The 144,179-nt window shown below is 42.3% G+C and overlaps 1 long non-coding RNA gene across 1 annotated transcript; it reads left to right on the top strand.

Annotated features, from left to right (window-relative positions):
• The first annotated feature begins 39,897 nt into the window (after positions 1 to 39,897).
• On the top strand, positions 39,898 to 120,306 carry LOC145345525 (uncharacterized). Its single transcript, XR_013887078.1, has 3 exons — positions 39,898 to 40,071; positions 40,271 to 40,427; positions 120,240 to 120,306. It is a non-coding gene; the product is annotated as an uncharacterized LOC145345525 (long non-coding RNA).
• The last annotated feature ends 23,873 nt before the right edge of the window (positions 120,307 to 144,179 follow it).

Below are 144,179 nucleotides of genomic sequence, written 5' to 3'. Positions count from 1 at the left end.
GTGCAGCAAAGATCAACCAAACTGGGCATGTCAAAGCATCAGCTGATATTCCTGAAAATCTCCCCTATTGTGCCTGTTTGTAATGCGTTACTATTAACCATTTACTTTTAGCGCTTAAATACATTGATTCATTTTCCTTGACAATATCATCTTCCTACACTCTGAAAGTACTCAGAACGAAAACAGACTCATATATTTTGCACAATGGTAAATGCCCTTGTGTTAGAAATGAAGCAACTGTTCTGTTATTTGCCCTCAGTTTCCAATACATCATCAAAACATTTTGTACTGACACAATACTATTGGAACATATTTTGTTGTATACAGTTGTTACATCATCGTCACTGTCATTTATTCCCTTGCTTTACCTTAAATAAAATATGTTTTTTTTATATTCTGTTGTCCAGGAACAGTAGACGCTGGCTCTGAAGAGCATTGTTTGATTCGATTTGATTTCTTATTGTCATATGTATTAGTATACAGTGAAAAGTATTGTTTCTTGCGCACTATATGGTTGAGGACTCTGGATCTGTACTCATTGGAGTTTAGAAGGATGAGGGGCGATCTTATTGAAACTTACAGGATATTGCGGAGCCTGGATAGAGTAGACATGGACAGAATATTTCCACTAGTAGGAAAAACTAGAGCCAGAGGACACAACCTCAGGCTGAAGGGATGGTCCTTTAAAACAGAGATGAGGAGGGATTTCTTCAGCCAGAGAATGGTGAATCTATGGAACTCTTTGCCACAGAAGGCTGTGGCGGCCAGATCATTGAGTGTCTTTAAGACAGAGATATGAGGTCCTTGATTAATATGGGGATCAAGGGCTATGTGGAAGAGGCAGGAGAATGGGGATGAGAAAAAAAATCAGCCATGATTGAATGGCGGAGTGGACTCTGGGCCAAGTGGCCTAATTCTACACCTGTGTCTTATGGCCTTATAGTCTTATACAGCAAAGCATACCGTTCATAGAGAAGGAAATGAGAGAGTACAGAATGTAGCATTACAGTCATAGTTAGGGTGTAGAGAAAGATCAACTTAATGCGAGGTAGGTCCATTCAAAAGTCTGATGGCAGCAGAGAAGAAGCTGTTTTTGAGTCGGTTGGTATGTGACCTCAGACTTTTGAATATTTTTCCTGACGGAAGAAGGTGGAAGAGAGAATGTCCAGGGTGGGTGGTGTCCTTAATTATGTGTGATTTGAACAGAGCTGCACATAGAAGGTTCAGTGTTTTCTTAAACTTTTTTCTATCTATTGATGAATTTACATGTGAAATTTCCAACTTATCCCTGAAAATACTGACTGAACTATTGTGTATTTTGAACAGTTCATGCGATTCTTTCAGATGATGCTGAACTCTTATGGATCAAAGCCACAAATATACTTAAATACACGAGAGGAGGCCTTTCAAATGTTGTAATGTAAAGAGAGGCTTCTAATCACTCACAGATAAAGTAAAGTTTATTTATTAGCCTCAAATAGGCTTACATTAACACTGCAATGAAGTTACTGTGAAAATTCCTTAGTCGCCACACTCTGGTGCCTATTCAGGTACAGCGACGGAGAATTTAGCATGGCCAATGCCCCTAACCAGCCAATCTTTTGGATTGTGAAAGGAAGCCGGAGCACCTGGAGGAAACCCACACAAACGTGGGGAGAACATGCAGACTCCACACAGACAGTGATCCAAACTGGGGATTGAACCTGGGTCTCTATGAGGGAGCAGTGCTACCCACGGTGCTATCGTGCTGCCCGCAGTCCAGGGGACCCAGTTTCAAATAACTGGCACAATCTAATGTGTGATGTGATTTCTGCTACCAACATTGGTTATGGTATTTGCACTTTGTTTCTGTGGCTCTTTCAGACAGATTTGCTTTGTATACAACAGGCAAGTTCCTAGTGAACCTGACCCCACAACAACAGATTGTTTTAGAGTGTTGGAAGCGACATTACTTGTGCATAAAACTCAGACAACACCAGCCCTGTAAGGTAAGGAAAATCCATAGCTGGGGGAGAGGATATTTCTAAGTATAAAAGGCTGAAAGCTCAACTGTGACAGGAAAGCTGACTAGTCTCTAGACAATGCTGCTATCCATCCCCCACAGTCCAATAATATGTAAATATTTCCATTATTGCACCATAAATAAGCTTAAGTTGAATTCTGTTTAATATTAATATTGTACCCCGAAGCCATGCAGAGTTAAAATCATGCAGTAATTGATGGTAATAAATATTAATAAAGCAGTGAGTTGGGTATAGAAGGGAGGGCTGGCTGTCACAAACATATATGATATAGACATAGATTAGGACCTGATATTAAAGGTACTGTGTTATCTTATTGGGGGATTCTGCAGGTAAGTTTGGGTTCTGAAATCTGGGACGGTGTGAGGAGTGGGGTGGGGGGGTGGAAGGGAGGGAGGTGAAGTGGGGGGTGCTGACAATGGGGGAATGGTGGAGCCGTTGGCAGGAGACTTATGGTATCTCTCCCGAGAAATGGTGTCAATGACTAAAAAAATGGCCATTTACAAGTTTCTCTGGGATTTCTGTCAATCTCCAGTTTAGGTTACAGGAGAGGATGGGGAGAACCCTATGCAAGATCTTATTATCTGACATTACCAGTTAAACACCAGTACCTCCCAAGGATCAAACAGCCTTTGTTACCTTGTCCGTGAGAATGAATTTTCTCCTGCAACCACTTAATTTTGATCACGGGGATCACAAGGTAATCACAAATGTGAGAGAAAGGGTTAAGGTTTTTAACCTATGGACTGACAACAACAACTTATATTTAGGTAGTGCCTTTAAAGTAGTAAAATGTCCCACGGTTTTTCATCAGAACATTGCTGATTAACGCCTCTGGATTTTTAATCAAGTTGGGAATGCTAGTGTCAGCCCGCCTGGTGAAACTGAGTGGATTTGTGACTAAGCAAGTGGGGCTGCCTCATTTTCAGACAACCTGTGTTATTTGGAAGCTTCCCTCCAAAATATTCCCACCCATCCCTTGTGTTTTCTCTCCTGCCTGGCCCTGTCCAACTGGCTCCAGCAGATGTGGGGTGGAAATGAACCGTTCAGAAGTCCATTGACTTTGGCAGGACTGAAAAATCCTGTCAGTGAGAGGGGCTGTAAAAGTCCACCCATGACTCTCCTCCTTCAGGGGATTGCATATAGTCCCAGCAGTGGCCATCACTCCCAGTGGTACCTCTGGAACAAGACAGTTGCCAGCCATTTGTTTGGTCAGCAGCTTTCAGAGGTGGTACTTCCTCCCAGATGGGGAAGAATGCCCACTTTGAGCCCAATAGTTGTGGGGTGTGCTGGCCCAGCTGGGCTGGGCTCATATTCACCCCCAATGTATAATTCAGCCCATAAGATCAAATGACCAAAACCTTGGTCAAAGAGGTACGTTGTAAGAAATCTCTTAATGGAGGAGTACGGAAGGGAAGGCATGTATGGAGGGAATTCCAGAGCTTGAGATCTAGACAACTGAAGGCATCAACACCAATGTTGGGAGCAATTAAAATGATGATGCACAAAAGACTGGAATTAGAGGAACACAAATATCTCAGCTGCTTCTGTAGCCCAATCCAGATTTCTTTCCCACTGCCCCTGGGATTACCTGAGGGCTACTGTCAGTGAGCCAGGTTACCCAACGTTGATCTCTTTGGTCAAGTGAGCTGCCTGTAAAGATGGCAGTGGCAATGTGTGCTGAATCTACTAATGCATTGTGAGGACAATTTTCATAATGCATTGGCCCTCTTTATTTGGATGACCATTAGCTTAGGGGAGTTTCACAGTAACTTCATTGCAGTGTTAATGTAAGCTTTACATGTGACTAATAAATAAACTTTTAATTTTTGCTTAGTGCCTGGCTAGAAATCTAGACCAAAGTATGCCTTACTCTCTGTACTGTTGATTGGTTCAATAAGGCATGGCAGACAGTGCATACTATTGTGAAAATTTCCATTCCCTATTTTGTTGGCTTCAGCTGGAAGTTTGTATGCGTCAATCTTTGGCATAGCTGCCTTGCCAACTCAATTAATCTCCTAGAGTTATTGAAAGATGCTCCAGTGATTGTCGTACAAATTGATTTAATCTCTGCGGCAGAAGGTGAAACAATAGACTGGATCTTTGTGGATGAGTAGATAATCACAAGCACAAATATAAAAGGTCAGTAAGCTTCAAAGCTCCAAGGATTAGTTTAATGAGGAAGGACTAACCATAAGATCAAGCACATGATGGGCCAAATGGTCGTCTTCTATACGCATAGAGAGTCTTTCTAAAAATTACTTGAAGTTTGTATGAGGGGCTCCTCAAGAGGGGCAGCACGGTGGCACAGTGGTTAGCACTGCTGCCTCACAGTGCCAAGGACCTGGGTTTGATTACTGCTTGATTCACTGTCTTTGTGGCATCTGCACATTCTCCCTGTATCTGCATGGGTTTCCTCCGTGTACTCCGGTTTCCTCCCACAGTCTGAAAGATGTGCTGGTTTTGTGCATTGGCCATGCTAAATTCTCCCTCAGTGTACCTGAACAGGTGCCAGAGTGTGGCGACTAAGGGATTTTCACAGTAATTTCATTGCAGTGTTAATGTAAGCCTACATGTGACATTAATTATAAAAAACTTTTCTTTAAAGATAATATTAGGGTGCTGTAGAGGATTTGAATCCCGTCCCAGTGATCATCAGCCGTTGCCCATCATCTCATGCGATTATTACCCCCACCTCCTTCACTGCACCTTCCTTCCTTGTACCCTCCCACCAGCCCCCCATTTCCTCTCTCAGTAATCCCTTCCTCACCCTTACTCTCTGAAGTACAGATCACTGAACACCTACCGACTCTCGATTTTTTTTTTTGATTGCTGTGGACCATTCCCAGTAATTACTGGTTGTAGCCTTTTGCCTCAGGCTGTCCCACCTGACAGCTGGGGGAAAATATTGTAAAGGAAATGTGCTCATGAGATCCAGCTGCTAAGCTTGGCCAGACCTCCACTTTCACAGTATTTTCTGACCAGAGATGTGCCCTTTTGCTTCCCATAAAAATTAAGACTAATGTTTTCTGTTTTTCCACAGCTTCAAATTGTTTGGAGTGGCTGACTATTTATAGAGTCAGCCTTTATTATAGAATCATAGAGGCTTACAGCATGGAAACAGGTCCTTTGGCCCAACTTGTCCATGCCGCCTTTTTTTGCTACTAAGCTAGTCTCGATTGCTCGTGTTTGGCTCATATCCTTCTATACATGTCTTACCTATGTAACTGTCTGAATGCTTTTTAAAGGACAAAAATGTACCCGCCTTTATACTGTCTCTGGTAGACTGTTAAGCCACTCATGATCCTCTGTGTGAAAAAATTGCCCCTCTGAACCCTTTTGTATCTTTCTCCTCTCATCTTAAACCTATGCCCTTTAGTTTTAGACTCCCTTACCTTTGGGAAAAGATGTTGACTATCTAGCTGATCTATGTTCCTAGTTATTTTATACACCTCCATAAGATCACCCCTAATCCTTCTGTACTTCAGGGAAAAAAGTTCCAGTCTGTTTAGCCTCTCCTTATAACCCGAGCCATTAAGTCCCTATAGCTGTAAGCCTGTGCTTTAAAGTAATTGTTATCATATCAGATAACTGAATACTCACCTTGAACAAGGAAACTTAGCTGTCTGTAAAGAAATGCAATTGTAATTTTACAAAACGGTGATCTATCAGTAAATAGTTTTCAATCAAGTTCTCTACAAGGGATGATCTCCGCACTGACTCAAAAATCTAATGATCCAAGTTGGGTCAATGTCAGTGATTTCCAAAAATTACCCCGATTCAGTTGATTTAGAATTGAGAATTCTTTTTCCACCTCTTGATTAACCAGCACAAGGTAAGTGGCAAAGAAATGTTTTAACACCTCGACTGCTGTGGCTCACAAGAAAACAGGTTTTCTCTTAAATTTTTTGTTAAAAATAAACGTTCATTTCTGAACATTTAAATGTAATCACAGCACCCACACTATCCATGTGTCTCCCCACTCTCCCAGCCACGCGAATAAAAACAATGATTACAAAAGATGCATTTAAATTTTTGAAAAATCCAAAAAAATCACTATTAATCTTGAGTCTTTTGATGTGGGAGTTAGAAACATTGTAAGCTTGATTACTCTGTTTTGGTTCATTGAGAAATTGGAAGTTGGAAGTTCTTGGTGACAGCTCTGTGTGGCTTCCTCATTGCAACAGCAGGTTTCTGTCTTTGTTCCAGTTAATGTTGGGCCCCTGTTGTGAAGGTCTGGCTTGGTTCATCAAATTGGTAAGTAAATGGCCCGACTTCCCTGCCTGTTAGTGGACTCGAGGTAGGGTACTTTCTTTGCTGCATTAGATCTTTTCCTGCTTAGATTTCCTTGTATCCCAAACTGACTGACATGAGACTGCACTCAAAGGTATCTTCACAAATGTATCTTACCACAGCTAGTTTCTGTCCAGTGATAGTACTGGCTTTCCCATTGTCCACACAGCAAATGGTCCCTGATGATGTGAATATTGACACAGAATGGAGTTTGAATTTTGCCCATTTGTAGCTCCTTGTAATAGAATGGTTTTCCTCGCTCACTTTCTGTTCAAACTTCTGTTCTCAGGTCAGGTTCACCAAATAAGATTTTTTTTGTCACAGCAAACCATACTGTTAAAAATGGTGGTTTGCAGGTGATATTTTGTTGGTTGGGGAGGCAGGCTAAAAATGAGTTGGGTGCAGTTAACACCAGAACGAATATGCTGGCTGCTGGGTGTTGAGGCAGGCTGAACTCAAGGCCTCCTTCAGTGCTCTGACATTGTTTAGTAAGAACTGTGTGGTGTTTATGAAAAAATGCTTGCTATTTCACTCTCTTTATTGACATGAGGGTGAGGGTTATCATTACTGGATTATTGCTTCATGATTGAATTCACAATCTTCCATTATCACAGTGGGATGTCTTCCATTTCATAGTTTCATTGAGAGTGCTATAAACTTTTTGAAGTGGGAATATAAATTCCAGTGCTTGTTTTTACAAGAGATTAAACACTTAAAAATGAAATATTTGTTTTGTTGAGGGATGATGTAGTTGAAGAATGAATGTTTTTTAATAAACTTGCAATAGACACGTAGAACTTTATTTTATTTAATCTCAGCATAGCTATTAAAGTCTGCTGGATACCAGGTGAGTTTGCAGGTGTAATGGCAAAGGATGGTGTAATGGGGGTATGGGTTGGCAATAAATTGGTATGTGTGTTATAGAGGGCCTTTGTTAGCATGCAGGGTATGAGGGGACTGGGTAGAGGGGCATAGTTTTGAATGGAGGATATGAGGAGTCTTGGAGATGAAAGGAGGGCATGCCGTGGCATAGACAAAACATGGGAATTTGTGGAGAGGTGATGTGGTGTGAAGGATGGAAGGTTGTTCTAAAAAATTCTAAGGTAAAATTCTAGTTTACAGAGCAAGGTCTGCCACCAACCCTCCTTCCACACCTGACAGGCTCTGCTTTCATCCTGTGATTGTCCGGCCCAACTCCCGGAGAACCCCGTCACCTGGGAAGTAAATCCCAATTTTCAGGGCACTTTCTTTCGAGTTGGGTTTTCAGTGAATTGATAGAAAGTATATTCCCTTCACTAACTTTTGCTAACGTTTTTGTACTGTTCAACATTCCCTGACAGGCAGAGTATTTGATCCTAAGGATCGGATTTTTGTCACAATAGCGGGGGGCTCTCAGTTGTGGCGAAAATCTTGGAAATGAATGAAATTTCTAGTTCTGCCACCGAACTCAGCATTTTCAATCTTCCTGCAGAATTGGTCCAGAGATCATGCATGTGCAATTTGGCCAATTAAATCACCAGTTTCCTGTACAGACCTCTGATTTTTGAATGTTAGCCATGTCAATCCTAGAATGCTCAGAGCTGACCAGGTAAACGGATGTCTGAACTTGTTGAATTCTTTGGATCACCTGAGTATCCCTTTGGAGAAGTATGGCACCTTTTTGGATAGAGGCAAGGCATCCTTTAGGATGATTCGAATTAAACATAATTATGCACTTCTAACATATAAATGTTTTGGGAATGTCAAGCTGCCCTGGAAGTCTTGAGGAGTTATCTGCCTTCACTAGGACTGGAGAAAGGGTCCTATAGTGCTGAGATGGGCCTTTCAGGCAGCCCTCCTCTGCACTGAACAGTCCCTATGGCCTCATCGGCACTTCTTCTAGGGGCTGCAAGCTGGACTCCAGCGTACAACCACCCCCACCGAGTGAAAATCCAGCCATTCAGGGAAGTTTCTTCTGGATGGAGGGAGAGGAAATAGAGGGAGTTGGGTAATTTCGCGACTCTGTGCACCCAGCCTGGAAGCAAAAATCTGGGTCTGCACCACAGTATTGGCAATTGTGCTGATTTTTCCACCGACCTCTCTCCCAGTCTGAGTGGATGACCAGTGTCACCTCACAGCTAAAATCAGCAGTTTTCATTTTCTGTAAAATCACCTGGGTAGACAACTGGGCTATACGCTACTAAAACTATTCACATTGATTTTAGGGCTTGTGCTTTGCCAGGAAGACGTTTCTGTCATTGATTAACCAGTATTGTAATTGACAACATTTCTGAGGGTGATTCCATGGGCAGAATTTTATTCATATGATGAGGGTCTTGTCTACTGTCTGGAAAGCAGGCAAGAGCCCCCTGTTGCCTCCCTTTGGGAAGGTCCACCGTATTCCATGTCAGACAGGCATTTTAAAGGCAAGCTGTGGGTCTTGAGGTAGAATCCCGCCTCCAGTGGCTTACGTTCATCATCTCTGTCAGCACTACAGGTGGAGTTGCAGGCAATGCAGCCACCAGTGATGGAGGATCGAAGAGGGGCCCAGACCACAGTTGGGTGAAACTGGGACGGGGGCTGGCTCGCAGTGGGTCCCTCGATCAGGGACTGAGATCCTGAAAGCTAGAAACTGCACCCTCCTCTACCCTACCGCCACGTTGCCCAGAAGCCTTTGGACTTCATGTGTGATTAAATACAAGCAACCCTGGAATGAAACCCTTAAGGGGACGTTAGTTTGTCACTTAAGTGTGTCAATTGATGTTGGGGCTGGAAAATTGTCCACTGGCCTTCATGCCCTCAGGCTGAGGCGGGAAGGAAGGTAGCCATACCATCCCACCTGTACGCATCTTGTGCATAGGCAGGGGGAGGGCATTAAATGTGACTCCACATGTGATGACAGTGAGTACTGTTCAAGAAATAGCAGGAGTGAATCATCTTCATTCTGTTCACAGAGAAATTACAAGTTGCAAGGTTGCACTTTCTCAAGTTTCCATTCCCGCTGAGAGTCTGGGAATAACATGCAATGAAATAAAGCTGTAAGTTGTACGCGTGGAAAATTTTATTAAAGTAAGCATCTGGCATAAGAAATACTGGGAACGTATTTCACTGAGCAAAACTGAATGAGCAAAACATATAGAGACACCAGTATTGGGAGATACTTCTCTCTTATCCCAGGGCACTATCCCCAAGACATGTTAAATGTGAAGATACCGAGAACTATTTGAAGCTGGGTAAAATTCCTTCGCAACTATCCCCATCTCTAACTGCATCTCCTGATACCATTTTGCCTCGGAGGCTGGTAGTGGGGGGGAAAGAAGTACCCACATAAAAAATTAATAACAAAAATGTATAATGATGGGAAATAATACACATTTTGGGAACAGATCATGAAATATGTATATTGTATTATTGGTACTGGTGGAATAGGTGATGACTCACTCAATGAATAATTTTCACACTCCATAGTCTATTATGGATTTTCTCGGATATATCCATCCAACATGGCTCTTTTAAATGATCTAGAGGCTTTAATGGATATTACCACTTATTTAGAGAATTTTCTGAGGAGTATTCAATATGGCAAAAAAAAGTTGCTGTGTGAATTAATTGCTTCCCAACATTTCAATTCATTCGGAGGGATTCCAGTGAATGTCTCTTCACACAGGCTCTGGAATCTTCTGAGGACAAGTTCAAGTAACTACTTAGCTCAGTACCTCAACATCACCAACTTCACTGTCACAAAACATTTCAATTCCTGTTCTCAAAATATCTGGACACTAACTTGGCCTAATATTACTGGTGACCTGCCAAATGTAACAAATGTGTATTTATTTAAGAGCAACCACATATGTGCATCTGTGTCTTTACTTTCGCTTGGTTTGATGTCTCCATTGGTCCCATCAGCTCTCGTGGCCTACCTTGTATTGATTCTGACTTGTCCACGGCTCTGTGCTGATTGTCAAATCCTTCAGTCTTTTTACCATTCTACTGAAGCCCCAGCTTCAAACATATCCACAAAATTCCTGTCCTCATCTTCAAAATCCTCTGAGGCCTCATATTTCTTTGCCAAAAAGGTATTTGTTCCAATTTTATCCTAGGTTGTGCCCTCCAGTCTTCCAATACCATGTGCTCTAACTTCTATTACTCCAAGATTGGTGGGAATGCAATGATGTTCCCATACTCTGGATTTATCTCAAATTATGCGACCCTTTTACTGTCAGTCCCAAGGATGCAATGAGATGAGGCCTTCTAGTTTTGCTGACAAGTTTTGTACCGCAGACCATGTTGTTGATATTTCCATCCATGCAAGTCCATGGCATAGCTGGATAAAATTCCTTCACAACTATCCCCATTGGTCCCAATGATGCCAAACACACTGCGGAGATGGAGAAAAATCCCACCCAATATGTCAGATGGTGTCAAGATCCTTTCTCCTCCTTGCGTGTAATTGTTCCCACTGACATGGAGTGGATGATCATCAGATACATGTCCTGACTCATATCACACTCATTTCTTTAAAATCATTACATGTATACATTCAAATTAGGGATAGGAGTAGGCCATTTGGCCCCTTGAGCCTGTCTGCTATTCAATGATTATATTGTGGTCTCAACTCTGCATTCTGCTTACACCTGATAAGCTTTGATTCCCTTATTAGACAGGAATCTATTGACCTCTGCCTTAAAAATATTAATTTATTTTGCCTCCCTCGATCTTTGAGGAAGGGATTTCCAAAGATCGATGACCCTCTGAGAGAAAAAAATTCTGCTCATCTCTGTCTTGCAATGGGAGGCTCCTCATTTTTAAACTCTGTCCTCTACCTTGAAAGGAAGGTTCAAACATCCTTGCAGCATCCACCCTGTCAGGTTCCCCTCAGGATCTTAAGATAAGATCATCCCTTAATCACCTAAACTTCAATAGATTATAGGCCCAGCCTGTCCGACCTTTACTCATGAGATTACCCTTGCTCCATCCACTCACTCATCCCCACATTAGTCAGCAAACCTTCTCTGAAATGTTTCTAATGCATTTATATCCTTTATTAAATAAGGAGGCACAAACTTCACATTACTCTAGACGTGGCCTCCCCAGCTGTAGTCAGACTGCAGCTAATGGTGCACCCCAAATCAATGACTTGCGTCACTGAAGACCATCCCTTGGCAATATTCAGCAGATGGCTCAGAGAGCTCTGTTCAGCCACCGCGGAAGCTATTGCCTGGCTTAGTGATTACTGCGCACACTTAATTAAAAAAACAGTAGCAAAACATCCCTACTTTTATATTCCATTCCCCTTGCAATGAAAGAACACTGGGTTTCACGAGGTTGAATAAAATTATTGGTCTGAGAAATGGCAGTAAAAAACAAACTGCATTTATGTGGGAGTAAAAATTTCACATTACCAGCACTTCACCACTTTGTGAGAGTTTCCCTTTAACCATCGCAGGCTGAACTGGGATCATGAATTAAGCCGCTGAAAGGTGCTGAGAGTTGGCCTTTGGCACCCAAGCACAAATGTTCTATTGTGTGCTGTCACCAACCACCGGGATTAATTTTACAAGACATCTGCTCTTGTCACGGTTGCATTTTGCTGTAAACTTTGGTACATTCCCCATTACGCGGAAAAAGGAGCAAGCAAATATTCCAGGGCACAGGTGAGAAACACCATACGGTCTAAACCCACCATGAATTGGCTGCCAATGTAAACTGTCTTTGGCCAACATTATCTGCGGTTGGTTTATGGAAATGAATCATCAACAATCGATTGTCTGGGAATCGGGACGATGAAGCAAAAGTGACGGAAGGGGAGGATAAAGCAGGAGAGAAATAGAAATATAAGTTGAATGCAAGTAAAATGCCAAAAACAACACACATGTTCCTTTACACTCTGCAATAACAATAGAATGCTTAAAGTACTATTGTGTATCTTCCTGCAATCTACAGAAAAAATCAAATAACCTCAAAACCTTTTTAGAAGTGAAAATGATAAAAATCCTATTCTGCTGGTCTGATTCATGATCAGGGAATTTTCAATCAAATACATGTTCACTATAAAGGTATTCTGTCCATAATTTGCTTCTTAGCACTCACTAACTCCTTGCCCAAGGCATCGGTTAGCACAGCAGCTGCTACTGAGGCCAACCCTGGTTTCCGAGGCAACAGCATGTAGCTCTTCAAACAGCATCCTCTTAGTATTGGCAGCAGGCCTGCATCCTTCTGTTTCTGTACAGAATATGCATATCCAGGGCTATTGCTAATAGTTTAAAGGAGCGCTGCCTTTGGTTGGTCAGGATTTCTGGGTGATCCTGGAACAAGGCATATCACAACAAACATCAGCCGCTTGGCTGTGGTTGAAGGGTTATGGGATTGAGAAGTGTACACACTTTGGTGGTTAGCCATTCAGGGTGCTACATGATGAACTGTCTCAGCCTCCCTTTCAAGAGAAGTTTCTGTACAAACCAGTGGTTTGTCAAAATTAGGTCAGAGAATCTCTACAGGTACAAGAGTATAGACCTTAGCTGACAGATACAGAGCACTTCTGGTGCAGTCTGACCTACCTGGCATCCCCCATCTTAGAATCATAGAATGTCTAGAGTGCAGAAGAAGTCCACTTGGCCCACAAGCCTGCACCAACAACAATCTCACCCAGGTCTTATCCCTGTAACCTCATGTATTTACCTGCTAAACCCTCTGCTAAGAGGCAATTTAGCACGGCCAGTCAACCCAACCTGCACATATCTGACTGTGGGAGGAAACCCAGGTAGACACGGATAGAATGTACAATCTTCTTACAAACTTGTCTGAGGATTCTCACTGGAAAAGTCACTGGCGACAGTGTTGGGGCAAAATAAAATTGAATAATTAACAAAATGGGTTAAATTAATCTGAATACATGTGATCAGTATTAGAATCCTTTTTATCAGCAGCCTTTTGATGCACCTGATTTCCTAGCAAAGTTGCAGCATCTTATGGGAATTCTTGATATCCTCCTTGTCTGAACTTCAGAGGATTGCACATCACTCGGCAGACTTACACACTCAATCTAGGCCGACACTTCAGTGCAGTAGAATGGAATTCAGGTGGAGTTCGGTCTTGAAGAATCCTGCTTTCGATACCATGAAGTCGGCTTCCAGTTTGCGGTATGTCAACATCGAGGGTGGAATTTTCCAAAATATCAGCAAAAGCCAACAGCGGATGGAAAAAGTATTGAAGCTGCCAGCACCAACAGTGGCTTTCTTTGTTGAACGTAGAGAAAACAACTGCGAGAGGCAGGTCCTTTGATATAATGCTGGAAGGGTGGACTCTGATTGAAGCAGCCCCTCCAATTGATGCACCAATTGCATCCACCCATGCATCCCTCCACCCCACAATGAACCCCACCAGGCACTGCCCCCTGGCACTGTCCCGTATCACTGCCCAGCTAGTTTCTGGGCATGAGCTCTCCCCACTGAGCGATCAGTCGCTTTAGTCTGTCCTCATGCCAACATGGATGGACTCTGTTCTGGGGTGGGGAGGTAATTCAGACACGGAGACCTGATAATACTATGCTAATGCCTGGAAATGATATTCTCACAATGAATATCAGGGAACTCGTTACGTCACTGGCAGCAGGAGAGGGCAATCCCATCATGCTCTTATAGCGACATGTCGTGAGGTTTCCCTCTCCCATATTGGTTAGATGACTTATTTTGGAGGTTTCAGAAAATTGTAAAATATCACCTCATCATTATTCCTCTCAGGAGTAGTGGGGACCATTGTTTTTACATTTAAATAAATTCCAGAACTGCACATGAAGCATAAAATCAATTAATAGATGTAACAACTTGGAGAATTTGTTTCTGCTTTGATTAATTCCTTTATCTTTAGTGGCACTTTACCTTTTACTCACACCAGAAACCGAGAAAGCTTTCATTTAAATGAACAATGAATGAAAGCCAAACTATGCCAGTCACCGGAAGAAGGAAACCCCTTCAAGATAAAAGATCTGTTTCTAGGAAGTAGTCACAGGTTGTGTGTAACAATAATTCCTGTTATGAATTCACATTCCCTAAGGACATATTGGAAATGTCAGATCACTAAATGTTGGCAACAATCTCACGCGGCTCCCTTTAAAATTTGGCATTCTTGCATCTATTATGATGGGTGCAAGTTAAAAATTTTTGATAGCATGTCTCTTTTCTCAACAATACTCAAAAATTGGGGTGTTTTGGGAAGGTGTACCTGAGAGTGGAATTTAGGTGATGAGCTGCAAAGCTGGGGTAAACCTGTCCTTGGCCATTTGGGGGACATCCAGTCACATTTTAGGCCCATTGTGCAGTTTTTGAGCTGTTGTTGGATGCCTTGGTGGTGTTGATTGAGCGGTGGCCATTGCTGGGACTGCACCAAACAGAGGGCATAATGATGGGCACCAGGCTTGGAGAAAGGTGATTGGCATTGGAGGTTGCTGCAGCTAGTCATCAGGCCATGGTGAAAAGGAAAAGGTGCCTGGTGAAGGTACAGGGATGCTGCCACATGGGCAGCCATTGTTGCTGTGGGCCCTTCCAGAGTACCTACTTAGGAGGTCGCCTGCCAAGCCTCCAGGTGGAAGACCCAACTATTGGTAAAATGTTAATAGTGGCAAGAAAAGACTTTTCATTGGCTACTTAATTGGCTCCAAGAGCAGGTCAGAGGCTGGGAATATTTCAGGGAATAATTCATCTCCTGGCTCCCTAAAGCTTGTCCACCATCTACAAGGCACAAGTCAAGAATGTGATGGAAAACTCTCCTCTTGTCTGAATGAATGCAGCTCCAACAGCTCTCAAGAAACTTGACACCATCCAAGTCAAGCAGACTGTTTGATTGGCACCATATCAAGTACCAACACACAAGTGGCATCAGTATGTTTCATCTACACAATGCACTGCAAAAACTCACCAAAGCTCCTTCAACAGCACCTTCCAAATCCTTGACCTTCCACCACATAGAAGGGGAAAGGCAGCAGATGCATGGGAACACCAATACTTGCAATATCTCCTTCAACTCATACACCATTCTGACTTGGAAATACTTTGCCGTTGCTTTATATTTGCTGAGACAAAATCCTGGGATACAGCACTGTGGGAGCACCCATACGGTATGGATTGTAGCAGGTCCAAATGCAGCTCACCACTACCTTCTCAAGGGCAATTAGGAATGGGCCCACATCCCATAAAAGAGTAAATAAAAGTTTAGAGGCACAATTGGCTTCTCAGCAAGAGAGTCCTCTGTCTTTCCCACCACTGGCAAAATACCATGGGGAAGGGAAGGGAACTAACAATCTGTCTGCTGCCTACTCTGCCATTTTACAAGCCCCACCTCACTGCGGATCTGTGTTGCTCTAATTCTGGAACAGAGAAAAACAATTGATCTTAACATGGGTAATAAGGGTCCAGTTTGTCACAAGTTTTGCTGTTAATTTGGAATTTCGTAAATACATTTAGAATATTTTTTCTTTCCATTTTAGCGTGTACTTCCTGGACCTTGGTAAGAATCTATATGTGACCAGCCAGCAGAGAGGGGCCTCTCTAATGACTCTGTCAGGGTTATATTAAAGTAACCTCTTACCTGTTAAGGAGTAACAATATGACAAAAGATCAAACTTATATATTTCTCTCCCATAATATGAAAAAGCTCTGAATCTTTACTCACTTACATGTAAAATTCTGAATGGAAAATCATGTCAGGTCACCAGTTATTTTAACTATTAATAAAGATTTTTCTAGATGGCTTATGAAAATTGTAATTATTTTCCCAAATTTGTTTTGTATGGAGATCCAAATAAATAGATATCCATGCACATCTACATTACAATCTCGTTACATATTACTAATTCTTAGGGAGATATTTGTATATTTACATATTGTATATGTATTTCACTCACTGCTTGTCAAAACCGTCGGTGCAAAATGTCTGGGATGGGATATTTTGTGTGGGGTGCATGATGTAATCCGAATGCAGAGAGCCAAGTATGGGAAAACCTGAGCCTGCTCTAGAACAAAGCCCCACTGAGATTTGCGTCTCTGTGCTGGTGGAGGGTGTGGGTGAGCGCTGTGATAGGTCTTCAACTGCGCTCTCCTCTGGTTCCTCATCCGAGACGTCCTTGGGGCTGGAGCTGAGGGCCTGGCTTACGGATACCCTCAGGTACTTTCCAGAAGTGCCTACGAGAGAAAAGAGAGGTAATTAGCACATGACAAGTGACTTTAAAAAAGGAGAAAACACTCACAGTGTGGTTATCTGAGGTGCACTAAGGTGTATGCTGCTGACCTCTCCATCGCCGCAGGCATGGTCAATGTTATGTTGCTGACCTCTCCATCGCCGCAGGCACAGTCAATATCCTCTCCAGCCAACTTGACAGCTTGATTCTCAAACTCAAACCTTGATGTTGGGCACTCCAGACCTGGCCTGGAACATCTCCCTTTTATTGTGTGCCAGCTCATCCTAAATAAAAGCAGACCGATGATACGGATTCCTGGGCCTGTGCAGGTGGTGAATGGAACCATGGACAGAAAGGTCCATGATCTCCAGAAGGTATGAGGCTGGACAGAGGTGTGAGGGTGTGTGCGAGTGAGTGCTGATATCCCTTGACCTAGCTGTGACTGAGATCCCTAGGATTGAGTGATAGTTTTGTGAATGTGTGTGTTGAGAGCGATGAGGTGATTTACTTACTCTGGTGGGATGAATGAAATCACTTATCCCCTTCCTGCACTGGATAGTTGACTGGTACAGGACTAGTATGCATTGGCACTGACCACTGCTGCCATTGCTGCCTCTGCTTCCAAAATTGGATTGTTTGCCTTCTGCAATAAGAGTGGGGGTAGAGGATGTCACAGTGGGCCTTGAATGTATCCAGCAGACACTTCAATGAGGCATCACTGAATTTGGGGGGTCCCGTCTACTTGAGTTTTGGGGTTATGTCTTCAGTGGAGAAGTTCTGGGGCTCTGACATTGAGAAGTCTGTGTGCAACTGCACTTTAACTTTGGCGGCAGGAGTGAGGAAGTGGGAGCTGATGGCAAGGTGGGCAAATCAGATGCCACCCGCCAGCATGTTTCATGTGCATGCATAATTGATGAGGCAGGGAGCAGATGACAGGGCATGAAAACCTGCTGTTGTGGCTGGTGGTAAAATGCCATTCTTCACCTCTGCTTGTTGCAATGGGAGGAAAATCCCTCCCTGGAACCATATAGCACATTTGTCTGCAATCATTGCACATTAAATGTATTAATTCTTTCAAATATTTTTATCTTTAATGCAGAATTAGAACAGATTCATATTTTCATTTGAGGGATCAAATTTAAGGGCAGCACGGTGGCACAGTGGTTAGCATTGCTGCCTCACAGTGCCAGGGACCTGGGTTCGATTCCTGAATTGGGTCACTGTCTGTGCATGGTCTGCACATTCTCCCCGTGTCCGTGAGGGTTTCCTCCCACAGTCTGAAAGACATGCGTGTTAGGTGCATTGGCCATGCTAAATTCTCCCTCGGTGTACCTGAACAGGTGCTCGAGTGTGGCAATGAGGGGACTTTCACGCTAATTTCATCGCAGCGTTAATGTAAGGTACCTTATGACTCTAATACTTTAAAACTTCAGCTCAAAACATTTCAATTCTGGAAGTATTTGTTGGTCGGTCAGGGTAGGTTGTCGGCCCAGGTCAGCTGTACCAGACTGAGTGGGGCAATATTCTTAGGGTGTGCCAGTAGTATCAGATGGTTATACTATGAGAGCTAATGGGCCTGAGTTGCGTGTGACAGTGAGGCTCAAGGTTTTGGATTGACAGCCCTGTTCAGGATCAGAAATTGGTATGTCAAAATAATCTTAATGAGATTAACTCACAGTGCATACAATAACACGCTCCAGCTTCATTAACCAGTCTCAGCCACAACTTTATATTATAAGGGATGGTTTATAATAGGCAAAAATGCTCATTAGTGCATAACTTTATAATGAGGGCACACACTATTAAACATACCTCACACAAAAATCATTATAGTGACACAAATGGAGAAGTACAATAGGCCTTTCACTGTTAGAACCGCTATTTAGATCAGTTAAAGATTCTTCTTTCTTCGGAAGGGTCCTGCATAACATAATCCTGGATTTGGGCGATTTTCAATCATAATGAATGCAAATTCATAGCACACACTTTCCATAATTTTCTTCAAGTTGACACTAAAAAGGCAGTTTCTCAGAGAAGCCGCAGCATCTAATGTAAGTGATTTTTCTGCCATTGGCAGTATAAGGCAAATTGTTTGCAGCGCAGTGAAGGAATGGTTTAGTGTAAAGGGTAGATTTTACAAATCAACACGCCTGCAGCACAGCTTCATGTGTCTGGAGTGAAAATCATCTGCAGTGCGCTGACTACTGTGCTCAAAAATCCTGATCTGCACTTCTGCCACACAAAACTCTGCAGGGCACGGTGCTAATTCCTGAAACCTTGTCCCACATATCTTACTCATGCATATATTTGACATGCGGGATTCTTGACACTGAAGCCTAAAGTGGAAAAGTTCTTTATTCCTGAATATGACATTTGTCACCCTAATGAGCGCAAAGAAAGATGATGAGAATGGCAATTTGTAACAGTTGTCAACCCATCTTCTCCACCATGTCCATAGCTGAACGGAGCAGTGTTGCTTCCCAACATGAATGAAAGGGGGAAATACTCCTTTCAGAACTATCCTTTCTCCCATTCTCTCACTCATTTTGATTGAAGCTGATGGTATTAAGTGTGTCTGCAAAGGATGTCACTTTGACAGTTCGTATAAAATGATTGGCCATTGTAACCTTATTAAATTGTAGAGTCTCCAAAAATAAACAGAAGAGAACTTTCCATCTTTGGTGGTGAATCATCAGTTGCCAACTATGCTGACAGAGAGATGATTAACTGATATATAACATGTACAGATACGGAAAAGATCATAGAGGTCTGTCTGACTGATTTCAAAGTGGAAACAAAAACACATTTTGCAGTGATTTTGACTTCAGTAGACCTCAGATTTAATGCAAACATATTGAGATGAAAAATGTCAGACAATTCAGTAGTAATTGTGCCTGTTTTGTCATTTTGACTTTGCAAATTCACTTTGAATGGAAATAGGGGAGGCTGAATTTTAGCATCAATGAGATGCAAGTCATAGAGGTCTTTGTATGTCCTAAGTTGATGGATCGTACCAAACTGTTTACAATGGGCAAAGTACAGACAGTACCCAAACAGCCCGGCTTGGATAACACAAAACATAGTGCTCAAAATCAGATGTGGTTCCTTGATTGGACAACTTTTGCTAAATATTCCTCCAGTCTGCTAAAAATTGTGCTGACAATCAATTTAAGATTGTCAGTTGGGCTGTATTTGTCTGTACTTGCAGCTACATATGTTAATACACAGGGCTTTGTTCTTTGCAGACAGAAAGAACAGGTACAAACATTGCACTTGTTACAGCTAAACAAAGTAAGTGATTGCCATTCACTGGCTGAGTCCATAGGCCAATGAAATGACTAATCAGAGAACAAGCTGCCTGGTTTAAACTTCAAACAATGCCTGTCAATCCCATCAACTGATGCATTCTCCATGAAAATACCTCCAGCAATCAGAGTCCGCTTACCAACCAATCAACAATCTCTTCTCCTAAAATATTAGGCTGCTGTTTCCTCTGACATTGGTATTCTTGTGATTGTCCTGATGAGTGCAAGATGAAAAGCTTGGGCAAAATGCCATTTTTCAGCAATACTCAAGTTCTGTACTAGCAAGGAACTATTTAGTACTTATATTGTGACACATTGGTAAAAATCAATATATTTTCCCAAACCCCTTTCAAACAATGGGAGGGATGGGGGAGGTGAGGGGTCATTAAAATATCTTTTAATGATGCAATCAAAACATTCCCAGCACCAAATTGTAAAATATGTGACAACAAGCATGATTTCAGATAAGCATAATTAGCTTTGTGTTAAATAATAAATCTCAATGCAGTACAAAATCAATATCCTTTCCTGGTGCAGTTTTGAGGAGTTTTTTTTACTGTTGGATAAGATTGCCATCAGGAGAATGATATGATGGTTTCCTGATTGTTACTGTGACAGGTTGGATGGGATTTTAGAGTCTTGCTCAAACCAGACTGAGTGAGATCCTACATGAATATTTCTCATCAGCGTTTACTGTTGAGAAAGGCATGGATGTTAGGGAACTTGGGGAAATAATAGTGATGTCTTGAGGAGTGTACATATTACAGAGAAGGAGTTGCTGGAAGTCTTAAAGCGCGTCAAGGTAGATGAATCCTAGGGAACATAGTGAAGTGTATCTCAGGAATTGTGGGAGGCTAGACAGGAAATTGCTGGTTGCCTAGCAGAAATATTTGAATCAACGACAGCCACAGGTGAGGTGCCTAAAGATTGGAGGGTGGCAAATGTTGTGCCTTTGTTTAAGAAGGGCTGCAGGGAAAAGTCTGGGAACTACAGGCCAGTGAGCTTAATGTCTGTAATTGGTAAGTTGTTAGAAGGTATTCTGAGAGACAGGATCTGCAGGCATATGGAGACACAAGGACTGATTAGGAACAGTTAGCATGGCTTTGTGAGTGGAAAATCATGTCTCGCAAATTTGATTGAGTTTTTGATGGGGTAACTAAGAAGATAATTGAGAGTAGTGCAGTCAACGTTCTCTGTATGGACTTTAGCAAGGCTGATGATAAGGTAACACATTGTATGTTGTTGCATGAGGTTAAATCTCACAGGATCCAGGGTGAGATATCGAATTGGATATAAAATTGGCTTGACGATAGAAGACAGAGGGTGGTTGTAGAGGGTTTCTTTTCAAACTGGAGGCCTATGACCAGCGGTGTGAGTCAGGGATCGGTGCTGGGTGCACTGTTATTTGTAATTTATATTAATGATTTGGATGAGAATTTAGGAGGCATGGTTAGTAAGTTTGCAGATGACATCAAGATTGGTAGCATAGTGGACAATGAAGAAAGTTATCTCCGACTGCAATGAGATCTTGATCAATTGGGCCAGCGGGCTGATGAATGGTAGATGGACTTTATATAAATGTGAGGTGATGCATTTTGATCAATCAAACCAGGGCAGAACTTACTCAGTTAATGGTAGAATGTTGGGGAGAGTTACAGAACAAAGAGATCTAGGGGTACAGGTTCATAACTCCTTGAAAGTGGAGTCACAAGTGGACAGAGTGATGAAGAAGGCATTTGGCATGCTTGGTTTCATCGGTCAGAACATTGAATACAGGAGTTGGGACGCCGTGTTGAAGTTGTACAAGACATTGGTAAGGCCACACTTGGAATACTGTGTACAGTTCTGGTTACCCTATTATAGAAAGAATATTATTAATCTAGAAAGAGTGAAGAAAATATTTATTAGGATGCTTTCAGGACTTGATGGTTTGAATTATAAAAAGAGGCTGGATAGACGGGGATTTTTTCCCAGGAGCATAGGAGGCTTAGGAGTGATCCAATAGAGGTCTATAAAATAATGAGGGGCATAGATAAGGTAGATAGTCAACATCTTTTTCCAAAGTAAGGGAGTCTAAAGCTGAGGGCATAGGGTTAAAGTGAGAGGGGAGAGGTACAAAAGGGTCCAGAGGGGCAATTCTTTCACACAGAAGGTGGTGAGTGTCTGGAACAAGCTGCCAGAGGTAGTAGTAGAGGCGGGTACAATCAGGTCTTTTAAAAAGCATTTAGACAGTTATATGGGTAAGATGGATATAGAGAGATATGGGCCAAACATAGACAATTGAGACTAGCTCAGTGGTAAAAACTGGGCAGCATGGACAAGTTGGGTTAAAGGGCCTATTTCCATGCTGTAAACCTCTATGACTCTTTGACTCTAGATCAATAGATATTTCCATTGTCTGCTCCTTACCTGCTCTGATTCCATGACGAGCAGGGTGGTAGAATTTCGGCATTTGTGTTTGTAGTGTGAGAGTTTTGTGGCGTTTGGATCGATCTCTGAAATTTACACAAATTTGGATTGATTTGCATATTTCACTTTTTTCCCGTTTATATTAGGTTGTACTGTGTATCACTCTCACTGAATAGTCTAGATAAGTGCTATGAACTTTTGGACCATATTGTTATATCAATAAACTACTATTGCTCAAGTGAAACAGCAGTGTTACAAACTCCACAGACTTAGTGGTATAATTGGGGATTAGCCCAGTAATCCGTAATTCTTGTGTCTGCTGGGAATAAATGCCTGAACCTAGTTTACATCAGCCATGACTCAAAGTCAAATAGATTCAGAATTTGGACAGAATTAATTTAAAACTATAGAAACATCCTCATCAAAAAGATATAAGACCAGCGGAGGTAATGATATTGGTCCAAATCTTCAGGTTAGTGTTGAAACTGCTGTGTCTGATACCTACTGGACAGAAAACTGCCCACTTACTTGGATGCATTTAAAAAGATCAAGTTTCCAGTCCACAACGCAGAAGGAATTCTTCCCCGCAGATATCCACACTGTTATGATCCCAGTTAGGGGAATACTGGACAAGCTGGATCTGGCTTGATGGACCACAATCATGGATAGAATGCATATGTCGAACAACCAAATGAAAAGAAAGTGGCAGCGGGACTGCAAGGTTAAATTGAATAAAACCAAAAGTATCTTTTCCGAACAAACTAAATTGAACAAATCAAACACAAAAAATAATGACTAAATAGTTCCACTGAGCAAATAAGATTGTGATTTTGAACGATATGACTTTCTACTGTAAACTCAATCCGATAAGTTTGGCCACTACAGAACCTTAACTGAACCAAGCACATAGATACAGTGGCTTCTAAAGCAGGTAAAAGGCTAGGAATTCTACAGTAAGTAATTTACCTTCTGACTCATAGAATCACAGAATCCTACAGTGCAGAAGTAGACCATTCAGCCCATTGAGTCTGCACTAACTACTATCCCTCCCAGGCCCCCCCAAAACCCCATGTATTTATCCTAGCCATTCCCCCTGACACTAAGGGGCAATTTAACATTGCCAATCTACGTAACCTGCACATCTTTGGATTCTCTGAACCTGCTCACAATCCACAAGACACAGATCAGGATTGTGATGGAATATTCTCCACTTGCAGCTCCAACAACACTCAATCCAATCCAGGACAAAGGAGCTCACTCAGATGGCATATCTCTGCCACATTAAACATGCATTTCCCTCTACCACTGGTACACAATGGCAACAGTGTGTACCATTTTCAATTTGCACTGCTGTAACTCATCAAAATCCTTCAACAGCATCTTTGATGTTAGTGGCCCTATCATCTAGAAAAATAAAGGCAACAGGCACATGGGAACATCACCATATGTAAATTACTCTCAAAGTCACATATCATCCTAACTTGGAATTATATTGTCATTCCTTCACTGGGTCAATATCCTGGAACTTGCTCCCTAACAACACTCTGGGTGTACTTACCTCAGATGGACTGCAGCAGTTCAAAACCTCCTCAAGGGCAATGAAGAAAGGGAAATAAATACTGGATGCCCACATCCAATGAACAAATGATAGTTAAAAAAAAATTTTGAAGGGACTTTGGAAAAATGTGACATCCGAAGACAGAGTAACATTTGATTTAGTGGGAGACAGGATTGTTATACCTAAAGCCCTAACTATGGCATAATTCCATCACTTTTAATGTGAAAAGAAATGAACTGAGATGCAGAAGAATCAATTTACAACTGTGTTGGAGATAAACATTAGTGAAGGAGGTTGTGAGTGCTGAAGGCATGAGATTTATTTTCAAGGGAATTTGGGACTATGCCTTGTAACATTTAATTGGTGCACTTTTGATATTTTGCTGATCACAGTAGTTCTTTTTAAAAAGCAAAAAAATCATTTACTCTGTAAGGGCCACAAGTACATTTAATATTAGTAAATCTCACATATTTAGACAAGTAAGTTGGATAATATGTTGCTTTGTAAGGACTCAAAACATAATTCGTAATGCATTATTCTAGTGCTAAAGAATAGCTGTGTCCTTTTAAGCTCACAAAGTTTGTTGCTATTGAGTGAATACTGGGTAAGGTCAACATTAATCATTCCTCAGGCTACAGATCAAAAAGCTGCTTGCAGATATTGGAGCTTCTATGTCAATTAAAGGATTTTCCGTTGCCAGGGATATTTTTGGTCTTTTATTTTAAATGAACACTGATTGTTCATTTTAACTGTTATTTTTATGATGAATTGGTAAAAAAAATCTGCTCTCAGTGCATGCCTTTTCCATTATAATTGTTAATCTCTTAAATGAAATAATCCAGGAGTCAGAAGATAGTTTGAAAAGAAAATATAAAATGAAAGTTGCTGAAGGGATCTTAATACAGGTTTCCATTTCAGTTCCGTTTATCAGTAATTTAATTCTCCTTACTATTAGGTTTGATATCTAATTATGGATTGTAAAGAAACCACGAGGTAGAAGTTGGTGTAAAACAAACAGGAATGGTTAATTCACATTCGCTGGAATTCTACTGCTGCGCCTGCCACGGGAATTGGAGTGGGCAAAGGGCAGACAAGGTCCAGGGTGAAGCTTGTACCTCAGGTCACCTGACCCACACTCTTAAAGGGGCACACACCTAACTGTATACATGACACTTGCATCATTATATTAAGTGTAGAGCAGTTGCGCAAGCCTTGCTGCTCAACAGATCTATGTCAATTAATTTGTGAAATGAAATTTTTCACAATAAGAATCTATAATAATTTAAACTAACTCATCATTTGATAATACTGAATTTTGCACATCTAGACACTTCTGGAATTGAGAGATAGAAGTGAATTATTTAGATTCAGGATATGCCGCTTAACTAATTTATCATAGAGTCCCTACAGTACAAAAGGAGGCCACTTGGCCCATCGAATTTGTACTGACCACAATCCCATCCAGGTTCTATTCCCGCAATCCCACGCATTTGCTTGCTAATACCCCTGGCACTAGGGTCAATTTAGCATGGCCAATCAACCTAACCTGCATATCTTTTGACTGTGAGAGGAAACCAGAACACCCAGAGGAAACCAGAACACCCAGAGGAAACCCTGACATGGGGAGAACGTGCAAACTCCACGCAGACCATGACTGAGGCCGGAATTGAATGTGGGACCCTGGTGATGTGAGACAGCAGTGCTGACCACTGTGCCACTGTGTCTTTTAGATAATTTCAAGCAAGGGTGTTGACATAATTCAAATTAGAAAAGCGTGCTAAAGGAAGGTTGCACTCGACTTGTCTTTTCCTTTTAAAACAACTGATCAGCCTGCCTTGCGTTTCCAAATCTTAAAATGCATGATACTGAAAATGACACAATAATTCTTAAATATTTCTCACTTGTAACATTTCCAAAAATGGAACATCTTCGTTAAAAACGAACAGCACACTTAACTAATTTGATGGTGATTCCACAATTGCAGGCATGGCGGTAGGGAGGTCCATTGGGGTGGGGCACAAAGCTGCGGAATGCTACCGTGATCAGCTGATAACAATTGTGTTCCATGGTTGTGAATTGGAAGTGTTACTGTCGGAGATTCTAGAGTGGAATGTGGTAATAAAGAACACTGCCCTGGAGGCATGGACATAGGTAATGTCGTAGCACACTTAATTTACCAGGGGAGAGTTGGCGCTGAACAGACACACGCACTGGAAACTCGTGCCGCACGTTTAAGATGCAATATTGTGCATTGGCCGCTGAGTCGGTCATGCTCTGGGCTCTGATGGACACTGCTTATCAGCCTTTATGAGTAGAACCATCCACCACTCCCTCTGAAAAGAGAACACAGCTTCAAGTGCAGTTGAAGAAATGATCTCTTTGGCCAGGGTTGTCATAAATACCTGCCTCGGAGCAGAACTCGGCGTGGATTCCATTTCATGACACAAATGGGATTTGCCATGAAAAAAGTATTTTTTTTCATATTTTATACCTTGCTTTTGCCTTGGGGAGTTGAACCAGAATAAAGAAGATGGGACCTGAATTAATGTGGCACCACTTAAACTTTTTTATTATTTTAAAGGCTGTTTGGGATAAAAATTTCACTTCTGAAGTCTATTAAAATTAATGGACAGGAAAACGTGAGCTGGCAGTTCCATGATCGGTGCTGATAGTGTACGTTGGAAGCACAGGGGCAGAATTGTTCCTCTTTGGCAATATTCCAGTGTACGATATCAACCTGAACTTATTTCATAAACAAACACAAACTTAATATCAGCTAAGTGACACTTTAACTTTGAATGATTTAAAAAAACATGTTTTTGAACTAAAATGAGTTTAAAATTGTAGAAAAAATTAAACTGTAATATGTACTTCCCTGATTTTGTCAACACCTTAGGTCATTAGAATCATACAGCACAGAAGAGGCCCTTCGGCCCAGCGAGTCTGCACCGACACACTAGAAACACCTAAACTCCCACTTAATTCCATCTGCCAGCACTTGACCCTGAATGCCATGATGTGCTGAGTGCGCATCCAGATATTTTTTAAAGGATGTGAGGCAACCCGCCTCCACCACCCTCTCAGGCAGCACATTCAAGTCCGTCACCACACTCTGGGAAAAAATGTTTTTCCTCACATTCCCCTAAACATCCTGCCCTTCACCTTGAACGTATGCCCCCCCTGTGACTGACCTTCCAACTCAGGGGAACAGCTGCTTCTTATCCACTCTGTCCACATCCCTCGCAATCTTGTACACTAATATTGATTTACAAAAACGGTGCAGTAACAGGATTAGATTGGATTGGTTAAAATAGACCAGTATGCTAATTTTATCAGAGTACCATATTTTAGTGAGCAAAATTTCATGCAATTTGAAAACCCTAGGAGAAATGCAGTCCCCTCCCACCTGTTTTGGGAGCCTTAGCTAAGAGCAGCCAATTGACACGTCACCTTTAAGGTTTGCATATTGCAGAGACTGCCCACCAGTGCAGGTGGGTTCATGGGATCAGCTGTCTGACTTTACTTCATGGGTCACTGCAGTCAACAGTAGGGGAGGGGGTAGGAGAGGGGAGTTGCCCCACATCCTTTATTGTTGCAAGAGTTTTCTTGTTGCTCTTATTCATGGCCTCACAAGGGTGTTAAAAATGCATGAACCTATCTTCCGACCTTGATTTGGATCAATCCCCTCCCGCAACCGCCCCCCCCCCCCCCCCCACCCCCCAGTTAAGCCTGCTGATAAACTCACTGCTAATTCCTGAACCTGCTGCTAAAGCATTTCAACCACTGGGACTGAGTGCAGGCACCTGCTAAAAGTGACTCAACTCTTTCTGAGTTTCATGCCTGTGATAAAAGGCCTGCAGATCAGCTTCTGGTGGCTCCAGGTTGGGTAACTACCTTTCTGGATTCTAACTGACCATCCCTTTGGTGTGCAGGTCGGGTTAAAATCAGCCCTTAGGGTTTTACACTATTTATCTCTTGGTGTAGCATCCTCGTTATAAAAGGGTTGCTAATCATCCCTTAAGCCATAATATCACCATAAGGCAAGACAAAGATTGTCTTGAAGAAATTGAATTGAAGAAATACCTCAGCCCAGGGATTGAACCTGCACTGTTGGATCTATTCTTATTACACTTTTAACTAACTGAGCTAACTGACCTTTTTTGCAATATAGTTCAGATTCAGTTCAATTATTCAACTTAAATTATAGTGGTGAATTGAAACAGAGTTATCCAACTACACGTTGTTCCAGGATGTCTTGATGGAGGTCAATTGACAACACAAGGATCTGCCTTTAATCCTTCAAGTAGCAACACTATAATCTGTGGAGCTCCAAGTGACATTGTATCTGATCCCTCAACAACTCTCCTCACCAGTGTAGAAAACATCCTCCACCTCCTCCCCCGCCCCCCCGCCCCCCCCCATTCCTTCTTTAAAACCTTTCTTTTGTTTCCAGTTTTGTGCATCTCATGTTGCTCTTCACCTCAGAGAGGGTAGGATGGTGAGTGAACACTGAATGATTGGTCTGCACTTAAAAGTTTAATCCTTCACCTAACACTTTTAAAAGTTCTGGTAGCTAATTTTTCAGGAAATCTTTTGAACTTGCCTGAATACAATATTTTCTCCATCAACATAAACAGTGGTTAGCACTGCTGCCACACAGCTCCAGGAACCTGGGTTCAACTCCTGGCTTGGATCACTGTCCATGCGGAGTTTGCACATTCTCCCCGTGTGAGTGTGGGTTTCCTCTGGATGCTCTGGTTTCCTCTCACAGTCCGAAAGACGTGCTGGTTAGGTGCATTGGCCATGCTAAATTCTCCCTCAGTGTACTCGAACAGGCGCTGGAGTGTGGTGAGTTGGGGATTTTCACAGTAAAAAAAACAATGCTTTGTATGATTTTGCTGTTATCTATCACTAGGTGGCAGTAGATATACACCAGTTGAATAGAGATGGCGATGGCAGTTCTTCATGGCCAGAAAAAGTTCTCAGTATATTCAAACCATAAAGATTGAAGCAGTATCAAAGCAGCATCACAACTTAAAGCTTGATTGTGTTTATTTGTTAGAACCTTAAAGTTTCATGTACCTGAAGTTTGAATCTTTTTTAAAATGAAAAACCTTCTTATTGTTTTATCATTTGAAGCTGTCACAGTTTGATTCTTTCTGTTTGTTTTCTTTGTTTTTGGCCTCCATTGCAATTGTTTTTTAACTCTTCAGCTTTCAGAGTCCCCACAATTGTTTTTTTTCCCCCAGGCTGGAGTCACAAGCCTGCCAAGTGGCTAAATTCTTAATTATACAAGAAGACATGGATCAGTAGAATCTGAAGATGTTTTTACAGTAATGGGGCAGTTAATAACAGACAATGGTGCTCGTTAACATAATTGAGCTGCTCTCCCGAGGCTAGGTGCCAGTGGAGATTTTTTTAATGTGGGTCTTGAATTCCCATCAAATCTCCAGTTAAGGACAAAATTGTCAATCCAGATTCCTCCACCTTAAGCGAGCTTCAGGCCTCCAGCTTTTATTATAGTAACCCAGGAGCCCAGAATAATGCTTCGAATCCCACAATGGCAGCCGGGGAATTTACATTCAATTGATTATTAAATCTGGGATAAAAGGTTAGCCTGAGACATAAGTAATCATGAAACTAACGGTTTGTCAGAAAAACCCATCCGGTTCACTGGTATCCTGCAGGGGGGGAAATCTGCCGTCCTTACCTGGTCTGGCCAAACGTGACTCCTGATCCATAGCAGTGTGGTTGACTCTTAGCTGCCCTCTCAATTGACCTATTAAGTCATTCAGTTAGAAGGTGGCTCACCACCACTGTCTCATGGGCAATTAGCTATGAATACCATTTGCCAGAGATGTTCACGTCCCAAGAACGAATTTAAAAAAAACAATCAATGATATTGTTTGACAGGTTAGAGATGTATTTTCCTATAGTCAACATATGCTGGAGTTTCCTACTTAACTGCACTACAGCATACTTTCACCATATGGACTGCAGCACTTCAGGAATGAGGCTCCTCACTAGCTTCCCAAGGGCAACTAGGTATGGACAATAAATGCTAGTCTTACTGGCAATGCCCATTTCTAAAATAAACAGCTCATGTCCACTGGCTTGGTACACTTTGGAAGTTCAGTTAATGATTTTGTCACAAGAAACAGAAAATGCTGGATAATCTCAGCAGGTCTGATAGCATCCATGGAGAGAGAATAAAGTTAACGTTTCCAACCTGGATGACTCTTTGACTCAAAATGCTGGTTCTATTTTCTCTCCATAGACCTATTGAGATTTTCAGCATTTTATGTTTTTGTTTCGGGTTCCAGCATCCATAGTATTTTGCCTTAATCATAGAATCATAGAATCTCTACAGTGCAGAAGGAAGTCATTCAGCCCATCGAAATGGCACTGACCACAACTCCACCCGGGCCCTATTCCTGTAACCCCACATATTTACCCTGCTAATTCCCTGACACTGGAGTCAACTTAGCATGGCCAATCAACCTAACCCACACATCTTTGGACTGTGGGAGGAAATCAGAGCACCCAGAGGAAATCCACGCCGACACGTAGAGAATATACAAACTCCACACAGACAGTGACCTGAAGCCAAAAATGAATCTGGGCCTGTGACGCTGTGAAGCAGCAGTGCTAATTACTGTGCCACTGTGGTTAGCACTGCTTTATCTAAGTAATTTTGTCATGCAGGTGTAAGCATTAACCAATCTGAAATTCCACACACAGCACGTGAACCTAATGACCATTTTAACTAGTTATAGTTTACTGAGAGAGACCAGGAAAACTACTCTGCAAATAGTACCAAGGGAATCTTTTGCTCTCATCAGGGTCGCAAATTGCACCTCAGTTTACCATTTAGTCTGAAACATTGCACCTCTGGCAATGTCGCTCGTCCTCAGTATTGCACTGAAGTGTTAGCATGGAGTATGTGTTCAAGTCTTTGAAGTGGAACATGAACCCCAAATCCTCTGACTCAGATGGAAGTGTGGTGACACTGGGCCATGGCTGACATTTTAAGAAGCTAAGTGTTGCTCTGAGCTCCATCAGAACAACCTGGACCATAACTAGTCTGGGTCCCTTAAATGACTATGACAATATGCCTTCCAAAAGCTTGCTCTACTTCGGTGAGAGGGAAGATTAGACCAGGGGAAGATTCTTAAATGTAATAATCTGGCTGGGTGTCAATGCTAGTAGAAGCACCGAGGATGCCAATAATTCTAAGTTGATCTTCACTGGGTTGGGGGGAGAAGTTGGTGCCTCAATTTTGGAAGTAGCCTGCAGTATTAACAAGGGGCTTGGAAAATTCAGAAGGGGGAGAAGGTATTTCCCAGGAACCACAGGTGGGTCTCACTTGCACTGCTGTGGTCGTCAGCTTCCTTCCTTACACTGTGTATTTCTGACCTGTAAGTCAGTTATCCTAGTCAATCCCCCTCTGAGCTATTTGTTTGCTGCTTATTGAGACCGATGATAAGCACTGAAACTGGTGGGAAGCTGAATTCATTGTCCCTCTGTTATACTTCCATTAGATTTCTGGTTGCAAGGACTGGAAAGCTTGTGTTGCATGAACCTAAAAACAAGAAGGCTCAATTTCCATGGTGTCAGGGAATGGCATGGAGGGATGAAAATGACTGCTGGTTCCCAATACCAAGATCCCCAACCCCGTTCCTGGGTTTCAGCTTTTCAGGAATGCCTTTTAAAACTCAGGGGAGTATCGGGTTGTGAACCTGCACCCAACACTCCTGACCTGACCAGCTGCATTGCACGAATAGGTATTCCTATTCCTCTGCAATTTTCATAGAGTCGGGCCAAGTTTTGAAAGAGTTGTGGTGACACCTCAGAGGTGTTGCAAGCCATTAGGGAACTGACTGAAAGGTAAATTTAAAAGGTCCTTCTCAGGTCCTTTATGTCAAGGTTTATCTACCACCTATATCCAAGGCTCCTTATGCACCTCCATGCCAATATATGCCCCATTCATCTTCTAGCCCTCATGCCAAGCTATGATACTTCCATGCCCATTCACCCACTTTATATTGTATAGAACCAATGAACTCTATAATATCAATAGGTTATAGAATCATAGAATTATAGAATCCCTACAGTGCAGAATGAGGCCATTTGGCCCATTGGATCTACATCAACCACAATGGGGCATGTGGACTGCTTAAGGGATGAGGGATGTGAGTGGTGAAGGCTGGGAGGCATTATCTTCTTCACTGTAACTGGGATGAACTCCCACAGCACCGAGACAGGCTTTTAAACAGCCCATCCGTGGCACTCAGCTGCCCCTGGGGCTGCTTCCAACCTTTTTCCTGGGTTAGCTGCTGCAACTGTAGTCCTCATCCAACCATCGCTATCCCACTACTCCTGCAATGAGTATCTTTCCTGGCACTTTCTCCGGAGTTGGGTGGGCTGTGCTAGGCAACCCTGAGGATGAAAGTCCAGCCCAGAGTGTAAGGAGATGCAGCAACAGCACGAATTCCACTTTAGAGAATGTAAATTGATCTATGCTTTTTGCTTGCGAGAGACAATATAGAAACATAGAATATAGGAGCAGGAGGAGGCCATTTGGCCCTTCGAGGCTTATCTGCCATTCAGTATGATCATGGCTGATCATCCAACTCAATAGCCTAATCCTGCTTTCTCCCCATAACCTTTAATCTCATTTGCCTCAAGTGCCATATCCAGCCACCTCTTGAATACATTCAATGTTTTGGCATCAACTACTTCCTGTGATAGTGAATATGTACATTGCGGGCTCTTTCAATGTGACGTCCTCACATTCTGTTACTAACACAGCCAGAATGCCATCATGTGGGAGAGTGTGGCCAATCTATCAGTGATGGGTTTTGTGAAGGAACCCCTTTTTAATTTCTCTCAGTGTCATCAACTACAATCAGCCTTGGCTGGATTGGTGAGACAATATCTTCCAAATCATCCTCTTGGTGAATCCTGGAGAACTTCATTATTCATTCTGTGTTGGCTGTGTTTACATTGCTAATGTGTGACATTATATTTATATGTTATTCTTCCAGGCTAACTTGGACACTCAACAAATGCCAGCAAGAGTTGTCTGGTGAGTCGACACAATGGTCATTAAAGAGAAAGTCTTTGGATGCCATTTTTCTGTCATAGATTTTCTGAAATAATAGATCTACAATAAAATTCCACTAATTAACACCATTCAAACAATTTAATCTTGCAGCATTAGCTGACGGATAATCCAATGAGATTGGTTGCTGTTGTAGCTCTAATGACCATGTTATTAAATGCATTTGACACAACCACAATGACCCAGTTTGCATTTGTTTTCAATAGTAAAAAAAAGTGTAAATGCTGTTTTGACAAGTTAATTGAAGACAGAAAAACTGAGGAGTAACGCAATGGCCAGAATTCCTTACCCCTCATCCTCCATGGGTTTAATGAAGGACAGGGGCAGGTGGGGGTGGGTGTAAAGTGGGGTGGTTGGGGGGTGGGGGTGGAGGTGGGCGGTAACAATGCAGTGGGAGCTGAAAAGTTGGTTTTCTGCCAGCACAGAATGATCCCCATCTTGGCAGGTCCCCATTCCCGCTAAGAAACTGTTTTGCATCCCATTAATGGGCTGCAGATGAAGGCCCAACCGGACTTTTCCTCCTCCCAACTGACCTTGAACACATCTGGACCAATGTGACCTGTACTTGTTGGGACATAGTTGAAGAAAGCCTGGGGCAGCCTGCGGAGATCAGGATGAGGCCACCGGTGACCGTGAACCATGGAACACCACGTACTGTGTGGCTGGGCTGAGCTTCAACCATGTGGGTCTGGTGGTTGCAGCAATATCCAGGAGTTGAATCTCCAAGCTGCAGGTGGACTCTGCATGATGTCTGGTCAGGCAGCGATGGTCTGGGCTGATGTCGGAAGGGGCACATGGATTAGACTGGGAGAAATGGAATGAAGAGATGGGGCTGGTGTGAAGGCTCAGAGGAAAGCAGGGATGGTTGGGGGTGGTAGGGAAAAGTGAGGGTATTGTAGAATGGGTGAGGTGGTATGGAACTGGAAGGCGGAGTGTGGGGGAGCAGGCCAGATAAAGGGGTAGTAGGCACATAGGAGAAGAAGGGAAAGGTGTTCAGAGGGAAGGGTTTGTAGTGCCACCTGATGGGTCTTGGGACTACACTGGAGAGAACAGATGTTAGGAAAGGATGGTGAGGGCTACTGGGGACAGCGGGAGCTGATAGAATGGGGTGGAAAGAGTTTGGTAATGACTGGAGGCCGAGGGTTGTCATAGGGGATATGAAAGGAGAGGCGGATTCTGGGAGCTTGGCTGTATGAGTGGGGGCAGATCTAATGTCATTGTGTTGGGCTCCTCAGGAAGGTAGGAGATGTGAACATTCACTTGCATGGGATGGAGGTTGATGGGGGTGGTTGAAGGATCATCTTCAAACTTTGTGGCCTGGGGCTCAGCTCCTCCTTCTACAACTGAATCCTGGGCTTTCTAACCCATAGACGGTAGTCAGTAAGGGTAGGCAACAACAGCTTCTCCACGATCATCCTCAACACCAGTTCTCCACAAGGCTGTGTCCTCAGCCCCTTACTATACTCCTTATACACCTATGACTGTGTGGACAAATTCCTCTCAATTTTCAAGTTTGCTAATGACACCACCGTAGTGGTCAGATCTCAAACAATGACGAGACAGAGTACAGGAAAGAGATAGAGAATCTGGCGAACTGGTGCGGCACCAATAATCTCTCCCTCAATGTCAGCAAAATGAAGGAGATTGTCATCAACTTCAGGAAACATAGCGGAGGGCGCTGTCTGCATGAATGGGGACAAAGTAGAAATGTCGAGAGCTTCAAATCTTTAGATGTCCAGATCACCAACAACCTGTCCTGGTCCCTTCATGAGGACATTATAGTTAAGAAAGCCCACCAATGCCTCTACTTTCTCAGGGGACTAAGGAAATTTGGCATGTCTGCTATGACTCTCACCAAATTCTATCGATGTACCACTGATAGCATTCTTTCTGGTTATATCACAGCTTGGTATGGCTCCTGCTCTGTCCAAGACTGCAAGAAACTACAAAGGGTCGTGAGTGAAGCTCAGTCCAGCACTCAAACTAACCCCCCATCCATTGACTCTGTCTATACTTCCTGCTGCCTCGGCAAAGCAGCCAGCATAATCAAGGACTCCATACACCCTGGACAGTCTCTCTTCCATCTTCTTCCATTGGGGAAAAGATACAAAATCCTAAGGTCATGTACCAACTGACTCAAGAACAACTTCTTCCCTGCTGCTATCAGATTTTTGAATGAATCTATCTTGCATTAAGTTGATCTTTCTCTACATCCTAGCTATGACTGTAATACTACTTTCTCCATTCTCTCCTTTCCTTCTCTATGTATGGTGCGATTTGTCTGTATAGTGCACAAGAAACAATACTTTTCACTATATATAATACATGTGGCAATAATAAATCAAATCAAATCAACTTTGGGAAGGTCAAGCATAACACATGGCAGGTCTGTGATACTGGGGGATGGTATGGGTTGTGGGGTAGGAGTAAAAGTATTCAACTTCATCTGGAAGGTAACAACAACCATTGCTGTTAAGAAGGATGCTGAGCCTTGTGGTCAAAGTCTCAAGATGCTGCATGGGAGTTGGGTCAGTAAGGGTGGACGGAGCTGCGGATCAGCTCAATTGGACAACTGAAAGACAACCCCAGCATGTAGTATTTCCAATGATGAGGCCATTGGGACAGATGAGCGTGTGAAAGGTAAAGGCTCAGTGATCTCGGGAAACTTCTTGCATATGGCTCACAAGGGCCCTGGCAGTTATGTTTGTCTTACGTATGTATGAATTGAATGATTCCAGAGGACATAGACCCAGCCTGGCGTGTCCCTTAGAAGATGACTGGTTTGGGGGGGATGGGTGGTGTGCGCAGGCTTAAGGACAACATAATAAATAAACAATATTTGATCTCAATAAAGAGCAAGTGGACTATATTCACACCCATGCAACCACATGTGCAATTAAACTTTCTTAATCCTGAGTTCCCTATCATTTCTTTTAGGTTCTCCCCTGATGTCTGCAGCAGGAGTGCAGACAGCCTGCTGGCCAGCTTTTCTTATTGTCTTGGATGAATGTGATAGCTGTCTTCTGGAGATCCTAGGGCTGGAGACCCTGGCTGACTTTGGCTGTCTTGTTGTGGGGCAGCTGCTCCCTCTGCAATCACACAGAATGAAGTTGAAGGGGTTACGGGCAAGGGGAGCCACAAGGTCCAGACACCCTGGGAGAGTGTGGAGATACAAGGATGTCCAATAGCCACTCCTTCTCCCTTTAGGTGTCCCAAGGCCCCTGTCTGACTCTTTGAAATGAGGTAGGAATGCCAAATCCCCCTCTTGTGTAGCCATGCCAAAAGCTCACCAATAGTTACAGCAATAGAGTGGAGTGCATATCCCTGGCAGAAACTGAATATTCTGCTGGACCAGATTCTTTCTCCATGGCATCCACCATCCTTTGCATGGAAACATCGATGTACACACATATTGGAACCGCTTATCACCTGTGAGTGAGAGAGGATAGAATGAGTGAGTGAATTAACTATCTCCAACATGGAGGAACGTATGACCCTTAGGTTTCTGTGGAGGAATAGAGAGATCTTGGGGTTCATATCCACAGATCTCTGAAGGTTGCCACTCAAGTGGATAGAGCCGTGAAGCAGGTTTATAATGGGTTAGCATTTATTAACAGGGGGTTTGAGTTTAAGAGCTGTGGGGTTATGCTGCAACTATATCAGTTGTTAGTGAGATCACATTTGGGATATTGTGTTCAGTTCTGGTCACATCACTATAAGAAAGATGTGGAAGCATTGGAGAGAGTGCAGAGGAGATTTACTAGGATGCTGCCTGGTTTGGTGGGTAGGTCTTATGAGGAAAGGTTGAGGGGGCTGGGGCTTTTCTCTTTGGAGTGGAGGAGAATGAGAGGTGACTTAATAGAGGCTTATAAGATGGTGAGAGGGATTGATAGAGTGGACGTGCAGAGACTATTTCCTCAGGTGGATGTAGCTGTTACTAGGGGGCATAACTATAAGGTTCATGGTGGGAGATACAGGAGGGATGTCCGAGGTAGATTCTTCACTCAGAGAGTGGTTGGGGTGTGGAATGCACTGCCTGCTGGGATAGTGGAGCCGGACACTTTAGGAACTTGCAAGCGGTTATTGGATAGGCACATGGAGCACACCAGAATGATAGGGAGAGGGATAGCTTGATCTTGGGATGGACAGAGCTCGGCACAACAATGAGGTCTGAAGGGCCTGCACTGTGCTGTAATCTTCTATGTTCTATATGTTCTATGCATGGATCCTTACAGGGTGGAGCCTGCTAGCTGACTTCTCCATCTCTGCAGACTTGGTCTAGTTCCTTCCCAGCTAATGGAGCTGCTCAGTCCTCAAAATCAATGAGGATCTTGAGGTGAGAGAAGATGGAGTTCGGGGAAACTGGGATTCATGTGCCTTTTTCATGCTTTCTGTCTGACAAATAACCCACTGGATTGTGTGCCATGTGCTGAAGATTGACCATGCAGATTCTGGGCCAGCATCCTGCAGAGAAGTGAACACAAGGCAGATAGAAGGATAAGGCTTATGGAGGCATTTCATTAATGGTGCTTCCTGGAGTCCTAATGCCAAACTCCTTTTCCCTCTCAGACAGCATCTGTGCCCCCCCCCCTTCCCCTACCTGCTCCCAGACAGAATGTGAGCTCTGTGTGTGAAAGGATCAGGAACTCACCATCTGCAGACTGGCTGGAATTAGGCATCACTTTGTCACACTGAGTTGCTCTTTTGTGTCTGAGCTGCACAGATGGTGCCCTTGCCCATGTCCCCTATACAATCCAGTGAGATGAGTCTGAGCAGATGAGGGTTAACTTACCCTGGTGGAGTGGACAAGGTCATTCACCCATTTATGGCATTGCAGGACAGTTCTCTGATGGACAGTCTAGGCACTGACCCACCTGGAGACTTCCTTCTAAGCAGCATTGGCCTGACGGCTCTGCCTCTTCCTTCCATCCTCTGGGTAGCAGACACCCCTCTTGACTTGCACTGCATTGAGAAGGATCTCATGGGATGTGTCACTGAATCTGCAGGCCAGGGCTCCCAGTGATAATGGGCCACCTCCTTCTTCAACAGTGGGTAAGTTGATGTCTGTGTGCCTTATAAATATGGTGCCCGGATATGACAGTTGGGTGCATGCCATCCAGCTCGCCCTGCCCTGAAAAATGTCAGGAAACCCCTGACTGCATATTTAATGGGGGTCGGCATTATGCCACCCAACCTGACTTCCCACTGGACTCTGCAGTGGGAAAGGCTCTCTGTTCCTGCCCCTGCCACGCATCAGGAAAGGCAAATTCTGCCCACTGTTACTATAGAAGTTGAATCAGCTGGAAAGCATTGCACTGCCTATTTGTAGAGAAAAAAATTACAACCATAGCGTTAATATCTCACAGAAGTTATCAAGGAAGTAGAAATAGAGGCTGTTAATGGTAATGTGCTACATAAAATGTTCCACTGACTGCATGTGAAGTGAGTGCGAGAATGATTTGGAATGAGGCAACTATATAAATTTTTGTAATGTTGGGTCTTTGGTTTGCACTAAATAATTCTCAATTTTGTTGTCAATGCCACTGTTGGCTGTTGGCACCAATACCGAAGGATTATTGACTGTTGTGTATGCACTTCACGTTTGTTGGGTGATAATTGTTGGGTAATTGTTGGGGAGTCCAGAACCAGGGATCACAGTCTGAAGATTTGGGATAGACCATTTAGAATGGAGGTGAGGAGACATTTCTTCACCCAAAGAATGATGAGCCTGTGGAATTCATTACCATAGGAAGTAATTGAGGCCAAAACATTGAATGTATTCAATGGCTAGATATAGCACTTGGGGTGAATGGGATCAAAGGTATGGGAGGAAAGCAAGATTAGGCTACTGAGTTGGACGATCAGCCATGATCGTGATAAATAGCAGAGCAGACTCGAAAGGCCAAATGGCCTCCTCCTGTTACTAATTTCTATGTTTCTATGTGTAATTACTGGGAAATAATGCTACAGTTCACCTCGCTGTCTGTTATCATTGTAGAAATCAGACACTTTGTATTAGTATGGGTGCTATTATAAAGGTACAGGTTGTAGTGGTAAACTTTGAGACCATAGTTAAACATGTACCAGAATTATTCTATATTTTTCCCCAAAAGCACAGTTCAATTATAGATTTTAAGAGACATTTCCTCAGGCTGGAACATATATGGTTCCGGAGGTTAATTGCAAAGCAGGGGATGTCAGATTAGCTATTGTTGTACACCTCATCTTGATTTTACTTCCTGTTGATGGCCCATAATTCGGCAGGTTAGGTTAAAGTGACCCTCTCTCTGCTCAAGGTATAAAATTGTTCTTAAATTCAGGAACAGTCTTTCAACAAATAGTTTACCTTTAATGTGAAAGAGTCTGGCTTAGAGTAATTGGGCTGCCTGACATGCAGGTATCATACCATAGATTCCCTCCAGTGCAGAAAGAAGACATTCAGCCCATTGAGTCCACACTGACTCTGACAGAGCATCCCACCCAGGCCCTATCCCTGTAACCCCGCTAATCCTCCTTACCTACACATATTGGGACACCAAGGGGCAATTTAGCATGACCAACCCACCTAACCGGCACATCTTTGGACTGCGGGAGAAAACCAGAGCACTGGAGTAAACCCGCGCAGGCACAGGGAGAAAGCCACACAAACAGTGACTCATGATTGGAATTGGACCCAGGTCCCTGGCACCCTGAGGCAGCAGCGCTAACCACTGTTCCACCGTGCCTACTCTAATAAATATAAAAGTAACTATATGTGACCAAGGTACATTGGCAATTATCCTTTAAGGCCTTTTCCTTGTAGTTAAATTGAACCTTTGCCCTTTTGTTTAAAAACACAGTTGCTGGATCATATACCCTAGTGGAACTGCAAAACCTACAGAGGGACAATTTCTCTCCTGAGTGAATTCCTTTAAGAGCAACCTTTGTGTCGTTTTAGATGGGACGAGAAAGTGATTACTGAAATATTGTGTTTTTTTTTCTGTCAGCATCTTTGATAGCCCTGTGCAGTCTGCTGGTGTCTGAGGACAACAGCTGCAATGCTACCAGCGCCCCGTACATACTCTGTGATACCACAATTTGAGTGGGCACTCAGGCATCTATGTTACTGGAGGCCTTGAAGTCTGCCTGCCACGATGCCATCTGTGATTCAACAGCAAACATTAGCATAGCTGCCGGTTCATCTCAAGCAATCATGCCGGCCTCTTCCTCAGGTAAGCTTCAACAAGAAAAAAAAAACAAGCTGAAGTGGAGAGGGAAAAAAAGGCATGAAATTAGAGAAATTTACAAAGTTTGACAAATTGCATCTTGGAGTTGCCACGAGCAAATGGCTTGTGATGATTAATAAGTGCAACAATAATTGCATTTCATTAAGATTGATGGCACCCCATTTAACCTCCCCTCTCATTTCAGCCCTAAAGTGGAAAAAGATGAAGTTCTCATCTATAATGGCTCCTGCAATGTCTCCATGGCGATGAAGGCAATGATAGAGTGTGAGGTGTTTCGACAGCTAGAGCCGGTTACAGCGAAGATAACAGAAACATTCGAACACTGGGGACAAAACATCCAGGTACTATAGTGTCACAGAGCCTATTAGCTAACCCTTACACTGTCACAGGTGCGAATGTGGTTTGCTCAGGTGTCAAACCACGTAGGCCCTTAATATTGATTTACACAGGAAGCTTTTCCTTTTTCAAGACATGTTGGAACTGCTTTATTTTAAGGCAAGTGGCAAGTGCAAACCGTTCAGATAAACACTCTTAAGTGGTGTCCCATACTGTAACATTGTTGTGAATGATAAAATAGATGGCAATTTGAATATCCCAACCAGTTCAGCTTACAATATAGTACCTGTGCTTCATAAATGGCAACGTTCTGATTGACCCCAGCTTTGTCAAAGGTCTGGTTTTTCCAATTTGTAAAAAATTGTAATTAATATATCAACCTGTATTTTACTCTGACTGACCATTGTTCCGCTAAAGATAAAGATTGGTTCCTTCAGTCATTTCAAAATATTGTAGACTTGGTGCTTTTGGGAAGTGACTGCATATTTAGAGATATTTGTAACACTATTTTCTTGAAAGGACATGAGGGTTCACAAGATCATGACTAGATACTCAACTGGACATTTGGAAAAGCTCTTTATAACCTGAGGTTTATATTGTTAAGATCTGAGATCTTCTGGAGGTAATTCAGTGGTAACCTGGAATAAAACACGTCAATAATTCAGACTCTGAGGGGAGACCTGACAGAGGTCTACAAAATTATGAGAGGCATAGACAGGGTGGATAGTCAGAGGCTTTTTCCCAAGGTGGAAGTGTCAATTACAAGGGGGCATAAGTTCAAGGCAAGAGGGAGAAAGTTTAAAGGAGATGTGCGGGGAAAGTTTTTCATACAGAACATAAGAACTAGGAGCAGGAGTAGACATCTGGCCCCTCGAGTCTGCTCCGCCATTCAATAAGATCATGGCTGATCTTTTTGTGGATTCAGCTCCACTTACCCGCCTGCTCACCATAACCCTTAATTCCTTTACTGTTCAAAAATGTATCTATTCTTACCTTAAAAACATTCAATGAGGTAGCTTCAACTGCTTCAATGATTCACAACTCTTTCTGTGAAGAAGTTCCCCCTTATTTTGAGGCTATGCCCCCTAGTTCTAGTTTCACCTACCAGTGGAAACTACTTCCTTGCTTCTATCTTATTTATTTCCTTCATAATCTTATATGCTTCTATAAGATCTCCAATCATTCTTCTGAATTTCAATGAGTATAGTCCCAGTCTTTCCTCATAAGCCAACCATCTCAATTCCAGAATCAACTTAGTGAATCTTCTTTGTATCCCCTCCAGTGCCGGTATATCCTTTCTCAAATAAAGAGACCAAAACTGTACACAGTACTCCAAGTGTGGCCTCACCAGCACCTTATACAGCTGCAACATAATCTCCCTGCTTTTAAACTCCATCCCTCTAGCAATGAAGGACAAAATTCAATTTGCCTTCTTAATTCCCTGCTGCACATGCAAACCAACTCCTTGTGATTCTTGCACAAGGACACCCAGATCCCTCTGCACAGCAGCATGCTGCAATTTTTTACCATTTAAATAATAGTCCATTTTGCTATTATTCCTGCCAAAATGGATGACCTCATATTTACCAACATTGTATTCCATCTGCCAGATCCTTGCCCTCTCATTTAGACTATCTATATCCCTTTGCAGACTTTCAGTGTCCTCTGCACACTTTGCTCTGCCACTCATCTTACTGTCATCTGCGAATTTTGACACACTACACTTGGTACCCAACTCCAAATCATCTATGTAAATCGTAAACAGTTGCAATCCCAACACTGATCCTTGAGGCACACCACTAGTCACTGGTCCCTAACCAGAAAAAAAACCCATTTACCCCCACTCTTTGCTTTCTGTTAGTTAACCAATCCTCTATCCATGCTAATACATTACCTGTAACACTGTGCACCTTTACCTCATGTAGCAGTCTTTGGTGCGGCTGCTTGTCAAATGCCTTCTGGAAATCCAGATACACCACATCCATGGGTTCCCCATTGTCCACTGCACATGTAATGTTCTCAAAGAATTCCACCAAATTAGTCAAACATGACTTTCCCTTCATAAATACATGCTGCGTCTTACCAATGGGTCAATTTATATCTAGTGGGACAATTTATATCCAGACAGTGGTGCGTGTCTGGAACGCGCTGCCAGAGGAGGTGGTGGAAGCAGACACATTAACAACATTTAAGAGGGATCTGGACGGGTACATGAATAGGGAGAGAATAGTGGGATAAGGACCGACTAAAGGCAGAAGATTCTTTTCAATTTAGTTAGGGCATCATGATTGGCACAGGCTTGAAGGGTCGAAGCGCCTGCCCCTGTGATTTTTGTTTTGTTCTTTGATCTTTAAAATGAGAAAATGTCAGGATGCTGCTTGACTATTTCTGAATATTTTCATGAATATTTTTATGGACAAATATTACTAGCTTCCTTCCCGATGGTATTGAAAATGGGATGAGAGAATTGTGCAAATGGTTTCAGGGTAATTGTCAGGCCATTAGACATTCTGTACCTTGTTACTTGGACCCACACATACTCCGATCTGAGATGGTCTCAGCACCTGATACAACACCGATTCACTAATCTCTTGGGTCTTTGGGATCTCATTGAAACTGGGGAGGATCTCATTGAAACTTACTGAATACTGAATGGCCTGGATAGAGTGGACATGGCGAAGATGTTTCCATTAGTAGGAGAGACTAGGATCTGAGGGCACAGCCTCAAGGGTCAATTCTTTACAACCAAGATAAGGAGGAAATTATTCAGCCAGAAGGTGGTGAATCTATGGAGTTTGTTGCCACAGAAGGCTATAGAGGCCAGGTTATTGAGTATATTTAAGACAGATTCTTGACTGGTAAGAGGATCAATGTTATGGGGAGAAGGCTGGAGGATGGGATTGAGAAATTTATCACCTATGATTCAATGGTGGGGCAGCCTTGTTGGGCCAAATGGCATAATTCTGCTTCTATATCTTAGGGTCTTATGGTTACTGGGAACTTTATTGCTTGGATGAAACCTAAGGAAATTGAGGCTGGAATGTTGTGAATACTGCCACCTCAACTTCTGCAGATGCCATAGATCTGCACTAATATAGTGCAGAAGCCCTGGAAATGCTGTGTCAATGCAAGATTGTAAAAGGGCTCAATGGAACATGTCCCTTCTCAGTTTCCTTGCTAACTCCAAGGGAATGAGCATTCCTTAGGATGATCAAGCTTCATAATAGCTTATCTATTTTGTCCATCGGAATCCAGGCAGTTGACAATGTTTGATCTTTCCTTACTCTTGGCAAGGAAACAAAATGAGAAATACAGCACAGTTTCTGACAATGGTCCCAGTAGTGAATTTCCTCATCCTATATCAGGGGGTTCCTTGTTACTGAACTTCTTTTGGATGTTTCCAGTTAAGACTACAGCTAATTGCAAAGCTGCACAGAAGGCTGAAGAAGCTGGTCATTTGGAATTTTAGGAGGGAAGGTAGGAACAGCAGTGGACAAATCAGTACCTTGAGTCTGTTCTTCCATTCACCGAGATCACGGCTGATCTGCATTGTAACTCATCCACCTACCACATTTCAATTATCCTTAAAACACTTCAAAACAAGAGGAAAGAGTGGAGTGGAAAGCTGAAGATGCTGAGTGAAATGTGGCTGCAACCCACAATCACCACTTCAAGGAGTTCATGCTGGAATGGAGTGGGTTAAGGAGATCATAGGATCATCATAGAATCCCCACAGGGCAGAAAGAGGCCATCGGCTCAATCACAATCCCACCCAGTTCTCATTCCCTTAACCCCACTTATTTATTCTGCTAATCCCCTGATACCAGGGTCAATTTAGCATGGTTAAACAACCTAATCTGCACATCTTTGGACTGTGGGAAGAAACCAGAGCACCTGAAGGAAATCCATGCTAATCTGGAGATTGAGGTGAATAACCAGTGATCTTCTTGTAATACGTGAAGTGGAGTTGCCAGCGTTGGACTGGAGTGGGCACAGTAAAAGTTTCACAACACTAGGTTAAAGTCCAACAGGTTTATTTGGAATCAGGTTAATTTGGAGCTTTCAGAGCGTTCCCCCTTCATCAGATGACCAGCGGTCCGAAAGCTCGTGACTCCAAATAAACCCGTTGGACATTAATCTGGTATTGTGAGACATCCTTCTGGTGGACCATACTACAGTGCTATTCTTGCTAAGTACACTGTATAGATATCTGCACCTGGTAGTTGTGGACAGGATAGGAATGCACAACCTTACAATGCAATGGCACAGGGATAAATCTGTAGTAAATTTAGTTTTCTTTTGAAAATACTATTCAAGGCTCAGCTCAGTGTTACAGATGTTGCAGTTTGGCACTAGGCTACAAGCCGGAAGGATTTACTTTGGTTTTAAAAAGTATTAATGGGCTTCATAACTCTGTCACCTTCAGCAATGCTTTCTTAAAATTCTGTGATAATGCGTGGCAACCTGGGCTCTCTGTTCCAGCATTTCCGACAGAAAAGTGTCGTAGAAGGATGAAATAAATGTGGATACATTTCAATAAACTTCCAAATACAATCCCCATCACTTACCCTATCCATATTTAACACGGGCAAACACCTATATCAGGCAAATGTTGTTCATTGCTTACCAGAACCATAGGAGTTGATTATAAAGGCATAGCTTAGAAGTCGGGAGCATGCCTGCAATGTTGGGCAGATTTTTTATTTTGTTTCCCTTTCTCATCCTGCCACTTCAATCCTCTTCCGCTGGGTATGATAAAAAAAATCATTTCCACAATCTTCCAAGCAGAGAATTAGCTCTCTGAAAGCAGCATTTCTCAAGTGTTCTCCCCATGTCTGTGTGGGTTTCCTCTGGGTACTCCGGTTTCCTCCCACAGTTCAAAGGTGTGCAGGTTAGGTGGATTGGCCATGCTAAATTGCCCCTTAGTGTCCAAAGATGTATAAATTGGCTAAGTGGGTAAATGTGTGTGTTTACGGGGATGGGCCTGGATAAGATGCTCTTTTGGAGAGTTGGTAGACTTGGTGGGCCGAAGGGCCTCTTTCTGCACTGTAGGGATTCTATGATAGGATGTAATGATTTTCTTTATTACATAGTCATACAACTGAAGTCAGGGCCTGGGGAATTTTGCACATACACCTGGGTGCCTTTATTCTCAGGAGTGGCCACTGCGTAAGAGCTTGGCTGGGACAATGGTTCTCGATTAGAATAGAAAGTCAGAAGGTGCAATTGTGGTTTGGGATTTCAGATTCAAATTTCTCTCATTATTTCACAGCTGTTACAGATGGAGGCAATTGTAGCTAACCTCCTGCATTTTTACCACTTGTTAAAACATGCATCACTTATAATGGGCAACTCACTTAAACACAAATGTAACTGCTATAAGCAGTGGGGACTGTATTCATGTGACAGTGGATTGAGTTATTGCACTAGGTAGATTGTTTTGATTTCCTGATGGATTAATGGATAAATGCACCGTGAGGTGTGGCAATGAGCTGTACAGACTACTGAGATCCCTGTTCTGAGTTGAATTAGCTGCCCTCAGATATAGTCAGGCCAGGGGACTAATGTTTCCACAAGAAGAACAACAAACGCTGGAAATAATAGCAGAAGGAGTAGGAGCAGGAATAAGCCTTAGCCCTCGAGCCTGCTTCATTCAACAAGATCATGGCTGATTATCTATCTCAGCTCCAACAGTCTTGTAATGTCTATATATTTCTTAATTCCCTTGGTAGTCAAAAGTCTATCAACTCCTGTGTTGAATGTACTCAAAATGCGAACATCTGCAGCCTTCCAGAGTCGAGAACTCCAAAGATTCACAACTCTTTGAGTGAAGAAATTTCTTCTCACCTCAGTCCTAAATAGCTGGTGTCCCATTCTGAGACTGTGTTCTAGACTAGTGCTTCCCAAATTTTTATGTCACAACACACCTCCATAACAGAAAACATTTTGAGGCGCACTTATCTCCTCTGAACTGACCTCTCACAAAAGACTTTTTTTTGGGGAGATCTTCAGCCTGCCTTTGCCATCAGAGAGAATGGTGGCACGGTTGAAAGATCCTGAGAAAAGCAGGAAATGTGGGTTTCTGTGTTTTACTGTAGATGTGCGGATGCCAAAAATATAGTCTGGAATTTTCCAGCATGCCGGCGTGATGTTCTGGTTCCTCCGCAGTGAACGGGGAATTGGCTGAGTGCCAAATTCTCCATCCTTGCTTGCAGTGGCGGCGCTGGGAGGTCAAAATATAACAGTGAGTTGACAAATCTACTTACTTCCTTTGGACTTTAAATTCACTGCGCTTATCACGCCAAGAACATAAGTGAAATTTTAAAAAGGAAACATATTCGATTCCCAATTTTTCTTCTTCAATTCTGCATCTCCTTAGACTTACAAAACGCAATTTGCTGTTACCTTTGCACAATGCTCACCATTCCAGGTAATTCAAATTATACTTTGAGGTAATAGCTTTGTTTTTTCAGTAGTACCAATTGAACAAAATGTATAGTGCATTTTAAGTGATCCTGAGCACCCGACTTCCTTGGTAGGTAACTGTTGATTGATATCCATAGAATCCCTACAGTGCAGAAGGAGGCCATCTGGCCCATCGAGTCTGCACTGACCACAATCCCACCCAGGCCCTATTCTTGTAACCCCACATATTTTTACCCTGCTAATCCCTCTGGTACTAAGGTCAATTTTAGCATGGCCAATCAACCTAACGCGTACATCTTTGGGAGGGAACTGGAGCAGCCAGAGGAAACCCATGCAGACACGAGGAGAGTGTGCAAACTCCACACAGACAGTGACCGGAGGCCAGAATGAACCCAAGTCTCTGGCGCTGTGAGGCAGCAGTGCTAACCACTGTGCCACTGCACCGCCTCCCAAATCGTATGGACTTTAATTTGAAACCTGCAACTTAGAAAGATCTCACTGGAACAGTTCCCAAAACCAAATAATAACGACTCTATTTTTTAAAGAAAGTGAGTACTGATCCTCGGGTGACTGCAGCTGTTCCTTTGTAACGTGGATGGTTTCTGTCACAATGCTAATGGACAAAAGAACTTTGCGTTCCGTTTTGAATCTGTGTTACAGTTAGTTAGAAAATTTGTAACATGTATTATGTATCCAATATAGCATCAATTTATGATGGAAAGCTCAGCTCAGGGTTGAATAGAAGACTGTAAGTGGTCTCACAACACCAGGTTAAAGTCCAATATGTTTGTTTACTAGCATGAGCTTTCAGAGCATTGCCCCTTCATCAGGTGATGAAAGGGCAATGCACTGAAAGTTTGTGCTATCAAATAAACCTGTTGGACTTTAACCTGGTGTTGTGAGACTGCTTACTCTGCCCACCCCAGTCCAACACCGGCAATTCCACATCACGAATAGGATACTGAGACTGCACCTCTGTTCAGCTTGGGTCAGTGAATAGGGAATGAGAAGCAATGGTACTGTGTTAACATACCTAACTGGAGGATATTACAACTCATTTAAGACTTGATCTCAGATGTGGAGGTTGGCAATACAGAGGTGGTGGAGGTGCGGTAAGATTGGTAGCAATCAGGCCACTGATGTTGGCCTATTGGAATATTAACTCCCTGATTAAAGAGTCAATTAATGGGACAATCAGAGAGTCTTTTCCTTGAATTTAACCAGAAATGTCAGTTCCTCTGGGACTCCTGAAAGTAGACGGTTGATTGACAGCACTCTGTGTATTACTGTTAGAATTGGAAATAAAGGGATTTGGGTGAAGTATCTTCTGCTTCTGAAGGATTATTACAGTAGAGCTGGGTGAGCTCAACATACATGTGAACAGGTATGTGCAAGGCTGGGGAAGAGAAGCCATTGTTGGAGAAATTCTGGCTATGATCAGAGAGGTAAGGCTGAGACTGAGTGAGGGCAGCCTCGCTGAACTGGATGGCAGCAAAAATGAATTAGAGAAACGATGGGACGTGGTCAAAAGGCCAGAGTTACAAGAATGTCATTGTGACTTGGCTGGGAGCAATGACAGTGCCAGAATCCTGATTTGAGAAATTCCAAAACAAACTTGCAGGAAGGACGGGCACTAGAGACAACAACATGTTCAGAGGAAAGGAACATTGGAGGTAATGTAGTAGTTAGCAAGGACAGTAGGATTGAGAGTTGTTTAGTTGTTTTCTTTAGGAGGGGAGTTTTGATTGTAGAGTGGACAGTACCCACGGATAGTGAACTTTATAAACCACTTCAGTTAGCCTGGGCTTCAGGAAAGTAAGGTAGGTAGTCAGCAGTTTAATGGAATTAGGTGAATTGAGTGCATAGAAACATAGAAAATAGGAGCAGAACTAGGCTATTCAGTCCTTCAGACCTCCTCTGGCATTCAATATGATCATGGCTGAGCCTCTATTCCAATACCATACTTTTGCTTTCCCTATAACCCTTGATGCCTTGAGTCTAGAAATCTATTTCCTTCTTAAATATATTCTGTGACTTAGCCTCCACAACTGTCTGTGGCAGAGAATTTCACAGGTTCACCAACCTCTGAGTGAAGACATTTCTTCTCATCTCAGTCCTAAATGGCTTACCCCATATTCTGAGGCTGTGAGCCCTTGTTCTAAAACCTCCAGCCAGAGGAAACAACATTCCTGCATCCAGTCTGTCCAGCTCTATTAGAACTTTGTACGTTTTAATTAGATCCACGCTCATCCTTCTGAGTTCCAGTGAACACAGGCCCAGTCGACCCAATCCCTCCTCACATGACAATCCTGCCATCCTAGGAATTAGTCTGATGAACCTTTGCTGCACTCCCTCGATGACAAGTATATCCTGTCTTAGATAATTAGACCAAAACTACACACAGTACTCCAGGTGTGTTCTCAACAAGGTCCTGTACAGCTGCAATAAGACATCTTTGTTCCTGTATTCAAGTCCTCTTACAATGAAGGCCAACAAACCATTTGGCTTCCTAATTGCTTATAGTACCTGTATGCGAAAGGTAGGAAGTTATTCTAACTCTATATAAAACATCAGCACTTCACCTCAGGATGTGGAGATTTTGGAGAAGCTTTGGAAGAGATTTGCCAGAATGAGAAATTGCAGCTACAAAAGCTGGGGTTGTTCTCCTCAGAGCGGAAAAGGCTATGAGGAGATTTAATAGACATATTTATAAAATTATGAAGGGTTTAGATAGAGGAAGGAAAGAAAAACTGTTTACAATGGTTGAAGGATTGCAAGCCAGAAGACACAAAGTGATTGACAAAGGAACAGAAACAATGTGAAGAGAAACATCTTTGCAATGAATGGTTGGAATGCTCTGACTGACAAAGTGGTAGGAACAGGTTGAACAATTGCTTTCAAAAGGGAACTGTAGACATATTTGGAAGGAGAAAAAAACTGACATCAATATGGGGGAAGTGTGAGACTGACTAGATTGCTGTTTGAAAGAGGCTGCCCAGATTTGATGGGTCAAATAGCCTCCTTCTGTGCTCCCCTATTCTATCCACATTTTAGATTCCAGGGTGTATGGTTCTCTTCATGCAGAAGGATGACTCTTAACCTCAAATTACAAAAAGCTAAGTCTTACAAATGAGAGATGAACTGCCATTCACTGTCCTCTGAATCCGAAGATATGGAATGAAAGATTTGATGGTTCAACTGATTTCCAGAACGACTTTTGGACAGAACATGGAAATGATCATGGTGCAGAGTGCTTTGATGAGCTGATTGTTCAATCATGATACATAAATTCCATATACATTATATATACTTACACAGTTTAATATAGCATATTCATTTGCAGTAAAATTGGTATTAAAATTGCAAAGAAAATGAAATTTCAGAACTTACAGAATTGTAGAACTTATTTAAATTCAATAATTCAAATAATATTTATGCCGTACAAATGCCAGGCAATAACCACCTCTAATAAGATATAACCTAACCATTACCCCTTGACATTCAATGGCATTACTATCGCTGAATCCTCTACTATCAACTTCCCAGAGGTTACCAGTGATCACAGAAACTGAACTGGACCAGCCATATAAATACTGTGGCTATAAGAGCAAGTCAAAGGCTAGGAATCCTTAGGCAATTAACTCACCCCCTGACTTCCCAAAGTCTATTCACCAGCTACAAGACTCAAATCAAGCATCTGATGGAATACTCTCCATTTGATTGGATAAGTGCACTTCCAACAACACTCGAAAAGCTGGACACCGTCCGGGACAAAGCTTGATTGGCACCTCATCCACAAACATTTACCTCCTCCGCCACTGGCACACAATGGCAGCTGTGTGTAATATCTACACAATGCATTCAGAAACTCACCAAGGCTCCTTGGGCAGCACCTTACAATCCATGACCACTTCTATCTAGAAGGAAGGGGGCAGAATACTAATGGGAACACCAACCCCTGGAAGTTTCTCTCCAAGCCACTCACCAACCTCGCTTGGAAATATATCGCTGTTCCTTCACTGTCACTGGGTCAAAATCCTGGAACTCCCTCTCTAACAGTGCTGGGGTGTACCTACACCTCAGGGTTTGCAGCAATTCAAGAAGGCAGTTCACCATCACCTTCTCTGGGGCCATTAGGGATGGGCAATAAATTCTGGCCTAGCCAGTGATGCCCACATTGCATGAACAAAGATAAAATTTAAGTTGTTACATAATGAGGGCCTGAAAACTGGAGAAGCACCAGCACCTGTAATTTCTCACCCTGGCCCTGGTCTAGGGCCATTCATAGGTAAGGAGACCCAAACTGTGTACAGTACACCAGTTGTGGCTGCTCCAATACCCTGTACCTTTGCAGTAAGACTTCTTCGTTCTGATACTCCACTCTCTTTGTAACGAAGGCTGACATACCATTTGCCTTCCTGATTGTTCGCTTTGCCAGCATGTTAACTTTCTGTGGCTCATGTATAATACACCTAGGTTCCTTTAACCTGTTGGCATTTGCAACATCTTTGCTTTTTTTTAGTTCAGTTTTCCAGCACCCAAAGTGTTTTGCTGTTTTATAACTCATGTTTCCATTTTCCTGAACTGCCTGGCTCCCCCATTGGAAAATGTAGATTGGTACAGCATCCAGATTGATAGTGATGGTGAAATTAATCTCTGAAACACATTGTCTGTAATGATGAGGCATTTCCTGGTCCCAACTCGACAGAGACATCTGACATGGAGGAATTTTTCAGAAGGCAATCAATTGAGTTCACCACCCAATTGAGGATGGAAGCATGTTCCCAAGGTGGGTGGCCCAATAAGTGAGCCCACAGCACTGGACAGATGGCAGACCCATTGGGAGAGTTGGGAACACCTGAGGCAGGTAGAGGAATGCAAGTTTGCCTCAAATTGGAGGCATGCTTGAATGTCTGCACCATCTTCAGAATAGGAAAGGCTCACAGTCCTCGGGACCATGAGTGGCCTCCACAGGGAGGGTTATGGCCAAACCTACGATCTTCTTAATCCTGTAGTTCATTCATGGGGCTAGTGAGAGGGAATACTGATGAGTGAGGGGGAAGGCAGCCCCTAAATCTGCTGTTAGCCTTTAATCCAGTGGGGGAGGGGGGAAGTGGGTGGCCTCCAATGCCTAAAATTTGCCCTTCAATTGGATTCCACGGCTTTTTACAATTGCCAGCCAGGTAGTCACTGCCACCTTACTGCAGCGCAAGTGCAAGGAAACACATATGCTTTGGGGAGTCAACCAATAAGAACATAAGAACTGGGAGCAGGAGGAGACCAGCTTGAGTCGTTCCATCATTCAATAAGATCATGGCTGATTTTTTTCATGGATTGGTTCCATGTATCAGCCCACTCATCATAACCCTTAATTCCTTTACCGTTCAAAAATCTATCTATCTTTGCCTTAACACCATTCATAGGGATAGCCTCAACTGCTTCACTGGGCAGGGAATTCCACCGTACTGCTCTCTGTATGTCTGAGTAGATTACAGCCACTGACTCAGTTCTCACGTGCATTAGTGGTAACATTTGTGCTCCCAATGCTCCTGGAACTGAATGGCACAGTAGCACAGTGGTTAGCACTGCTGCTTCACAGTGCCAGGGACCTGGGTTCAATTCCTGGCTTGGGTCACAGTCTGAGAGGAGTTTGTATGTTCTCCCCATGTCTGTTTGGGTTTGGTCCAAAAGACGTGCTTGTTAGGTGCATTATCCATGCTGTTAATGTCAGCCTACTTGTGACACTAATAAATAAACTTTGAGGATGGGATTATTTTAGTTGCAGCAAAATGTTTGAAAATAAACTTGGTGGAACAGCAAACAGCCGTGTTGCTCTCTCTCTGTTAAGAAATATAAATCAGTTGTTTCTTCCAAGTGTAATGCAAAGTGAGTATTAGTAAAATGATGCTCTTCTGGTGCGCAGGGAACCGCAGGGAAAAAGCTAATTTGATCTTCTGATAGCAAGTGAAGCCTTTAGCTGAGCTGACAGTTCCCCTTTCAGTATGTTTCTGTATTATGCAGAAAGGTTTTCAGAAATTAATGTTGAAACTGTAATAGTCCAAATTTATCTTCCCCTGGAACTATTTCAATGTCTATTATATTTTATCCTGGCACCTGAAGATTCTGTTTACCAAGACACTGCTGCCTTCAGACTAAATTAACCTGAAAATGTATTGGCAGCAAATTTTTTGTCCTTTGCTTTAGAGGATTAATGATGGTCCTTTTACAATAACTAGCCATCAGTTCACTTGTTATCATTTGTAATTTGAATTTTAAACATTTTTAAGGTGTTATTTCTCCTTTCCTTCTCTATGAACAGTATGCTTTATCTGTATAGTGCGCAAAACACAATGCTTTTCACTGTATATTAATATGTGACATTAATAAATCAAATCAAATCTAATCAATGGTAATCCTGTCTGCCTGGTAGGAACCGTGAGTTATAATGGTGGCCAGACACTAGCCTTGATCACCAACTGCCACATCCCACTGGCTTGAGATTGGAGACAGTGTCTGGGCAAATGGAGCCCCGAAGTGAAAATTGCCTGGGCTCCACACTGACCCTGTCATCGGCATTATTTTACTGCTCAGGTTAAGATTGGGCTGCAGAATTACATAGCGACAAAGGGAATAAGAGTAGGCATAGGTCATTTGGACCCTCGAGCCTTTTCTACCATTCAGCTGGATCAGGCTGATTTTCTACCTCAATGCCACATTCTCGCATAATCCCCTATCCCTTGATATCCTTAATATCTATAAATCTCTATCTTGGCCCTCTCTGAGGGAGTGAATTCCAAAGACTCACCACCCCCGAGTGAACTAATTCCTCCTCATCTCAGTCCTTTTGATATGATTTGATTTATTATTGTCACATGTAGTGGGATAGAAAAGAAAGTAGTGTTTCCTGTGAGCAAACAGCAAAAACATACTGTTCATAGAGTATATGGGGGAGAAGGAAAGGAGAGGGTGGAAGATATAGTGTTGCAATTACAGATAGGGAGAAGAGAAAGATCAGCTTAATAAAAGGTAAGTCCAATCAAAAGTCTGATGCCAGCAGGGAAAAAGCTGTTCTTGAGTCAGTGGTATGTGTTCTTAGACTTTTGTATCTTTTTCCCAACTCAAAAAGGTGGAAGAGAGTGTGTTTGGAGTGCATGGGGTGCTTGATTATGGCTGCCTTTCTGAGGCAGCAGGAAATGTAGATGGAGCTAATGAATGGGAGGTTGGTTTGCGTGATGGATTGGGTTATGTTCAGAACCCTTTGTAGTTTGTTATGGTCTTGGTCTTGGGTGGCATGGTGACACAATGGTTAGAACTGCTGTTTCACAGTGCCAGGAACCTGGGTTCAATTCCAGCCTTGGCTCACTGTCTGTGTGGAGTTGCACATTCTCCCCACATCTGTGTGGGTTTCATTCGGGTGCTCTGGTTTCCTCCCACAGTCAAAAGATGTGTGGGTTAGGTTGAATGGTCTTTATTGTCATGGGAATTAGCAGGGTAAATGTGTGGGGCTGCAGGAATATGGCCTGAGTGAGATTGTGCTCGGTTCAGACTCAATGGGCTGAATCATAGAATCATAGAAAAACTGCAGCACAAACAGGCCCTTTGGCCTACTAGTTGCGCTGATCATATTTCTATCTACCAGGCTTACTATAACCCTCAATTCTATTAAGTCCCATGTACTCATCCAGAAGACTCTTAAAAGACCCTATCGAGTTTGCCTCTACTACCACTGATGGCAGCCGATTCTACTCACCCACCACCCTCTGAGTGAAAAACTTACCTCTTACATCTCCTCTGTACCGACTCCCCAGCATCTTAAACCTGTGGTCTTCTTCTGTACTGCACGGATTCTATGATTCTATGGTGAGAGCAGGAGACTTACCAAGCTGTGATACATCCGGGTAGGATGCTTTCTAAATGGCCTACCCCTTATTCTGTGATTGTGTCCCTGGAACCAGGGGAAACATTCTTCCTGTGTCTACCCTGCTGAGTCCTGTTAACATTTTGTACACTTCGATGAGATCAACCCTTATTCTAAAATTTAGAGAATTTAGGCTCAGTGTCCTTCAGGACTCTGAATAGTGTGGATGAACAGAGGGATTTAGGTGTATGTGTACATAGATCCCTGAAAGTTGGGAATCAAGTAGATAAGGTTGTTAGGAAGGCATACGGTGTCTTGGTGTTTATTGGTAGGGGGATTGAATTTAGGAGCCGCTGCGTCATGTTGCAACTGTACAAAACTCTGGTGCGGCCGCACTTGGAGTATTGTGTGCAGTTCTGGTCCCCACATTATAGGAAGGATGTGGAGGCTTTGGAGAGGGTGCAGAGGAGGTTTACCAGGATGTTGCTTGGTATGGAGGGGAGGTCCTATGAGGAGAGACTGAGGGATTTGAGGTTGTTTTCGTTAGAAACGAGGGGACCTTATTGAAACATATAAGATTAGAGGTTTAGATAGGGTGGACAGTGATAGCCTTTTTCCTCGGATGGAGAAAGCTAGCACGAGGGGGCATAGCTTTAAATTAAGGGGGGGTAGTTATAGGACGGATGTCAGGGGTAGGTTCTTTACCCAGAGGGTGGTGAGGGATTGGAATGCCCTGCCTGCTGCAGTTGTAAATGCGCCTAGTTTGGGGGCGTTTAAGAGATCCGTGGATAGGTTTATGGATGGTAAGGGTTTGGTTTAGGTTAGAGGGTCATTGTTTTTTAACTGGTTGGCGCAACATCGTGGGCCGAAGGGCCTGTTCTGCGCTGTAATGTTCTATGTTCTATGTTCAATCTCTTCTCATAGGACAATCCAATTTAAGAGGAATAATTGGGGAGACTGGGCTTTATTTTCTAGAGTTTACTTATTATTACATCTTAAATTATATATTATTATTTACAATATTCTTATTATTATCACTTAGAATCTTCACCATTGAAGTAGACCATTCAGTTCAACTATTGCCCCCCTCCTCCATCCGATCCTCAATTACTTTGTCCCTTAAGTAGACAGTAATATTGTAGCAGGGTTTGCAGAATGCTTGCTCTTGGCTATTAAAATAAGTAGATTAGTTCAAAATAGGGGCCACGATGTGCATTATATGTACCAAAGGTATCACATACGTAGCCTCACTTACATATCATACTAAGATATTGTCTGTATAAGCACACATATAATCATTTTTCAATAAGTATAATAGATTTAAACTGTATTTTCTTACGAGATTTGGCCAAACAAGCAATTTATCCCTTAGCATTATGGGGGGAATTCTCTGCCCGTTGAAGTGGTGGAGGCTGCCTCGCTAAATATTTTTAAGAAGCGGGTTGATGGGTTTTTGATAAGAGAGGGGATTAAGGGTTATGGGGAGAGGGCGGGAAAGTGGAACTGAGCCACGACAGATCAGCCATGATCTTATTGAATGGCGGGGCAGGCTCGAAGGGCCAGATGGCCTACTCCTGCTCCTATTTCTTATGTTCTTATGTTCTTATGTTCTTATGAAATAAGTTTAATTAGACAGACCACATTCTTTTGGAACAATGAAGCACAGAGCATATACCCTATTATCAGGGGCAGGCCAGGCAGCTACAGGCAACCAAGGTTATTGAAATTAATAGAAGAATTCAGCTTCTAGCTGTAATGAATAGCTGCAATCCAACCTCCACCGATAAAGGGACAGAAAACAGAGCAGAGATGGTGACTCCCTTTTAGTTCCCAGGACTGCAGGTGTTAGAGGTGAGCCTTGAATCTACCAGATTTGCATAGGTAATGTTACTAGGCAATGGGAGGAAGAACTTCTGGGTTTGGTTGATCAATTAATTCCTAATTCTGCTAGAATGCTAATGGCCAAAGTAAATAAGGTGTATTAATATAATTGGACCATCCAGCTTGGATGGAAGCATTTATCTTCAGAAATGTATATCTGTTGTGTTCATGTGATGTAGCATCAGAAAGAGGTTAGAATCCTCTGACCATCTTTCTCCCAATTCATGTTGGTCAAATAAAAATGTCTTTAATGACATACTGTCTTTCGTAAGTCTTTGTGTTAAGGAAAGATCAGCTGAATGCACGAAACCAGAGAGAAACCCCCAAAAATCCCCTTACAAATATGTTTTAAGAAACGTGATTTTCCACTAAACCATTCACCACATACTATGGGTGGCATGGTGGCACAGCAGTGAGCACTGCTACCTCACATCTCCAGGGACTAGGGTTCAATTCCCAGCTTAAGTCAATGCCTGTGCAGAGAATGCACATTCTCCCCGTGTCTGCATGGGTTTCCTCCAGGTACTCCAATATCCTCCCACAATCCAAAAGTTACGCTAGTCAGGTGCTTTGGCCATGCTAACTTCTCCCTCAATGTACCTAAATAGGCGACTCGGAGATTTTCACAGTAACTTCATTGCAGTGTAAACATAAGCATACTTGGTCTAATAAATAAACTTTACTTTATCTTCTTGCTTTTAGTTTCACAGTGGCAAAGTGAATTGGAGCTCTGAAGGAGGTCATTTAGCTCATCTTAGCAATCCCATCTCATGACTAGAGCAAGCAAACCTTATCCCCCTCCTTTGAATTCTCCCTATAACCCTCCTTTTGCGCAAATGTTTTTCTGTTCCTTATATAAAAAAAGACACGGGCTTTATGCCAAATGTATCCTGTTGTTAAACATTCCATTTTCTGACAACCTGTGCCATAGAATTTTCTCCATACCTTTTCCTTCTCTGAGTAGGGAATGATTAAATTGATGATCATTGGCCAGTGACTGCCCAGCCAGAGGAAACATTACCCTGTGGCAAATGAAATTCACTGTAGACAAGTATAAAGCGACATATTTTGGTAGGAAGAACATGGGGGTAGAATATGAAATAAAGAATACAATTCCGAAGGACATGTAAGCAGTGTGTGTATATGTGCATAAATTATTGAAGGTGGCAGATTAGATTGGGAGGTCAGTTAATAAAGCAAACAGTATCCTAGATTTTATTAATAAGGGATATAGAATATAAAGGCAAGGAAGCTACATTGAACTTGTAAAAGGGACAAGTCTGTCCTTAGCTGAAATATTGTGACCAGTTCCGTGTTCCATGCTGCGGGAAGGATGTGAAGGCATTGGAAAGAGTGCAGAAAAGATTCACAAAAATAGTTCCAGGGATCAGGAACATCACTTGTGAAGACAGATTGGAGAAGTTGGGACTATTTTCCTTGAAGAAGAGAATGTTGATTGGAAATTTGACAGAGGTATTCAAAATCATGAAAGGCCTGGATAGAATAGATAGCGAGAAATTGTCCTTCATGTGAAAGGATCAAGAACAGGTTAAATTAATTGGCAAAAGAAGAAAAAGGAGAAACTTTTTCATGTCGTGAGTGGTTAAGGTCTGGAATGCACAGCCTGAGAGTGTGGTGGAGGCAGGTTGAGGCATTCAAAAGGGAATGAGACTGTTATTTGAGGGGGGAAGAATGTGCAGGGTTTGGGGAGAAAGCGGGGACATGGCACTAGGTGAATTTTTCAATTGGAGAGCCAATGCAGACATGATGGGCCAAATGGCCTCCTTCTGCACTGTAACAGTTCTGTGATTCTATAAAACTGGAATTTAAAAGATTCTATTGATTTGTCTCCAATCCTTTTCTACCACCCTAGATATAATCTTCTGCTGTAACTTTATTGGAAGATCAGCCAAAACCCAGGGAAACTTGTTTCTACTAAATGCTTGCCTACCTTTTTAAAGATGTATTCATGGGATGTGAGAACCACAGGTGAGGCCAGCCTCAAGTACCCATCCTTAATTGCCCTTCAGAAGATGGTGCTAAACTGTCTTCTTGAATCACTGCAAATCATGTGGTGTGGGTATAGCCATAGTGCTGTTAGGAACAGAATTCCAGGATTTCAACTTACCAGCAGTGAAGGAACAAATGATATATGTCTTCCTGATCATCCACATTTCTCAGTTTCATTTCTGCCTTCAAAATCTGTTGCAGTACATGTTCCCACATTAATTTACATTTGGGCCCAATTTATCCGTGCTGTTCAGCTGTCTTTTCCTGAAGTGTATTAACGTAAATGCTGTTTGTCAAATTATCCTCACCTGAAGATCCTTAACAAGGATGTTCCTCCAAACCAGTTTGAATATTTAAAAAAATTCTCATATATATGCGTAAGCATGAGAAAAAGAGAGGAGGGGAAAAAAACCCAAAGACAATTGATATCAACGATAGGGATGCACCACTTCCAACACATCTCCTATCTGCGTAATACCAATTAATCCAAACAATTTACAGTCTATTGTTATGTCAATAAAACATGAGAAGAAACCAACACTGTGTGTCTATCCAAGCTTTACTCTATTTTTTGCTATTTTAAATTGGTGCTGAACCATAAAATGGCTGCGACAGGGCATGACTGACTGAGACATTAGCTAGAATTTTTTTCCAGTTGGTGTTAGATCAGCAGTCTGAGATGTAAGGCTAGAAATGTAATATTAAAATCATCCAAAAGCCTAGAAGCATGTGTCCATGTATCATGCTCCATTAATGTGGCCCATTAATGAATTAATTGCACTCTCACAAGTAGTTTCTATGTCATTAGCCAAAATCCATGACTGACAAGATTGGCCATCTATTCTGGGAAGTACCAAACAAAATTGCTGAACAAAAAATTTCCACACTCAACCTTGTGGAAACACATCTCTCATTACAACTCCTTATTATAACCAAGAAATTAGACAAGTTAGAGATGAACCGATTGCTCCCAGCTGGGGTGATAGCAAAAACAGAATCATAAACACTCGTTATACTGGAAGAGGTCTGAAACAGCCACCATCTTGCTCCTAAGGAAAACAATGGACTTTGGCCAGTGGCATGGAAACTGCTTGTGAGGGCCAATAAATTAATTAATGGGGCACATTAATGGAGCATGACGCATGAACACATGCTTCTAGACTTGTGGATTATTTTAATATTACTTTTCTAGCCTCACATCTCAGACTGCTGATCTAACACCAACTGGAAAGAACGCTAGCAGATCTCTCAGCTGAACAAGCAGTCAGCCACCATCTCTCAACTCCTCCAATCCTGTTTGATTTTAAAAGTCCCTGCTTATCGCCTGCCATGTGGTCTGAGCACAGAAACACAGCTGTGCTGCAGCATTATTCTTTCCAAGGGTTTTTGTGTTGCTGACTCCAACTGGAAACTCATCTGGACTGAAGAACCCCACCTTAGAAGAAACACCCTTTGGACCTTGATTTCTCAGACATCTGGAAATTACAAGAACTAATACTGATTTCTGAGGTTCTTTTACCATTGTTGCCCACAGTTGTATATCTTCCTCTTTAACCCCCTTGTTGTACATGTGTACGTATGTGCAAAGTTGCAAACATTTGCCCCCTACTAATCCACCCTCCCCATCCCCAACTCTCTGGGTTTGAAGGTGAAATCAACTAACCTTCTGAGTTCATCAAAATGCGAGTTTGCGGGGCGTTATTATTAAATTAAATCACACAAATGGAGGGTTTGGGAATATGTGCCACTGCATACCTTAAAAATTTGAAAGCATATCTGCATATGAGCTGGCAGGGAAAGGATAAAGAAGTTCATCATCTTTTGTTCCTGTCTGTAATTAAATCAACACAGATGGAAGCTTTCCTTTCATGCTGATTCATCTTACAAATGCTTGAATCTTCATAACAAATTTCCTGTGAAGGGGTTTGTAGCATAACTTCCAAAGATTTCAATATATTACTTTTACCAAATTCCCTTTATCTATTTCATTAAACTTTACTTCAGAGAGTGCTATTAAATTAGTCAAATCGAGCTACTGGGTGGAATGTAATGAGGTCACTAGGAGCAGGAAATGTGATGGGCAGTAGAGTGGCAGAGTCAGACATGAAACAGAAATTTGGCTTCCCGATGATGGGTTGAGTTCAAGGGATTAAGTCAGGACCTGGACTCACGCTGTCCTGTGGTGGGAATCTCTTTTCCATAGATTAGCATCCCATGAAAACTCACTAAATTACATATTTTTCCAATTAAGGCCTACCTTCAAGATTATATCAGTGGCAAACTTAAAAGTGGCATACACCACGTGAGGGGGCATATTTGGATCAAAGGTGAACCTTTGTCCTTTTGAACTCTGTGACAATGGGGAACGGAGCAAGAGGATGACTGTGGATCTGGACAGCTCAGAGTTGCAAGTGTGAAGTAGGGGATGGGTAGGTCTCAAGCATAGGTTGGGGCATGAAAGGGCACAATAGTGAGGCTTGCAAAGGAAATGGATGTGATTGGAACACTGAACTGTAAACCAGGAAGGCACTGATGTGTTGGGGTTTGGTGGGGGATGGCGGTTGAGGCAGAGGAGGGTGGAAATTGTTTCAATGGACCCATTGTCTGGTCTATAGGCACCATCCTGTCAGCTGTGCTGGGTATCCAAGGGAGACAGCTGTACCAAGGAGGCATCCACTTTCAGAAAGGCGAAATCGGCTTGATGGAGGCAGGTCCAGCTCGATGAGGGAAACTAACAATGTCTTAGGCTGAGCCAAGGGCCATGGGTGACAAGCCAAAGATGATGGAGGGATGCGCCATGATTACAGGAGATAGGTTAAGTGTGAGGGGGTGGATGAGAGATGGAAGGTCAGCGATCATTATCAGTGGGTGATGGTGGGAGGTGCGAAGGTGATGGAGGGAAGGTGTAGAGTGACATTTGGAGAGTCAAAAACAATGAGCAGAAGCTAGGGTGTGGGGGAACAAGGTTGGAAGGGGCTGGATGACAGCAGAAGGATTATCCTTTGCATGTTGATGACATAGCTGCAAACATAGCTTCAGCTGGCAGAAGTCCAGATTCAAGTGGGAATTGGCCACTGTATGTGTGTGTTTGGGGGGGAGGGGAGGGGAATCTTTGGTATGATCCATGGGAGGCTCAGCAAATCCTATTGGTCAATGGATGAAGACAGATCTGCATCCCCTATATATAAAAGTGGGGATTTAGTCATGTCAAGTGACAACTAACCCCCTTGTCTGCACGCATCCTCATTACACCTGGGTAGCTTGTCATTCATAGGTTGCACACAATCTCATGCACAAGCAAAACTGTCACATCTGCAAGATCATTGTGCTACTTACAGATTGGAGGAGGTGATTGATCCGTATGTGACACCAGATCTTGGTTGGACCCCGTATCTGCTTAGCTCCTCTGCAATCTCTGTCATAGAGGAGTCATAGAGGTTTACAGCATGGAAACAGGCTCTTTGGCCCAACTTGTCTGGGCCACCTTTGTCAGCTGGGAGGGTCTTTTGTTGTGCAGTTCCAAAGAAGTCATTTTTTAGATCAGTCAACATTTTCTGAGTCATACACTGCGAATCAAAGCACCCAGATGTCACAATTTGCTTTATTGTTCACTATTTACGTCAAGGCGTCATCCAATGTTGACTTATTTCTCTTCTTCAACATTTCAATGTTCACAATTTTCAAAATGGCAGGTTCAACTGATAATTCATGAATGGTTACCTTTGGACAACATGCAGTAACATGGTGAATTAACATGATGGTAAAATGGAACTGGTCAATAAAACTCATTTTGGCCTATGCATTCGTTACATGGTTTCATGCAAATGATGGCCATTACTGTTTTTCTTGTTTCCTGCTCAATTAACTCTGTGCTTTATTTGACTTTGGAAAATTAAGCAAGGGGCTGATGCCTATAACCAAAATAAATGATCAGATAATGTATTTTTTGATAGACAAGTCAATATACATTAACCCTTACAATACCTAAGAGACTGTTACTTGATCCCAGGTGCTACCAGTCAGAATATTAGCTTTTATATGTTTTGATGCAAAAAGCTGACCCTTAATGTGACTGCAGCAACGTTCAGCTTCTGAAATGTCAATTGGCTGCAAAATATGATGATATGAGAAAAAAGTTGATTATTTAAGAATGTGTTTTAAGAGCAGGAAGGTTCGGAAAACATGCTGCGGTACTGTGCAATATGTTAATTAGTCAAATTTCCACTATTGCTAATTAAACTCTTTCAATACCTTTCAGACATCTTAATATGCAAAAGGAAAACTACAGTTCAGTATCCGTGGACCAGGAGACAATGCTGAATTGCAAATTCTCAAATAATTTCTTTATTCTGAGATTAGTTGGAATGTGGGATTCGCTGGCAGAAGGTGGATAATTGAGGTGAGTAGCAAAGAAGCATTTATGAAGAAGCTGGATAAATAAATGAGGAATATAAGGTTATGCTGATAAGGTTGGATGAAATACATTGAGAGGAGGCTCATGTGACACTGGCATAGACCAGCTGGGCTGAAACGACTGCTCGTATGCTATAATACTTTGCTTAAATTCAAGGAAAAAAAAAGTGGAACCATAATCTGGCCAAAAGTAATTTGAAATGTCACTGTTCTGGGTGCGTTATGAGTTGATTTGTTTCCTAAATGTTACCAATGCCCCAAAACAACATTTTTTTCTTGCTTTCTGTAGGGTTTTCCAGCAGTAGTTGGTGGAAGGCTTATTAAATTGCTCCTTACGTACATTGACATACACACAAAAAATGTTAAAACAGCTTTGTAATGCTCTGACTTTTTGCTGCATCTTCAGTTTCCATGTCAACACAGGGGCTGGTTTGAAAAATGCTTTTTGTTTTCATCAAATTCCCATATTCTCTATGACACAGAAGTGGAAGGAGAGTCAGCCTTTGTAAACTATTGATTGTGTTGACAAATTAACCAATTTCAATATTGTGTCCCATTTCTAATCACAATGCTGAAGGAAGAGATTAGCTGCATTGAAATTGTGTTCCTCAGACCCTCCTGGGATAGTCTGCCAGTGAAATAGTTGCTTTGGAATTAAGACACTCTTAGATATAGTAGGTCTTGGGAAAGTTGGACATCTTATCAACTGATAGTACTGTATTTCTCATCAATGTAGTCCTTTACTGGTAAAGAAGGTGTCTTCCTTTAGTAACCACAGGCATTTTAGTTAGATGGATGGGTGACCTCGGCCTGTGTCAAACTTCGATTGATGCTACTATCAACCCCAGCACTTTCCAATGATTTGTAAATCTCTGATAGAGTGTGTTATCTATTTACTTGCATCAGGGCATTGCCCTGCAGCCATTTAGAAGGTCAAGCTATGAGGACAATCTTTGTTGCACTAAATGAGGAAAAGACCCCACAAAAAATAAAAGCAGCTGTCGGGGCTGTAGAATAGGATAAGCTAAATTACTTCCCTTCAGCAGGATAGTCCTCAGGCTACGTTCTGAATGCAGAGAGGAAGCTACAAAACAGCACACATTAACTTTTACAACAAGGAATATAGTTTAACTCCTGTGCTGCTGAATTTCTCATCTCATAGGGGAAAGATACCACAGTTTATATAAAGCAGGCAGCTTAGAGTATTAAGGAATCAGGTAATGTTGATTTCGAATGGTGGAAAATGCAACATGTGCAAAATGTAATATTGATGCTGTATTAACACTTCTACATCAGCAGTGGCATCTCATTCAAACAGCATGACAGGAATCCTGATTTTTCTGTATACACACACACACACACTTGTACACATGCAAATATGGAAAGTTGCTCTCCCAGTAGTTAATATTTGAATGTTTACGAGGTAAGGACAGCACTGGTTGTACAGTCTAAATATTTTAATTAACTCCAGATGAATTTGAACATGGCCCAGGAAGTGTAAGGGAAACCCTGTTATACCTAAATTGACGTTGAAATTACATACCACACAGTGTCAAAATCAAACAGGTTTAGATTGGCTCCTTCAGGGAATCAACTCCCTCAAGTCAGTCTGTGTCTTGACTGGATTCATATTGCAGCTTTAATGCCTCTGTAAAACTTATAATGTAGTATAAATTCACCTTTAAATACCAGGATAACCTATATAGGAGGTTACAAGAACATAATAACATTCTCACTGTGCCATAAGATTATTTTAAAGTTTGTGCTGTAGACCCACAGCATCACATGTTAAGTGCCAACTTTGCCTTAAACCGTATACTTTCCATTACCAGTAATAACACTTTACATTACATGTTTGCTGTTGCTACCAAGTTTTGCCCTGATGTTACTCAACACTGAAGGCTTAATGGATATCTTCAATATGCAATACATATCTTATTCAGCCCTCAGATGTTAATCTGGTTTGTGTTTTCAAAGATTAACAATACATTAATATTAAGTGTAATTTTAAAATGTTCGTAAGTGAAAAATAGCTGACTTTATTCAGTCTTCTGAACTCCAGTCAATGTTATAGTCATGTCAACAGTGAATGAAAGCTACCAATTAAGAAATGAAAGGGCAACATCACTACAGAATTTATGTAAGGTGATATGAAGATATGAGACAGATAAGTTGAGACATAACGCGTACGAAAGATACAAAAGTCTGAGTCCACGTACCAACCAGCTCAAGAACAGCTTCTTCTCTGCTGCCATCAGACTTTTGAATGGACCTTCCTCACACTAAGTTGATTTTTCTCTACACTATGACTGTAATACTGCATTCTGCACTCTCTCCTTTCCTTCTCTATGGATGGTATGCTCTGTCTGTACAGCATACAAGATACCATACTTTTCATTCTATACTAATACATGTGACGATAACAAATCAAATCAAATCAAAAAGTTATTTTTCTGTATATTAATTCCTTGATAATGGGCAAAATTCTCCCAACAAATGTCATAGTGAGAGAACAGGAACAATCTGTGCCAATCTGTTCAGGGAACGGCCATTCTCATAAAGGCTTCTTCAAACTCGTGGTCGTCTACTGCATTCTGCACAATCTGGCTCTCATACAGGCACAGGCATTGCCGTGAGGTCTTTGGTGAGACTCTCAGGAGAAGAAAGATGAGAAAGAAGGTCAGAGGCATCTATAAAACGATCACTGTAGATGGACCGTGTGTGAACAGCTCACCATTCTCTGACTTTTGATAACATCACTTTTCCACTCTGACATAGACCAGCACAATGTCTCTTTTGGGCACAACCCTGAAACAAAAGGTATAACAAATTCCATTGCAACTTTATTCAATAATACATACAAAACAGAATCATATATCCTTTCAATTTCCTGTCTTGTCAATCTCTCTGTTCACAGACCACGTGTGAATGGCAGGTTTCCTTTTCTAAAGGACATGACTTTTTATGACAATCGATTATTGTTTCATGATCATCATTAGACTTTTATTCCAGTTTTTTTATTGAATTTAAATTTCACCATCTGCCGTAATGGGATTTGAACTCAGGTCCTGAGATCTTGCCCTGGGTCTCTGGATGGCTAGTCCAGTGACAATTGCTGGAACTTTACCGCCCTACCCATCCCAGAATCAGCCTCAGGCAAGATCTTACCAGCTCGGGGGCAAGGTGGTAAAATTCCAGCAACTATCACTACAGCACCACCTCCCCATTTGATTCTCAGACCGCAAATGCCTTTGCAGCTCTGGACCATGAGGGTCTATCTTCAAATGGTACCACCTCAGCATGGGTATCCTGGATAGCTGACTAAGAGGCTTCATCAGGAGCACTGGCAGAATGGCAGTGGTGGGAGCATGAATGTTGTCTTCCTGGGAGGAGATAGCAGGTTATTGAACCAAGAAGATACTGTCACATCCTAGGGTGGTACCTTAGCAATTCAAATAATCTATTAATGCATGGACTCTGAAATGCTGTAAGAGGTTACTAGCCACACTTTCTGCAGTCTGATTCTGCATGGTAACAAACAAACACAAATCTTGTGACCTCAGTCTAAACATCCATATGGCACGGAGACATTGGGTGGCTTTTGTTAATGCCGCATTGGAAGCTGAAAATTAAGTCACCAGATGCTGCATCCCAGTCAATTCTGGAGTTTTTGTCTATTTATTTGTGGGATATGGGCATTGCTGGCTGGCCAGGATTTATTGCCCATCTCTAGTTGCACTTAGATAGCAGCTGAGAGTCAACCACATTGCTCTGCTTCTGGAGTCATATGTAGGCCAGACTAGGCAAGGTTGGCAAATTTCCTTCCCTAAAGGACATTAGTGAACTAGATGGGTTTTTCCTACAATCAACAATGGTTTCATGGTCATTAGCTGACTCTTAATTCCAGATATTTTTATTGAATTTGAATTCCACCATCTGCCGTGGCAGGATTCGAACCCGGGTCCCCAGAACATTAGCTGAGTTTCTAGATTAGTAGTCTAACGATCTTACCACTAAGTCATCGCCTCCCCAAGTGCTGGAATGGAATAGGCCACTACTTCCATCTGGAAGGGATGGACTCCAAGCAAGACAGTTCTGTGCTGTGTTGGAAGTTGACAATGCAGCTTGTTGGTGACAACAGGCTCTATGACAGACCATGGTGGACCAACATCACTGTGTGCATATCCATCAGCATTCTCCTGTCGGCCACCCCATCAATGTCTGCATCTGTGTCCACTGCAGTGGTACCCGTCCACAATCTTGCCCTCTGGAGAGCTGGCACATGCACTGTCATTTTCCTCTGGATTGGCTGCAAGCCCAGTCCTGCTCAGGCTGGCTAAGTGTCAGTTGCTGAGCATCAGAAAACACAGTTATAGAAGGGAGGGTTGGGGTTGAGGGAAGGGGAGGGAAGCAGAGGGGATAAGTTGGTTGTAAAGATGATCTGTAGCTTGTTCTTTATGTCAGATTACAGGATGAGGACGAAGCGAGATTTAAGAAGGTGCGTAAAGCATACCATCATCCTCATATTCTCTGCGTGTTGAATGCAATGGTCTCAGTCACTACGATGGCAATAATGTGCTCCAAGGGAATTAGGAGCTGCGGGATTTGCCTTTCTGTGATTGGCCACTCTGCCCTACAAGAGAGAGGGAGGGCTGTCAGCCAGGGAGTGTGTTGCAATGTGCTTGTGTGATGTGCCTGTCAAAGCTGAACAAGTGGGAATCTGTGAAAGCTGCAAGATGTATGTGTGAAATTGACAGCAGCAATAACTGTGTGAAAATGAAGTGGGCTATGTGAATGTGAGGCAGTGGTCCTATTTGCTAGAGGTTACAGATGGGTGAGGGATGGGGGTGTGGTGCATTGAGTAGTGTGTGAGATTGGTGGTGTGGTAAGAGATTTGAAGATGCATTCTCTGATCCTGACCATCCATGGAAGGTCATTTGGCTGTACATTGCAGCCTGTTCCTCACAGCAGGATGCCTTGAACTACGGCTATTAACTCCCAACCTCTTGATAATATGTGTCTGGAGGAATCCCTGGCTCTCTGTGAAAATGTACTGGCTAGATTTACTTCCTATGGAGTCAGGAAAGTTTCCAGCCTGGCACACCTGCATCGGGCAAAAGTACCTGCAAATGTGCGATTTTCACTCCAGGGCTGGGGTGTAGGGGTATTTGGAGTCAAGCCCGTTCCCCCAGAAAGAATTCAAGGAAACCACCAAGGGTGCTAGGTGCTGAGGCAGGATGTTTAAAAGGCCTGTGTCAGTGCCCAGTTAAAATAAAATCAATAAACTGAAAGAAGCCTTCTGCCCGTAACCACGTCCCCCCATCCTCACACACTCCCTATGCCCCATTCATGCCAACCCTTATTCACCCCATCCACTCCCCATGGCTCATTACACCCTCCATGGCAACCTGTGCCCTTCTACCTACATCCATGGCCCTTCATACTTAACAGACCAATGTTTCAGTGAGAGAACATTCAGTGGTGGGGTGATTTTTACATTCCTGTTGGCTGTGGCTATTCCAATGAGTCTTCATGTACCTTTCCCATGGCCTTAACATCCTTCTTAAAATAGAATGGTCAGACCAAATGTATAACAGGACTGAATTTTGATAAGCAGTGTTCACATTCCCATGCTTCCAGCAGGGAGCTGGATTTACATGACTATGCTCCCCACAGGTGCAGCATTTGATAAGATGCATTATAGGAGATTGCAGGCATACTGCCCATGGCTTTGCACAGTTTAAATGAATGAGTGTAACATCGTGGGCTCTGCTATTGTGATTGACCATGATGTACACCCTATAAGTGCCACTCTCCTCTAGGTCAGCAAGAGTGTAGAAATAGTTCGAACTCTAACTGCGATCACACCAGTATCCTGAGCAAATAGTCAGAGGATACTCAGAGGCTTTTTCCAAGGATGGAAGTGTCAATTACAAGGGGGCACAGGCTCAAGGTGGGAGGTGGAAAGTTTAAAGGAGATGTGAGGGAGAAGTTTTTCGCGCAGAGAGTGGTGGGTGCCTGGAATGTGCTGCCGATGCAGGAGGTGGAAGCAGGCACATTAGCAACATTTAAAGGACATCTGGATGTGTACATGAATAGGGAGGGAATAGAGGGAGATGGACTGAGTAAGGGCAGAAAGTTTTTTTTTAGCTTAATTAGGGCATCATGATCGGCATAGGCTTTGAGGGCTGAAGGGCCTGTTCCTGTGCTGCAATTTCCTTTGTTCTTAGTTCTTTGTTCAAATTCAACATCATTGAGTTCCTTTATATTTAATGCATCTTGCATGGACAGATATTCATACCAGATTTGCACTTTATCTCCTACACTTTCCAGATAACCACTTTCAGAGTGATTCTGTCTTATTTAATTCTATTGAGAATTTTGAAGAATTGCTGATGTCCATCAAGTTGCAATCATATGAAATCTAATTCCTTGAAAAGTGTATTGGGGATATTGAGACACATATAGTTTCTAACAAATTTTAGTCTTTCAGGATGACCTGGACCAAACTGATTCAGTTATCAGACTAAAGACATAAATGGAAAGATTTGTTCATGCAGTGCCTCCTCAAGTAATGCTACCCAGACTTATGTCCATTCTCTGGTAACAGAGAGCACCATGGGTCACTGCCTGTGTGGCCTGTATGGGTTTCCTCATTGACATAATTGAAGAAACCCATATAGTTTGCGTAGATAGCAAGCAAACTGAAGTGCCATAGATCATGGATCATAGAATCTTTACAGTGCAGAAGGAGGCCATTCGGTCCATTAAGTCTGCACCGACCACAATCCCACCCCAGTCCCAACCTCATAACCCCATGCACCCACCCTAGCTAGTCCCCCTGACACTAAGGGCCTGATTTTACCAACAATTTGCGCCCGTTTTCGGGCGCAAAATCTTGGTGAAGTCGGGTGTGAGGCCTTTATCGTAATCTGCACCCGAGTCTGTGCAGACCACCACTTTTCTTTAACTGCGCATGCACAGTTCAGAGCTCCGATCGTTTCGGGCGCGCTAAGCCCCACCCACAGCACGAATGGGACTGGAGATGACTGACAGTGTATGGGGGGGCCTAAAAGCGGATTTCTAAATCGGATCTATACTACACCCAAAATTGGCACTTAGAATGAAAATGGTAAAATCGGGCCCTAATGGTCAATTTAGCATGGCCAATCCACCTAATCCGCACATCTTTGGACTATGGGAGGAAATCAGAGCACCCGACGGAAACCCACGTAGACTCAGGGAGAAACTCCACACAGGTAGTGACCCAAGCCGGGAATTGAGCCCGGGTCTTTGGTGCTATGAGGCAGCAATGCTAACATCTGCCCCCTGGGAATGGACATCGACCATGTAGCTTGAAGCAATGATGCATCAGCAAGTATTTCTCCCATAGAGATTAAGCTGAAACAGAAAAAGAAGTAAAGATAAATATCCAAGTTGATATTCCGGTGAAGAATCAGGTTGAGCAGAAGGAGGCTACAGACCACAATCCCACCTATTCCCACATATTTACCCTGCTAATCCCCCAACACTAGGGTCAATTTAGCATGACCAATCAACCTAACCCCGCACATCTTTGGACTGTGGAGCACCCGGAGGAAACCCACGTAGATACGGGGAGAATGTGCAAATTCCACCCGAGGACAGAATTGATCCCGGGTCCCTGGTGCTGTGAGGCAACAGTGCTAACCGCTGTGCCACCTGTGCCCGGGCTGGGGGATGGTAACAAACTTCATGTAGAAATAGACTGGTGAAATGCACAGACACAGGGCAGATGAAACTTAACAATATGTGAAATGATTAATTTTGGCAGGAAGGAAGAAGAATATATAAGCAAAATAGTACAATTCAAAAAGGGACATTGGGAATAGAGAGATCTGGTGGTCTAGGTACACGAGTTTTTGAAGATGGCAGGACAAGCTGGACACTGGATCCTTGGTTCCAAGTATAAAAATGAGGAAGTTATGAGAAACCTTTGGGAAACACTGATTTAGCCCCAGTTGGTGTATTGTAGCCTATTCTGGGCACTGCATCGAACGTAGGATGTTATAGCTTTAGTGAGAGTGCAGAGGAGATTGACGAGAGAGGTACCAGGGATGAAATCGGAGAGACTGGTGAAATGGGCAGTAGAACAAAGAAAGATAGGAGGAGCAAAATCAGAAAATGCTGGAAAATCATAACAAGTCAGACAAATCTGTGAAGAGAGAACAGAGCTAATGCTTCGAGTCTAGATGATCAGTGGTTTGAGGATGGGTCATCCAGACTTGAAACATTAACTGTTCTTTCCACAGATGCTGTCAGGCCTGCTGAAATTTTCCAGCATTTCTGTTTTTGTTTCAAATCCCAGCATCCGCAGTAATTTGCTTTTATCTTAAAGACAGCAGGATAGTTGATAGAATTGTGCAAAAGGCTGAAGCGTAGTGAGAAAATATCTTTAGGTGAATCTATGACAGAAGGATCAGTAACCAGAGATCACAGATTAAAAATAATTGGAGCAAGGGTCACCGTGAAGAAAATAATTTTAACACAGTGAGTTGTAATGAGCTGGAGTGCACTGCTTGAAAGAGTGGTAGTAACAGACTCAACAATAACGTAATTCAACGGAGGATTGGATTAACACTTGAAAAGTAAAAATTGCTGAATTATTGGGAAAGAGCAGGGAAAAGTGGAAATAATTGGGCAGTTCTTTCAGAGGGCCAACACAGGATTAGCTTCCTTCTGTGCCTCACCGTTATTCTATGATCCAATGTATTAGAACAGGAAACTCTGCTAGTGAATATGAGAATAAACTGCAAATTCCAAAGCAGTAAAATACTTCCATAAATAAAAGTTGCAGGTCAAACAGAGTCCTGGGCAGATGGTCCTCATTCAGAGCTCTCTGATATGGAACAAAAACAAAAAATGCTGAAAATCCCAGCAGGTCTGACAGCTTCTGTGCAGAGAGATTAGAGCCAAAGTTTCGAGTTTGGATGATCCTTTGTCAGAGCCTGTGATGAAGGGTCATCGAGACTCGAAACGTTGGTTCTATTCTCTCTCCACAGATGCTGTCAGACCTGCTGAGATTTTGGAGCATTTTCTGTTTCTGTTTCAGATTCCAGCATCTGCAATATTTTGCCACTCTCTTGATCAAGCATTCTTTTACCACTTCAGGCCAACTAACCTAGTTGTGATGATTTTCTTGGATGACTACCCGACAGAAATAAACACAGAAAATGCCCAGCAGATCGGGTCGTGGCTGTGGAGAGAATTAATGTATCATGCTGATGATCTTTCATCAGATTTTGGAAAAATTAAGAATGTTTTAAGCAGGTTTTAAGTAGGCGAAATGGGGAAAAAGTGGCAAAAGAACAATGGGAAGGCCTGCGATAGGGTGGAAAGTGGGAAACATTAAAGACTTTTGTATTAGCATCTGTCAGATTAGTTTATCCTCTCTATGTCACCCTTATTTTCTCTTTCATCCTCAAATCCTTGAATAGCAGCCCAGAAATTGAACCTTTGGCTCCTAAGAAGAATACTTACAATTTTTCCCCTTAGTTCACTGTGCACTGAGATTTCAAAACAGTCAAATTAATCATAGCAGCTGCAAAAAATACTGCTGATAAATTTTAAATGGTGTTATAAATTGCTGAAAGTATAACTGTGAGAACAACATATTCTCTGAGCAAAGAAATACTTGAGGATCTTAGACTTTGATGTAGAAGTGACTAAATTACCTTTGCCAAGGTTCAAAGGCCATGGGAAAACTGAGCCTTTGGTTCGTTTGTAATTGCTGACTTGGAAGTGAGCAATGAGCGGAAGGAGTAAACCGCACAAACTAATTTCTGACTTATTTTCGTTCACTTTTGTGGGTACGACAGAATTCCAGCTGGTTTATGGGATGTATGCCACAAGATGGAGACAATGTTACAGTTGGGAATGGCCAGATAGCAACACCACTGTTGTACTTCCTGCATGTCAAAGGTTAGGTTGTTTCCAAATGTTTAATACAGTGTTTACGTCAACCTCTGAACTTGTGTTGAGACCACAGTGGATGGGCTCACAGATTTTCAAAATTAATTAACACGGCACTCGACTCAGCGTGAGAGCTGCAACATGAACAGCAGCTTGCCCTTCATTTATTACTTTGAACTGATTTAAGTTTTTATTTATTTTTTAGCCAAGAGGTTAAAGATAACAGTTTAGTTATTTCAAATATGTTTTTCTTTAATTAACCTTTGTGATTTTAATTGTTAGAAAGGCAGCAGCTATCCCCTTCAGCAATGCAGAGAACCCGAGCTTGGCTCTGACTTAACCATTACTCATCCTTGTCACAGCTTTGTTTCAAAATGAAGGCAGTATATTTGACGTAACATTTTTGCAGCATGATGCTGGCTTAGTACTTCTGTCTGAATTCATTTTAAAGAGATTTTAATGAGCTTCACATAAATCAGGCCTCACCTTAAGAAGTCCCCATGGCCATAAAATGGCTGTTTAATTTGACTACCGCATACAGTAAATCTACCTGTATTACTACTTCCAGCCACCTGGTGTCAGTAGTGGTTCAGTGGTAGCAATCTTGCTTCATGGCTAAATGTTGTTGGTACTGAATTTGACCACTTTTCTTTGTTAGTGGCACTGGGACCAAAATCAGGAACTAATCCTGACGAGCCAGTCGTGGGACCTTGGGCAACATTTTGCTGGTGGTGCCAATTGACAGACTGCTACCAGGGCCTCCATCCAATTGGGGATGGCGGTGGCAGCCCACGGGACTGGCAGTCTGGCAGTGCCACGGCTGGAGATGGCTCTGCGGAGGCTGCAAGATGGAAAGGGTGCCTCAGTGCTGTGTCCCCCTCAAACTTGGGTGGATTTGTTTTTATTTCCAAGAGGTGAGGGGAGGCAGGCAGCCACTGGTGATTCTGGAAAGGGGCTTTACCTTCAAGCGGGTGTGCTGTCATGACAGGGTTGACAACTGTTAATGGGCCAACCCTTCTATGGGCCAAAGAACAACTGTTAAGCAGGGCTCTCCCTGCTTAAGGTGGAATGCCGTTGGCTGTCAGAGAGTTACGGACAGATAGTTGCTTTATGGCCTTGGTGACTGCTTTAATTTCGGAATTATGCTTCTCCGAGATGAGTTGGTGAACAAGCTGGAGAACCTCAGCTGGCCTTTCTCCATCGCTATCCAATCAACTGTCAATCTCCGTGTTCTTCTGCGCTGTCAGCCCATGGAGATTTTATTATTTGGCCCATAGCTGGGCATTTAAAATCAGTGTTTCCCTTCTTCTTGATAGGCTGCCAGCCAAAGCTGATGAGACCCACCAGCCGGAGCTATCTGGTTTTGAGCTGCTACTCACTTGCTCACACCTCTGTCCACAGGGATTGGCACATGAAGGACGGCAGGAGGAGTTTGATTAGGGAAGGCTATTTGAGCAGCTACAATGTGAGACTTCTTGTGGATGAACAGCATCTCAACACTCTTTGCTGTTCTGGTCCTTCCTAACCTTTTGAATCACAATTTCTTTATACATGTAATCTATTTTAACATGATTTGCTTATTCTCATCAGAAACTGAAATTTACTCTGGTGATTGAATGAATCATAGAATCACAGAATCCCTATAGTGCAAAAGGAGGCCATTTGACCCATTGATCCTGCACCGACAACAATCCCACCCAAGTCCTATCCCTGTAATCCCATGCATTTACCCTGCTAATTCCCCTGACACTCAGGGTAATTTACCATGGCCAACCCATCTAATCCACACATCTTTGGAATGTAGGAAGAAAGTGGGGCACTGGAAAAAAATCTGTGGAGACACGGGGAGAATGAACAAACTCCACACAGATAGTCACCCGAGATGGAATCAAACCTGGGTCTCTGGCACTATGAGGCAGCAGTGCTAACCCATTGTGCCACCGTGCTGCCCATGGGAAAACACAGGCAGTACTTCACCAATAACAAGCGGAAGATTCCTCTTATTATTTGCTATGCTATTTAGTCCTACTTTACACACTTTTAAAATTACACACCCCCTCTGACTTCCCCTGAGCAATGCCATGAGAGATCTTCCTGTGCACCTATGCGTTCAATTTCCCTGCAGCAGTTTGATTGAAATATTGGGATTCTAATACAAAGTAATGGAATGTAATCATGGTAACAGCCATGTAATATGCATCAACAGTTCATTTCAGTGAGTGGTACGATAACGCTAGTCAATTTTGTCTTATCTAAACCACTTTAATAATCCATATGAATTCTCCCATAGAAGGGTTCTGCACTGCCACCATATTCATTAGATATTAATAGCTTAAGGATTTGAGTAATTATTTCTAGGGAATAATTATAATTTCCATGCCTCCTACTGCAGAGAATTCTAGTGCCAATGGTAAAAAAAACATATAGCTACTTTTAAAAACTGGTTGGTGGTACATCTTGAGTAAGATGTGAAGTTCTGGTCATTGTAACAAAATGGGCATCATTATTGCACTTGAGGGGACAAAGAGGTGAGTCACCATGGCGAATTCGAGGTCTAATTTTTGCAGAATTATGGAAGCTCTGGGGATATTTAAAAATGGCTACTGAAATGTGGATTGGGAAGTCTTGCCCCCATTTCAAATAGATTCTGTTTTTACTGTGGGGAAATGGGAAGGGGTGTGACCTAGACATGAGGGAAATCTGAATTCAGTGGAGCCATTTGAGCTCAGCACTGAGTTCAAATAGATCCTATAATTCTCTGGAATGAAGGCCTTACTCTGAATTTTTAGATCAAATGTAAATTCTCATAAAGTATGGATGCATGTTGTAGAACTGTCAAACTGTCAAGTTAACAAAATGACCAGCCCTTTAATAATTGAAAAAAATCAACCAGCATGTGTCTATGAGTTGAAAAAAATCTGTGCTATCAGGTTTGTTATGAGCAATGTGTAATTTTAAATTGAATTTGTATATATGTATCTATTTACCCGTGTGATAAAAAGGTTGCGAATCTACATTGCCACTGAAAGGTTTCAAGTCTTTTGTGTTTGTTTGTATATAAACATTTTAATGTGGTTTACGATCCCTGAATTTAAAGAAAAGAGTTAAAGAAGCTAAAAGTTCAGTGGTTTCGGAAACAAAACCAAAAGTGGAAGTGAACTTTACTGTTGCCTCACAACTGTGCCCAGTGACACAGAGAGAGAAAAAAACGGCAAGGGAGAGAGAAAGAGAGTACACTATGTGTGTCAAAGAGAGAGAGAACGCAGGGATTTTTCAGCCCCCTAAGAAGAAAAATTGTAATGTTAGTGGGGCAGCAGTTACCTAAATAATCAGTTATGGAACTCAATAAAGTGACCAGCTCAGCAGAGGCACTGGAGCCTGAGCTTAGGGAACTTACTTATTTGTTGGGCAGTTGAAGAAACATCTTTGGACTGTGCGAGGAAATCGGAGCACCTGGAGAAAACCCGTGCAGACACAGGGAAAATGTACAAACCCCACACAGGCAGTGACCCGAGGCTGGAATTGAACCTGGGTCCCCGACACTGTGAAGGCACAGTGTTAACCAATGTGCTATCATGCTGCCATTAAGAGGAAGAATCTATTAAAAATGTAGATGAAGTAGAAATTCAGTTTTCTGACCCTGATTTTGAAAACCTGAGCAAAAAGGAGAAAGGTAAAGAGAATGAGGCTGACATGTTTGGCCCATCCTCCTTAGTAGAAATGTAACAGGCTGACCCTGAGTTGAGAGAGCTGTATCAAACAGTCTGGTCAGAGACTGAATCACAACTAATGTCTGAGTGCCATATTTAAAAGGCAAAGAGCTAATGACGAAATGTAGACCATCTCAAATACCAGCATATAAGGAGTGGGCAGTAGTTCATCAGATGGTAGTTCCATTTGAGTATTGGAATGAAATTTTATGAGTGGCTCACAAAATTCCAATGGCAGGTCATTTATGTATTCAGAAAACGTGGGCTAAAATAATGAAATATTTTAAATGGCCAGGATTGCATGAAGACGTGGTTTAATTCTATCAGACATATCATACATATCAGGTAGTGGGGCAACCCCAATCATCAATAAAAACTGTACCTTTAATTCCCATTCTGGCTTTTAAACAAACCATTTAGCATAGTCGATAAGTCCCTGGTCCTGATGGGTTTCTTCCTAGTGTATGAAAGGAAGTAGCTGCGGAGATAATGGATGCACTGGTGTAACCTTCTAAGAATTGTTAAATTCTGGAAAAGTCCCAGATTGAAAAACTACCAATGTAACACCCTTATTCAAAAATGGAGCAAGACGAAAAACAGGTAACTGTAGGCCAGTTGGCTTGATATCTATCATTGGGAAAAAGTTAGTATCCAGTATAAAGGATGCATTTAGAGAGCAGATCATTTGGAAATATGTAATATAATCAAGTCTACAGGGCTACATGAAGGAGAAATCATGCCTGATAAATTTCTTAGAATTCTTTGAGATTGTATTGAGCAGTGTAGATAAAAGGGAACCAATAGATGTGATATACTTGGATTTACAAAGATGTTAAATAAGGTATCGTGCACAAGGCTACCTAATAAAGAGGCTATTGGCCCCATGGTGTTGGGGTATATTGGCTTGGATGGAAGATTGGCTAACTAATAGAAGACAGAGGGTGGAATTTTACCGGCATGTCTGCCCAAGTTTTGCACAATTCCGCCTGAGGCCAATGGAGAATGCCATTCTCCGAGCCGAGCCCGCCCCTCGGAATTGGGACTGCATGCCAGTAAAACTCCGGCCAGGGAGTTGGGATAATAGGGGCGTTTTCAGGATGGCAACTTATAACTAGTGCAGTGTCACAGGAATCATTGCCGGCGCCACAATTATTTAGAGTAAATATTAATGACTTAGATAAGGGAAGAGATGTTTGACATAAAAATCAGTGGGAAGGCAAGCAGTAAGGATGTTGCAAAGAGCCTATGGAGGGACATAGACAGGTTAAGTGAGTGGGTAAAAACTTGGCAGGTGGAATATCATTTAGGAGAAGGCAAAGTTATGCACTTTGAATGGAAGAATAAAGGAAGTGAATATTATTTAAATGGAAAAAGACTGCAGAAAGCTGCAGCACAGAGGGATTTGGGTGTCCTCCTACTGAAATCACAAAAAGCGAGTATACAAGTTCTGCAGCTAATAGAGAAGGCAAATGGTATTTTGCCCTTTATTTCAAAGGGAATGGTGTATAATAGAGATGTCTTGCTAAAATTACTTGTACTGGTTAGAGAACATCAGGAATACTGTGAACAGTTTAGGTCTCCTTATCACAGGAAATGTATAATGGCATTGGAGGCAGTTCAGAGAAGATTCACTAGGTTGATGCAAGGTATGGAAAGATTTTCTTATGAAGACTGGTTGAGTAGGTTGGCCTATATTCATTGTAGAATGAGAGGTAACCTTATTGAGACATATAGGATTCTCAGGGTGCTTGACTATATAAATGCTGAGAGGCAGTTTCCCATTCTGAGAGAATCTTGGACCAGAGAGCATAATTTCAGAGTAAGGAGTTGTCCATTTAAGAAAGAAATTGGAAGAATTTCTTCTCTCAGAGGATAGTGAATCTGTGGAATTTATTTATAGTAAAAAGTCTGACAACACCAGGTTTTAGTCCAACCTATTTATTTGATAATATACTCAAATAAATAGGTTGGACTAAAACCTGGTGTTGTCAGACTTTTTACTGTGTTTACGCCAGTCCAACGCCGGCATACCCACATCATGAATTTATTTATCACAGAAGGCCGTTGAGGCTGTGTTGTTAAGTATGTTCAAGGCTGAGGTGAACAGATTTTTAATCAGTAAAGGAATTAAGGGTTATTGAGATAAGGCAGGAAAGTGGAGTTGAGGATTATCAAATCACTCATGATCTCATTGTATGGAGGAGCACATTTGATGGGCTGAATGGTCTATTTCTGTTCCTACAACATTTGGCCTTATGGTCTTTTGGGTCTTGATAGACTGTGTGGGAACACTTACCTAAAATGAGAAGTGGGAAACAATATTTTTAACAACTGTGGATGTTCTGCCAAAACTTTTTGTGGGGAAATTTATGGCAAAACTACTTTATCATATCTGTTACATATCTTTACAAGACATGAATTACCTGAGAACATGAAATCAAATCAGAGCTCAAATTTAACATCATAAATATTCAGAGAAATAATGAACGCTTTGGGAATAAAACCATTTAAGTCTTCAGCTTGCCGTTCACAGTCATAAGGAGCATTAGAAAGATGGCACCAGACTAAAGAACATGATTAAATCATGTTGTTAAGAATGTCCCAGTGATCGGGGTAATGGAATTCCATTTTTATTGTTTATCACTAGGGATGTCCCAAATAAATTAACAGGATTTGATCTTTTTGAACTGATGGTCATGAGGTGAGAGGACCCCTTAAATTAGGGGTGCCCAGACTTTAGTGATTTGAGATCGACTTTTTCAACAATCATCCTAACACAATCTACCAGGATGGTCTTCCTATTCTTCCCCACAGGGACATTCAAACATATTGCACAATATAAGCCTTATACTGTGCATCTATGGACAAGAGAAATACACAAAGAACATTCTGCAACTATTATGCAAAGATCTTCTCCCCTAAAGGGCATTAATAAAGCAGGTGAGTTTTTACAACCATCTGGTTCTTTTGTGGTCAATGGTTCCAGAATTTTAACTTCATTTAATTCATTGAGTTTAAATTCTGCAACTACATGCTGGGATTTAAACTATTCTGCTCCAGATCACCAATCCAGCTTCTGGATTATAAATCCTGTGACATAACATATCAATAAAGGGGCTAAGAATTACGGGCAGAAGGCAGGAAAATGGGGATGAGTATCATATCAGCCATGATTAAATGGTGGAGCAGACTCAATGGGCCAAATGGCTTAATTCTGCTTCACTGCCTTATGGTCTTATAACATATGTTTCTGTAGCCTGAGTAGTGAAGATTGAATGTTGTGTAATATTCAGCTGACATTTATCCTAACGGTCCAAGATGCTTTTGATTTTTTAACATGAATGCAAATAGGTGAGGACAGCTTTATGTTGTAGATTGTTACCCATGAGAAATTGGGTTGAGACTCAAGGAAAAAATCTTACAGTAATGCAGTAACTGTAGTAAAGGTACTTGTATTTCACATGACCTTTGCAGTCAACAGGAGTAGGTGGCAATTACATTTCATTAGCCTGGGCAAAATCTGAGTTCAAAGCTACAAGGCTAATGTCTAACACACTGCCAGCCCAGTTACCAGGTGAAAGTATTCTAAATATATGCTAACAGTTAACTAACTTCCACTTTCAGCACATGGGAGGCATCTTTTGCAGTTGCCTTCATGAAAAGCTCAAAGTGGTAAGTATACTATTTAGTTTCTATTGTATCATCATATAAAGTTACCTTTTCCACGGAGGAAGCATGCATCACACATATGCTGAGTGTATGGTCAACTGGAAACTAGTTCCTGATCAACCCGTTGACGGTGATCGACATCTTGGGCACCTCTGAATCGGGGAAAAATTACTAAGGAAAGCTCAGACACCATGCTTTTGATCCCTGGGTCAAATTTTTGGGAGAGATTAACCAAAGTACTGCTGCCTCACAGAGCCAAGGACTTGGGTTTCATTCTGGCCTTTGGTGACTGTCTGTGCGGAGTTTGCACATTCTCCCCGTGTCTGTGTGGGTTTCCTCTGTGGGTGCTCCGGATTCTTCCCAAAGTTCGAAGATGTGCATGTCAGGTTATATTATCCCTTAGTGTCCCAAGATGTATAACTTAAGGGAGATTAGCAGGGTAAACGTATTGGGTTACTGGGATAGGGTGAGGTTGTGGGCCTGGATAAGATAGTCTGTCAGAGAGTCGGTGCAGACTCGATGAGCCAAATGGCTTCCTTCTGCACTGTAGGGATTTTATGACTGGCCAATGAGCATTTAAAAATCTCTCAACAAACAATGAAAGTTAGTGCAGGTAAAAATACCTTAGCCTGAAATTAAATTGCTAGTGACAAGGGGTGGGATTTTCCAGCAATACCTGCCCCAAGACCAGAAAGTCCCACCCAAGGCCTATAGACCTTTGCATGGTCCTGTCCTGCCTGCTCCGATTCCCATGGTGGTGGGATGGGAAAATTCTGTCCTACCTATTAGTATTATTACCCATCTTTGGTGAACCATTAAACACAAAGTTCACTGGACCTTATCAAATAAAAAAGAAACTAATCGATATTAATTATATAGTGAGAACTCCAAGCGAGAGGAAGAGTCAGCAAGTCTGTTATGTTAATACGTTAAAGCAATATTGTGTCAAGGAAGGTAGTCAGGATAGGAGTGTATGGACAATAGTAAAAGATGTAGGAAGTGAAATAAAGAAAATATCAGAACACCCTGACAATGAATTATAAGCTGAAAACTGTAATATTGACCCTTTAGTATTCAGATCAGATAACATGGAGGCGCTTAAAATTGAGATGTAACATAAAGCTATCTTCCAAAAAAGAGGGTACTTATGGAAGCTATTGCAAAATCATGAATCAATTTGTGTGAATTGGCCATGGAAAATAGATTTGACATGATGTTAACAAAGGGGATGTGTTACCTACATAGCAACATCCTTATGGACTAATTCCAGGGAAATTTGCCCAAGTGAGGAATGAGATCAAGTTGGAAAATGACATTATGGAACCTAGTCACAGCAGCTGGAAGTCACCTATTTAACTAATATCAAATCTGGATGGGTTACAGTGATTATGCATAGATTATCACAAAGTTAATGCAGTAATTAAAATGGGTTCATATTCAATCGCACCTTTAGAAGACAGTATGGAGAAAACTGGACAAACAATGTTTGTTTACAAAAAATGATTTATTCAAGGGATACCTACACCTTGATGATGTTCATCAGAATATGTCGCCATGGAGTGCATGGTCAAGTGCAAATCAGGCAGGAGCTGCCAGACCATGGTGCTTGCCAACCTTTCCATGATGGCCTTGAGGTGCTTGCATGTTGGACACACAACATTAGATGGAACAAGGACAATTTCCTTCATCCTTCATTCTAGACTGTTGAGAGACTGTCAAAGTTCTGCTACCCACCCCCTCCCCAACCTTTGCATCTCTACCAGTGAGCTGTCAGCTGTTTCCAGATGCTGATCTTCTGCCTGAGACAGAGACTGAGCTGAGTGCTGGAGACCTGGGCTATCCCTGCCTTCGACTGCTGTGAGGGTGTGTCTGTGAAGTGTTCCTCAGAAAGTGACACCGAGTCTAATCTAGAGCTACACTCCACTGAGGTGTGGGTATTTGCCCTGGTAGACAGTGTGGGTGAGGACTATAATGGTTTTTTGTGAACCCACTTATCCTCAGACATGTTCTGTGGGCTTGGCAAGCTGCTCAGCTGCCAAGAAATAAACAACAGTTTCAGTGGCTGAGCTGAAGCTATTTAACTCACTGTGATTGTCAGGGTTTGATATAACTCCCAGACTTTCAAACATGCTAGCTGACTGGGACAAAATCAGCTCCCAACCTGCCAGGTGATTTGGTGAGAATTTGTGTATAATTAATGAGTCTTCATGTATGGAGTTGGATGCAAGTTCACATCATTCCAGCCAGTGGGAATGGCAGCACCAGAACTGCCTGTCACCGCACTTAGACAATAAAGTGGAGAATTCTGCCCCCAAAGTCCAACTCAACCTTGAATATATTCAGCCTTGATGATTCTCTGGAGAAGAGAATTCCAAAGACTAACAACCCTGTCGGCAAAAAAATTCCTCCTCATCTCTGTCTTAAATGGGAGACCCTTTTTTCATTTTGCGCCTCTCATTCTAGATTCCCCCATAGAGAAACATCCTTTCAGCATTTATTCTGTCAGGCCCTTTCAGAATTGTAAATGTTTGGATAAAACCACTTCTTGTCCTTCTAAACTTTAATGAGTAAAGGCCAAATACACTCAACTTTTGCTCATGAGATAACCTATAATGCCAGGAATTAGCCAAGAGAAACTTCTTCGAGCTGCTTCCACAGCAAGTATATCCCTCCTTAAGTAAGGAGACCAAAGCTGTACATGGTAATCTCACCAAGGTCCCACTGGACATAGCAAATAAGACTTCAGCCCCTTTGCAATAAAGTCCAACATTTCACTTGCCTTTCTAATTACTTCTACCTTCATGCTAATATTTATGATTCATGTATTAGGGCACTCAGATCCCTCTGCACTGCAGAATTCTCTCTTTCTATTTAAACATTATTCTGCTTTTCTATTCTTCCTGCCAAAGAGCAACTTCACATTTTCTCACATTAAATGCCATCTGGATTAGCTCATGAGGAGAGATTAAATAGACTGGGCCTGTACTCGTTGGAGTTTAGAAGGCTGAGGGGGTATCTTATAGAGACATATAAGATAATGAAGGGGCTAGATAGGGTAAAGGTAGAGAGATTCTTTCCACGTAGAAAGGAAACCAGAACTAGAGGGCATAGCCTCAAAATAATGGGGGGGTGCTGCAGTTTACAACAGAGTTGAGAAGGAACTTCTTCACTCAAAGTGTGGTGAATCTCTGGAATTCTCTGCCCATTGAAGTGGTGGAGGCTACCTCGTTGAATATATTTAAGTCACGGGTAGATAGGTTTCTGACAGACAAGGGAATTAAGGGTTATGGGGAGAAAGTGGGAAAGTGGAACTGATCCACTTCAGATCAGCATGATCCTATTGAATGGCAGGGCAGGCTCGAACGGCTAGATGGCCTACTCCTGCTCCTATTTCTTATGTTCTTATGTTCTTATATAGAAAGAGTCAGACAGGGCAGTAGGCGCTGTTCTTTGGAAGATGGAGCTGAACTATATTGTTGGGGCAGCGAGAGTAGAAGGGGTTTTATTCTCAAACTGCATATTCCACTCAGACCGCATTGTAAGGCAGAGAAGAAATGAAACCATCTTGATGGTGAAGAAATTAAGCTCAACTAGCCGTGAGGGTGAAATTTTTGATTTAATGAAAAACGGGAGGATGCCTGATTTCTCCATAATTAATCATTTGCTAATGAAATTGTGGTAACATGCGGCTTTTAAAAGCACAATTTTGTTAGCAGGTCATTAATTTCTCCACAATACTGTAGCCACAAGGAGGTACACACATGAGGATGGTTAGTTCACTTGGCTTCCATTTATTAAAGCACAAATTTCTTACATGTCTTTGGGGCAACATCACATCTCTGCTTGGTGCCCCTCCAAATAATTTGACGAATGACTGAGGCTGGCTGCACAAGTTCATATCTTATGGTCTGTAGTGTCTCGTGCTTTGACTCATCAATGTGCTGAACTCTCCTATATGGCAGGTAATGGTTTCTGAAAGGTTAAGTTCCTTTGGGGAAAAGCAGTTTAGTGCGGGATGAAAAGAAAAGGTGCAGCATTTTCAATGTTCACATCAATTAAAGAATTGTAGTTCCGCATGGTGAGCAAATGTTACAAATAATGCTTTCAGTGTTGCATGGTTCGCATTGACAGTTCCTCTAGCATCAAGCCTTGTGCTCTGCAGTGATATTAAAGGTGTAGAAACATAGAGAGACAGGATTAGGCCAGTCAGCCCCTCAAACCTTTTCTGTTATTCATTGAGATCATAGGAATTAGGAGCAGAAGTAGGCAAATTCAGCTCTTCAAGCCAGCTCTGCAGGTTTAACTATGTCTATACAACCTGGTTCTGTAACTCTAACAGCACAACATAACAAAAGTCGGTCAATCTCAGTTTTGAATTTTTCAACTGATGTAGCCTCACCTGCTTTCTGGGGCAGAAATTTTCAGGTTTTCACTGCCCTTTGTGTGGATAAATGCGTTGTGACTTCAACACTGAAGGGCTGAGCTCTATTCTGAGCTGACACCCACTTGTTTTAAACAATGTAGGCAGGACCAAACAGACTCTGAGGGAAGTTGTGTGAGACGAGGAGGCGATGGCTTAGTGGTATTATCACTAGATCATTAATCTAGAAACTCAACTAATTTTCTGGGGACCCAGGTTCGAATCCTACCATGGCAGATGGTGGAATTTGAATTTGATTAAAAGGTATCTGGGATTAAGAATCTCCTGATGACCATGAAACCATTGTTGAATGTTATAAAAATCCATCTGGTTCATCTTAGGGAAGGAAATCTGCCATCCTTATCTGGTCTGGCCTACATGTGACTCCAGAGCCACAGAAATGTGGTTGACTCTCAACTGCCCTCCAAGGGCAACTAAGGATGGACAATAAATGCTGCCCAGCCAGTTTGCCCATACCCTACGAATGAATAAAAAAAACTTGCTAATATTGAAAATGCCATGGGGTCACTTGGGGTGTTTCTGTAACATCTGTCACCCTCTTCTCCAACTCATTTTAAATGTTGAGGCATCATCCTTCTTATATTTATAACGTTTAAATTTTGACCCTTGGGTGTGAATGTACCAACTTACATTCAGAGCAAGAGCTGTCTCTTGGCAAAGAGTCCCAGTGAGGCAGAATAAATGAAAGAACCTGTGAGATGGCTTGGCTGTTTTGCCACAATAAAGGTGCTATATAAATGCAGGTTGTTTTTGTTGGGACTGCTGAAGATTGGTAGCTGCAGTACAATTGCTGGCACCATGTAACCATTTTTGATTCTTTCACTTTTTTCCTGCTCTGGCTGTCAGTCACACATTCAGTCGGTAGCGAGTATACGATTGTATCTTTGTCTTTTCTTTGTGTTTGACCTCCAGTGCCCACCCATCGTGCTCGCAATCTGTGTGCTTGTGAATTGCCTCAAAAATTCACATGGCCCCTTTGCAAACAAAGTGCAGAAATTCTCCGGTGTAAACTGCTTGTGCCAGCCCACCCTTGGATCAGGAAGGTCTCTGTGTGTCCACAGCGGGTGGTCCAGTGTTTATATGGGCATTTGTCATCTCGTGATTTGTTTGTACAAAATTCTGGAGGTTTCAGCTTGACTTTGGATTTATTTTATCTTAGAATGTTTTCACTTAAGGAAATTTCCTGGCCCCAGGCTACAGCCTAATTGCTGAGCTCATTAAGATAAGCATTAGATATTTTAATAGTTATTTTCACAACATCAAGTACCCCTGTCCTGTTTCTTATTCTAATTTATTTTGCCATTTTTGCTTGTTTTAAAAATTGAGGTATTAACTTTTTTTGATTGCTGAATGTATGCAAAAGTATTTCATTGGGCATGATTAACAACTTGGCTAAGTTCAGTTGTAGGCCAAAACCTATTGTATTACTCTTCAGGCTTTTTTTCTCTTTTTTCAGTTGTCTTCAACTTTATGTCCAGTTTAGCACTACAATAAAATAAAAGCTATAACAAAGGGATATAGTGTATAAATCCTTTCCACAACTGATGCCAGTGCTGTTCTTCGATGTCAGCAGTTAGATTCAAATAACATTCAGTCAATAATACAGAGACACTCTCCAGTCCACAGATTTGGAAAGTCTCACTCACACGCGCCATCCTACCTTAGTTGCGAACCAAATGAACTTGCCCATCTGAGGCATGTGCACTGACAACGACTGTCTCCACCCCTGCCCCTGCACCACCACCATCACCCCCCGTCCCCTGGCTGCAATGGGCAGTTGGCTGTTCTTCTTTGCTCTATTTCTGTTGACCTCAAACTTACTTTCCATTGCCGGTGTTACAGGTATGAATTAGTTAAACATATAGGAACAACAAATGATTCTTTCCTTCTTTAAAGGGAATGGGCCACTAAAGCTTGTGAAAGCTTTTGGCTGTAAAAATACAACAATTAATGCTCCCTGTCCTCCTTGACATTCTTAGTGTCAACAGGGTCACTCACTCCCATCAACCTTGGCCATTTCTCCTCTGTGGTCTACTTCAGGGTAGTCCTACCTGCGAGGATGTATGTTCTCCTTTTCTAATCCTAAGCTTCCTTGCATTTTCCCTGTTTTAACGCCACTTACATTGGTATGCCTTTCTGAAATCATATCCAAGTACTTTAGAGCTCTGTCTTAAAAAATATCCTTTTCTAAGTTCTCCCAGGAGGCTTCCAGGTGAGCAGGCAGCGTTTGTATGGTGATGCACAGGACGTGGATAGAACATAGAACATAGAACATTACAGCGCGGAACAGGCCCTTCGGCCCACAATGTTGCGCCGACCAGTCTTATTTTTAAAAAAAAAACATTGACCCACTAATCTAAACCACTCCTTTTTCATCCATAAACCTATCCACCAATCTCTTAAACGCCCCCAAACTAGGCGCATTTACAACTGCAGCAGGCAGGGCATTCCAGTCCCTCACCACCCTCTGGGTAAAGAACCTGCCCCTGACATCCGTCCTATAACTACCCCCCCTTAATTTAAAGCCATGCCCCCTCGTGCTAGATTTCTCCATCCGAGGAAACAGGCTATCACCATCCACCCTATCTAAACCTCTAATCATCTTATATGTTTCTATAAGATCCCCTCTTAGCCGCCTTCTTTCCAGTGAAAACAACCCCAAATCCCTCAGTCTCTCCTCATAGGACCTCCCCTGCATACCAGGCAACATCCTGGTAAACCTCCTCTGCACCCTCTCCAAAGCCTCCACATCCTTCCTGTAATGTGGGGACCAGAACTGCACACAGTACTCCAAGTGCGGCCGCACCAGAGTTGTGTACAGTTGCAACATGACGCTGCGACTCCTAAATTCAATCCCCCTACCAATAAACGCCAAGACACCGTATGCCTTCTTAACAACCTTATCTACTTGATTCCCAACTTTCAGGGATCTATGTACACATACACCTAGATCCCTCTGCTCCTCCACTCTATTCAAAGTCCTCCCGTTAGCCCTATACTCAACACATCTGTTATTCCTACCGAAATGGATTACCTCACACTTCTCCGCATTAAACTCCATCCGCCACCTCGCGGCCCAGCTCTGCAACCTGTCCAAGTCACCCTGCAAACTTCGACACCCTTCCTCACAATCTACCACACCTCCGACTTTGGTGTCATCAGCAAACTTACTAATCCACCCAACTATACCCTCATCCAGATCATTAATAAAGATTACGAACAGCAGTGGCCCCAAAACAGATCCCTGAGGCACACCACTCGTAACCGAACTCCATGATGAATAATTACCATCAACCACCACCCTCTGTCTCCTATCTGCTAACCAATTCCTGATCCAAGTACCTAAATTACCACCAATCCCATACATCTGCATTTTCTGCAGAAGCATACCATGGTGAACCTTATCAAACGCCTTACTAAAATCCATATATACCACATCTACTGCCTTACCCCTATCCACCTCTTTGGTCACCTTCTCAAAGAACTCAATAAGGTTAGTAAGGCACGACCTTCCCGCTACAAAACCATGCTGACTATCTCTAATCAATTCATTACTCTCCAAATAACTATAAATCCTATCCCTAATAATTCTTTCTAAAACCTTGCCCACTACAGAAGTAAGACTCACTGGTCTATAATTCCCAGGGAAGTCTCTGCTCCCCTTCTTAAACAATGGGACAACATTCGCTGTCCTCCAATCATCCGGTACTATACCAGAGACCAACGACGACCTGAAGATCAGAGCCAGTGGCTCTGCAATCACCTCTCTTGCCTCCCATAGAATCCTAGGGTAAATCCCGTCAGGACCAGGGGACTTATCTATTTTCAACCCTTCTAGAATATCCAACACATCCTCTGTATCAACTACAATACTTTCTATTTTACACCCCTTCACCCCAGTGACCTCCTCAGCTACATTCATATCGTCCTGTGTGAACACCGAAGAGAAATAATGGTTCAATGCCTCTCCAATCTCTTCCGGTTCCACACACAACTTCCCCCTACTGTCTGTAACTGGCCCTAATCTTGCCCTGACCAACCTTCTATTCTTGACATACCTATAGAACGCCTTAGGATTCTCCTTAATCCTATCAGCCAAAGTCATCTCATGCCCTCTTCTAGCCCTTCTTAACTCCCTCTTCAACTCCCTCCTAGCCAATCTAAAGCTTTCTACTGCACTACCCGAGCCCTCAAGCCTCATCCGAACATAAGCCTCCTTCTTCTTCCTAACCAACAAATCAACTTTTTTCGTGCACCACGGTTCCCTAGCCCTACCAATTCCTCCTTGCCTGACAGGGACATACCTATCACAGACCCACAGTAGCTGCTCCTTGAACAAACTCCACATTTCAGACGTTCCTAGTCCCTGTAATCTCCTAGTCCAACCAATGCTTCCTAATTCTCTCCTAATGGCCTCATAGTTACCCTTCCCCCAGCTAAAACTACTGACCCGAGGTTCATGCCTATCCCTTTCCATCACTAAGGTGAACGTAACCGAATTGTGGTCACTATCACCAAAAAGCACACCAACTTCCAAGTCTAGCACCTGGTCTGGCTCATTTCCCAGCACCAAGTCCAATATAGCCTCACCTCTAGTTGGCCTATCTACATATTGAGTTAAAAAACCTTCCTGCACACTTTGAACAAAAACTGACCCCTCTAACGAGCTAGAGCTATAGCTATTCCAATCAATGTTAGTAAAGTTAAAATCCCCCATAACAATTACCCTATTACTTTCACTCCTAACCAGGATCGTCTCTGCAATCCTTTCCTCAACCTCTCTAGAACTTTTTGGAGGTCTATAAAAGACTCCCAACAGGGTGACCTCTCCTCTCCTATTTCTAATTTCTGCCCATACTACCTCAACAGACAAATCCTCATTAAACTTCCTCTCTGACACTATGATATAGTCCTTGACCAATAATGCTACTCCACCCCCCCTTCTACCTCCTTCTCTACTCCGACTAAAGCACTTGTACCCTGGCACCTGCAACATCCATTCCTGACCCTGCTCTATCCACGTCTCTGAAATGGCCACAACATCAAAGTCCCAGGTACTGGTCCACGCTGCAAGTTCATCCACCTTATTGCGAATACTCCTCGCGTTAAAGTATATACATTTCAAACCTCGCTCCGCCCCACCCTCACAATGCCGTGCAATGCCATCCTCTTCTATGCCCCCCTCACTTTCACTGGATATGCCAGCATTGGACTGGAGTAAACACAGTAAAAAGTCTGACAACACCAGGTTTAAGTCCAACCGATTTATTTGACAGTACACTCACTAGCTTTTGGGGTTAGTCCCTTCATCAGGTGAATGGAGAGTTCTGGCCTCAGATAGAGCATATAAAGCACATATGCTCTGTGTGAGGCCAGAACTCTCCATTCACCTGACGAACAGACTAACCCCGAAAGCTAGTGAGTGTACTATCAAATGAATCGGTTGGACTTAAACCTGGTGTTGTCAGACTTTTTACGATGCACAGGACACCACAATTGTGTGGGACAGGCTGGATAGACTAGTGAAATTTTCCTGTTTGCTATTGCCAAGATTGTATCGAATGGCAGAGGAGGCGCAAGGGGTCAAATGTCCTAGTTCTGCTCCTATTCTATATGTTCGACTGAAGATGTTCATGTGTCTCTGAGTTACCCAAAAAAAAGTGCATCTACCTGATCTTGTGAATAGCCTCAAAAATTCGGGGTTCCTGAAAGTCTATGTTATTCTTTTGCAATTAATGTAAATTTGTCCTTACTCATATTTAAAGACCCTGGTGTTTTGTGTGTGTAACATTCATCTTGGGACATATTTTCTGAATTAGCAAATTAGATCTATAGAATTGGAGCCGTGCTAATTAGCAAGCGGTGGTGCATGAGTCAGATGACTGCTGTTTGTATTAGTGTGGCTCCAACCACTGCAGATCCAATTTGATAATAAGGTGGATGCATACTGAATAGAGGATTTCTACAAAATAAAGGCTCAATTTATAAACAGGGTCACTCCCATTATTCACTATAAACCTGAGCACTGAAAGTCAGCATCTTTTGAACTGCCTCTGGATCCTGTCCGATAGCTGCCTCATCAGCGAGGGATGTCAATGCCGCAGATTTTGCCTGAATTTAAGTGGAAGAGTCCTTTGGGAATGACGTGAATGTGACAGAAAGGTCAGAAGAATAACACAATAAAGAAAAACGGGAAAGAAAAAGTTAAAAAAAATCACAGGACAGAAACAAAGAAAGGTGGTAAAAGAATTTAAAAAGCAAGAAAATAAACTGAGAGAAATGGAGAATCCAACTGAAAGAAAAGTGAAGAATGAAAAAGAAATAAATTAGAGGATGTGTACCAACAAGGAAGGATAAAGAGATACAATAAAGATATAAGGATTCATTAAAATAAATATTTTAAACTTAACATAATAAGAGAGGATGATTAGAAAAGGAATAAAAAATTGAAGTTAGCAATGAAAGGATATGACAAACGAAAATGAAAATTATATTGCAACATTTATTTCATTTTCAGTGCAGGAACTTTTTCTCTCAGGTACAAGCTTTTGAGGTACTTTTATTTCTGTGTTTATTATACTATCACCTACCTTTGTGTTTTTAGATCGGGATGTATGTCACAGCCTAAATGTGACTTTTCACCACTTCTATGTAATCCATTGCTCTTTTGTAGATGAACATTTAAACCATCCTGATTCAAGGAATCTATTTACAAGCATTAGCAGCTGATGGCCTGACCAATGATATTTGTTAACAGCCCAGATCATCTGTTACACACAATACTTGCTAGAGATATATTGTTTCTTCTATTACTTATTCTCACCACGCTGAATTATAGTCAGCCTTATAATATTGAAGATTTCTGTTTTGCACAGGAAGAAGGTTATCCCAGATACCCAATGGATTTACAAAAGGCAATGACTGCTGTAGTAGCTGGCCTCTTGAAGAAGCAGACATTGGGAGGTCATGTCACCTGATCATCCAATGGGGAAGGAATGCTGGCTTTTGTAGCCAGAGTAGATCCTAAAGCTGGAAGTCTTAACATTTTGAAAGTACTCTTTATAAGTATTTGCTTGTAAATAAACTGTTATAGTTTGTTGTATATTAACTGGGTGAGTGGAATTGGCTGCCGTTGGTGGTGGTGGAGGCAAATTCATTAGGGTCTTTTAAGAGACTTCTGGATGAGTACATGGGACTTAATAGGATTGAGGGTTATAGGTAAGCCTAGTAGATAGAGGTAAGATCGGTGCAACTTGTGGGCCGAAGGGCCTGTATGTGCTGTAGTTTTTCTATGATTCTATGAACTGATGGTTTCCAATCCTTGCAATTGCTACACTTGGTGACAAGGTACATCATACTAACTGGTGGTTGCCATTCCTTGCAATTACTACATTTGCAACGAGGTAAATCAATGTGACTCTATTTGTGGCAAGGAATTCGAAATGAACATTGTTACAAAAGTGCAGAGTGAATCAGACCGATTGAAGCCTGATAAAGGGGAAACAGGAAGGCCTCTCTTTGAGAAGGTGGAAGCCTTCGATATGACCACTGAGAACTGGGTACAGTATGTGGAATGGTTGGAGTTTTTTTTGGGCTAATGGAATAAAGAAAGAGGTTCAGAAGAAAGAAATTTTACTTTGTGCATGGGGGACCCAAATGTACAACCTGATCTGAAGTGAATGTCCCCAGACGCTCCTGACATGAAGACATTGCAGACACCATTGAACTATCAAAGGGGACATTACCTAAAGACCCTGTAACACTGCAAAGATATAAGTTTAATTCCACAGGCAGGGCATGGGGGAATCCATTGCAACCTTCATAGTGAGACTGAAGCAGATTGCAGAGAACTGCTACTTTGCGTCAGCTTTAAATGACATGTTAAGAGATCGATTGGTATGCATTGTAAATAATGCAGCCAAGCAAAGGAAACTGTTGGCTGAGTCTGACTTGATGTTTAGCAAAGTTACAGAAAAGGGACAATAATAGTGTGTGACGGTTACAAAGTCAGCAAAACATCGAGGTCCACCACTGAAACTGGAGAGAGACACGGGGATGTCAGCTACCGTTGTGAGTGAGGGGACCTACCGGTATCTTAAAGAAAGAGTTCAAGCCCTGAAGTTGATGAACAAGACAGCTACACTAGCTATGTATGCCAGAAAAGCTATAAAGATAGTAAGAGCGATCTCAACTCCTTTAAGCTACAAACAGAAGTTGGCACAAGCACCCAAATGGTGATGTTCGGCCAAGGATCAAGTTTAATAGGGCATAATTTATTCCAGGAAATTAAGCTGAACAGGCTGGAGAGCTTTAAGATGAAAGAAAGGGGCAGGCATGAACTCATTTGTAAATACAAAGAGGTGTTCCAAGGGGAACTTGGAAAGATTAAAGGATTGCAACCTAGAATCAATGTGGGTCTGGAAGCTGCCCCAATAACTTTTCAAAGAAAGGCTGTGCCCTACACGTTAGTAGTAAATGTAGAAACAGAGCTAAAATGACTGGATGGCTCGTGTATCATCAGGCCTGTGCAATTTGCAGAGTGACAGCACCTATAGTGCCAGTAGTTAAACCAGACAAGACCACCTTCACCTGTGGGGACTATAAGTTGATAGTAAACCAGGCTGTGAAACTGGATTGGTACTCTATCCCCAAAATAAATGACCTGTCTGTGAAGTTGACTGGAAGTCTGACATATACCAAAGTGGACATATATCTGGTGTCCTTGTATTGATGCTGATATAGAAAGGGCTGTCAAACAATGTGACCAGTGCTGCTTCCAGCAAAAGCTCCAGCCCTCCTGCGCCTGTGGCACTGGCTAGGTTGGCGATGGGTAAGAATTCATATGGATTATGTTGGCTTTGTTCCTTTTTGTTGGTAGCCACCCATTCAAAATAGATTAACGTATTTGGAATGAGGTCCACAACTTCATACACCATGGCTGAGAAACTGCACCAGCCTTTTGCCATCCATAGCATACCAGACGTACTTGTCTTGGACAATGGAATGGTGCTCACAATGCCAAATTCCCGAAGTTCATGACATCTAATGGTATGAAGAATATCTGAACTGTGCCATATCGCCTCTCTTCAAATGGATTGGTTGAACGTGCAGTTCAGACTTGCAAACAACCATCTGGGTCTGTAGGTTCTTGTTTGCCTATAGAACCATCACCATCTGAGCCGTTGATGGGGCAATGCTTGAGAACCACGTTGAGCCTGGTAGTTCCAAGTTTGTTGGGAAAGATGGAGGCAAATCAGAGTTGCCAGAAAAGGCAACATTCGTCAGATGTAGAAAGAGCATTTGAGTTCAGAGCTCCAGTCTTTGTGAACAATTTTGGAAGTGACCCAAATTGTTTCTCAGGAGTAGTGATAGCCAGAATTTGAAAGTGCACGACAGGTTAGTGAAGAAACATCATCTTAGGAGCGAGTACTATTGCCTGATCCAATTGTTGGACCAAGGAGTATAATGGTTGATCCGCTACTGGCAAGCCAAAGCGCTGCGTCCAATGAAATTGGGGAAACAGAGAAAAGTGAGACACTGATTCCAGAGGAGAATCCTATTGAAGTAAATTCAACCCAAAGCTACTTTACCAGCCAAACCTCGAACAGTTGACCTTCATTGCTCCCAAAACAGAAAGTCCCCTGACAGACTGAGTTTTTGATAAAATGTTCATTATTGTTTTAGAAATTGTGTAAATTATTTGTATAGTGTATGATAAGGGACCTAAAGGGGGAGGGATGTAATAGCTGGCCCCTTTAAGGGGATGAACCTCAGGAGCGTCACATGACCTGAATGCCCAATAGGGAAGTAATGAGGGATTTTGCTGCAGAGTGCGAGCTTTTGCAACCAGAGTAGATTCTAGAGCTGCAAGTGTTAACATTGTGAAAGTACTCAGTATGTTTATCTGCTTGTAAATAAACCATTATCGTTTGTTATAAACAAACTGGTGGTCACCAATTCTTTCCATTACTACAACTGCAAAAGCTGGAAATCTAAAATTAAAGCAAAAAAGTACTGGGAACACTCAGCAGGCCAGACAGTATCTGACTAATCTGTTTCTCTCACCACAGATGTGACCGATCTGCTAAATATTTCCAGCATTTTCTGTTTTTATTACCCAGCAAGATTGTTTGACGAAACAAACTAGCTTTGATCTTTGGGACCTCATTGTCCATGGGGATTGTACCAGAGGACTGGAGAGTGGCGAATGTTGTTCGTCTCTTCAAGAAAGGAAATAAGAATGACCCTGGTAATTATAAGCCAGTTAGCCTTACTTCGGTGGTCGGTAAGTTAATGGAAAGGGTCCTGAGAGATAGGATTAAAGACCATTTGGAAAGATGGAGTTTAATTCGAGATAGTCAGCACGGTTTCGTGAGGGGTAAGTCCTGCCAGTTTGATTGAATTCTTTGAGGAGATAACTAAGTGTGTAGATGAAGGTAGAGCAGTTGATGTCGTATACATGGATTTTAGTAAGGTGTTTGATAAGGTTCCCCATGGTAGGCTCATGAAGAAAGTGTGGGATAGAAGGAAATTTGGCCAATTGGATAAGTAACTGGCTGTCTCATAGAAACAGTAAAAAGTCTGACAACACCAGGTTTTAGTCCAACCTATTTATTTGATAACATACTCACAAGCTTTCGGGGTTAGCCCCTTCGTCAGGTGAATGGAGAGTTCTGGCCTCAGACAGAGCATATAAAGCACAGACAGTTTAGAGATTATTGATTAGAATGCGAATCCTTACACCTAACCTGCTGTTCAAGACCTGAAGTGGCTGATAATGTGAGTGGAAGGAGCACTGATCACAGGTTAAAGAGATGTGTATTGTCTCCAGACAGTACAGTAAGTGAGGTTTTGCAAACCCAGGCAAGTCACGGGGGTTACAGATAGTGCGACATGAACCCAAGATCCCTGTTGAGACCGTCCTCATGTGTGCGGAACTTGGCTATCAGTCTCTGTTCAGCGACTCTGCGCTGTCGTGTGTCGTGAAGGCCGCCTTGGAGAACACTTACCCGAAGGTCAGAGGAGCATTCTCCAAGGCGGCCTTCACGACACACGACAGCGCAGAGTCGCTGAACAGAGACTGATAGCCAAGTTCCGCACACATGAGGATGGTCTCAACAGGGATCTTGGGTTCATGTCGCACTATCTGTAACCCCCATGACTTGCCTGGGTTTGCAAAACCTCACTTACTATACTGTCTGGAGACAATACACATCTCTTTAACCTGTGATCAGTGCTCCTTCCACTCACGTTATCAGCCACTTCAGGTCTTGAACAGCAGGTTAGGTGTAAGGATTCGCATTCTAATCAGTAATCTCTAAACTGTCTGTGCTTTATATGCTCTGTCTGAGGCCAGAACTCTCCATTCACCTGACGAAGGGGCTAACCCCGAAAGCTTGTGAGTATGTTATCAAATAAATAGGTTGGACTAAAACCTGGTGTTGTCAGACTTTTTACTGTGTTTACGCCAGTCCAACGCCGGCATACCCACATCATGTCTCATAGAAGACAGAGGGTGGTGGTGGAGGGAAAATTTTCAGACTGGAGCTCAGTTACCAGCGATGTACCACAGGGATCAGTGCTGGGTCCTCTGCTATTTGTGATTTTTATCAATAACTTGGAAGAGGGGGCTGAAGGGTGGGTTAATAAATTTGCTGATGACAGCAAGATTGGTGGAGTAGTGGATGAGGTAGAGGGTTCTTGCAGACTGCAAAGAGACATTGATAGGATGCAGAGCTGGGCCAAAAAGTGGCAGATGGAGTTTAACCCTGATAAATGCGAGGTGATTCATTTTGGTAAGACAAACCTGAATGTGGATTACAGGGTCAATGGCAGGATTCTGAGGAATGTGGAGGAACAGAGAGATCTTGGGGTTCATAGCCACAGATTTCTGAAGGTTGCCACTCAAGTGGATAGAGCTGTGAAGAAGGCTTATAGTGTGTTAGCGTTTATTAACAGGGGATTTGAGGTTAGGAGCCATGGTGTTATGTTACAACTATACAGGACCTTGGTGAGACCACATTTGGAATATTGTGTGCAGTTCTGGTCACCTTACTATAAGAAGGATGTGGAAGCATTTGAGAGAGTGCAGAGGAGATTTACCAGGATGCTGTCTGGTTTGGAGTGTAGGTCTTATGAGGAAAGGTTGAAGGAGCTGGAGCTTTTCTCTTTAGAGCGGAGGAGGATGAGAGGTTTATAAGATGATGAGAGGGGTAGATTGAAAGAGACTATTTCCTCGGGTGGATGTAGCTGTTACTAGGGGGCATAACTATAAGGTTCATGGTGGGAGATAGAAGAGGGATGTCTGAAGTAAATTCTTCACTCAGAGAGTGGTTGGGGTGTGGAATGCACTGCCTGCTATGATAGTGGAGTTGGACACTTTAGGAACTTTCATGTGTTTATTGGATAGGCACATGGAACACACCAGAATGATAGGGAGTAGGATAGCTTGATCTTGGGTTTGGACATAGTTCGGCACAACATTGAGGGCCGAATGGCCTGTACTGTGCTGTACTATTCTATGTTCTATGAAAGCTTAAAAAGTAAAAGTTGCTCCTTTAACTTGATTGCTGCAAAATGGAACAAATTAGGAAAATGTTAGTGCCATTTCTTCATTTTAAAAATAACTTTCTTTGAAAAGTGAGTGTTGATGATTCCATCAAAGGAAGAGAGTTAGAGCGTGAGGAAGCTGAATGACCACAATGTGTAATCATTAGCCAGGCGTTGTGGCAAATTTATTATTTTGCAATACATTTTAATTCCATGTTCACACATTGTTGACCTCAAGATCCCCTGCCAGCCAATGAATCTAATGGATGCCACCAGTAGTCACTGTTTAACATCCTTTACTTCTTTCAATTTGAAAAAAAGGTCTCTGTTCAAAGTTAATCCTAACCTTTTGGATGTGGTTACTGAAAGGAGTATCGATGGTGACTCATCTTCTTTGAAAGCACTAAAAGAATGTAGATGATCCTCCTTTATTAAGTACTGTCGAAGTGTACATTTCACCCATGGTCAACACCCGACAAGTTCATCCCTTACCAGCAAATACTTTTAACTGAAAATATTTCTCAATTGAATAATCTTCTTCAAGGCCTGAATCTTCATTGTGATGTTCGATTGCCAGAAAATGTGCAAAGAAGTGAATAGGAATCAGCCTCTCACAACATTTTCTGATCTCTAGTATGTCATCTGGTTTCCTCACTGCTTATTGCATAACTACTTATATCATATTGTTATTAATGATGATATATTGGGAAAAAATGAGCAGGAAGTAGTTAACTCACAAATATTTTGACAAGCTCATCTGATAGGAAATATTACATGAATTTCTCTCAGGCTGAGGGCTGTCAAATAATCTTAAAGGGGCCCTGATTTAAAATTACTGCTGCAAGCAATGAATCTCCCATATACATCAGCAGACTCTGTTATCATAGTTATGTTTTAATATCAGAGTACTTGTCATCTCCCATGTGAGAATCTAACATAGGGAACGTTTGTTACCAAACCTAAAAAGCAGTGGACAATATCATGGCATCTAATTGAAAAGATTCATTAGGAAAATTTGGTGAAGAGGGCATTTGCCTTCCTTAGCCTAATCCTTCCTTTAATCCATATATATTTTGTGTCTCATTGATTCAGTTCAGTAAGTTAAAGAGAAGGGAATCTAATTGTGCAGGATGAATGTGTGGTTGTGGGCAAATACACAGAATCCATAATTTAATATCAAATTAGTGAGGTTTACAAACGTGGGGGGCTCCAGAACTAGGGGTCGTAGATTGAAGATAAGGGGTAAACATTTTATAGAAAAGTTTAAAGTTTATCTATTAGTAACAAGTAGACTTACATTAACATTGCAATGAAGTTATTGTGAAAATCCCCTGGTTCCACACTCCACCACCTATTCGGATACACTGAGGGAGAATTTAGCATGGCCAATGCACCTAACCAGTACGTCTTTCAAAATGTGGGAAGAAACCGAAGCATCTGGAGAAAATCTGCACAGACACCGGGAGAACAGGCGGACTCCACACAGACAGTGACCCAAGCCAGGATTCGAACCCAGGTCCCTGATGTGGTGAGGTAGCAATGCTAACCACTGTGCCACCGTGCCGCCCTTTGAACTGCAGTGAGGAGAAATTTCTTCACCCCAAGGGTGGTGATTGTGTGGAATTCATTACCACAGAATATAGTTAAGGCCAAAATGTTGTCTGATTTCAAGAAGAAATTAAATATACCTCTTGGGGCTAAAGGGATCAAGGGATATAGGAGGAAGAGAGCGTCAAGATATTGAATTCGATGATCAGCCATGATCAAAATGAATGGCGGAGCAGGCTCAAAGGGCAGAATGGCCTACTCCTGCTTCTAGTTTCTATGTTTCTATGTGCGTTAATAAAGGGCAGCCATTGTGTAAATGCAAGTTATGCTTCCCAATTGTAATGACTCAGGAAGTCTGAATGGAAAGGAACATAGTTTACTACAAATGCAAAGTAAAACCACTACAATGGTGTAAATACACTGATCTCGCCTGAGACTACAGTTCAGCAGGCCCAGTCCTGGACCTGCTTTATAAAAAGCTCAGATAATGTGCTCACACCTGCAAATTCAAATAGGAAGAAAGGGAGATCTCTGCTGCAGAATGAAGTGCTGCTGTGATTTAAAAGCCTGACGAGTGACCAGGGGATTGAAGTGCCCAGGCCACTTCAAAGTTTTCACAACTGACAGGTAGGAATGAAGAAGTTGAGCACAGCGCTGCCGGAAATCACCACGCCAGGCCAGGGTGCCAGATAGCAGGGCATCATTGGTACTGCCAGGGCTTGTGACATAAAGGAGGGCCTGAGTGGGCTTCTGAGGAGGGGGGGAGGGATGCTGGCTGAGGGGGGCCTGAGTAGTCTGCTGAGGAGGAGGGGGACGTGGGATCTGAAGGGGAGGAGGACTGAGCCTGAATTCGGGTTGGGTAAGCTCCATGCATGCATGGTGTGGGTGAGGAGAGTGACCCCTTATGTGAGTGTTAGGGGCAGTATGCTTCACTTCGCTGAAGAGTTGGTGGGGCTATCCTGGACTCTTGGGGTCCAGCATGCTCAGACCACATTGGTGATGACCAATGCCAAAGCCCACCCTCTGCAGGCCTGGGTACTTGGTGGTGATGGGGGGGAGGGATGGGGGGGTGGGGGGAGGATGATGGTGAATGAGTCATCAAACCCATTAATCGTATTACAATTATTGGTTTTGCATATTAATTGAGTGGCTGCCCATTCAGTACAGGAACCCAATTGGAGCCAGCAACATGGGCCGGATGGGTCCTGATAGCCCTCATGGCTAATGGGAACCCCGATTTCAGCCTGATGCTCACTTTAGCAGGCAATTGAAATTCCCACCGTCACTGAACGGGGCTGGTGAATCTCCCTCATATTTTACACGAGTAGATTCAAAGTAACACACAACAGGTTTATTTTAAAAGCTCTTACCTGTACAGAGTAGAAACTGAAACTAAAAGCAGGAGACACTGAAACACCCTAATTACAGCCTATCAAATCATGTAACCTGCCTTAAAGCAATTGTGCAACTACTTAAATATATAACACTGTAAGAGGGAGGGAAGTGTGTCAATGATTATCATGCACTATGTTTGCATGATGTCATGATTGAGTAGCTGGCAGTGTGTACAAGCTGTGAAATTTGGATGTGAGATTTGCAGCAGTGCTAAATGTGTGAGTGTGAGCTGAAACATGTTCACAGGATATGGAATTTGATGATCATTATATATTTAAGTGGTTTCATGATTGCTTTAAGAGCCAATCACAAGATTTGATGGTGTGATGTAATTGGGATGTTTCACACACTACTGTCTTAATTTCATTTTCTGTTCTGGATAAAGAAGATTTTTTTTCAATATGTTACTTTGAATCTACGTGTGTAAACTACATCTTTTTCTTTTCATCAAAATCCATGGTCCCTAACAGAGTTAGGACATTACAATGGCCCACCTTGATGACTAGTATCATTAAACTTCTTGCAACACTGCTTTTGGGTTCTCAGGACTTAATTCCTACCCCCATGATAAGACTGAACATCTCTCTTCTTTTACACATTCTCTAACAAGACCTTTGCTGCAGCATTTGAATACCTTGGAATCCATTCTCTCCCATGCTGCACCATGTCTCACTCTTTTCCAGGTCAAACTCTCCTCATTAATGACTCTGAGCATCTGCTATAACCACAGTGTGATCTTTTTTAATAAGTGCAGGCTAGTTTTCAGCAGCTCTAGCTGCTCATGATATTGAGTGTCAATACACTGACTGATGCTGATCCATTCCGAGAACCTTCAAATGAACTGGCAGCATGGTGCTGGCACACTTTCTGCATTATCATCAGCCGCCTTGGGTTAATTATGGATTGCAATCCTCATGCCTATTTAGTTAGCCCCAACAATATTTTGAGTTTCTTTTTAATGAACTTCAATAATCTTAATTAGTTTTAACTTCCTACAGAAACTTTAGCCAAACTGGAATCTGCTGATAATCTTCATCTGTAGAGTCCAATGTGCAGAATTCTTTTTGTGCATTTGTTGTTTCTTATGGCTCCTTAATATTTCCACCCAGTTTAACATTTCTAGGGTATAGAGGTTTACAGCATGGAAACAGGCCCTTCAGCCCAACTTGCCCATGCTGCCCTTTTTTTAAACCCCTAAGCTAATCCCAATTGCCTGCATTTGGTTCATATCCCTCTATAAGTATCTTACCCATGCAACTGTCTAAATGCTTTTTAAAAGACAAAATTATACCTGCCTCTACTACTATATCTGGCTGCTTGTTCCAGACAGTCACCAACCTCTGTGTGAAAAAATTGCCCCTTTGGACACTTCTGTATCTCTCCCCTCTCACCTTAAACCTATGCGCTCTAGTTTTAGACTCCCCTACCTCTGGGAAAAGATAATGACTATCTAGCTAACCTGTGCCCCTCGTTCTTTTATTTACCCCTGTAAGATCACCCGTCAGCCTTCTACGCTCCAGAGAAAAAAGTCCCAGACGATCAGCTTCTCCATATAATTCAATCCATCAAGTCCTGGTAACATCCTAGTAAATCTTTTCAGCACTCTTTCTAGCTTAATAATATCCTTTCTATAATAGGGTGACCAGAACTATACACAGTATTCCAAGTGTGGCCTTATCAACATCTTGAACAATTTCAACAAGACGTCCCAACTCTTGTATTCAATGTTCTAACGAATGAAACCAAGCATGCTGAATGCCTTCTTCACCACTCTGTCCACTTGTGACTCCACTTTCAAGGAGCTATGAACCTCCTTGTTCTGTAACTCTCCCAAGTACCCTACCATTAACTGAGTAAGTCCTGCCCTGGTTTGATCTACCAAATTACATCACCTCACATTTATCTAAATTAAACTCCATCTTCCATTCGTCAGCCCACTGGCCCAATTGATCAAGATCCTGTTGCAATCGGAGGTAACTTTCTTCACTGTCCACTGTGCCACCAATCTTGGTATCATCTGCAAACTTACTAACCATGCCTCCTATATTTTCATCCAAATCATTAATATAAATGACAAATAACAGTGGACTCAGCACTGATCCCTGAGGCATACCACTAATCAGAGGCCTCCAGTTTGAAAAACAACCTTCTACAACCACCCTCTGACATCTGTCAAGAAGCTAATTTTGTATCCATTTAGATACCTCACCCTGGATCCTCTGAGATTTAACCTTATGCAACAATCTACCATGTAAACAACATCAATTGCATTGCCCTCATCTACCTTCTTGGTTACCCCTTCAAAAACTCAATCGAATTTGTGAGACATGATTTTCCACTCACAAAGCCATGCTGACCGTCCCTAATCAGTCCTTGCGTTTCCAAATGCATGTAGATCTTGTCTCTCAAAATATCTTCCAACAACTTCCCCACCACAGATGTGAGGGTCTGTGACTATATATGGCAAAGACATTAACATTTAGTCGTTGTGACTTTGCTTTGAATGCTTTGATACTGATTGACATACTACTGAATATGTAAAAAGTTTAGTATATAATGTCATGGGAAGTGATGTTAGATAACATGTGATACAATAGTTCAGAGCAATGTTGGTTCGCGAAAGCACATGTATAGAAGAGCTGCGTTGGATCTTGTTTGCTTTGATGAAGAACCCTTCATTTAGTTTATGAATCATTGCTGCAGTGTTTGATATGTTTGTATAAGAACAAACAACACAATATTAGCACTGACTTTTAACAGCACCAGCATCAATTCCACTTGAAACAACTTCTTCAACATATCCTTGCTAGAGCACTTCAAGTCAAAATGTTGCCAATATTATAAGATAAATATTTACCTTTGAAAGACCTCACTGGATCTTCTTATATAATGCAAGTTCTAACTGCTAACTGTATAATTGTGGCCAAATTCAAAGCACTGTGTTTCACTCAGTATGTTGCTTTTTCTGGTTTATGAAAGGTTTATTGTTTTCCACCTGAAGGTTAAACATCCTTAGGTGAAAGGACAAAAGCTTTGGTGAAATTATAGCAAAATGCAAATATTATATCAGTGCAACTGTGATATTTCTGTCCACTTGATTTTAATTTATTTACATAATTAGTAAAGTGAAACACCATCCAGGACAAAGCAACGTGCTTAATTTGTACCACTTCTACACACATTCAATCCCTCCACCACCGACACTCATTAGCAGCAGTTGTGCTATCTACAAGATGCACTGCAACAATTCACCAAAGATCCTTAGACAGCACCTTCCAAACCTACAACCACTTCCATCTAGAAGGACAAAGGCACAAGATAAATGGGAACACCACCACCTGTAAGTTCCCCTCCAAGCCACTCAGCAACCTAACTTGGAAATATATCGCCGTTCCTTCGCAGTCGCTGAGTCAAAATCCTGGAATTTCCTCCATAATGGCATTGTGGGTCAACACACAGAACATGGACTGCAATGATTCAAGAAGGCAGCTCACCACCATGTTCTCAAGGGCAACTAGGGATGGACAGTAAATGCTGGCCAACCAGCAATGCCCATGTCCCACAAATGAATAAAAAAAGTAGAAAGGTGCCAGTCAGTTGAGTATTTGGTTTGTCCTTTGATAGAAATAATTTTATTGTTTGAAATGTACTTGCCAATTTCACTGGCCGCAGAAATAATGTGAAATGTAGCAAAATGTAAAGAATTGATTGCAGCTGGGTTACTAATGAGAATAACTTTGGGTAAAACTGCAAAGAGCTGGAACAGGTGAGAAAAAACTATATTAAACTCCCTGGCTTTAGATTGATCCCTTTTCTTACCTGATCAAACAGCACTCTATGCAATTTCAAATACTGGCAAGAGTTACACAGCCAGCTGGGGGGAACAGGGTCGAAACATACCAGCAAAGCCAAGATTCTGAAATTGGAGCACCATTTTTATAGGGCACCCAATCTCAAAATCAAGTTAAAGACCCCCTACACCTCCCCACTGACATTGGGATTTTCCATGAAGATCTGGATCCCGGGAGGACAAGGGGAACATTCCCAACTCTCAAAACGGAGGGGCAATTTTCCCAACCATTCAAAGATTGGAGCACCCACTCCCCCACCTACACAGATATCAGGCTGACCCAACATCTCCTCCCTCACCTCTGCTTTCATCAGAGAACTCCCCCCCTTCTGCCATCCCTGTGCCATCTCCTCATTTATAGTCTCTATTCCCCTGCCCCAATTAATCATCAACTATCAGACCCCTACACATAAAAGGAACCCCCACCTTCAACCACCCCAATGTGAATATCTAGAAGGTCCACCCATGCCAGTGACAAACTGACATGACACCTCCCATGTCCCTCACAACCTGGGAGCTATACTCACCTCCATGCCTCAGCATGGTCAACATGACTGGCTTTTGTTTTCAAAAAACAGTTGTGATTCATGCCAACAGGGGGAATATTTAACAGGGCTGGAAGCAACAATAGTATAATTATATTATAATTCATTTAAATTCATGGAAATCAGGTTCATGTTCATTTTGGGCATGAACTTGATTATATTGTTGGTGGGGAGTGGCGGGGAGACAGGGAAGATTACAAGCCAAGATCTTGCTGCTGCAAATCCCATTATGACCCTCACGTGAGATCGAACGGCCAAAGCCAGATTTGCACCTGCGGCGAATGGGCTCACAAAATTGCCCCAGTTAGGTGGGATTTTCTCTTCATGTCTGCTTTGGGACCGGATATTCCCACTCAAGGTCAATGGCGCTTTCAACAATCTACTAAAGCAATGATTCTGCAGCAGACTGGAGGTTGCCCACCTCTGATATAGCCAGATGTTATGGAATGTTAAATGTGTACTAATGTTGTTCCCATGTTTTGCACAAAATTCATTGTGAGAGTTGTGCGCTCCTTCTGCATCCAAAGTGTTTATATTTCTATCATTTTTACCATTTAAAGTTGATGACAGATCCAATAATATATAAATGATAAAGCATTTTCTACAACTTGTCAATAGATATTCAATGTGTATTAAGTCTATTTAAGCTTATTCATGGGGTCATGGGTGGTGAAGAAGCCTGATTGCAATCTTGCAGCCCACTGTGATGAAGGGACAATGATGCGGCCTGCTCACTGGCCGAGGTTGCCCATCAGTAGGCTAAGTTCAGGCTTTCCTTCATTAACAGCACATTTCAAACTCACTGAAATGTGTCACTCACCCAAAATAACCCCAGATTGGAGATTCTGATTTTAGAAGAGGTTGCATAGCGGTTTGAATGTGGCATTGTTGTAGATACTAAGTGTGTGTTTGTTTTTACTAAAAATAGACACTTTAGGGAGTGCTTATTTGGTTTGGTTGAACTGAAATCAAAGAAATGAATTCCAGTGGGTTCTTGCTGGATGAGAAAGGCTATTAGTGGGTTTCAAACTTATTTCTTCATAGACTATGAGGGAGAGAGAATTATTTTAAACATTGCAGTTCAACCATATTCCCATTCTTAATGTTGTGTTTGTCTAATTTATCTTTCTGTATTACGCTTATGAACCGCCTGTCCACATATGGCAGCTATTAATATATTCCCTCTCTTTCCTCACTTTCTCTCATTCTATCCTTTCCAACTCCACTTAAATCAGTCGGTAGGAGCTGAATTAATGACCTCAGTTTGAACATTTGATTAACTTTTGCCTCTTAATGTGAGAATAGTCCTCAATTCGCTTATTCACCCAACAAAAAATAAAGTTCGAAAATTAAAAAAAAGACAGACTGGGCAATTCCCACATAGGAAGTTTCGTGAAAACAAAAGCAGCTCTCCTGTCACTTCTACAGCTGAAACCTGTTTATGTAATGCTTGGGTAGACAAGGTATTGAGAAACATGCTTTTCAGATGAAACACCCCATCTGAAAAATAACAAGTGGTGGCCCAGACTGAATTCTGTTTAATTTTAATGTCATAAGCGTCTACAAAAGTACCATGTTACATTCTAAATCAATCAAAGCTGAAATGATTTGTGAGTTTATTTTTATTTCAGTACATTTCATTGTACATCATAACTATGATATATACTAAATTAAATGTAAAATGTTGAGTGTGTTTTGATTACAGTAACTCTTCTACGAACCCACTTGTTGAAAAGGTCTTGGCACATTCTTGCTACTGGAAAGTTATAGCCGCTGGTGTTTTTTTAAAAAATCCACAATACAATTGTTTTATGATGAAAGTTGAAATCATTTGCTATTACAGTAATGTCTTGTTGGCTGCCACTATATTTGCAACTGATACTTAACAGTTGCACTATCTCGCCTAGTTAGCAGTAGATTGACCCTGATGAAGTATTACATTAATAAAGGGAAATCATTAAGACAAAATTTTGAACTATCTCAAATTCTGGTGACCAAACAAATGTTTTAAGAGCCCCTTTGTTTCTTTCTTGAGGAGGGAGCACCAAATAATAGGATGATAATGTGAATGCTTTCAACTTGCTGTTATGGTATAATTTTTTAGTATGTGTGATTTCCATCTGAATTCTTGTCCTTGCGGCCTTTTGTTCTTCGTAATCAAAATAAGAGAATTCAACGTTTTTAAAACAATTTCTCACTTGCTGTCAGAATTTGTCTGAAGCTCCCCAGGTTCATTTCAATTTTAAAAGAAACATGGTTATGAGGCCAAGGTCTCTGGAATTCTGATGCTGAGCTTTAATTTCCATTTCTTTCTCCAAGATGTGAAGATCATCTTTTTGAACAAGTTTGTTGCATCATTAAACTGGTCTCTTTTTGGCTCAGCATCTGTTTTCCTGATACCTTGTTTGTAAACTGCCTAAGAGATATCCTTATCATTAAAATGGATGTTGTGATATGGGCCAGAATTTTACAGGGCTTGGGTGGATATGTGCCTGACCTGAACTCGTGTGAGAAGACATTGGCCATGCATCTGAAGTCATGGTGACCTCGCATGACATTACAGTCCATGGTCATGTACAGTAGTCAGAATCATGCTTGCTGACAATTAAAAGTGATTTTAGCTCTTTAAACATGCATTTGTTCCAAATTTTACCAGGCCCATGTGCCCATTAAGCGGTGTCAGGTTTTTTCACCATTCCTGATCAAGGGTAGGATAAAAGTGCAAATATGTTTGAGGTATGTATTTATAACAAAGAGCCTCACTCCACTTCCCAGTATAATTTACAATGAGTTTGGCTTGGCTTTCAGCCAGCTGTTCACTGTTCACCCATGCCAATATCTGTCTTCTCTTGACGAGCCCAGGATGTACCTGAACAGGCATTGGAGTGTGGCAACTAGGGGATTTTCATTCCAGTGTTTATGTAAGTCTACTCGTGACACTAATAAATAAACTTTAAAACGTTTCTTTATTACCATAACTGTGGCATCCCATAATAAGCACTCCCCGGGTTCTTCATGCTGCCAGCAGGATAGATCTGTATCGGTGTAGCATCTGTAAACCTACGTCACCATATTGTGAAATTTTGACTGTTGGAATGGCAGCATAAAGGTTTGAACGTCTGAACTGATTTAACAATTTGGAAGAAAAGAGAAAAAGAAGAATAATTGATTATGAAACTAAAACGCTAGAATTGAACGAATCAGCACTGAATTCAAACATTATTCTTTGCAATCAGCTGCTTGATTATAAATTTGTGTAACAAACTTCATCACACTGATGAACTGATTGTTCGTCTCCCAAAGGCATAATATTTGAAAGATTGCCCCTACTCCATAAGGTGAAGCATTGTAAGCAAGCAGTAATGGTAGTTTGGTTAAAATGAACCTTCTGCAAAGCATCTTTGCCATCTTGGTATGCTCTCTCACGCTCTGTTGTCCAGTCCCATGACTGTTTCACACATGGTAAATTATGCAGTGGCTTCAATAATGTAGCTAAGCTAGGAACAAATTTGTCTTAATAATTTACTAATGTTAGAAGGACCTCAGTTACATCACATTCATCAGACACCGTGCTTCTAAAATAGTGTCCATCTTTCTAGATGCTTAATGTAAACCTTTACTATCAATAACGTGACCCAAGTACTGGACTAACATCTGGAAAAAGTCACATTTTGCTTTCTTGGTACCCAGACCACGTGTTTGAAGATGTTCCAATATTGCTTGTAAATTATTCAAGTGTTCTTGTTTACTGAACCCAGTAATTAGAATATCTTCCAGATAGCAGTGTACACCAGAGAGACCATTTACAATCTGATCATCAATCTATGGAATAGGGTAGGTGTGGATGTTATTCCAAAAGGCAATCCTTTATAAAAAAAAGAGTAACGATGGTAAGTAATTTGTTTAGATTCAATAGCTATATTCTTCTGCAAATATGCTTTTGAAAAATCAATCTTGTTGAATTTCTGCCCACCTGATAACCCAGCAAACAAATCTTTAATTAAAGAAGGCAGATATTGATCAGCGCACAACACTGGGTTTATGGTTGTTTTAAAATCACCATAAATACAAACTGAACCAGGTTTCGTGACAGGTATGATGGGAATAGTCCAGTCACTCTTTGTAACTGGCTCTAATTCACCAGTGTCAACAAGCTGTGCTAATTCTTCTTTGAACTTGGGATGGATTACACAAGGCACCATTCTTGCTTTGAGACTTTTTGGCTGGCTTTTAGGGTTCATCTTGAGTTTCAGTTGAACTCCCTTCATTGAGTCAAATGTACGTCTTTGGATACATTCTTGTATTTACCCAGAAGGTGCTGTAGGTCTGTTTTGACATCGACCAGTCTGTTGATGGCAATCCAACTTTATCTGTAAACACTATCTTCTCCAACTATGATCTCCCACATAGAGCTGGGAAATTACCACAGGCCACATAGATAGGCAACTCCATTGCTTGTCCACTCAACTCTACATTGATCATGATGTAACCTTTTAATGGGATAATCTCTTCCGTGTATGTCTTTAAAATCAGTATAGACAGTATCAAGTCTCTAGCAAGTTCCTCATTAGGCATGGACATAGGTGAGGGTATCTTATTGTTTAAGGATGGACTAATACCCAAAGACTATAGAGTTTGCAGACTGCATGTCTCCATGTTTCATACTGGACAAAAAGAAGGATTGAAACTCAAAGGCCGATATCAACTTCCCATTGTATTCCAATTAGATTTCCCCCGCTTCCTCATCTAAACCAGACTGGTAGGCCTCAGTAGTGTTAGCCCAACAGCCATATGATCAAAACTAGGTTCAGGAATTGCACTCTTAATACTCCAGCACCCAGCAAATCCAGCGGAACCTTCAGTCACCCACCAGCCTGAAAATCAGACTCTGAAATGAATTGCAAGTTGTCAAGCAGCCAAAACACCTAACCTACTCCAGTCTCAAAGGAACTGGTTCTCATGGGACTGAGAATCAATTTCCTAGACATTTGAGAGCAATGAAACCTCCCAACCTGCTGGGAACCCTTTGCTTTTTACCAGACCCTCACTTCAACTTTAAATCATCAAATCCATTTGAGAAGCCACAGCCTGCTGTATGGGAGACTGGAAATCATAAATCAGAGACTAAGTTAACTGTAATCTGGAACTTTAAACTGTCTTTAGAGGGAGTTCTCACTTAAAGTTGTTGATGCATTCCTGAAATTATGAGTTAATGTGAAATGACTCATTGTTTCCCATAGATATTATTGTTAAACCTAGAGTTGGGTTCCTTTGGACCTGTTACCCCCAAAAAAACAATGTATGAGTATAAATACTGAACCACCATATGTTTTCAGGACAATACTGTTTGAGTTGAAATAACTTGTAAAATAAATTAAATCATTAAAAATAAAATAGACATAATACATTACATAATTTTTAGAGGACGGACGCACATCAGATTAATCATTTTAGGTACACCAGGCTCTATCTGGTGACAGAAGTTTGCTGGTGCAGGTAGCTGCTGGAATCCTGGGACTACCTGCACCAACTAACTTCTGTCACTAGATGGAGCCAAGGAGCTTCAGTTCAGAATGAGAGGCCGAGGTGAAGCCAGAAGCAGAGGAGCTGAAACCAGACCCTGGTAAGATCAGAGGGTGGGACTAGAAGTGCTGCAGGAAAGTTTGTGTATAGACGGATGACAGCTGAAGAGGTCTGTGGAAAACAATTTTAAAGTGAAACTAGCAACGTTAAATATATATTGGAAGTATTTCATTAATGATATTAAAGTGAATTGACTTTAAGTGAGTTAACACTAAGTGAGGACTGATTTGTATTCAAGCTTTATCCATGCGTGAGACCAAGTGTTGCCCTTATTTGAGGTAATTGTGCAAGAATAAATAACATTTCTTGTTTTGAACTCATGAAAGCTTGCTGCTGAACTATTTAATCAGAATACACACTCTAAGGGTGTGACACACTTCCTTCTATACAAAACCTACTGATTATGGGAAATACATGAGCACATTCATTCTGTCTGTAACATTGGGTGGGATTTACCACTCCTTCCCACTAGCAAGATCTTCCAGTTTTGCTGAAGACAACTCCTGTAGTGGGCTCCTTGGTGGCTCTATCTGGTGAAAGAGGTTGTTTGGTTTAGGGAGCAGCTGGAATCCTGGGACTACATACACTGATTAAATTCTGCCACTAGATGGAGGCAAAGAGCTTCAGTTCATAATGAGAATCATGCAAAATACTGTAGCCATCAGCAGGACTGGAAGATACTACCAGCATCCAATGGTGAGCCATCTTATCTACCAGAAAACACATTGTGGGGTGGGGGTGGGGGTGGAATATCCCACCCATTGTTGTTGTAAAGCGCACTGTACAGCTCTCAGATCCATGTCCAGTAATTGTGATGATTCCTTTCCAAGAGTAAATGCAGGACGTAAGGAAGGGTTTGACCAGGTAATCCCACAGCTGATCCCTTTTCCCTGGCTATGAGTAATGAAGCTCATCCAGTCAACTGGTCATTTAGCTGTGTTTGAATTTTTACTGTATTGATGGAAGAGCTTGCCAATATGTTACCAGTGGTTCAGGCCCTGTTGATTGAATGGCTTCATTGTAATGCTGTGCTTGACTACAAAATTCTTCATGAGGTGTTGCTTTCCTTACACCTTGATGTCAAAGAAACAGGGTAGATGCAAAACCTCAGTTCTGGAATTTCTAGGTTTATGATTCGTACCTGAGATTTATAAGAAATTTCACAGGATCCCCAAGTTCCGTCTAAGATTTTATTGGTTCTTCATGACATATTCAAAGCCACAGCGCCTACACAAGACTAAAATACAAGCAGTAAACCAATAAAGATACAATGGATAGCCATACATTTAACAACCATGCTTGATTATAGGCATTTGCGGGTGAAATAACTGGCCAGACCACCTTCTACTGACCATAATCCAGATTATCCCTTTATATTTTTTATATACCCTTTCATGGGTGGTCCTAAGTTGTTATATTGACAAGACTCTATTGTCCAAAACAAGTTTTTAATGAAATGTCCATGCTGTACTGAGTTATTTGTTTAAACCATGGGAAAAAAGCCCATCCACATTCCATGGTCTGCTGTAGCCTTTCGCACATCCGGCATGTTCAGGCTTTCCTTGCATCTTTCCCTTAGTCAATTCCATAACTCACTCAAATACCATTATCAGAGATTTCATCGTTTGTTTTTGCCTGTTATGAAAATTGCACTTGGAGCTGTTCAAAATGGCTATCCTGTATTAGACTATTGAAACATGGGTCTACAAACTACCTAATGGTGGAGATGTCTCTGCCTTTCTCAGATCTCCCCAAAAGATAGTTTTCAGAATTCAGCAGTTTGCTTCAAAAAGATCTTTAGGTCCTTTGGTAAAATTTGGTCAATTTTGTGAGTTTGATTAAGTCATATCAAACCTATAACCTTACAAAAAAGAACTAAGGAATAAGAGAAAACGTAAGAGCTAGAAGCAGGAATAGGTCATAAAGCTCATTGAGTCTGCTCCAGATTCAATACGACTACGGCTGATCTTGGGTTTCGATTCGTATTCCCCATGCATTCCGCGTATCCCTTGGATAAATTTCTCCTCATCTCAGTCCTAAATGATTGTCTGCGACCCTGATATTGTAATCCCATGTTTCAGATTCCCCAAACAGTGGAAACAAGCTCTCAGTTTCTACCCTGTCAAGTCCCTTAGTATCTTGTATGTTTCAATGAGATCACCTCTCATTCTTGTGGGCTCCAGAGAATGTAAGCCCAGTTTGTTGAGCCTCTTACCATGGAGAAACCCTCTCATTGCAAGGACAAATCTAATCAAATGAACCTTTTTTTGGTAACTTTGCACTGCTGCCTCCAGTACAAGCATATCTTTCCCTAAATGTGGAGACCAGAACTATATAGTGTTCAGGGTGATCACATCAAAGCCCCATATAATAATTTGTATATGATTTCAAGGATGTAGATATAAGAATGCCTCATGTGTTAGGTAATCAGGAAGTTAAAACAAATGAAACAACCTCAGGATGTTATAATCTATTTTTTATATGAGGTACTTTTTCTCTTACTGCTGAATTCCACTCGAATGATTATTAGATCTATTTTTAATTATCTCATGGATTGATTCAGTTGGGTTGAATTAGGTTCTTCTGCTTTGATTATCATGCAAATCTTTGACAAACTATCATATTTTACTCTGTTAAAACAATATGATGCCTTTCCACTTTAGGTGGGAAACCTCCTTTCTTCAGAATGAACTCTTCAAACTCTAGGCTCATTATATCTTAGGGAGTTGAAAAGGTTGGCTTATGAGAAGAGACTGAATAGACTGGGACTATATTCATTGGAATGCAGAAAAATGAGGGGGGATATTATAGAAACATATAAATTTATGAAGGGAATAGGTAAGATGGAAGAAGGGAGATTGTTTCCATTGGAAGGGGAAACTAGAACTAGGGGGAAATAGCCTCAAAATAAGGGAGAATAGATTTAGAACTGAGTTGAGGAGGAACTTTTTCACCCAAAGGATAGTGAATCTGTGGAATTCCCTGCCCAGTGAAGTCATTGAGACTACCTCATTGAATGTCTTTAAGGCAAGGATAGATAAATTTTTGAACAGTAAAGGAATTAAAGGTTATAGTGAGTGGACAGGTAAGTGGAGCTGAGTCCATGAAAAGATCAGTTATGATCTTACTGAATGGCAGAGAAGGCTCGAGGAGCCAGACGGCCTACTCCTGCTTCTAGTCTTTATGTTCTCATGTCAGGTGAAGAAGAGTAACAGATTTGAACCATTCAAGACAAAGGCAGAGATTTCCCTGAATGGAAACAGTAACATTTCTAAAATTTTGCCATAATGGTGTCAAGTTTCTAGCCGTTCAGAACACCATTTTCACTGATCATGTTTGCAACTTGAGTTGCCTGTGGTTGAGTCAGTATTTCTGGTAGTGAGAGACTCATTCGAAAAAGGTAAGTATGTGCTACTGGTGTGATGTCATGCCTATAGTGTTACAAAATTTGAATGTTTATTGAACACTAAGTAACCTCACTCTTATCCAAATATATTATTTTCTATTTAAATATCCCTATATCAGAACAGCAATCATGAATTCTGTAAAGGCTGAGATCAAGTATCCCTTCAAATATTTACAGGAATACTCGTTGAAGCACCCTGAATCTTTCTGAGTCTTTCTATTTCAACCAATATTTCATACTGAAATGAGAAATGGAATGACCAGACTCAACACTGAATTCAATAATATTAGATCTTAACCCATGTTAAGAACGGATTAATAGATCTTTCAATTAAGTTCTAATTTGATGTCAATTATTCAATTGAATCACTGATATATAAAGGTGCCACAGGTGACACCATCTGTTGGCGGAGAGCTGTGTGTGAAGTTGGATCAAAGAAATAAAGGTATTTCATGAAGAAGCAGAACTTGTGTCTCCTTTACTCCACAGCAACTGAGAGGCCCAAACAACTCTGCTTGTGACTTTTTTTATTCATCCATTTTGCTTTCAGTTAGCTGGTATCCAACTGTTCACAATCCATTTGGACACATCTTTTGTTTCACTTTGCCCATTAGTGCAAAGTCTTTTCTCATTTAATCTCTCCTGCCCTCTACCCTATCACAGGCCTTCCCTTTTGTCCTTCATCTCTGTTTGCTTTCACCAGCTGAAAACCTATTGCATTTCAATCTTTCTTCAGTTCTGATGAAGGGTGATCAATGTCAACTCTGCTTGTCTCCATGGAGGCTACCTGACCTGCTCAGCATTGCCATCATTATCTGTTTTTATTTCAAGATCATCCCATGTCCCAGTTCACTCTGATTTATTTTGTCATATGACAGTGCATTGTAACAATCTCAAAATGTCAATAGCTGTTGACAATCTGGTATCTCTAACCCCCCGGATATGTGTGGGCAGCATCAAAGAAACAATTGTCAGCGATTTCAGATTCCATTATCCCGGTATTTGCTGATTTCTCCAAACAACTGGGCCCAAAAATCTGAGTGGGCTATTCTGCTGCTCAAAGTTAGTCAATGTGTGGGCTCTAGTTTGTTAATGCAGGAACACCCAGACTTTGCTGGGCTCACACGGCAACATTCAAGGGTAAAATTGGGCCTCACATGTATTTATTATGCTGAATCTGAGAGCCTTGTGGACATGTAGTATCCTGAGCTCTGAGGGCCATATGGCTGGTTGTAATAATGTGTTGTCCTTTGAGAAATGTCTAGCAGTGATGCAGTAAACAGTCTTAAACTTTCAGAGTCCTGCTCAAGATGTGCAGAATAAATCACAATTTAGCTGTTTGTAATTAGGTAAGTTAGCAAAATAGAACTTTTCTTCCGTTTTGATGTCTAACATTGTACCTATTGCATGGATGATATTGTGTCCAGTGTGGTGCTCTTGCCAGAATGGCTCATAGCACACACACAGATGTCCCTCCAGAACAATATACTTGTCAGATTTTATGAAATCAGTCAAATCAGGTACACTGGACAGAAAAACCAGTAGGAGAGCCATTTACACAAGCCTACTTTCTATCGTTTGTGACTGGTTTGGAAATGACATAATGAGATTGACCTGAGTAGGTTCAAAACTGCAATGGAACAAATACATGTAATGCATTGTAAATAGGACCAGCTGAAAATCTGTTGCCAAACTGTTGGTTGTTAATAGGGAATGGAAACTAACATGAAGACAAGATGTTACATTTTATTGCAGTTGATAATCCCCAGGCTTGAGACATTTCCTCTACTTTTCTACGCAAATAGTTTTCTTAAATCCATCTCCTTTGTTTTTTCCAACTGTATTTACAACAATGTAGCTCCACTGGCTGTGTGGGACTGCCCTCACTTCATCTATCTAATCATAGCCAGAGTATTACATGCAATGGCTTCACTTCCTACTTGTGCATCATTACCTTGAGTGCGCCCAAATGAGCTATTTTTGTCCCCTCCTATTTCTCATCAACATACTGCCCTCATCTGAAACCATAGCATTAGTTTTCATATGTACATTGATACCCAGTTCTACTGCACCACCATCTCTTATTGACTCGTCCACTGTTGCTAAATTACCAGACTGCTTTTCTGACATCCGGTATTGGATCAGTGGACATTTCTTCCAGTTAAACATTGGGAAGACTGTGGACCTCATAAAGTCATAGAGGTTTACAGCATGGAAACATCTCTTCAGTTCAACTTGTCCATGCCTTTTTATTTAAACCCCAAAGCTAGTCCCAATTGCCTGTATTTGGCCCATATCTCTCTGTACCCTTCTACCCATCTTACCTGTGTACCTGTCTAAATGCTTTTAAATGTGATTCCAAACCAAGCTGTTCAGATTTGACCCTGAGATAAGCTTCTGACCCCATATCTGAGTTAACACCTTCTTCCAGTTCTACAACATTGCCCGACTTCATTCTGTCTCAGCTCATCTACTACAGAAGCCCTCATTCCTGCCTTTGTTACTATCAGACTTGACTATTCCAATGCACTCCTGGCCAGCTTTTCAAATTCTAATCTCCATAAACTTGAGGTTATCTAAACCTCTGTTGTCCAAATGCTTTCTTACACCAAGTCCCATTTGCCTCTCAGCCTGTGCTCATTGATCTGTATTGGCTCCAGCTCAAGCAACACATCAATTTTAAATTTCTCATCCTTGTTTTCAAATCTCTTCAGGGCCTCATCCCTCCCTCCATTGTAGCTTCTTCCAGTCCCAAAACTCTCCAAGTATTCTGGACTCATCTAACTCTGACCTCTTGAGCAACCCCAATTTAATTGCTCCACCATTGGTGGCTGTGTCTTCAGCTGCTCAGATCCTAGGCTCAGGAATGCCCTCCCCAAATCTCTCCAACTCTTTACCTCTCTTTCTCCCTTTAAGATGCTCCTTAAAATCTATCCCTTTGTTCAAGTTTTTGGTCTTCTCCTCTAATGTCTTATGTGGCTCTGAATCAAATCTTGCTGTTTAACTGTCCCCTGAAGCACCTTGGGGCATCCTATCATATTGTAAATGCAAGTTGCTGTTGCTGTAATCATAAACAGGCAGGAAGGCAGCTCCTTGTCACTGGAATGAATATGTGTCTGTGTTTGACCAAGTTGAGCTACAGGTCACAGAATCACGGAATTATAACGTGTATTTTTTCCACTGAGTGTGTCAACTTGGTTCAGTGGTCACTTTCTTGCTTCTTGAGTCAGAAAGCTGTGGCTTCAAACCACGTTCCGGGAATTTAAGCACAAAATCTAGCCTGAAACTTGTGTGCAGTATTGAGATGTGGGGTGAGGTTTTCTGGCTGCGCTTGCCCCAAGACTGGAAAATACCATGGGAGGTCAGCAGAGTTTGCAAGGTCTGGCCCCCACCCACTACGATTCCTGTTGTGGGCGGGACAAGGAGAATTCACCCACAATCTTTTGCATGAGATGTTAAGCCAAGTCTGCTCTTTCTGTTGAACCTAAATGATCCCATGGCACTATGTTGAAGAATAGCATGGGAGTTCTCACTGGTTTCTTGGTCAAGATATATTGAAATGCACCATCTAGTCATTATTTAATTGTTGTTAGTGCAACTTTGCTGTGTCTAAATTTGCTGCTAAATTTCCTTACTTTTTGTCAGTGACTACACATCAAAAAGTACATCAATATTGTGGCATCCTGAAGATGTGAAAGGCATAATATAGGCCAGAATTCTCTGGCTGTTCATGCCCCTTTGCCACTGCCTGCAAGAAAGGGGAATTTGGCATTCAGCCAAATCTTCATTCACAGCAGCGGAACCGGAGAATCCCAACTGTGTGAAGATCAGAGAAACCATAAATTATTTCTTTTTAAGTAGACTCAATCTCATCCTACCCTTCTGCCCACACTTAATAGCCTTTCATATTAGATACTGCAGCTACTCCCCATTAATGTTACAACAGTTGTCTGAACATTTTCAGAAAAAACACTTTCATTCTTCACATCCGTGCTTAGGATGCATTTAATTTTAGCCATTACTTCAAATAAAGCTATTTGCTTTATTTATTGAACAACATGTTAAGACAAGGAAACTTAAAAATGATTAAAAATTTCAATTGTGAATAATTGGAACATACTCGGGAGCTCACTATACTACTGTCCTAAGGAGGTCATTTAACGGCACACAGGCAATAAGTCTAAAATATTACCAGAGCAAGATGAATGGCTGGCTGTAGTAATTCTAAACTATCGCAGATTTTGTAGCAGGTGTGCTCTGGAACAATCCTCCAAAAAATTCAGTTAATATAAAGATCACAGATGGATTTTAAATGTTTGAAGACAGATATTGGGCCAGATTTTTTTGGGGTGAGGGCAACCTTGGAGTGATTTAGTATGGTGGGTGGGACTCGATCTTGGGATTCCCACTCTGATGCTAGCACTGGCAATTTCCACCAGCAAACCCTTCTGGCTAGGTTGGCTCCATTGTTGGGGTAGCATCTCCTAGCTTCTCCTAGTTTTCATGGAGAAGGGGCAGCTTCTTCAGAGCTCATGGCCACTCGGAGGCATCATGAACCATAGTCTGGATTCAAGAACCTGTTGAACCGTATGTTTGAAAGGTCTTACCCATTCTCCCAGTCACTCCCATATTCTCCATGCCAACTCATGCCTACATAAGAGAAGTGGAGGTCTTGTCACTAGAGTAGTAATCCAGATACTGAGGGTAATAATACTCATGGGACCTGGGTTTGAATCCCACAATGGCAGATGTCGAATGATGACCATGAAACCATTGCCAATTGTGATGAAAACCCAACAGGTTCACCAATGTCCTTTAGTGAAGGAAATCTGCTGCTTTTACCTGGTCTGGCCTACATGTGACTCCAAACCCACAGCAATATGGTTAATTTTTACATGCCCTCTGAAATAGTCTAGCAAGTTCCTCAGTTCAAGAGAAATTAGGGATGGACAATAAATGCTGGCTTAACCAGTGACACCCACGTTTAATGAATAAAAAGAAACTCCCCATGGTCCTTAATGGTCTCAATGCCAATTCATGAGTCTTCCATGTCCATTCACCCACTATCCAATAAGTAAGCAATCAACAAGTCATGTTTATTAACATATATTGGAATTGGTGGGAAAAGAATAACTTATAACCATTTAAGTATGTCAATCAAGCAAAGCTAATAATTTACTTCACTGGAGTTAAAATGGAATCTCTGCTCAGTTCATATTTGTATTGGTCTGGGCCCTCAGTCAAGCACGCGTAATGATTTCGTCACTGGGTGAATGGGCTTGGAAGGATCATGCATTGGCACAGAGGGTCTCGGGGGTCATCAGGCGTGAGTGGGGTGGGTGAGGACTAGAGGGCCTACCTACTTTTATTACAAGTAGGATAAAGTCCCAGAGAACTAAGACTGGCCTGCTACCCAGCCCGCCTCAGAACTGGCTGCCTACTATCTGCTTCCGGGGTCAGTGGACATGATTTCATCTTGCACCTGCGCCCCCAGGGTGAAAATTGCCATTTAAACTGTGCAAGGCAGGGAAGTTTCCAACTCAAACTCCCCGCTTCGGTAGCAAAAATCTGGCCTAATTGACATGACAAATTTTTTATTTGCAAACTAAAACTATTTTGAAATACCATCCCTTTAAAACATTAAGGGGATATACGTTGATCTGCACTTAATGGGTCGGTAATGTTGGGCAAAACTGTGTGAGAGAGTGAAGTTTTTTTTTCTAATGGCTGCTTTTAATTTAGTTCAAATTGACATCAGCCCTCTGGGATTCAGTAATGAAAACAATAATTCATGCTAACTTTTTTTTTGTTTTCCCTGTATCACAAAAGAAAATCATTAAGCAAATAATGTTAAAACATTTCAGCTGCATTTCAAACTTCACTAGAATACGTTTTTGAGGAAAAAGCCCGGGACATTCCACAGCAGTGCCGAAGTTAAAGTTGATCACAAAAGAGCCATAGCCAGCTTGTCAGACAATCACTTTGATATGTTAATATGACAGAGGTTCCCAGAATTCTTTGTGAGTGACAGGGCTGGCTCGGATGGCTGTTACAGATTGGGGAATTTAACTGTTGCCTTTGGCATTAGTTAAAACAGCTGCCAATCAGCACGAAGCAGCGTAAACTAGCTGCCAATCAAATGCCAGCAAGGAAAGAGGGTTACAGTCAATCAGTGTGAAACAGTAGTTTGACAATATAATTACCAGCCCTGCTGGAGCGGTGCAGCTTAGAGTAGATAGAGAGAGTTTTATTGATTTGTTTAGAGGAGGAAATTTATCAATGTCGCGGTCTGGATGCAGAACGTCTCTCTTGGAAGGACGTTGACCGGTTCTGTGGAAAATCCAAGTTGATAGTTCTGTCGAAACATCCATTTTACCCTTTTAAATGAAAAAGAAATTGTGAAAGAAAAAATGATTTATGTCAACGCACATCAGTGGCTTTTGTATAATGTGAGACAGGCTAACAAGAACTTTTCCATGTGACTGCTTATTGAGAATTGTTTTGAGTCAAGCAAACTGCAAATTGAGCATTTTCTCAGCCAACTTTTGATCTTCACAAACTTTTGTGTTTTTTTTGAAACAGACGGGAACCTTGAGTTCATGGCCATTTTTGTTAGCCCACCACCTGCTTCAAGTCAGTATACTTCAAAACATAATTCCGAAATAAGTAAGTGTCAATTAATACATCCATGTCTTCTGGTAAAGTTTTAGGTTAGCATCATTAGAATACGCACTCATTTCTAAATATAATCTCTTCATTTGGTGAGAATGATCTTCTTTCTCTTTGCACAGAGCTTGTAAATCAGTAACAGTGGTGAGTTTGTGGGTGGCACAGTGGTTAGCACTGCTGCCTCACAACGCCAGGGACCTGTGTTCAATTCCAGCCTCACGTGACTGTCTGTGTGAAGTTTGCACGTTCTCCCTGTGTTTGTGTGGATTTCCTCTGGGTCCTCCACTTTCCTCCGGTTTCCTCCCATAGTCCAAAGATGTGTGGGTTAGGGTTAGGTTGACTGGCTATGTTAAATTAATCCTGGTGTCAGGATGATTAGCAAGGTAAATGTTTGGGATTATGGGAATAGGGCCTGGGTGGGATTGTGGTCGGTGTAGACTTGATGGGCCAAGTGGCCTCCTTCCACACTGTGGGGATTCTATGATGGAGTTAACTTTGCCAACTCGGAGACAGTTGAGCAAGATTTTCCAAATTTGTGTTGCTGTATTGGAGTTGTGTGTGTGTGGGGAGTGGAGCAGGTTTGGGTGCTGAGATCAATGGTCTGTGTAAGACTTTTCTATTTATTAAAATGCATGCTTTGGGCCTCCGAACATTCATGCCTGATTTCTTGATACCAGCATCCACTGTGTGAAAATTTGAACTGAGACACACAATTGTAAAATCTATCCTCTAATATAAGAAATTGACTGTTACACCTTTGTTTCTACAAACGGAGTAAAGTTTTTATTTTTGATTCAAGGAACTAAATATGGAAGGCCATGGTCATTTTACTGAAAAGTATAACAGGCAAGTTGAGAGGCCAATCAAATAGTAGCGATGTCATCAAGATTGGATTCTGATCAGTAGAATGAAGAATTTAAGATTATCTATAGTTTTAAGGTATTGGATAATTATAATTTTCTTGTGGTTCAGCAAGTGATGATCCTGCCTCTGAGCCAGAAGTTCTGGATTTGAGTCCCACCCCAGGACTTGATGGCCAAGGAAAGTGCTTTCATAACGTAGCCAAACAGGTTGAGTGTCAACCTGAACATCCTTCCAAACATGCCAAAGGCTGATGGTAAGAGTGGGAGAGACCCCTGGTCAGCCATGCTTGATGTGGAGTGGAGCCCCTCAAGCTAAAAACCTTAGGCAACGACTTGTTCCAGGAATAGCTAGCTATGGAAACAGGTGAAGGCCTGCCTTAGGGTGGCACGGTGGCACAGTGGTTAGCACTGCTGCCTCACTGCGCCAGGGACCCGGGTTCGATTCCTGGCTTGGGTCACTGTCTGTGCGGAGTTTGCATGTTCTCCCCGTGTCTGTGAGGGTTTCCTCCAGGTGCTGTGGTTTCCTTCCACAGTCCAAAGCTGTGCATTGGTCATGCTAAATTCTTCCTCAGTATACCTGAACAGGTGCTGGAATGTGGCAACTAGAGGAATTTCACAGTAACTTCATTGCAGTGTGAATGTAAGCCTACTTGTGGCTAATTAATAAACTTCAAAAATTTTTGCCACACTATTAGGTGCAAGAAGAGAATTGGAATTGGAAGGGTCAGTTTAGGTTTCAATGCAGTGGAGAAATTTTGAATCTTAGGGGAAACAAGCTGGTTCAATACAGACAGGAGCCAAAATGATTGCGAAGTAGAAAATTTGGAGTTTAGAGGTTACAGAAGGATTGCTTTGTAGAATCAACAATTATGCCAAGATGAAGCTGGCCTTTCACCTCATTAGATCCCATCCTTCAAGGCTACCAATCCTACTATCTTTCCACTAGAACAGCTTTCCAGCCTCAGGTACCCATCTCAATACCTAAAAGAACTAGCAAGCTTTTAACAGCAAGTTGGTGCAGCAAACTTTTTTATTTGTGTTCTGCCCACAAGTACCAAACAAGAATTGGCATATGTTGTAAAGTTCCATCTTGGGTCAAATTACACATGTGAAAGTCTGTATGTCAAAAATAATGGCATGCATTTTCGGTTCCTCTCTGTAATCCTGTTAGAGAGTTTCCACCGTGGCTTGGAGTGGAGAACAAGGAGTTTGAGTACGGACAAAAGAATGTGTTGTCTGTTTTATGTGGTAGTGTTAATGACGGGTGAAATTAAAATAACCTGGAGATGGGCCTTTGTTTGTTCACTGCTTTTTTTTAAACAAAGCCTCTCCCACAGTTTTGTCCCTAATTCTTGCGGCAGATTGACCTGGCATTTAGGAAATTAATAAAAAAAACTGAACATGGTTCACACTTGCTGCCAAGTGAATAGCAATAGGTTGAGATTTTTTGCGCTTTAAGGGCAGTAATGGAATTCTTTGAAATCAGCTGACAATGTAATCAGTTCCACAGGCTTGCCAGGCTCAAATAAGCAGGAAATTAGCACTGCTGCTTCACAGCAGCAGACACCCTGTTTCGATTCGAGCCTTGGGTCACTGTCTGTGTGGAGTTTGCACGTTTCCCTGTGTCTGCATGGGTTTCCTCTGGGTGCTCGGGTTTGCTCCCACAATCCAAAGTTGTGCCGGTTAGGTGGATTGGCCATGCTAAATTGACCCTGAGTGTCCCAATATGTGTAGGTTAGGGGGATTAGTGGTGTAAGTACATGGGCTTACAGGAATGGGGGTGGGTTGGTGGCTGGGCCTGGGTAAGATGCTCTATTGGAGAGTTGGTGCAGGCTCAAAGGGCAGAATGGCCTCCCTCTGTTCTACATGAAAACAAGAGAGTTTCAGATCCTTTTGCTCTGGTAAGGCTACAAATGAAATCTTATGGCACTCGTGCAAAAATGATGCACAATCTGATTCTTACCAGTAGGGGTAGAGGGCAGGGCCTGAGCTGGCCAGAAAGTTATCATGTCCTGCCCCCCCTCCTCTTAGGTCTTATCCCCTCACTTCCACCCACTGGGTGCACGGTGGTCAGTGCCAGGGTGCCAGGCTGGCACTGCCAGGTTGTCAGGCTTGCACTGTCAAGTTGGCACTGCCTAAAGGGCACTGCTCCCTTGCCCCAACTCACGGGAACCTCAATAATCTCCGGTCCCACCAGCAAGGCCACCACATCAAGTCCCCGTTGATGGGGATCATACATGATCCTTGCCAATGAGGACTTTCACTAGCAAGACCATTGAGGCAAGTGAGCTGGATTATGTCCTGGACTCACCAATTCTAAGGAAATGAGGATTTTAATATGTAAAATGCACAAGGCTGATTATGCTGGAAATCCAGGCTGCTAAGATTGTGGGAGGCAAGAAATCAGGAACGAACCCGAATTTTTGCCTCTCAGAGGCATTTGGGTAAGTCAAAAATTCACAGGATTGAGGTAGGATGGCAAAGGAGGCAAGTCCCTCTGGGCGAATGTGGCTTTTCCTGCCCCCAGCCCTGCCACTGTGGCAATGGAGTCTTTGACATTGATGGCACCCCAGCCTGCCATGGCGAGGCCGCCTCTGCTTAACAGGCCGCCTCACACAGTGTGGTCTGCTCTGCCCGACGAGGCCCCAGAATCACCCTGAACTGGGGCCTTTAGTAAGTAAATTGGTTGGCCAGCAGTGGATCCATTTTGCAGGCAAGTTCCCCAATGGTGGGAGTGTGGCAGGGAGCCATTCCAGTGTGACTGCTCCCTATTTCCCCTTCTCCCTGCCCCCTGTCTCCCAGACCGGTATCACAGAGCTAGGATAATTCAGTCCTCAGAGTCCATATTAATGGCTGCCTTTGGCGAACAAGTAGACAGAAAACTGAATCAAATCATGCCCGAAAATTTATTGTACAGCATATCTATATATTCAACTAAAGATTACTCAGGAGGATATCTGGGGGATCCTGATGATAGTTCTAAATTGCTTGAGCTTTGTCTTTTGGTTTATGATACAATCTAAATCTGTCCATTAGATTACTGCTTTGTAGGCACTGCTAGATATCCATCGTGTAATGCACTCATGAATAATTCACAATCCGAGCGCATGTCAGACTTTTTCTCATATAACACAAATGTAGCTGTCGACACAGTAAGAGTGACTCCATTGAATTATGCTCAAGGTTTGCCTCAGGATCACTGTATTAGTGATATAAATGTCTGGGAGCCTGTTTCTGATGGAATGCTCCTGTAGCAACTACATACCTTGATTCAGTCCCAGAGGGGGTGTCTTAATAAAACGTGTTATACATCCATTAATGCTGTTTTCACAGTTCACTGGGGTATTGGTTATTTTTTATACTATATATACATATATATGTATATAAAGTATATATCTAATGCTAATTGTGTAAAGTGTTTTTTTTCACAGTTTGAATCCAATTTTTGTGAGCAGCAGCTGTCAGTGAGCATGTTGTTTGCTAATATGCTCACCACCTCAGTGATGCATGAGACATGGAAAACTAAAAGGACAAGATATAACACAAGGGTCCTTCAGGCATTGAGGCTTATGGAGCAGGGCCAGGCCAAATGGAGCTCCAGCTATTAGATGGAAATGATAGTTACACATACAGGCAGTTCACTCACTTATGCAGCTTTCTTTTAAATACCTGATCAAACTCATGATGCACAGAGTCACTATGCACTCCGAGTCCCCCATTAACCCAGCACTTTGAAACTTCTGCTAGGCACCAGTTTTTTTTTTAAGGCAATAGCATTAATTTTTTTTTAAGTATTGTGGTCAGATTATTAGGTGAAGGATAGCTGTTGAATTGGAGAGCTGCTGCCTCAACACTCGAATAATGCTACCCTTCTAAATAACTTTGTAATTGACTTTTGAGGACGAGTTAGGGACAGGGTAGGAAATGGGCGCTGTTCTGGTATTTTCCTCCTTGCTGGTCAATTCTTATAGAATCCCTACAGTTCAGAAGAAAGCCATTCGGCCCACTGTGACTGCACAGACAACATTCTCTCCTAGCCCCTATCCCCATAACCCTACGTATTTACCTTACTAATCTCCCTGATACTAAGGGGCAGCTTAGCATGGCCAATCCACCTAACCTGCACATCTTTGGACTGTGGGAAGAAACTGGAGCACTCAGGGGAAACCCATGGGGAGAATGCGCAAACGCCACACAGACAGTAACCTGAGGCCAGAATCAGACCTGGGTCCTTGGCGCTGTGAGGCAGCAGTGCCACTGTGTTGCCCTATACATAGACAAAACATAGAAGTAGGGCAAAATGAATTCCTAATTTAAAAATTGGTTTCCAATTTAGGTTGCAGAGATTTTTAGCCAGCTCAGTCAAGATGTGTAATTATTTTATAGAAGCAAATTACCGCAGATGCCAGAATCTGAAACAAAAACAGAAAATGCTGGAAAATCTCAAATCATCTGAAAGCATCTGTGGAGAGAGAATAGAGCTAATGTTTCGAGTTTGGATGAGTCTTTATCAAGATAACCAAAGACGGTGACATTAACATTTTATTATTAAAAGACAGAAATGAACATATACAAGTTTTTAGGAGGCACCGGCATCATTCAGATCACATACTTCCCATTTTGATGTTGGACAGAGGAGTGTGCAACTATGAGTCCCTTTTCTTCCTCTTCTCTTCTTCTTCCTCTTCCTCTTGGTGTTTAATCCAGATCTTTCATCAATAATACGCCATTTTTATACTTTTCTGTTTAGACCTTCCTCCACCCTTAATCAATTCGCCACCTCCACGATCATCTTATTCGATGTCAGTCGCTTATTGCCACACCTTTCCAAGCATTCCTTCATGTCCACTCCTACCTCATGTTCCCCTTTTCACAAGGCTCCGCCTATCTGACTTCCTGTTACACAGCTGTGGAGGTTACTCATAGTTGAACCATTTCAGCTTGCTCAAGCACCTTACTGTTATAGAGGCATAGGACAGGATATTCTGTCCATGCTCTTCCCAAAACCGGAAAATCCCACCCAAGGTCCATGGACCTTGGCATGCTCTGCCCCCTGCCCACCCACTATGATTTCCATGGTAGGTAGGACAGGACAATTCCCCCAAAGAGTCATAGAGCAATACAGCTAGGAAACAGGCCCTTCAGCCCAACTGGTCTATGCTGAACATGGTTCCTCCCAGCTAGTCCCAATTGTTATGTGGCTTACTTTGTCATGTAGCAAGAGAGACAGTGAGACAGAGAGAGAGCAAGAGAGAGAGAGAGAGAGAGAAACGTAGAGGGATAAAGAGAGAGAAATTCTACCACCCAGTGTCTTACATTTACAGCTGGTATGCTCAACTTGTCAATCTTTCCTCCAGATTTACTGAGTGGCAGTTTCCCGTCCCATCCACCATGGGAATCGTAATGGGCGGGACACAGACTATGTCAAGATCTGTTGATCTTAGATGGGATTTTCCAGCTTTGTAGCAAGCAGGGCTGGAAAATCCCATTCCCTATTCTGAAATGCAGCTGGTATTTTGAATAAGATCCTTAATCCTTAATACAGGTAGAATTCAAGTGAAAGTAATAGAGTTTGGGCCAAATTGAAACCTCCAAACACAATGGGCGCCCTAGAAATATCTTGCATTACAAACCCCCTCGGATAGCTGGCCATCATTACACAGTGGTGTGACAAGGACAAGAAAATAGCAATCTCAGTTTCTTTTCCCCTCAAGGAAGCAAGAGTAGGAATGTAGTGATCATTAAAGTAGGAAATCAAAGGATGGTTCAGCAGGGGGGAGATGCCCGACACACCAACTCTTGACGCAGAAAGCTTGATTGGCTGAAAGGCCTTTCTCATCCTGGTCCTGAATTTCATGGCTGTGAGAAAGACGCTGATGACTTGTCACCATGGGAACCACAGCCATTAATGTCACTACACTAAAATTGAACCATAAAACCTAACAAATAAAACATCATGGGCTTAAATAGCAACAATGTGCAATAAATAGAATATCACAGTGGTAACAGTAAATTACTGGCTTCATTTCACTTGTGAGGCCTCTCAGATTCTTATGGTACATTTTGTATCAATATATAGAACAGTGAAGATACAACTGGGAATAAGGAAATGTTCATACTGTAGCCACATTGCTGCACTCATAATGTCTCTAAGAAAGATTTAATCATCCTGAACCAATGGGTTTTGTATATTTTAAGCTCATGTCTATACTGTTGATCTAAATACTGACACAATGGGCAACTTCCCTGAGGCGATTTTGGAGGGAGGGTGGGAGGGTGTCAAGAAGGATTCCATCACCTGCTCGTCTCTGCCCCAATTAAGTCAAGGTTGGGAAGATTCTTGGACACCCTTCCCACCTTGTCACTGATTAGGGTCCTTAAGTGAGTAATTAATGCCCGTTCAAGGGCCAGAGACTGGTAGGGGGACTTTTCCTCTTGGGCTTGTTTGCCCTGTGGGTGGTCCCTGGTACTTGATGGAGGGACCAAGCATTGGAAGGGGACAGACTGCTGGAAACAGCCCCTCCACTGCTCTGGGGGGCTAGGATGGAATTTCCACCCTTGTTCTGGGGGATGTAGAATCAGTGGGATAAGGAGGGGGAGAGATATAGAACATAGAACATAGAACATAGAACATTACAGCGCAGAACAGGCCCTTCGGCCCACGATGTTGCGCCGACCAGTTACAAAAACAATGACCCACTAGCCTATACCAATCCCTTTTCGTCCATAAACCTATCCAGAGATCTCTTAAACGCCCCCAAACTAGACGCATTTACAACTGCAGCAGGCAGGGCATTCCAATCCTTCACCACCCGCTGGGTAAAGAACCTACCCCTGACATCCGTCCTGTAGCTACCCCCCCTTAATTTAAAGCCATGCCCCCTCGTGCTAGCTTCCTCCATCCGAGGAAAAAGGCTATCACTATCCACCCTATCTAAACCTCTAATCATCTTATATGTTTCAATAAGATCCCCTCTTAGCCGCCTTCTTTCCAACGAAAACAACCCTAAATCCCTCAGTCTCTCCTCATAGGACCTCCCCACCATACCAGGCACCATCCTAGTAAACCTCCTCTGCACCCTCTCCAACGCCTCCACATCCTTCTTGTAATGCGGGGACCAGAACTGCACACAGTACTCCAAGTGCGGCCGCACTAGAGTAGTGTACAGTTGCAACATTACACTGCGACTCCTAAATTCAATCCCCCTACCAATAAACGCCAAGACACCGTACGCCTTCTTAACAACCTTATCTACTTGATTCCCAACTTTCAGGGATCTATGTACACACATACCTAGATCCCTCTGTTCATCCACACTATTCAAAGTCCTCCCGTTAGCCCTATACTCGACACATCTGTTGCTCCTACCAAAGTGAATTACCTCACACTTCTCCGCATTAAATTCCATCCGCCACCTCTCGGCCCAGCTCTGCAACCTATCTAAGTCTCCCTGCAGACTATGACACCCTTCCTCACAATCTACCACACCTCCAATTTTGGTGTCATCAGCAAATTTACTAATCCACCCAACTATACCCTCATCCAGATCATTAATAAAAATTACAAACAACAGTGGCCCCAAAACAGATCCCTGAGGCACACCACTCGTAACTGTACTCCATGATGAATATTTACCATCCACCACCACCCTCTGTCTCCTATCTGATAGCCAATTCCTGATCCAACTTCCTAGATTACCCACAATCCCATACATCTGCATTTTCTGCAGAAGCCTACCATGGTGAACCTTATCGAACGCCTTACTAAAATCCATGTATACCACGTCAACTGCCTTACCCCCATCCACCTCTTTGGTCACCTTCTCAAAAAACTCAATAAGGTTAGTAAGGCACGACCTACCCGCTACAAAACCATGTTGACTATTTCTAATCAATTCATTACACTCCAAATAACTATAAATCCTATCCCTAATAATTTTTTCTAAAACCTTGCCCACAACAGAAGTAAGACTCACCGGTCTATAATTCCCGGCAAAGTCTCTGTTCCCCTTCTTAAACAATGGGACAACATTCGCTATCCTCCAATCCTCCGGGACTACACCAGAGACCAATGACGACCTGAAGATCTGAGCCAGAGGCTCTGCAATCACCTCTCTAGCCTCCCAGAGAATCCTAGGGTAGATCCCATCCGGACCAGGGGACTTATCTATTTTCAGCCCCTCAAGAATTTCCAGCACATCCTCTTTATCAACCGTAATACTGTCTATTTTACACCCCTGCAACCCAATGTCCTCCTCAGCTATATTCATGTCCCCCTGCGTGAACACCGAAGAGAAATATTGGTTCAATACTTCTCCAATCTCCTCCGGTTCCACACACAACTTCCCCCTGCTGTCTGTAACTGGCCCTAATCTTGCCCTGACCAACCTTCTGTTCTTGACATACCTATAGAACGCCTTAGGATTCTCCTTAATCCTATCAGCCAAAGTCTTCTCATGTCCTCTTTTAGCCCTTCTCAACTCACTCTTCAACTCCCTCCTAGCCAATCTAAAGCTTTCTAGTGCACTATCTGAGCCCTCCAATCTCATCCGAACATAAGCCTCCTTTTTCTTTTTAACCATCGACTCAACTCTTTTAGTGCACCACGGTTCCCTAGATCTACCAAATCCACCAAGGTGAACCATTCACCTTTCTAACATCCACCAAGGTGAACCATTCACCTTTCTAACTCCCTGCTGTTCACTCAGGGGTGGGAAAGGTCATAAATGGCTTTCCTGCTCAGAGGCCAAAAGAGGCCTTTACGTATTGTGGATGCTGTATGGAAAGTGGGGTGGTCACCCATTAAAAGCTGGGAGTCTCCTTATGTGGTTCTGGGGTAGGGGAGCCCTCATGATTAGCTATGCAGTGGCTCATGGAAGCTCTTTCGGTAGTAAAGAGTGCACCAGTAGAAATACCCTAACCTACTCTCAGCAATGATCATCCCCACCCATTCACCAGGACCTGCTTGACTGGTTCTGGTGAGCAGGAGACTTACCCGAGTTCCAGGGCCTCCTCCAATGGTGCTTGTCCTGGCTCGTCATTGGCCATCATCCCTAGTGGCACTGCTAGCCCTTCAATTGGCTGGCAGCTCTTGAAGGTGGGATCTTTGCTCTTAAAACGACAGAAGCCCTGACCGTATGCAGGATGGGCGTAATTTGTACTGGGACTCACAGAATCACAGCATCACAGAATCCTACAGTGCAAAAGAGGCCCTTCAGCACATGAATCTGTACCGACACATGAAAGGCCCTGACCTGTCCACCTAATCCCACTTGCCAGCACTTGGATTCAAAGAACAAGGAACAGTACGTCGCAGGAACAGCCCTTTGGCATCAAAGTCTGTGCCGATCACGTTGTCCTATCGAGGCCAACCACTTATGTCCCTCTATTCCCTGTCTGTTCACGTGTCAATCTAGATAAATCTTAAATGTCGCTAACGTATCTGCCTCAACCACCTCACTTGGCAGTGCATTCCAGGCCCCCTTCATTCTCTGTGTAATAAAACTTTCACTGCACATCTCTACTCAACATTTCCCCCTTTATCTTGAACTTGTGCCCCCCTGTAATTGTCATTTCTGCCCTGTGAAAAGAACTTCCAACTGTTCACCCTATCCATACCCCTCATAATTTTATAAACTTCTATCAGGTTGCCCCTCAGCCTCCATCTTTCCAGAGAGAAAGGCTATTCAATCTCTCCTCATAGCTAACAGCCTCCATACCAGGTAACATCCTGACAAACCTTTTCAATACTCTCTCCAAAGACTCTGCGTCTTTCTGGTGATGTAGTGACCAAAATTGGACACAGTACTCCAAGTGTGGACTGACCAACGTTTTATGTAATTGTAACATAATTTGCCAACTTTTGTACTGGATGCCCCATCTGATGAAGGTAAGCATGCCTTATGCTTTCTTCACCATTTTTTCCACCTGTGCTGCCACTTTTAAGGATCTGTGGACCTGTACTCCCAGATCCCTCTGTGTGTCTATGCTCCTGATTGTTCTGCCATCTGTTTTATAGCTCCTACCTGAAGTGGACCTACCAAAATGCATCACCTCGCATTTGTCTGGATTAAATTCCATCTGCCATTTCTCCGCCCAATTTTCCAGCCTATCTATATCCTGCTGTATTCTCTGACAATCATCATCGCCATCCACAACTCCACCAATCTTAGTATCATCCACAAACTTGCTAATCAGACCAGCTATGTTTTTTTCCAAGTCATTTATATATATTACAAACAGCAGAGATCCTGGCACTGATCCCTGCAGAACACCACTAGTTACAGATTTCCATTCAGAAAAACACCCTTCCAACGTTACCCTCTATTTTCTATAGTCAGCGACTCCTGGTGGGGTAACCCTGGCTTTCTGGCATGTAACTAGGGCCACCACTGTTACCAATAAATTTGACTTAATATGCTTTGATTTTAATTTATTTTATTGAAACGGCTACAGTTCAGTTTTGTATGTCAAAAAAACTAGAATTTATTTTCTCCTGCCGAACACACTTTACTGTTCTGGGTTTGAATACAGCCTTGTTCATGAATATTTGCCTTCCAGAAGCAGATGATTGATAGGTTCAAGTGATCTTGTGCAGGGTTAGCTCCAAATATATCATATGGCTCACGTAGCCAGCGACGATACTCCTACTTTCCACAGTTAAACCCGTTATATACAAATACTCCCATTGCCATTTTGCTCCTTCCTTTGGTTATGTAATAAAAAAATCACTCCTGAGGAACCTTGAGAGAAAAATACAATATCATTAAAATAGGTTTCATGAAATAATTAATTGGGAAATATTGTTGATTCAATCTGATGATTTGTCAGGCAAGCCTTGAAAACTGACCCCATGATATTGATGTATTCTTTTCTGATGAATATCCTCTGGTATTTATACTCAATGGATGTTCTTCACTGTAAAATGGTGATGGCAATAGAATTGGATTTCCCTGTTTGTTCCAGTCAGCAAAAACTGTTATGTTTTTGTGTCAGGGGTCTGAGATGATGATTTCGTTATGGTTTTTGGCAAGACTCATGATATACTGATGCTGTAATCTCATGCCACTCATTGGGAGCTCAGGAAACAGTGAGATGTATTTTTGTGTATGTGTGTGTAAGTTGGTTAAAGTCCAAATAGCCTGATGTTACCGAGGACCTTGAAATTCAAACCTTTGGCTCAACATTACAATCAGAATTTCAAACGAAGGAGGGGATGTCATGGATACTTTTCACACAGTTATCTCTGGGCATGTTAGATAGCAAAGCACGATGGAGATAAGCAGGAAAATAATTGAAATTTGCTGTTTAAATTTCACAAGAAAAATGTTAGGCCACAGTTGGAGTGTAGCAAGCCATTCTGACCATCTGTTCAAGGAAGCCATTTGAGTCATGGAAAGATTCAGTGAAGATTCTGTGAAATTATGTCAAGAGCGAAAGGTTTATAGTTGTGAAGAAAGGCTTGAACAGTTGGAAAATAAAATAAAGGCCAGGTTTTTAAGATCATAAAACATGTTCAAAATTTTGAAGATGTTTGAGAGATGATAACTTGTCTATACTTGTTGACAACCAATGAATGTAGGCTAAGGATTATCATTGAAAGGCTGAAGTGAGAAGTTGTAAGGTGTTTTTTACACAAAGGGTAATTAGAATATGGAATGGTTTATCAAAAGTGGCTATTGAGACAGCTGTAAATGTCAATGAGTTAAGTATTGGACAAAGGAGAATATCAAAGGATTTGGGGGGGGGGGTGCGGATGAAGAAGATAAACAACATTTGAGAAGGCCATTGAAGAGCCAACGAATGACTTGACAGGTAGGTCCTATTCTTTCTGTGATGTTCAAAATCATGAGGGGGCTGGACGGAGTAGATAGGAAGAAACCGTTCTCCGCTGTAAAAGGATGAAGAATGGGAGGGCACAGATTCAAGGTGGTTTGCAAAGGAAGCAAATGTGATGTGGGAAAAAAACTTTTTCACACAACAAATGGTTTGGGTCTGGAATGTATGGTCTGGACATGTGGTGGAGGCAGATTCAATCGAAGCATTCAAGCAGGTATTAGATGATTACTTGAATAGAAACAATGTGCAGGTGGAAGGAGAAGAGGCAGGGAATAGCACTGAGCCATAATGCTTGTTTGGAGAGCTAGTGCAGACATGATGGGCCAAATGGCCTGCTTCTGCACCATACCGATTCTGTGTTGCAACTTCCAGGATTTTGTACTGTTTTGATATCATTTCTTGGATAAATAGAATAATTCTGAAGACTTAAATCACATACAACACAAGATTACAAAGGTAAGTACTATCCCAATTGCTGGAAGAATGCCAGGAAGTTGAAGTAATTTAGGATGAGAATTGGCCACACAATCCCTACTCTGCATCGCTCACTTAAAATCCAGTTATGAATGAAGTGTTAACATGCAATGAAATACAGACAATTCTTTTCTTTCCTCTCCCATCCAATCAGTGTGCTACTTACATTTATTCCTTATCATTAGCTATATTCCAAAGCAATTGCATGTATCTGGTTAATCGCATCAAATAATAATTATTTACAAATTTTTTAATAAGGACTTTTCATTACAGCTGCTGACTGAAGTGAATCAGTGATTTATTTTCACTGCCTTAAAGTGGCTAATTTGTTTTAGTTGTTTACTTTCCTTCTCCAGGTTGAATGGAGTGGGGAAGGCTTGTAATTTGGGCTACTGTAGCTTTACTCAGCGGAAACATTGTCATTAGAGGCAATCTCGCAGCTGAAAAGTGGAGGCACCTGCATCTGTGTGGAAATGTTTTGACCCACTTTTGAACTGGTGAGTTTTTGCATGTGAGGTGAACATGATAACCACTAACTACAGAAACACTGCAATTTTTTTTTCAGAAGCACTGCAGCCGGGAATCAGCAGTCAGCAGAATCCATGCAGCACATTGGGGATTAAAGTGAACACAATCAGCAAAGGGTCAATTAATACTAACAGGATAGTTGTCACCTGATCAGAGATTCAACAATTTCATCAGCTGTTCAATAAGTAGCAAGTTTCCCATTCATTTCATTGAGAGCTATGGTTAGATTATAAAAATATTCAACGTAAATTATCATGGCCATTGATTGCAACAATTCCTGTCTCTGCATCCCAATAATTCTCTCATTCATAGTGACGTTTCCTTGTGCTAATTTTAAAGTTTTATCAAATTGCTTTGATATTTATTATGCTGGCAAGTCCACAAAAATCTGTTTTCCTGCTCTTTTATAAGGTTTTAACTTATGTACCATGATAGCAAATAAACACCAATGTCACAATAACAAGAATAGTTTCAATGTTAGGAGCAGAGTTCCTTTAATAATGATCACAGACATTGAAATACGCTTCAGTTTTGCTCGTCTTGTCTTTTTTTTCTGTTCTCTGCTCTCCTTATTTGGGTCATTTTCTTTATAGAATCATGGAATCCTACAGTGCAGAAGGAGGCCATTCGACCCATCGAGTGCACCAATCACAATTCCAACCCAGGCCCTATCCCCATAACCCCATGTATTTACCCTAGCTAGTCCCACTGACACTAAGGGGCAATTTTAGCGTGATCAATCCACCTAGCCCACACACCTTTGGACCGTGGGAGGAAACCAGAGCACCCGGAGGAAACCCATGCAGACATGGAGAGAATGTGCAAATTCCACACAGACAGTGGCCCAAGCCAGGAATCGAACCTGGGTCCCTGGCACTGAGAAGCAGCAGTGCTAACCACTGTGCCACCATGTCACCGCCATACCAAACTTCTATCAAATCTGTCTGTAGTCATTGAGATCCTTGGTTGTAATTCTGACTGAACATTTCTCACAAAAAAGTAGTTGAGGAAATGTTCGGCTTTTGTCTGCGCTGGTATTTGCAGCCACTGAATGTCACTTGCCTGTCTTCCAGGCAATTGGTGGACAGTGATTAATCATCAGAATGTGGCAATTTATGAAATTTATCTCAACGAATCGAATTATGCATTGTCTGACTGAATATAAGATTTGTCCCATCAACAAGCCGTCATTATATGTTTTTGTAAATCAGCGCATTTTCCATCAATTTGAAATGCATTCCTTTTATTGAAATGGAATTTTTTTCTTTAAATAGACGTTGTAAGAATGGCATGTGACTGCCAGATGTTATGTTCCATTGAACAGTATCCATGGCTCTTCAAAGTATAAGCATATGTGATTATTCAATCAGTGAAATTGTGAATCTAGTTTAACTCTGCCATGGATGCTGATATTGATCCAATAATGGGTAATCAGTGTTTTGATAATCCACTATCAAAGATGTCTATTGATGCTCCAGGCTGTCTAGCAGGTTTTCAGAGTTAGAATTCCATTTCTCTATAATGTTAAGGCTTTTCCTACCCCTCATCACATTGACACCAATGAATTTTCCAGAGTCCTAGACATTTTCCATAGAATGTTGGAGGCAGTCCTAACAACAGTCATGCAAAACCTTCTTGGATTACATTTTCTCTGGTCATGCAAAGCCACCAAGAGGCCTTAACATACGTTGGCAAATGAAACCATGCCCATCCCTGTACCATATTGCTGCTGGGTGTCTCTACTGCCCTCAGTGTGACACTGCTAAGTGACGTCCATCTCACTTATAATCAGAAACAGGCAGTTAAGCATTGATGAAAAGGAGACTGGGTTTATTACAATGTTTGAGCCAACACTTACAATGTTGTTCTCTTTTGAAATGGAAGAAACTAAATCTCTCGCTCAGATGGAGTATCTGGATGTGTTTCAGTGTTCTGTGGGGGAGCAGTTATAGCATTACAACATCAAATTTTATGACTTTTATATAAAGTGCTGAAAACGGTATAGATTGCTTTCTAATGTTAGAAGTTGTAATAGAGACAGCCGTGGCTCAGTTAGCTGCCAGCTTGCCTCTGAGCCAAAAGCTTGCGGCTTTTAGTTCTGATGTGAAGATACCGGCATTGGACTGGGGTAAACACAGTAAGAAGTCTCACAACACCAGGTTAAAGTCCAACAGGATTATTTGGTAGCAAAAGCCACTAGCTTTCGGAGCACTGCTCCTTCCCACTCACCTGACGAAGGAGAAGCGCTCCGAAAACTAGTGGCTTTTTCTACCAAATAAACCTGTTGGACTTTAACCTGGTGTTGTGAGACTTCTTACTGCTTTCAGTCCCACACAGGACTTACACAAAGGCCAAGGCTGATTGGCTCAGTACTGAGAGAAAGCTGTATTGTTGGATGTGCATTCTTTCAGATGAGATATTAAACTGAGGGCACTGGCTGCCGACTCATGGTGGATGCAAAGAAATCCATGGCACTATTTTGAAGGTCAGATAAGTTATTTCCAGATCCTAGTCAATATTCACCCCTTAATCAACATCACAAAACAGATTATCTAGATATCGTCACATTGATCTGTGGGAGTTTGCTGTTTGCAAATTGACTGCTACATTGCCTACATTACAATAGTCAGGGCACTTTCAAGAAAGTATTTTATTAGTTGTAAAGTGTTTTCAAATGTCTGGAGGTTTTGAAAGGTGCAATAGCAATGTAGATTTTTTTTTATAAACTGTATAGCAATGTTAGAAGGAAATGGTTTCATTCAAATCTTAGGCTCTAGATAAATGTCCTTCAAAGGTCAGCTTTCCTCCTTCTCTATCAGCTTATTCAGAAAAACCAGTTGTTTTCCTAAGTAGAATCCCTATTATGCAGAAAGAGGCCATTTGACCCATTGAATCTGCACCGACTCTGAAATGTTGCAGGAATAGGGCGGGAAACTCTCTCCTCCACCATATTCTTGTAACCCCATGCATTTACCATGGCTAATCCACCTAATCTACATATATTTGGACACTAAGGGGCATTTTAGCATGGCTTATGCTTTGAACTAGCACGTCTTTCGGATTGTGGGAGGAAACTGGAGCACCTGGAGGAAACCCACGCAGACACGGGGAGAATGTGCAAACTCCACAGACTCCAAGGCTAGATTTGAACCTGGGTCCCTGGTGCTGTAAGGCAGCAATGCTAACCATTGTGTCACTGTGCCACCCCAAATGCATTGACTCTTTTCTTTGGACTGCGCCAAGACACCAGTCAGGCTTTGATACATAACCAAGAGGACTTCTTCATGTAGGACCCTAAAAGCTGATTGCAGGCAAGCTGGTGTAATGAGTCCGGCAAGTTTCTGTCCTTGTCCTAAGTCTGCACTTCCAGTATGGATTGCTAGTCAGTAATCAGAAGTGAGAATGCTGGTTAACTTTTCCCTCACAGAACCTCAGTATATAAGGCAAGTGAGAATGCTCCTTTCACCACTCTGGCAACATACTAACTCAATATAGTGTGTGGAGCCTTTCTGTTCTGCATTGCTGAGTTGCTTACCAATGCAAACACCAGCACCACATGTCTTTTTCATCAATGCCAATTTTCTAAACTGCAGGTTTAGTCATTGTGTATTTGTGCCTTTATGTGTTCAGTGTTGGTATAAGCTTCGCAGTGTTCTTCAATCTTTCTTTTGCAGAAAAAGAGAGAGGTTCCAGATTGGCAGTTTAAAATCTGGCAGATTGGTAGAAAAGTATGTATAGTAGGAATTCACCAATCTCCAATCTAACTTAACTCTGGATCAAATGAAGCACAGTTCGGAGGACAATGATGCTGTAGAGGGAAGATCTCTGGAGGAGGTGAAGTCAGTGACGGTCCTGGAAACAATGTTTGATGTCCAATGGGTTAGTGTATAATAGTTCAGTTCATCGTCCATGGCGACGTTGGAGGAAGTGTGGAGGGTTAGCATTCGGCCTCTGTTAGGTGGAGGTCAGTTCCACAGACAACAAAAGCACAATCCTAGTCATCATGTTTATCACAGTGTTAGGGTTGGACCAGAGAAAGGACTGCAGGCCTCTGTTCACATTTGTTATGTGAGTAAGTCTACTAGCTTTGATTGGTTCAATTTATTTGCAGGCTACAGGTTATTTTCTGAATACTGCTCCTCCGTTGGTAGGTTTAGGTAAAATAGCAGTTGGAACTGAGGGGCAGAGTTCTCCCATGCCCCTACCAATGGGATTGATGGCGGGCAAGGGGGAGGAGAATCCAGCAGGAGGCCCAAAAGTCTGTTTTACCCTGGCGTGAAATTACAACGGGCATCTTCCGATGCTGCCCACCATGGCGGATCAGGAATCCTGCTCGAGTCCCACTCAGCCCCTTGAGCTTGCTCTGCCATTCAATAATGCCATGGCAAATCAGATGGTAACCTCAAATCTGCACCCCACCTTTTCAGAGCTGTAAAGACTCACAGTTCCACATTCCTCTACAAGAGGTGACATCCTCTCCACATCCACCCTGTTGAATTCTCTCAGGATCTTTCTCGTTTCAATTGAGTCACCTTGTCCTTTTCCAAATTCCAGCGGCTGGAAGCCCAACCTGTACAACATTTCCTCACAAGACAACCCGCCCATTCCAGCTGAATACCAGTCTGGTAAGTACTCTGTGATCTGTTTTCAATGCATTTGCATTCTTCCCGAAATAAGGTGACTAACACTGCACACAGTATTCCAAATGTAGTCTCACTAATATCTATACAATTATAAAATCAAAGAATCCCTACAGTGCAGAAGGAGGCCATTCAGTTCATTGAGCCTGCATCCCACTCAGGTCCGATCCGGGTAACCCCATGCATTTACTCTGTTAGTCCCCTGACACTATGGGATAATGTCGCATGGCCAATCAACCTAAACCATACATCTTTGGAACGTGGGGGGAAACCAGAGCAGCTGGAGGGGGAACACGCAGACACAGAGGGAATGTGCAAACTCCACACAGACAGTGACCTGAGGCTGGAATTGAACCCAGATGCTGTGAGGCAGCAGTGCTAACCACTGTGCCACCATGCCATCCCAGATGGGAGAATTCCATGCCACTATAGAAGACTTTCATCGGACTGAACAGGCTGCAGTGCAAATCAGTGTGAGACAGTCCCTGAGGCCCACCACTAGATGTCAGTACAGTATTTCCAGATGACACTGGGATTGGTTCTGATTCCAATCAGACCTCAGAGGCTTTAATATTGCTGTTCTCATACCTTTTAGTCCTGTCAGGTGTCCTGGATTACTATAGCCGCAAAAAAAAAGAAAAAGATAACATCCAGCTTCAATCAACATTTTTGCTTTCAAAGTGTGCCTGACCTTAATCCTTACCTTGCTATATAAATAGAAACTGCAGCCAAGGTTGTCACCATCAATGCTTTGACGAGTTAATTGAGGGTCAAGAGGGCTCCAGTGTACTTTTTTTTAATCTTCCTAATCGATCGTTATTACTGGTACAGGGTGGAGGGGGATTGGAGTGTGTTTGCAGTGTTCAGGAGCAGGTCAGAAGAGACAACTGATGGGGAGGGCTGTGTGCCGGCATGCAGTTGTTCATTTATGCTCTTGATTTATTTTATATTGTTAGCATTTCCTGTCAGTGTTTGCCATTTCCTCACCTGTAACATCGGCTTCTTCCAGGGATACAGTCCCATGGGTCCCTTCTTGCCCTGTGAGGCTAACAATCACAAGCCAGTGGGAGTGGAAGTCAGTCTAGTGCGGGAGTTGGAGCCAAGGATCCTAATGGATTTTAGCGGCCTGCTTTCATTCGGAGTCTGCCAGCTGGCTGCTTGTCTGTTATCAGCAGCTGACTAATGGAGGGGAGGTCAAAGATTAACCAGAGTTACACTAACTCTCAGCCTTACGTGCTAAGAGTGGCCATGGGTGGCAAGGTGGCACAGTAGTTAGCAATATTGCTTCACAGCACCAGGGATCCAATCTCAATTACCGGCTCAGGTCACTGTCTGTGTGGAGTCTGCACGTTCTACCCGTGTCTGCATGGGTTTCCTCTAGGTGCTCCAGTTTCCTCCCACAGTCCAAAGATGTGCGGGGGTGAGGTGGATTGGCCATGCTGAATTATCCCTCGGTGTGAGGGGGATTAGCTAGGGTAAACGTATGGGGTTATGGGGGTAGGTCCTCGGTGGGATTGTGGTTGGTGCAAACTCTATGGGCTGAATGGCCTCCTTCTGCACCGTAGGATTCAATGGTTCTATCATGGAGAGCACAAGGAGAAAGCTGGTCACACAACATCAGTTCCAGTGGGTGGCCTTGCGGGGGTTGGGGGGGGACATGATATTAAAAGGAAAGGCTTGCATTTATATGACATCTTTAACATCCATCGGATGTCACAAAATGCATTATAGCCAATTCTGTACTTTTGAAATGCAGTCACTGTGGAAATGTAGGTGATGCTGCAGCCCATTTGCACACAACAAGCTTCCACAAACAGCAGCGTGATAATGACACCTATCCCGTCTTTTAGTCATCCTGACTGAGGAAGAAATGTTGGCTGGGATGTCGGAGACAAATTTCTCTTAGGGCCTCAATTTAACATCTCACCCAACAGACAGCCGCACAGCCCTATACTGTTTTATGCTCAAGCTCTGGAATGGGGCTTGATTCCACAACTTTCTGAACTAGAGGCAATGGTGCTGCCAATGGGGATATGGTGGCCTCAGTCACAAGCAGCTCACAGAGGGAGGTGGTTGAAGGGTGGGGCTGGAGGAGAAGCTGGAACACCAGAGGCTGGATTTTAATTAGAGGCTTGGAGCAGCGCTGTCATTCCACCGGGTCCATGAAGATATTATTTGACCTTGTACTCATTGCCTTTGCTGGCTCCCTGACAATTTCCCAGTGCAGCAAATGAAGCTGCTGTTTTAGCTATTGCCTCTACTCCTTTCCTGCCATTCAAAGAGGGTTAAAATAGCCCTATTGGTGTTGGGAGGCTATTTAACTATGGAAGCATTACTGTCAATCCTGATCCTTACCTGCTATCCATCGTTGTACACTTGAAGCAAACAGATATTCAAACACATCTGGAATTGGCCATTTGGACGCTTGTACTCTGCCGTGGCCATGGCTGATCTCATTGTGTCCTCACCTTCACACTCTGCCTACCCCCGCTGATCTTTGACTCCCTTTTAACCCTTATGCTCTCTGGGGAAGAGAATTCCAACTGGGAGTAAAATATTTGTACAATCTCTGCAGTGCAGAAGGAGGCCGTTTGGCCCATGAAGACTGACCTGACCACAATCCCACCCAGGCCCTCTCCTCATAACCTGAAGTATTTACCCTCGCTAGTCCCCCTCACACCGAGGGGCAATTTAGCATGGCCAATCAACCTAACCTGCACATCTTTGGACTGTGGCAGAACACCGGAGCAGCCGGAGGAAACCCATGCAGACACGGGAAGAATGTGCAAATTCCACATAGACAGTGACCCAAGCCAGGAATCCAACTCAAGTCCCTGATGCTGTGAGGCAGTAGTGCTAACCACTGCACCACAATGCCACCCTAATTCTTCTCATCTCAGTCTTAAAGAAAAGATTCCCTATTTTTAGACATGGTCTCCCTGTTCTAGTCTGTCCCGCAAAGGGAAACATCCTCTCAGCATCAACCTGTCAGCTCCCCTCAGGATCTTATATGTTTCAGTGAGATCACCTCTCATTCTTAACACGACAGCAGTCAGCATTGCGAACTTTGGTTTCTCTTATTGCTTCAATTCCTTACATTGATCAACTCTGTGCTTTCACTATAATTCAGCTTTCAAAGTGTATGTTAAAAAAATGTCTTTCTTTCAGTTGACAATGCCTGTCTGTATGGAAGGACTGAGCATGTTTTGGGTGCTCTGGAGCTGGGAGCTATGAGCATTGTACGAGCCTTTCAATTAGAGCAGACAGTAATTTGCCTCGGGGGCAGAGAGTTCCAACATGTTGGACAAGCATTTCACAGACACGTCAATGCTTTGAACTTTGTTGGGGAAGCGAGTAAGAATGGTATGACACAATATCAATAAATCCCAGTAAGTCCTTTCTGTGTCTATTTTTTCTTTTATATTCAATGACGTTTTTCCTGACTCTGTCAGTGATATTTTCCTTCGAATGGTTTCTGACTCAAGTTGGAGTAATTTGGTGCCACAGTGCCGCATCACATGTTTGAATCTTGGTGTCAGTGAGTTGATAAATATGCCCATACCACATCTATAACTTATATCTATATAGTGCCTTTGAGGTAATGAAACATCCAAAGGCACGGGAAAAGATTGATTCACATTAACGGGACATGAGGTCAGATGAACAAAAAGCTTGGTCAACCAAAGAGGTTTTAAGGATTGTTTTAATGGAAGGATGTGAGCTCAAGAGGTGTAGAGAGAGAATTCCAGAAATTGGGGCTTTGCTTTAATCCTTTCATGGGTTGTGGGCACCGCTGATTAGACCATCATTTATTGTGCATCCCTAAATGCCCTTGGCGATCTTCTTGAGCAGCTGCCCTCATGTGGTGTTGGTATACCTTGTGTGCTGTGAGGGAGGGAGTTCCGGGGCCTTGAGCAAGTGACAGTGAAGGAACAGCAATATAATGGAGGGGAACTTGTAGGTGGTATTGTTTCCGTGTGTCTGCTGCTCATGTCCTTCTAGATGGGAGAAATTGGGAGGTTGGAAGGTGCTGACTCCCTGCTGGAAGAGTGGCACATGCTCAGTGGCCAGCTCAGCATGCTGATCCTTGACTCTCAGACAGGATTAGACCTCATTCCCCACTACCAGTGCAAATCACCCGGTGGACTTAGTGAAGCACAGAGTGCTGGAAGTTTAACTAAGTGCACCTAAAAAATGGGCAGGAAACTCTCCCAATTTCCTGCCCATTGGGCACTTAGATTTTTGGAGGGACAATCACTCCTAGGATTTGTCTCCAAAAGGACATTGCCGTGATCATTCTACCAATACAGTTGTAGACAGATACATCTGTGATTGGCAAGTGAGTGAGGATGAGGTCGGGCAGGTTTTCTTCTCGTTCTGCTTCTCTCACCACATGTGCAGACCCAGTTTAGTTGCTACGTCCTTTAGGACTCGGCTAACTCATTCAGTAGTAGAAACAAAGAGAACAAAGAAAAGTACAGGTGTGGTGGTTTTTTATTTCCACCTGTGTTACAGAGAGAGCGGATAAGGTCAGCTCCCAAGTGTCCATTGGTCTATTAAGGCCTCATGCTATCTCTTTTCTCTCCTTACAGATGCTGCCAGGCCTGTGGAGATTTTCCAGCATTTTCTCCTTTGGTTAAAGAAAAGTACAGCAAAGGAACAGACCCTATGACCTTCCAAGCCTGTGCTAATCATGATGTCCTAACTAAACAAAAAAAAACTTCTGCCCTTATATAGTCCGTATCTCTCTATTCCTCCCTATTTGTATACTCATCTACATGCCTCTTAAATGTTACCAATGTGCCTGCTTCCAAAGCCTTCTTTGGCAGCACATTTCAGGCACCTACCACTCTCTGTGTGAAAAACTTAGCCTGCATATCTCCCTTAAACTTTCCCCTTCTCACGTTGAACCTGCTCCCCTTGTAATTGACACTTCCACCCTGGGAAAAAAGTCTTTAACAATCCACCCCGTCTACACCTCTCATAATTTTGTAGGCCTCTTTCAAGTCTCCCCTTAGTCTCCATCATTCCAGTGAAAACAATCCTAGTTTATTCAACCTCTCCTCATAGCCAACATGTTCAGACCAGGCAACACCCTGGTGAACCTTCTTTGCATCCACTCCAAGGCTCCCACGTCCTTCTGGTTGTGTGGCGACCAGAACTGCATGCAATATTCCAAATGTGGCCTAACCAAGGTTTTATATAGCTGCGACATGATTCCCCAACTCTTGTACTCAATGTCCTGACCGATGAAAGCAAGCATGTCATTACTTTCCTTAAGCATCTTAGCCACCTGTGTTGCCAGTTTTAGAGAACTATGGACATGCTCGCCCAGATAACCCTTTGGATGTTAATGTTCCTAAGGATTCTGCCATTCACAGTGTAATTTACACGTAAATTTGATCCTCCAAAATGCAACACCTCACATTTGTCTGGATGAAGCTCCATCTGCCATTTCTGTGCCCAAGTCTCAATCTATCTATATCCTGTTGCATCATCTGACAATCCCC

This window comes from Carcharhinus amblyrhynchos, chromosome 7 (genome assembly GCF_965287045.1).
Source record: "Carcharhinus amblyrhynchos chromosome 7, sCarAmb.v2.hapA, whole genome shotgun sequence".
In the NCBI taxonomy this organism is placed as follows: domain Eukaryota; kingdom Metazoa; phylum Chordata; class Chondrichthyes; order Carcharhiniformes; family Carcharhinidae; genus Carcharhinus; species Carcharhinus amblyrhynchos.
Note: the sequence above shows the minus strand (reverse complement) of the source record. Positions and strands in the feature narration are given on the sequence as shown.